The following is a 135964-nucleotide window of genomic DNA, read 5'->3' as shown; positions in this document are numbered from 1 at the left end:
AATATCACACTCATTTTGAATGAGCAACAGCCCAGTACCTCCATGGCCTTTACATTGGTCTGGAACATATAAAAATCAATAAACTTTTATTATTTTGTAAGCTCTGATGGAGCTCAGGATGGATGTGTAGAAGAACACAGTACATTAACTAACATTAGATCCTGACCAATCCTATCTGGTCAACCGGCCTGACCAGCCTTGGTGGTCCAGGCTGTTTTATTTCAACAGGATAATAAATCTGCATTAGGCTTGTATAGTAACCTTGGAAACAACAGGATTATATAGAATGATGTTGTCTTTAAGACATCTGGTAAGAAATTAGTATACTCTGTAATCTTTTGTGTTACTCTGTAATTTTTATTCAACTTAAGGAAGTAGAGGTCATAGCCAGTGTAAAATAACATGATGCAGTGAGATTTCCTCCTGTCCTGCCCAGTTTTTTTTGGTCACCAGCCTCCCCAGGATATTGGTAAGCGGGGGTGGCAATGTCTCTTTTCAGCCAGGCTAATAGCGTCCTGCCTCCATTTACTTTTTTTTTTTTCATGGAACATTGAATACATGTCATTACATTTCCTGCCGACACTAGCTGGGGGATTTATTTCAAGTGATATAGTACACCACCATTTTGTGGGAAACCCTGCAAAGAACTGACAGATGGACACTGGGGTGGAACCATTAATTGCTTTACATTAGTCAGTGATGACGCTGCAACAGCTGTTTAGAAAGCTCAAAATGGAGCTTGTATATGTTGACGAGACAGACTCTCTAGCATAAACATCTTGATATTTGTATTGGCATTCAATTTTGGTTCCTCTAAATCCATTAAACTGGACACTAAACACATGGAGCAAGTTCAGAGTCTTCTTATTTCATCTGTACAGAAAAAGTTTAAAGGAGAAATCTCTGTGAGTGTTTGGCTCAAATGCATGTCATGACAGTGTGAGTGATGTGCCTCCACTGGCGTCATGCATCATCCACAGACAGCAAGATTTAGGTGATTTACTGTGTGTGTGTGTTCAAAAACCACACCTGCTCACAGATTAGCTGTCATGACCACACACACACACACACACACACACACACACACAGACACACACACATACCTGTACTACATCTCTCTGCTTTTACAGTATATACACACACACAGACGGGCTACTGAACCATAGCTTGTGTGGAAATGTTTGGACAAACACATACAAGTAGGAACAGGCAAAGATTCATACACAGATTCTACTTCAAACACTCATGCAAACTTTCAAAGATGACCATCCTATCCCCTGATCTGATCACAAGCAAGACTCTGGCTTTTTGCGTTCATCTCCTAATGTTGATAATGACAAAAGTTCCGCTGCAAAAGTATAATCTGGAGCAGAAACGTTACAAAAAGCATCTCTCTCTACTTTTCTTTGTCCTCAGACATGTTCACATTAAATTTGGTTTTCAAACAGGTTTTCAAAAGTTAAAATGTGAAATGTGTGTGAAAACAATATGGTTAGGACCACTGAGGCTTCAAGCTGTGCATCTGGTGTTTGACCATTCATAAACATCATTTTCATTTCAATAGATGTTTTTTGGGCATGACCAAAGTAATGTGTCTTACAGGCTGGCTACACTGAACATGTAACATGTAACATGTGCAGATAGTTCATGGAGCGGCTGCTGCAACACTACGCTTCCACTGTCACCAATGAAATTAGCTACATCAGGTGTGAGAGCAGCGATAAAGTTGTGCATATGTGCCATGGAGATCTGCTCTACAAGCAAGAAGTCTAGACAGGGATTGACTTGTCTTCACTAGCCCAAAACATGAGCAAATAATGGAGGAATGTTCTAGCTATTTTACAAATATAAGTTAAAGATGCAATATGCAAGAATTGTAGTTTAAAACATGTAATAATTAACACAAACTATCAACAGAATGTGAGGACATTATGAGGTCAATGTATTGTGTTGCAGAGATATCTACTAAAGCTCACAGTCCAGACCTCTACCGGCACTGCTAACTGACCTAAATAGCTACAGTTAGCAGTTGTTTTAAGTCTGAATTCATCAGGAGGCCAATTCTTACATATTGCACCTTTAAGTCACACTGCATATATTGATATAGACTGATACTGATATTTGATTTATCTTATACCCCTGTGCTCATGTCAGTCAATTAAAATATCTCTTTGATTGCTTACCTTAGCTTAGTATAAAGACTGGAGAACAGCCGCCCAGGCTCTGTCCCAAGAAATAGTTGGGCATATAATTCTCCGGAAAACCATAATTTGTTGTTATGGGCTTTTTTGCACTTGGCTCCTCATAAAAATGTTAATTAGTGCTTTAGAGGTGCTGGTAGGCAGATTTTGTTGCCTTTGAACAGTCAGACCAGCTGTTTCTAGTTACGCTAAGCTAAGCAACAGGCTGCTGGCTGTAGCTTCATATTTCATGAGCAGAGAGTGATATCAATATTCTCATCTAACTCTTTCTGGAGACATTTTTGGAAATATGCTTATTTGCTCTCTTTGCTAAATATTCTCTCAAATTATAGCAGAGAGGCTTGACAACATTTTCCTCCAGCTCCAGTGATTTAAATATTGTTCTATTCTGCATCCTTCTTCATCTGTCTATGTTCTGTCAAAGGAGCAGTGGGATTTATAATAATTTACTGAACTTGGGTGCAATGTTAGTACCCCCTTAGCCTAGAACAGGGTTAAAATGATGGGCTGGTTTAATATTTAAGCAAATTACCGCCCCTGTCGTTTCCCATTCAGTATTGGCTGCTTTGCCTCTGAGCCTGTCTTGGCTGCACCCTGCCGACAGAATGAGCTAACATTATTGGTGTGCGAATGGTTGATTTGTGCCAGCCACCTCTACCTTGTTATGGGGGAATTGTCTTGCAGGAGTGCTAGACAAAATGGTACCCACTGGACCAGTTCCAATAAGATTTTAAATCCATTCTACACTGATTGTCAGCCAAGGTGAAAGAAGAATTTACTTTCAAATTTTGGGCACTTATCCATTTATTCTGAGCAAACCTGGGGAGTGATGAAAGCATCTACACATGCCACAACCATGCCCTTCAGTTTGGCTTAAGGCCATATGTTTTCAAGGTCAGGGAATGGAGACTGACAAGTTGGATGAAAATCAAATGGAAGATGAAATGGTGTGCTTTTGACACCGAAGCTATCCTCACAAAAGATGGATAAACATTTCATTAACAAATAGTCAAAAAATGTGTTTAATGGTCACTTTCATCAGATTTAATTATTTTATACTGTTATGTTTCTTATATCATATTTAACAATATGTGTGTGGTGTAAATTTTTTCGGTGCCCTGCGGTCCATTCATTACCGTTCAATGCTCCCTGAAGAAAAGGCCATTGACTTTACCTATCTGAAGTTTTTGCCTTTTTTTTTTTTATGTGTCTGCTGTCAGAAGTTGTAATGAACATCTTATGCATCTTATGAATAAGGTAATGACGGTGTGTCTCTACGGCAGAATAATGTGACTGTAGGTCCATTTACATGTAATTTATAATCTAGTTGTGGCCAATATTCAGATTAAGATGTTGGTGTTGCAGGTCCTTTACAGATAAATGATTGTTTCAGTGTGACAGAGCATTGTTTAGCATTCTTATTTTTATACGGTTAGGCAAACAAGGTGATGACCCAAATGCAGACAACATACGGGAGGCAGGATTGAGAAACTAAAGGCAAGCTTTATTAAACCAAAGCTGAATGACGCACAAAACCAAGAGTCTCAGGGTAGCAACACAGGAGAACACGGAACAAACACAATAAAGACACGAGGGAGAACAAAGACTATATACAGACACACTAACAAGGGGATAAAGGACAGGTGAGGGTAAGGAACGGAAAAACACTGGAAGGAAGGAAAATCACACAGAGAGAAGAACTGAAATGCAACACGCGACACATGAGGGCACAGATTCACAATAAAATGGGAAATAAGACAACACAAAAACCTGGATCATGACAGGTATGTTTTTTTCTCATTAAAAATCGCTTTTGTATAGAAATTACACATTTAAATGTCCATGTATACCTACCTAGACTCTTAAACAGGTAAAAATTACTTCCACTTGCGCTTTGGAGGCGAATGTCTGGCCAGATGTGTTTCACATCTTTGCTAGTTGTGCCGACTCAGGATTTACAACTGTGGAGCCAGTAAGCTGTGGGTGACAACTGTATAGTTGTTTTTTAGCCTTTATTTGTTTACGTTTTGGCAAAAATATCAAATTAAAAGTACAAATTAGCTATTAGCAGTTTCTGTTTGCAATCTTACCACAGCTGTGCATATAACTATGACAGGATTGAGAAAATGTAAGTTCTAGGGTTACAAGGCACAACTTTTTCTCTTATTTCTATGCAGAGTTTAGACCTCTATTCTATACATACTTTTATGGAAAGAGTATGATGTTTTAGTCCAGTTAACATGCAGTATCTGTCTCACGTCTCTCCACCTCCTAGAGTCAAAGTCTGTCTTCTCTGTTATGGAGCATCTGTTCCACTAAATTTGTCTCTATTGATGCACTGGATTAAAATGTAAACATTTCATTTGAAAAAAGATGTGATAGCAACACTGTTACAAGTCTAAAGCTACAGTCCCCACGGGGCTCTTACAGTGTGTGTAGAAGATTCACAGATTCAGATAAAGTTGATGTTAAGTGTGTAACATAGAATATACGTCCACATCTTTTATACCTAGATTTTCACATCAAAATACTACTTCAATGTCAAAATGTGTCTCTTCAACAGCATTTTTTCTTCTGTTCAGGTGATTTATCTATCACCCTGTTGAAGCATGTGTATATCTTTGTTCTTTAAAGACAATTCATAAGCAAACCTGGCTAATTTTTAGCTCTCAAAATGCATGCCGATTATTATTATCACGGCCACAATGAAGGTGTCGCCAGCTCCTCCTAAAGAACCTAATTAACAGTGTCCCCACAGTCAAGTGAGCACCCCTGGAGAATCAGAAAGTATTTAACTAACAATGTGACCCCACTCTGTTGGCCATAAGGTTTTCAAAGCAGTAAGAGTTGTCACCTGTCAGGGGACAGTGCACCTGCTATGCCAGCATCTGTCCCTCCGACACACACACATACACCACCACACACAACTAAAATGACTCTTTTTGGATTCAAATGCAGTTGCTCCGTGCCCTCCGTCTCTAACCTCCAGCACCTGTCCTTTCTTGTCCGCAGTGTTAAAGTCCATGGCTGCAGCAGATGGGAGCTGATTCCCAGACTCACCTCCTGACACTCCTCCTGTGTAGTCGTTTACCCTCAAGGCACCTTTGCATACATTAGCATACATTTACCTTGCATTATTTTTTCTGACTTTTTCAGCAAACAAACTAAAAGAGAGCCTGTTTTATTATACCCTAAAAGTCAACAGATAGTTGTCCTACCAATGCTATGTTGCTCACCATCACCTATGATTCTTCATCATGAACCTTACCAATAGTATTATTATTATCTTATTATTTATTTTTTTTATTTATTTATTTATTAACTACTCTGTGACTTTTTACCGTCCAATGTGCCAGTTAACAATAGCCTATCTTGATTTACCCTTATGTTAATGCTCAACCTTGAGCTTTTGATCATACTACACTGTCTTCTTTAGTAGATGGAGTTTGTCCAGTTGTCATTCGGTTGTAAATGTTTGAATATATATACAGTACGCTCCAAAAGTCTGAGGCCACCAGTCAAGATACTTCTATTTTGCTTTTGTTTTGACTGTAATACTATTTTTTTATATTACAAATGACAACATCAGCTTAAAATTTAGAGTAAAATGTTGAATCATTAAAAAAAATAATTTCAAGATTTTTAGGTGTTTGGTAAGCCCCCCTTTTTCTTCTAATGACAGCATGGACTCCACAAGTTTGTGTGAAACCTGCTGACTCATGTTATCCCAGCATGATTTGACAGTGTACCACAAAGCCTCTTGTGATGTCACAGAATGCTTGGCTTTCTCAGTCTTCAAGTGCCTCCATAAATGTTCAATGGGGTGGAGGACAGGTGACTGTGGTGGAAAGTCCATGACAGTCAGGAATCTTTGGTCTTCAAGTAGTTCTGTCAAAGCTCTGAGGTGCGTCTGGGCTCATTATCCTTCTGCAGTATGAATCCTTCTCCAGGAAGATCAAACCAGAGGGTGGAGCATGTCTCTGAAGAATGGAGTGGTACTTCTCCTCAGGTAGGGTGAAGTCAATTCTGTACAGGCGTCCAACTCCAGAGGAGGCAAAACAGTCCCAGACTTGAATATTCCCACCACCATGTTTTACTGTGGGTTTGAAACACTGTGGTATCATTCTCTCTCCTGTTCGTCTCCTTATGTACACCCGTCTGTTATTGCCATACATCTATAACTTGGATTCATCTGGTATTTCTAAGCCCAACGCAAGTGAGAAGTGATTTAGAAACTGCTTCTCATCCTCTGATACACTACAAGACAGTCTTCCTTTGACAGGACTTTTGCTGATTGGAGCCTTACATTGTTGATTAAACAAATTATGTATGTGTGATGAAGTTGCTTTTCTGTCGCTCAGTGAACTAAGCTTGATGTGTTGGTATATCATTCCACGAATACTGCATGGAATGATGGCACTTGGGTGGTCCACTCCTGTTTGCCAGATCTGTGACACAAGATGTCAGCCAAGAGCGAACCAAATGAACCAGACCTGGCCCAAGTTTGGGCCAAATCCAGCGCACCAGAGAAGAACAGACTGTGGCCCAGATTTGGGACAGTTCTGGTTTATTTATTTTTGCTGTGAAAGCCCCTCTTTGCTTAGAACAGTTTGACTTTTTTATATTTATATATATATTATATTTATATTTATATATATATATATATATATATATATATATATATATATATATATATATATATATATATATGACAGACAGACAAGACTTTCAGTGTGGTCACCGACTTTTGGACCCAACTGTATACAAACATTGTGATGAGTACATTATACAAGAACATTGACTAGTGCAGCTTTAACAGAACATTTCCACAACACCACTTATTCAGAGTCAGAGAGTCAGTAATGTACTTAGGATCAAGGTCTATCTTTTTTTAACACATCATTTTCTATTGTGTATCTACCTTGTGTCTGGAGCCTTGTGCAATGACACGACCCTGTGACTTGCAAAGTTACTGGGAACAATCAGCTTTTCATTAAAGTTTTAACTTGTTTCCTAATTCATGAAACTTTTCTTGCATAAAGGAGGGGCAGGAGGTGGGTCAAGTTACAGTGTTTAGACTCTGGAGTCACTTTCAAAGTTCCCCGTCAAGAGAAGCACCTTCTGCTTTGCTTTTATTTATTTATTTTTGTACAACCTGCATTGAGGGCGTAGGCTAATTATCTCAAAATTATAATGTCATAATAACATTTAAATGACTTCCTAAAAGTTAGTTGCTTCATCATGTTTTAAATACACAGCCATCCATCCTATAATGTTTACCCTCTATTCTCTCAGTTGACAAAGTCTTGTGATAGCTTATTGCCTTTATTTCAGTTTACTTCATGAGTGTTTGACATTTGCCTCATTTAATTTCAAAACACTTTGCACACTCTCTGAGCAAGCTCTTCACAGATGGTGATGTGCAGGTGGAGCCAGAGTTACACATCAAGCCAAGCAGAGGGAAAAAGAAAATTACACTTGCTTATATTCTGGCATTCACATTCAAACAGCTTTGGAAAGTGTTTTGAACTGATATCAGAGACTCTCGATTGAATCGAACCATGCATGTGGGAGTACTCAGATCACTAACTGGCACAACAAAACTTTTTGGCTTTAATTTATCATTCTGAAGTAATTACCGATTGCACAGTGTAATGACACATGAAAAAAGACACGATCTGCATAGAGATTGGTTCCCTGTAAACCTCGCTTTCACTATGCTATTCAGCCTGCCCACTGAATGAAGAATTATGGCACACAGAAAGCATGTCCACCATTGCACAACCAAAACAGGAAGAGGCATTGTTTTCTCTGGCTGCTATCCCCAGTTAACGGTGGAACAACTGGAATAACTGTGGAAACTCTACACCACAAAGAAAAAGAACCCCGCTGATGGAGGAGGCAAAGTAGGTGAAGAGGGAGAGTGATAGAAACCGAGGTGAAACAAGAGTGAATGGACAGGCATTCGCTCGATGGAAAGCGGGATGTTGTGTCAAAGTATGCTCCCTTGCCGACGTGTTTCCTATTACCACCAGGACTTGAGACAATTCAAAACTTGCATTCTTTCTACTAGATCAGTAAGTAACAAAACTTGCCGACTTATTCATACAACCGGGTGTGCAGAATGGTCCATTTCATAATCATGCATATCATAACTAGAATGGCACTCAATAGAGTGCATACCTCCACCAAAGCCCCAACAGCCCCCTTTAATTCAATCATGCCTAATCCAATATCAAATAAAACATATTTAAATCCACTAGATCCAGATTTTTTTTTTAATTTTTTTTATAAGTTTCATAGAAACCAGCCACCTAGATACACCTGATTCTTGTCATCAAGATCCATGCATTTTTAGTAGGTAAGAAAAACGCAAAACCAATGTTTTGGGCTCAAAGTATATGCGTATAAAGTAGTGTTTCAGACCCTTATCTTGACATTTAGTGCAAAGCATTTTGACATATTTTGTTATAAATATGCATAGCGACTGCTCTCTACAGGCTAAATTCTGCGAAAAGTCCGCTAGCATCAATGCTAAGAGCCATACTGGTTTCCCATAGTTCCTTTTGGAAAGTCTTTTGACCAGAGGTTTTTTTTTTGGTCTTGCCCACCAACGGGAGGTCAATCCGACAATTCATACATGTTTGTGGATGCCCTCACGTCATCAGAGTAGACTGCACAGTGATTGGCATAATCCTCATATCTATTGATCTATACTAGGACAGTTTGAAATGGTAAAGGAACAACATTAAGTCTAACAAATGTTTGGATTTCATCTTTGCACATTTGGGCAGTATTGTATGGCAGTATTGTACTCTTCATAACAACATGTTCAACATTTTGAGTAACATAACAAACACTACATTTATCCGACATGCACTTTGCCATTAAATAAAGAGTTGATTTTAATTCTGTATGTCTAAATCTTAATCTTGAAATAATCACTTCCTCTCTTCCCTTTTGAAATCGTTCACGTTAATTGATTTCTGAATGCTGTAGTAATGTCTTCCTTTCATATCTGCATCCCACCTCTTCTGCCATTTTTCCCTCCACACCTGTCTTGTATCTGTTTAATTAGCCCACCCCTGTTACCTGTGTTGCTCCCCTGTCTACTTTCCCTCCACACTCTTGGAATTCGCTGGACAACGACGACGACAGAAACAAGGCGAGATTATGACCGTTTTGATTGTAGCCCCTCCTGGACACAATCACTGAAGCATACAGAGCCTTTTACCAGCCCCAGCAGAACCTCTCAATTGATGAGAGGATGGTCGCAATAAAGGCCCACACTGGTACTCTCTTGGTTTGGGTTTTTTGTCCGTTGGTTTGTTTTATTTTGCAGTTTTATCCTCTTGTTTTTTGTTACTTTCTACATCCTTCTCTCCTTGTTCCCAGTCTTCTGTTTCTCTCGTGTGTTCCTCCACAGTCTGATGTTCCCCCACACCTGTCTCACATCAGTTTCGTTAGCACTGCCCTGTTCCCAGTGTCTCTCCACCTGCACCTCATCCCCTCGTTAGTTCAGTTTGCATTTAAGTATGTGTTGTTCCCTCATTCTGCATTGGTTCGTCTGTTTTGTTTCCACATGTCAGTCTCCTGTCTTCCCTGAGCTTTTGGTTTGTTCTTTTGTTTTTTGTGTTTCTCTATTTTTTTTCGGGATTTGTGCTTTTTGGACTTTTTTTTAGGATTTTCGACTGTAGAACACAGCTTACATCATTAAAGTTTGCTTTTTGTTGTTTTAACCTGCCTGTTTTGTCTGTCTGCATTGTGGTCCTTATCATTTTACAAACCTGACAGGCTTGACACAATATATAAAAGCAAAGCCGACCAAGTGGGTCTTCAAACTGTTTGTTTTGGCTGAGAGCGGAAGGTTCGCCTCAGGTATAGGACTGGCATCTGCCTCTATAATGTCCCTGCTTAAGCCAACACACCTTGGAACTGGCGATCATTTGTAGGTTGAAGAGCTTTGGGACTGGTGCAGAAGTTTTCTAAGACCTGTACAGCCTAAACACTGCAGCAGGTGACGCATACAGTAACAAAAGACGAGAATGCCCCCACTCAACCACAAACACCATTAAGATAAAGTTTCCTAGAGGCTCCATCAGCCGGATCAGTGATGGCCCACTGGTTTTTGTCAAGTAGGGGTTGCCCTTTGCTCGACAGTCCACCAGGCATTCTCTTGAAGTACGGTGCAGAGAAGAGTAAAAGATCCATTCCATGCTGACCCCTGTAATGGAATACAAGAAGAACATGGGAGGTGTTGATCTGTCAGATCAACTCATTCAGTAATACTCAGTAGATCACACAACAATGCGGTAGTACATGACATTGTTTTTGCAGTTTTTGGACATTGCTGCCATTAACAGCTTCCTGCTTCAGTAGGAGCACTGCAGAAAGAAGCTTGTTCTTATTGTTTTTGTGGTGTTTTTTGTATTGTTTTACAAGTTGAATCACATTGTTTAAAAGGCTTCAAATGCCACATGTTTAATATCAAATTAAAAAGAAGGTTGTGATTTTAAAAATGAAAACTTGTGATTCTAAATCAAATCAGTTGTGTATATATATAGCCCCAAATCACAATGGCATTGCCTCAGTGGGCAAAAATTATCTTTTTAAATGAGAAATCTCAATGAACCACAGCAACATTGTAGAATTCTACTCGGGTCTAGAGGGTTATATTTGACATGAAGGCTGTTCAGAGTTGAGCATCACGTGGCTGGTAGGTATTGAATGACATATTTGTCACAGCTAAGATACATTTGAAGAATAGATTGAGATTTTCTAAAATATAAATAAACATATCTTTTTATATAAGAAAAAGCAGGCAGAAGAGGAACAAATAAAATACATATGACACCAGCTGGTGTCAAGTGAAAGACACCTCCTACCCACCGACCCAACCCTCCTATTGTCAATCTATGCATCCAGCCATCATTTACTGCCATCATTTACCATGTCCTTCCCTCCTATTTACATTCACCTTTTGGAACCAGTGAAATGCCATCTGTGTTATATTTGCTGGCACTTGGGAGGAAGCATCTGGGAGCCAGAGTGTGTGTGTCCAGTATCTGAGTAGTGTACAACTGACACAATAGGCAATGAGTGGTAATATCTTCACACACACACACACACATTATACCACTATCCCACTATCAGTAGGGGTATCATTAGACCAGACATGCTACTGTGAATACATAATATCACAGTGCATGGGCCTGATTAACGTGTGTCTGTGTTGCACAGGAGAGGATGTCGCTCCGAGAGCCAATGATGATTGCTCTGACTGTTTGTTACTCCAAATCAAAAGGTAATGTCTTTTCTTCCCTCAGGCCTTTGTGACCTTCATTCTTTCTTCCCCCTCTTCCCTTTTTGCTCACACATCTCTCACCTATCCCTTGTTTCCTGAATTTTTGTCCTCCCATTCCGACATTCATCCAATTTATTCTGACTCATCTAATTTTTTCTCCTGTTTGTTGTGTATATCTCGCTTTCCAAATTTCCTCCCTCACTAATCTCTTTGCCCTCTTATTCCCTCTCGCTCACTGTGTCTCTGTTTCATTTCCCCTGCGGTGCTTTGATTCAGTAAAAATGATGCAAGCGAACAGCAGAAAACAACTCTCCACCTGTAAAGCATGTCATCATCTTTTTCTGTGTCTATTACAGAATGTCCATTGGGATTGTGCTTACTGTAAATTTCTGAAAAGCAGCAATATAAAGAATGTATGTCAAGGAAGTTATTGCATCATGCATTGTAACAACGCCAATGTCATTCTACAGTACACTGCTAGACCAACGTTTTATTAGCTTATCAAAGTATGGCCAATTCAGTTTGAAGCATAACAGTCTTCAGTGCCAGTGTTGTCAGCTCTCTTCAAGTAAACTATCTAATGGCTGTGTCACATGGGTAAATTAATGATTTTATTGTGTATTTTAAGCTCCCAGTGTGTTTTTATTTTGCAACATTTCTGATTTTAGTGTGTAGTTTTATGTGTTTTTATTGCATGTGTTGTACATTGGGAGTGTGTTGTGCTTTTATTTTGAAAATCCCATGCGGTTGTGACACCCCCGGTATAATCACCTGCACCTGAGATGATGAGATTGGCAGCCTTTTAAAAGCATCCAGAGGGAGCAGGAAAGCAGACGCATAGAGCGGGTGAAGCAGCAGGAAGAAGAGCAGGAACAAAGGGAGAGGCACCGACCACAGTAGCCACGCCAGAGCCGCCATTAGATGGAGAAGCCAGGTAGCTGATTGACAGAAGGCTCCATGAAGAAGCTGAATGAATGCTGAGACTGCCCCTCTGCAAACAACTATGCGGCACTTGCCAAAGTGATATTTGCTCGGCTGATCATTACTTAACAGAAGAACACTGGCAACTTTCAAAGAAAGGAAAAAGTCAGAACTCAGTGAGGACATGGCCGCATGTCTTACCCCTCTTGACAACAAGATGTGGGATTTCTTCACCAGAGTAGAAATCAGGGGGAAACGAAGAGAAGCCCCTCTGTTCTTAAAACCATCAATGGTCGCAGCTATGGAGCTTCTTGTTGGCAATTGTGAGATCTGTGGAGTCTTCAAAGACAACAGTTACATGTTTGGAACACCAGGAGCATTATCAGCTTACAGACGGGGAGAATGCATCTAAAAGTTTGCAAGAGAAAGTGGTGCTAAACATACCTAATTCTCACCCTGAACAAGGCTCTGGAGGCACATAACAACAATGTCTCAGGTACTAATCTTCAAGACAGTGAAGCAGACCAACTTGCAGATTTTCTTGGCCCTGACATTTGCATGCACAAAGTATTACGACCTGCCCAGGGAACACTCCAACTTGCAAAAAAAGTTATACTGGCAATGGAGAAAAGAACTCTCAAGAACTCTGGTATAAAAGGTCAAACCCTTGACGGCTTTGAGCCCCAAAAGGTATGGATATACTGAGTGTTGGAATATTAGTGTGTATATATTAATGTAAGAAATGTATTCAGGCATGGAGAGAAAAAAGAATAGAGACACTGACCACAGTCGCTTTTCATGTCAACACACCACACAAGGAGGATAAATGTTTTTTGTGGTGAAAGGCAGTAAGGGCACAACAACACCATGACCCTGGTGCCTTAAAAATTTCCCTTGCAGGATTACAATAGTACGATTAAATAAAAAAATAATTAAAAAAGACATATGAACAGTGCAACAATACAGAATTGGACAATTACAATTCAAATATGAACACATTATTTAGGATTTTTTTTTATGAAACTCAACTAATCTGCATTTTGACCTAAGCTCAAACATTCCTCTGGGACAATATGGACGCCTCTTGAGCGTAATTAACGCATCGAGGGAGATTGCTGCAGTCAGTGAACATTTCTTACAGGGAAGTGATCAGAAGCCAGCTAAACTCTCAGAACTTGGGATTTCCCCATCCTAGCATGCCAGATAAATTTCTAGCACACACTCCCTCTGCACCAGGGCCACAGCTGCACCTCTCTATGACCCGTGGTGGTCACATATGTGTCCAAGACCTCCAGTCTGTAGCTTTTAAAGCACCGTCAACATCTGGATATTGGGTGTTGAGTGTTAAGGTCAGTGATGATGCCCAAAATGGAAAAGGTCTGTGCGTCTGCCTGCATGAGAGTGATGCTGCAGAACTTCGTCTTTTAAAGCTTCATTGAAATGTGTCTCTGCCTGACCTGTAGTGGTGGAAGAAGTAGACTATTTAAATCCTTTGCATACATAAACAACAATAAAACACCGAAAATACGTAAAATAAGTAATACTATAATAAGTAAAACTGCATTCAAACGTTTCAAGTGGCATTTGCATTACCTGTCAAACGAGGGATATATTATATTCTGTGCCACAGTTTGGATCAGGCAGAAGCCGTGCAGTAACTCTGCTACCTGGCCTGCTGTGACGCTGCGCCGGTGAGGTCCATATAAGTATTAATTCATCGCCACGGCTCCCTGGACGACGCTGCTGTTTTGATTGGCTCCATTGTTTGGCTGCTGCTGACTTTACACAGCTATTTTAGTCCCATTTAAAAATGTATTCTTGTTGTCTTCTTTTTTTGGGGGGGGTTTTCTGGGTTAAGTTTGGGTCCAGCATCCCCCTCACAGAGCTATTATCAGAGCCCTAAAATTCCTGTGCTCTCTGGGGGCTGTTGCGTGGGTCTGTTGATTTGGAGGAACAGCTTGATTTATTAATTTGTGTATTGATAAGTGTGAATTTGAGTTCTTTTGTATTCTTTTCAATGTTTTTATTTAATTGTATTTGAAGATTTAATTATATATATGTATATATTTTTTTGGTTATTTTGGTTTCGTTTTCATAATACTTTATTGTTGATTTTGGTGTGTGTGTGTGTGTGTGTGTGTGTGTGTGTGTGTGTGTGTGTGTGTGTGTGTGTGTGTGTGTGTGTGTGTGTGTGTGCGTGCGTGAGAGAGATACCAGTCAGACTGTGAGGCCATATTATTATGATATTATTTGTTTGTTTCTCCCTCCTCTTTGGTTTCGGGCCGCTGTGGCAAGCCCAGCCCTGTCCATCCATCCCCCCTTTTGGCCCAGTGTTTATTAATGTGAGATGGCCTGGTAATCTTGAAACTAAAACAAAATTGTATAATAAAAGGATTTTTATATTTTGAACACTGTCTCCTGCCCAGTGGTGATTCATGAGCCTGTATGATCTTAAAGCCTCTCTGAAAAGCAGTAACTACTTCCTGGGGAGAAATTGCCCAGGTGGCAACACTCATCCCTAGCCTCCACCTCGCCACATTTGGTTGATCGTCTCTTTCCCAGGACAGTGACCCTTTGACGCTTTATTAGAATGTAAATGTCATCTTACCATCTATCTGCCTGTAACACCTCAGACAGAGACAATTGCCTCTCGTCTGACTTCCTGGCCTTCAGCCCAAAAGGGGATTCTCCCCTCCTCCTCTCACATCCTGATATGGTCCTTGGTACATTGCGTACTGAATGGAAAACTATTTAATTTCTCACAGGGGTTCATGCTGGTCACCATGGCCAAGACTGTCAGTCAGCGTATGAATCGAGGCAGGGAACATGTACTTTTGGAGGTGCTTTCTACTTCCTTTAGCTACCAGGCAGTTTCTTGCAGCTTCGTCCCTCAACTCCAAGCTTGCCCTTAACTGCACTCTCCAGTGACAGCTAGCATGCCACTGCTTGTTTTCTGCTTAGAATTAGAATAACTTTATTGTCCAGCCAGGGCAGGAAAATTGTCTCCGGTCTCATCCAGGAAAACACATAAACAAACATGTCCACAGGATTAAAACTAAAACAAGATAACATCACATCAATAAAACAAAGACCTCTCGACTTTACAACAGTCAGTGCATTCATACCCATAGTGTTCAGGTTACACTCTTATTTGGCTTTAAACAAGCCCTTGTAGATCTTTTTCTTTGCCAGAGGTATTCTGTATCGTCGCCCTGAGGGGTGCAGCTCAAACTCAATGTAGAGGTGTGTTTTGTAATTTTTGAGTGACAGGGCTTTCCTGTTTACAGCTGTGCTGTCAAGACCATCTAGCTGCTTCTGTTGGCGGCCTATTATCTTCCCTGCTGTCTTAACAATCCTACTCCTGTCTGTCCTTTCCAGCTCTACCCAGGGTGCTCCAGCTTGATTGGGTTATAAGGTTCACCTGGCCTGGGAGAGGTGCTTAAAAGTTCCTGTGCCAGCATCGGAAGAGAGGCTGCAGGAGTGGGGACTGCTGGCTTTTATCACTCCAAGCCAGGGATTTCATACTAGCCCCTTTTAGTTAAACTTAAACTTAAAACTTAAACTTTATTTATTTATATAGCACCTTTCATACATATAAAATGCAACACAAAGTGCTTTACAAGTTAAAAGACCCGACCCCACCCCCCAAACACACGCAAGCACACACATACGCACAAGTACACGCACCTACTCACTCACTGCACTGCATGCACACACAGCCCTAAACATACACTCGTTAAGATATGATATGATATGGCTGGGCACTGAGGATCCAGGTGAGGAAAGCATCGTTGGGGAGCCATCCACGCCGGGAAGTCATGTAGATCCATGGCCACAAGGGGGCACCGCCACAGGAACCACCCAACCAGGACAGCCAGAGGAGCCCACACCACGGCTGTGGAGATGGCCGTGGTGCAGTGCCACCCCATCCATCCAGGCAAGGACAGCCCCCAGGGCAGCACCCCCATAGGCGGATCAAACTACTCCCAGAGTGGAGGGCCCCCCGTGAGGAAAACACTGGAGCTAGAAGATAGCCCTGAGGCTCTCCGGCAGGCCATTCCACAGACTTGGGCCGTACTAATAAAAGGATGCCTCACCGTGGGTTTTTGTCCGAACACTTGGGATGACTAAAAGGTTGGAGCCGGAGGACCTCAGGGTCCGCGAGGGTTGGTAATGTAAAAGCAAATCAGATAGATAAGAAGGCCCAAGACCGTTAAGACACTGAAAAACTAATAAAAGAACCTTAAAATCGATCCTGAAACGCACGGGGAGCCAATGACGAGGACCAGAAAACAGGTGTAATATGCTCCTGCCTTCTGGTCCTCGTCAGCACACGTGCGGCTGAATTTTGAAGTAGCTGGAGTATGGAAGTGCTCTTTATGAGAAGACCAGAAAACAGGGCGTTGCAGTAATCTATACGACATGAGATAAAAGCGTGCATCAGCACCTCCGTGTTTGACCGAGAGAGAAATGGGCGGATTCTGGCTATGTTCTTGAGATGATAAAACCCTATCTTTGTAGTATTTTTAATATGAGGAATAAAATCAAGCTCGGAATCAAAAATGACGCCCAGGTTCTTGACACATTGTGAAGGTTTAAAGTCTTGTAGTTTTGGTAAAAGTTTCTCTCTCTTGGCTTCAGGACCAATAATTAAAACTTCTGTTTTGTCCCAGTTGAGCTGCAGGAAATTCTCTGCCATCCATGATTTTATATCTAAAATGCAGTTAAGAAGAATGTCAACTGGCCTAGTGTCTTCAGGAGACACGGCGATATAGAGCTGTGTGTCATCAGCATAACTATGAAAATTTACGCGGTGTCTCCTCATGACGTCACCAAGCGGAAGCATATATAGATTAAAAAGTATTGGGCCTAAAATTGAGCCTTGGGGGACCCCACAGTTTATTTCATAGGTTTTTGAGGAACATGCATCCATACTTACAAAAAATTGTCGGTCATTAAGGTAGGAGTTGAACCAGTTTAAAACAGTGCCAGAGAGGCCCACCAGGTTTTTGAGTCTGTTTATCAAGGTGTGGTGATATACTGTATCAAAGGCAGCACTAAGATCCAGTAGCACCAGGACTGAAAGTTTCGGTGAGTCTATGTTACACCCAATAGGTCTCATTCATGAAACGTGAGCAGAACGAATTTGTGTGTAAACTGTTCTCAGACGGAAATTTACGTGCATCTCGCATTCATCAATATTTTAGTAGCTCCAATCTTTTCGTAGCTACTAACAAAATCTACACATGCTGCTGACCACGCGTAGTGCTTGTGTAAATTTAAGAATGCACATAAATAATGCTTGTCACTATTGGAAATTACAATTTAAATTCATATTGCGCTCTGTTATGTACACAATACGCAGATGCCTTTGAAACACGTGATATAGCCTAAACATATGATAAAAATATAACACATTTAGTTAAAGTAGTTGGCAATTGGCAGGTTTAAGATCCAGATTAGGTTCATGATTGTGAATTATCTATGTAAATCGACTCAATAGATTACACGTTCTTTCTACATGTTGAATGATGATAATAAAAATATAGGCTCCAGTGGAGGCATGTCGCTGTCTCTGCCAGGTATAATTCCTGACAGAGAGGTCTCCCCAATTATCCCCGCGATGCGCTGTCTGCAGTTGATAGCTGCGACTGTGAGCCTCCTCCTCCTGTGGCTGATATATTTCTTTTGTGTGAGGTTATGCGTTTCTTTGCCTCCAGTTTCATGTCAAACCATTTACGCTTCACCTCGGACATGGTTCTTTGGACTACAGAGACAATATTGACGGCATCTGTCACCTCCCTCCAGGCCTTCGCTTTGCCTGTCCCTGTCACACCACTGCTAACAGATGAAAATACAATTTTTTTTCTTAATTCCACTTCACCCAAACATATTTCTATCTCCGCTTCCGCAAAGTTCTTTTTTCTTTCTCTCCCTTTCTTCGTTTGCGCCATGACTGACAGGATGACTGGATGCATCTACACCTCCTTATATGGTGGTCATTGGCAATTCATTGGGGATTTATGCTAATAGCTGATTACCGGGAGCGCGCTGTCACTTTACGATGGATTGGCATTCACGATCATACACACGTGTTTACGATCAGATCTGAGTTTCCCGCGGTGTTCATGAATCCGGAGTAGGTTTTTAGTAGCGTAGGCTTTTATGTGCAAATCTACGCACAAATTTACTAACGTTTCATGAATGAGACCCAATGTCATTAACAATTTTCAACAGGGCTGTCTCGGTGCTGTGGTTCGTCCTAAAACCCGACTGATACTTCTCTAAAATATTGTTTCTATTTAAAAATTCATTGAGTTGAATAAAAACCAGTTTTTCTAAAATTTTGCTTAAGGTAAGTTGGATACAGGTCGGTAGTTGTTAAGAGTGTTGGGATCTAAGTTACTCTTCTTCAGAAAGGGCCTCACCACTGCTGTTTTGAAGGCAGCAGGGAAGACACCAGTCTGGAGAGAGCAATTCACAATGCTTAACAACTCATCCTCAAAAAATCCATAAAATGTTTTAAAAAGTGATGTGGGAATGGGACCTAAATGGCAGGTTGTTGGGTTAACTTGGGAGAAAACTCTACCAAGCATCCCTGCATCAACCAGGACAAAACGCTTCAGTGTTTCCTCAGGTAAAAAGAACGGTTCAGAAGTGTCACACACTGTCTTCTGTTGGGATAAAAGATTGGATCTGATAAAATTGATCTTACTTCTGAAGTGGTCTGCGAAGTCCTCACATAGAGAGACTGTTGGGACGCTAGAGGACTGTTTTAAAATCAGGGTTGGTTAAAAGGTCAATAGTGGAAAAAATAATTTTGGGGTTGTTTTTGTGGGACGGCCGGTCCATTCCGAAACACCTCCATTGCGACACCCCTCCACTCCGAAACACAGCTGTTCCGAATCCGACTTTCAAGTTCCAATTACTTCCCAATAGGGTTAGGATCAGGGGTTCCCCAATAGCCTTTTCGGAATAGCGGGGTCTTTAGAAAAAAAATGGGAAACCACGCCATTACGAAGAATGGAAGTCTATTTTCGGAACAGCGGGGTTTCGGAAAGGCGGGGTGTAACCGTTTTTGTGGTCTGTAATGAGTTTTGAAAAGTGGGATATTCTTGCCTGTTTGAAAGTGTTATTGTAGATTTTGAGTCGTTCACGGAGTATTTCAAGATGGATTGTCAACTTAGTGCTTCTCCATTTCCTTTCTGCACTCCTGCATTTTCTTTTCAGTTGTTTTATCTCATCATTTCTCCATGGGGGTATGAGTTTATGTTTAACTGTTTTAGTTACTAGTGGAGCTACTGAGTCAAAGCTTGACTTCAGTTTACTGTTAAAATTATCAACAATAAAATCACAGGGTGCAGGTACAGTGACAGCGGGGGAGTTGTGTATGATCTCAATAAAATTTGCAACCACTTCAGAAGTAAGATAGCATTTCCTCACGGTTCTCACTGGGGCCTCCTCATGGCTAAAACTGGTGATATTAAAAAAGATGCAGTAGTGGTCGGATACAGCCAAGTCCACAACAGAGGACACATTGGTGGACAGGCCATGTGTTATGCCCAGGTCCAGGGTGTGTCCTCTGTTGTGAGTGGGCTGTGAAACATGTTGTTTAAAATCCAAGCAGTTAAGAAGGTTTAAAAAATCATTTGAGATGGAGTCCGACTTGTTATCAATGTGTAAGTTAAAATCACCAGTTAAAATGATTCTGTTGTATGTAGGGTGCACAAGTGATAGTAAGTCAGAGAATTCGCCACATTTGCAGCCAGGTAAAGGCTGCAATCTGCCGCCTTATCTATGTGAAATGGAGGTGTAATATTCCTCATTTGCAAAAAAGCCGCCACTGGGGTAGGCATAAACGTGTGACGTGACGTGAAGTTGGGCGTGAACACTGACGAGTGATCTGGTTATTGACGATTCTCTCGGCTGTGATGGTTAGCATCTCCCGGATCTCAGCGGCTTTCTAGTTGCTCATCTTGACGTCCGCGGATGAAGTGATGAACTGACTGCTGTGATCAGCTGTTTCCTGCTCTTAAAACTCCCAGCTGTGGATCGCACAACAGTGCACGTCATCGACACCTCCGCCCATGTCATGCAATTGCCGGCACATCGACGCCTTGGATTTACATAGCAATGGAGGCGGCAAAAAGTGTACCCTCCGAGGCGTCATATTGGCAGACCAAAACAGACCCCCAATATGCCTAGCCGCAAAAAGGACAGCCAAATTGGCGGGTTGCTGTCCAGTATAAAAACGGCTACTGTTGTCTTTTGAGTTAGTGTCTTTTTGTTTATCATAATTTAGTGTTGGTTGTTTTCCTTTATGTAAATAAATCTCATGGATTTGGTTATTTTTAATGGTATCATTCCTGGTTGATTTGAGGTCAATGGTTGAGTTTTGTTTGCCCCTTAGGGCTGCCTAAGGGTGGGGCGTAACACCACAGCTTTAAACAGAAGAAAACCCTTTGTACAGTCTGTCTATCAACTGTTTATTATTACAGAGGCAACAAAGGAAGAAACCTCAACATATAACCAGAGAATTATTGCAGGAGACAATGTTTCATTCTGGTCAGGATCTTCTACCAGTCTCTTCAGACCTAAAGAAGTTACAAGTGAATCTTGGTTAGAGGTTGTAGGGGCTTTTAAGACCTTCCCCCAGAGATGAGGAGTAATCAAGCTTGTTTATGTATTAAGGCAACAAAGCTACTTTACTGCAGAGAGTTGTTCGAAAAACAGTGGGTCTCATTCATGAAACGTGAGCAGAACGAATTTGTGTGTAAACTGTTCGCAGACGCTCCGATCTTTTCGTAGCTACTAACAAAATCTACACATGCTGCTGACCACGCGTAGTGCTTGTGTAAATTTAAGAATGCACATAAATAATGCTTGTCACTATTGGAAATTACAATTTAAATTCATATTGCGCTCTGTTATGTACACAATACGCAGATGCCTCTGAAACACGTGATATAGCCTAAAAATATGATAAAAATATAACACATTTAGTTAAAGTAGTTGGCACTTGGCAGGTTTAAGATCCAGATTAGGTTCATGATTGTGAATTATCTATGTAAATCAACTCAATAGATTACACGTTCTTTCTACATGTTGAATGATGATAATAAAAATATAGGCTAATAATAAAATCACAAAAAGGATGTAAAACATTACCATATCTGGGTCACTCAGGTGGTGTCAATTCTAATTAAACCTCCCACAGTATAAAAGGCCTTTAGTCTTAGTTAATGGTAACAATGGCTGAACTTGCACTCTTGCATGATTTGGCGCAAGGCGCTATATGGAGAGAGAGGTATTTCAGGGATCGGGCAGATATGTTGGCTGAGAGTGATGAATGGTTGATTAGTCGTTTCAGACTCCCGAGACCAATTCTGTTGCATTTATGCAACATTTTGGAGCCTAATCTGACAAGGCCAACAAAACGCAGCCATGCCATCCCTGCACAATTACAGGTACTATCTGTGCTTGGTTTCCTAGCCACATGGACCTTCCAACGGGAGATAGGTGACAGGTCCGGCATTTCACAACCATCAATGAGCCGCATCCTCCCTGCAGTGCTTAAAGGTATTATAAAAATACTGCCAGAGTATATCAACTTTCCCTATGGCGCACAACGGCAGGTAGAAGTGATGCAGGGATTCAGTGCAATTGCAAACATGCCAGGTGTCATCGGTGCCATAGACTGCACACACGTACGCATCAAGGCTCCATCTGGTGATGCATTTGCTTACATAAACCGGAAAAACTTTCATTCCGTGAATGTGCAACTGATCCTGTGATGCAAAGTGTGTGTTGTTAAACGTTGTGGCACGGTGGCCTGATGGGACGCATGACGCGTTCATCCTGCGTAATAGCGCAGTTGGCACGCGTTTGGAGGATGGAGCTGTGAGGGACAGCTGGCTCATTGGTAAGAATATAGCCTGCCTACACAATTGCATGTGTGTTTTATATACGGACTTACCCTTCTATATCCATAGGAGATAGGGGTTACCCACTGACGCCGTGGCTTATGACCCCACTGGCCAACCCACAGACACCACAGGAGCTGGCATACAACGAGGCGCACGCTGCTACTCGGGCCGTTGTAGAGCGCACCAACGGGGTCTTGAAGGCAAGATGGATGTGCCTGGACAATAAAGGTGGCACCCTTCTTTATGCACCCGGGAAGGTGTGTCAAATAATATTAGCCTGCTGTGTCCTGCACAACGTGGCCATTAAACAGGGCCTTCCCCTGCCTGAGGTCCCCACTCCAGAGGAACGACTGCCTCCGGAACCAGCTCTTGGGCCTCGAAATGCGGCTGCTATACAGACACGCCAGCGACTTATAGAGCGATTTTAAGGTAACTGTTGCTAAGACAGGGACTGAATAAGCTATGCACATTTTAGGCCGACATGCTTTGCAAAAAGTTAGTTTCATTTGTATTTTGTTTTATATTTATATACAGCATCCTGTTTCAGTAGGCTACATCAGTTCATTTTAATGCCATGCTCTTGAAAATGTATACAAATAGGCTATATTTAATTATCAGAATAAAAGAGAGTAGCTTGATTATCTTGTTTCAAGTATTTTCCCAGGATAACCACAGACATCACACAATACTGACAAGATCAGACTTTATTTTTGAGGGCGCAAAAGTGCCTCGCAGATTCCCTTCAAGCTCGTGTTAATGTCTTGGAGGGATGTGTTTATTTGGTTGACTGCTGCAAGTAAAGCCTCCTGATTCCTCAGGACCTCATCCGTAAGGACAGCCGGATCACCTCTCCGGCCTCGGTACCTGGGTGCAGCAGAAGAAGCAGCAGCAGCAGAAGCAGCAGCAGGGGCAGCAGGTGGTGGAGCCACATCATGGGAGGAGCACTCGCTAGCTAGAAAATTATTTGAGACAATACGTTTTTGGTTTTTTTTGTGTGGCTCTTTGATCATTTGAAAGAAACCTTTAATAAATCTGATTTCAAAAATGTTCAATTTACGTTGGCTGCAGACTGACTTATTTGGAGCTGTATAAAACAGAGCTTTAGGCTATTAAGATTCAAATAAATTGAAGACGATGCATACAAAACTGCTGTGGGCTATATGTTATCCGTATCCTTTGTTAAAATAAATGTTAAATAGCTCTACATTCCGACAGCCATCACTGATTGTATCCATTACGCACAATCTAACATTTCTGGTTTCCCGTTTCCACTTCATTCAATCCGGAGAGAAAACCCCACTAATGAATCTTCTGTTTGTTTGGTGGGACTGTACGACTTAGGTTAAACTATACTGACCACTAAGCTATCAGTGATGGTTTAATGTATTATGATACAACACTTATCACCTTACCATCTGGGTTTGATGTCGACTCCAGTGGAGGCATGTCGCTGTCTCCGCCAGGTATAATTCCTGACAGAGAGGTCTCCCCAGTTATCCCCGCGATGCGCTCGTCTGCAGTTGATAGCTGCGACTGTGAGCCTCCTCCTCCTGTGGCTGATATATTTCTTTTGTGTGAGGTTATGCGTTTCTTTGCCTCCAGTTTCATGTCAAACCATTTACGCTTCACCTCAGACATGGTTCTTTGGACTACAGAGACAATATTGACGGCATCTGTAACCTCCCTCCAGGCCTTCGCTTTGCCCGTCCCTGTCACACCACTGCTAACAGATGAAAATACTTTTTTTTTTTCTTAATTCCACCTCACCCAAAAGTATTTCTATCTCCGCTTCCGCAAAGTTCTTTTTCCTTTCTCTCCCTTTCTTCGTTTGCGCCATGACTGACAGGTCGACTGGATGCATCTACACCTCCTTATATGGTGGTCATTGGCAATTCATGGGCGGGGATTTATGCTAATAGCTGATTACCGGGAGCGCGCTGTCACTTTACGATGGATTGCCATTCACGATCATACACACGTGTTTACGATCAGACCAGAGTTTCCCGCGGTGTTCATGAATCCGGGGTAGGTTTTTAGTAGCGTAGGCTTTTATGTGCAAATCTACGCACAAATTTACTAACGTTTCATGAATGAGACCCAGTGTGTCTAAATTGCACAACATTCCAGATGCAAAACTAGACACCAAAAACGTGTTCCATTTTATATGAAAACTTGCTCAGATCTGAAACAAAAACTCTCAACAACCAACTATTCTACCCCTTATGAAAATATCACATGTAAAAACCACATGTGAGCAGTGCACATGTGAAATGAAAACATGGTTTCTGGACACGTTTTCATGTTATTTTTCCACATTTGAACTGCAAACACATGATCATTTAACATGTAACTGCATGAGACATTAATAGAGGCAGTTTATATTTCAACTCTTTTCCTCTTAGAAAGATATAAGTCCTTTATGGGGTGATTATATGTAAGTGGTTTTGTGAATGAATTAAGAAATAAATTAATAAATAAGAATAATAAGAATAATATAATATTTGACAGACGAGAAAATAAGAGTATTTTACAAACTTTGTATTGCTAATATAAGAACGTATCAATCAATCAAACTAAATATAAGTGTAAGAAGAACTATTTTGTACAGTCTAAGGTCATAGTAGCACTATTTCCTGTCAAGCTGGCTACCAGATCTCTGTACATAGGACACTGTGGCCTAGTGTGTGTCTGTCATTTTAGTATTAAAATGGGAAATGTCTTTAATTTATGTGTCCCACTTTTCAGTCTGTGTGCCATCCTCTTCCTTTGCTATTCACAGCACACATTGGAGACCTTGCTTTAGTCTGTAACTCCATCTTAGTTGGTCTTCTTGAATCCACTTTTAGACACCCGAATGCTGCAGCCAAGCTTGTCTCCAGCCTCCCAACATTCTATAATGTAACTCGTCTTCCTTTTTCCCCTGGCTGCCTGCCTATGTTTCAGAACACTGTTGCAGCTATAAGGCAATCTAAATGCCATGATTCAACCTAACACCTTGGCCTGGCTTCTGCACTTGGCTGTTGCTAGTCAACTAAGGCTCTATTCTGTGCCACGTCATGGCTCTTGCCCTCATTGACACCACAGTGGAAGCCTGTCCCCACACTGATAAGAGCTGCAGTCTGTCTATTTTACACCATTTACTGAAAACCCATTTTCTTCCAATCCCAACTTCTTGTTTGACCTTAAGAGTTTTACCCAGCTCTGACTACTTGCACCATCCACACACACTGCAAAGGCTTGTGTCCTTGTTGATACCATTTCTGTAGACAGCTGACTGGGCAGATGATGCTATTTAACCTTCTTGACTAATGTAGAACTTGCTGCTCATTGCACTCTGAAGTACTCTGCTCTTTACACAGTTGATGCTTGAGGAATCTTTACACTTGCACTTACTGTAGGTAAGCTCTGGATAAAACCATCTGCCAAATGCCTAAATGTGAATTGTAATTATCTTAAAGAACACATCTGCATGGAAGTGCCTGCTTTTGCATGCCTTATTAATAGTGTGTGTTTTTTTTTAAAGTTACATTTAAGTATTCCATATGACCATCAGCTGGTACACTCAGCATCAAGCACAGTAGTACTGCAAGAGTTTCATTTATGAATATGAATAACTTTTCTCAGCTAGTCTTAGTCCAGGCAGAGGGTCAAGTGGACCCACAAAGGATAAATGACTGAAAACTGTACACAACATGTGTAATAATGATAAAATGAAATTAGAATTGATATTGGAAAAATCATATTCAAGAGAATATACTGTGAGGGAGCGAACTGGCAGTCACAGATTGATTTGAAAACAGGTTAGTTTTGTGGTTGTGTTTTTTTGGTTCTAAAAAAAATAAACCTACCAATTTACAAACAACACAATCAGGTTCTGGCCCATAGAAAAGGTCGACTAATTATAACTTGTAGCAGTCCCATTGTCTAGTACTTGCTATCTTTTTCATCTTGCCTGAATTTCAAAATCCCTCTGGATTAAATGCAGTAGATTCTTAAATTGTTGCTAAGCTGAAACAACTTGGGTAACATGATATTACAATGACCAAAGTGTTTTTTTTGTTTACTGTAGCTGCTAACGTCACTGTTTGACTAGTACTCGTAGCTTCCTGAAACAAAAAACTTTGTTTTTCTGCGTACACATGAAAAATGTACTTATGTTACTTTCCACGCTGTATAAAAATCTGCGGGAGATGACACTGGTACACGTCTTAAACACCACGCATGCAGTCTTTTCAGTCTGATTAGTGTGATGTTGCCATAAAAGAATAAGAATGGTGTGAATTAGGGTGGCATTTTATTTAAGCTTTGTTTTTCCCTCTTTTTTTTTTTTTTTTTTTTTTTTTAGGAGTGAATCTCTGATTTTAAATAAACCTTCACTATCATTACACAGTAATGTACAGCGAGTTGTTACCATTTGTTTTTATTGTCTTGAAATATGAAGTATGCATGTGCCTCATGGTACAATACCTGCTTTGGTGTTGCCAGAGGACATTGCCAATGTGCAATTTAGGCAAGTTTTCAGGGACTTGTACTGATGTTCTCGCCCATGATGGGGAGCCATGGATTCCTTCTCCTCCTCCAGAAGCTTGCACACTATCACTGTGGTTAGAGATGCACTCCTTGGCATCTCGCTTGAAATCACCACTTTTTTTGTATCTCCTCCAACGTCTGTGGCTCTGAACTCAAGGTGTTCACGGCTTCTGTCACTTTCTGCATTTTCTCTCGCTTCATTTTGTTACTGATGCCAGAACTCGGGGGTGGGGTTTTAGAAATCTGCTGAAATTTGTGTACACACAAAACAGGAAATGTGTATACAATGTCTTTTCGTCAAACAGTTTGTGTTTTTATGCCACAGCTAGGCACACCCACTGCAGCAGTTGAAATACTGGCAGTTTGTTCTTCAGTCTGCCATGGCAGAGTAAAAATAACAATGATAAGCAGAGGCAAAGCTACTTGTAAACCATCTCAATGTAGCTAACGTTACCTGAAAACCGCTTACCTCTGCTCGGTTTTGCTTCTCCCTGGGCTCGCCCTATGGCCGACCAGGCTTCCAGAGACAGTGACCATGGCAGTTGTCTTGAGCGATCTCTTGACCTGGCCTCTAAACAATTCTGACTTCATGTCCCTGTTGTAGTCATCTGCTGTAAAATGCAGAGAACATACGTGCAAATTCCCCAGTGCTGATGGAGGTGCGTTCTCAGCACATCTCAGGTTTTTTATCGCTCAGAGCCATTCTTTGCAGCGTTCAACGTCTGCTGGTAGCCGGTGATAGCTCGCGCTTACTCCCTCCTTTTTCTGCTTTCTGTAGTCGACGCAGGCACCATACAAAAAGGCATGTTCGTTGTTGATGACATAAGTGTTTTCTCTTTAGTTATATTGTGTTTTCTCCGGTGTTGAACAGTGGAGTAACACCATTCTCCTCTCAGTTTACAGGCAAAGAAAGGTTTTGTTTGTACATGCCCCCAATCATTGGGCGTCAGGAGCTCGAGTGCAATGCATCCTGGTACATGTAGGTATTGCATGTAGGCTGTGTAAGCAGGACAGCTCACCAAAACTCAACTGTGTCAGTCAATGCACAATACACTGAGGGAGGGACAATTGGATATCCAAACAAGATGGAGCAAATTTCCCCTTTCAAGCCCAACAGCTAAAAGGGAGATGACACCTGCTGTTAACAGGATCATTTAGAAGATATTCCTGCTTGAATTGTCAGACAGACTCACTCGTGTTTGTGCTGTTTTATGGATAGTCATTATCTAAAGCTAGCTAAACCATTAATGTTGTAAATAACCTGCTAAAGTGCATGTTACTCTTCTTCTGGTGTTTTTGGCAGCTACCAGATAGCTCCACCTCACTCTGGTCTGGAGGTTGCGGTATAATTCTATATTTGAAGGGGCTCTGTGGAACTTTTGCGTTGTGTTGGAAATCGGTCATCAGTTTATGTTGGCGGCCTCCATTTCAAAACTAACATTAGCTACTGATAGAAAGGCACTGAGACGAGGCACTCGAACTGTGTGTCAAGCATACACTTTCTTTCACAAAGAAAGTCCAGCAGCGCTAAAAACTTGAACAAATCATCCAGAGACGAGGAAGGTCGCATTTTTCACGTCATGTTACAATCTGCTCCCATATGGCCAAAAAAAGTGATCAATATATGTAAATTACTACAAATTGTTACATAGAGCCCCTTTACAAAGACACCTCATCCCTGAAAAGGCACATTGTTGTGTGGTTAAAGTGTGGCCTTTTCCACTCTACACAAGTATATATTAGATGTGAAAAAAGATACAAAGCAACACCTTTCTTTCTTGCCTCTTGTCCCTGTTCTGAACTTTGTATCATGTTACACTGAAGGAACTTAAATATCAAAGAACAAAGTCGACAAATGCTGCCAGAGGATTACCAAGGCCATGAAGCATAAAGGTTTCTTGGGCATCTGGGGATGAGGTTTGTATTAAAGACAGATATCTAACAACTGTGAATGTTCCCTACAAAAAAGGAATGCATATAGGCAAGACATTTACTGTAGTTATTTAGTCATCACTCTTTGTCATTACTGAAATGTCGTATAATTTTCCAAACTATATATTTTATAAAATGCCACACTATAAAGTTTGTTCTAGTCTTAATGGGCATACAGAACAAGTGCTTTTTGTGTCATGCGTGTGCATATTTTATCGGTCATGGAAAAACTCTTTACAGAACACCCGGTGATTTTTGTGTCTGAAACTTTAATGCATAAGAATGGGTTTTATGTGGGTGAATTTGTGTGTGTGCCTTGCTTGTGACTGTTCATAAACACACACGTGTATATGCACAGTGCACATGATGTCGTTTTGGTGTGTAGACAGTCCCTGTGGATTGGCTGTGTTGTTGGAAAGGCCAACATCTCTGTCACAAAATGCCATGTGTATATGTGTGTGTGGTAATAAGAGTATTGAAAAGTGGCCAAGAACCTGTTACTCACACATGTGAATATCACTCTTGTTCTCATACTTTAAAATGCTTGAGTAGGTTTGTGAGTGCACATGCCTACCTGCCAGTAGCGGCATACTTAATGAGACTTTTTCTGTGGGCATCTTGTATGTGTTTGAGTGTACGCAGGCACAGTGGCAAGGTTAATGACTATGCTAAGGAACTGAGAGGCAACCAGAGACATTTCCAATTTGGCCTCAGTGCAGGAAGGCAGCAGACACCAGAGCTGCTAATAGACGGAGTTTGGCCGATGTAAAGTGGATTCCCTGTTGTTGCTTCTCTCTTTAACCTAGTCAGGGTCATGGATAGAAGGAGTCTGCCAAGTGGTTGTTTGTGTTGCTGCTTTGTTCTGCATCTTAAAGAGAAATCCACCTTCAGATCCTTTTTGTATGTTCGCTATCATCAGTGTGTTCTGATTGTTGCTCTGCAGGTTTTGCTGAAGTGGTATAGTTTACTTTTGCTATGCTTGGCTTCAACCTTCTTGATCTGATTACTAATCAGTTGGTGATTTCTTACTTTTGACATAATGACCCATATCATTAACTCAAAACACTGCCTATGTGATTGTATTGCTTTCGGGTCTATGGAGGCTTCTGTTGGTAGAAACATGATCATTTCTGCCTCTTCTGTGATTTTATGGTACTAGAGCAGTGCAGTAATTGAGGGGTTTACAGATCCAAGTCCTAAGCTTCCTGAACTGCTCACAGACTGATCTGTGCCATCCTGAGAATATCAAACATATTTCATATTTGCAGTTCATTGTTACTTTCCATACCACACCGACCAATGTGAGAGCCATCCTGGAGCAGCTGACGGTGCTGGCAAGTAACGGTAAACTTTCTAGCCAAGCCCCAGGAAGAGCCACACTGTGCAAAAACACAATTTGATGCACTTAAGCCCAAAATTATTTTATTCCATAAGCTTACATTGTGGAAGAAGTGGCTTTAAAACAGTGGATACATTTTTTTTTTGACTGTCACAACCCCCATGAAATGACCTGTTTGACTGACATAATTTGAGCCTTTTGATAAAATATACTTTGGAAAAAAGAGATGCAAAATGAAATCATTTTATCTCTATTCAAATTAACCGGTTGCGAAGCCAGAAGATAACAGTCTATAGTGCGCACACTGTATGGGCCCCACAACGCGGAAGGTCTGGGTAATTTTATACCCGGGAAGTCAAGCCATTTTGGCTTCATGCTCCAACGAGCAGCTTCAGAGGAAAAATTGGCGCTCCACCTTCAACACTGTACACAGATTTTAATGCAACCTGCTTGATGCTAGCCCTCGAAAACTAACATTAGCTAGCATACTAGTGTTGACAGAAACTTGAAACAAGTTGTTGCAACATGCTAACCTCCATTTTGTTTAGGTCTGCTTCCCCATGAGATCACATGAGAGGGATCACTGAAGCCACTGTAAGTGTCACGTGTCTAACCTGCAACACATTCGACACTGCCCTTTATAGGGTCCTCGGCAACAAACCTGCCAAGCGTCAAGAAGATTGGATGAACAATTTTCGAGATGTGAATAACATACAGACAAGAGAAAGAGACAGAGATTCCTTGCTTCATAGTTAGGTGGTTGGTTATTATTCTAGAGACTGTGGTTTTAAAATGTTAAAAAAGTGACAACACTTTTTTATATAAATTACACAAAAGGCGAAGACAATTTGACCTATTTCAGCCAGATGCGGTCATGATCGCACAGATTTTTCTGCAATTGAATTGATACTTATTTGTGCAGTGGAAGATGCATCTTGTTTGCTTTGCAACTATTATTGTCTATTGTCAGAAAACTCCCACCTTCATCGGAGACGGATCAGGCTGATGCAGGTCAGGTCCTAAACACTGCCCTGCACTTTGTTGGTTATTTGAGGAACAAAAAGTAGGGGAGACCGGGGATTGATTGATTTTTGTGTGTGTGTGTGTGTGTGTGTGTGTGTGTGTGTCTTTTTGATTTGGAGTAGCAAACAGTTAATCATCATTGGCTCTTGGAGCGACATCCTCTCCTGTGCGACACAGACACACGTTATCAGGCCCATGCACTGTGATATTATGTATTCACAGTAGCATGTCTGGTCTAATGATACCCCTACTGATAGTGGTTGTGTGTGTGTGAGAGAGAGATTAGTTTATACACATGTATTTTCACTTTACTACCTTTTTTACCAGAGCTTTTAATCGCATGTCAGCTCTAAACTCATGTCTAACAATAACTGCCACTACACACATATTACCTGCTAAATACTGCATTAGCATGTTAACATTGTTATATTTACATTTACTTTGCAATAGCATAAGGATAAAAAGAAACATCTTTGGACTGTAACTTATATCCATTGTACTATCTTCACATTGAATGTTATTGCACAGAGAGATTTGTATGGTCTCAGTAGGTTTTAATTAATCTAGGTAATTGATAAACAGTTTTTTAATGGTCCAAAAATATTTAAGTGAACAATTTAACATGAAAATCATTTACCTTATTTACCAGCCAAGTCTGTACTTCTAACACACCAGACTGCAAGCTGCAATTGTTAAAGCTTATTGATATGCAGTAGAGTACGCTGACATTTACACAGTGACCTCACTATCACAGCTCCTGTTTGGCCTTTTACACCAGCAGTTATGTAAAGCAAGAAGTGATTTCCACCAGAAAACATGCTTGGTCATGCCCAGCCAGATAACCTCACATTGAGCTAGAGCCAGCAGATCTCTGCTTCATTTATATTACCACAGTAAGCTTTTCATTCCCTTTCAACTTTTTATGAGATTGTAACACAGTGAGGTTTTAAACTACTCCCTGCTCCCTTCACTGCTGCAATGAAGGCACGCGTCCCTGCAATCCTTTGATTGGTGGTGATAAGTTCAACCCAAACACACACAAAGAAATTCAATTCTATAGTATAGTATAGTATAGTCGTCTAAGCTTCTTTTTTGGCAGCAAGCAGCATTGAAAGTAGCTGCAGGTTTTAATATCTATTCAATATAAAAATCTTTGCAGGGTGGGTCTTGAATGGTGATTATTACAGTGGAGCTTTGCATACCATCTTCTTATCAGGTCAGGTAGCCAGGAAGAGTTTAACATAAGAACAAAAATGTCATCTTCCATCCAGCTGGCTCATATATTTCCAGTGGCGAGCAGGGTGCTAAGAACACTGACAATAGGGCTGTAAGGGGAGCAAAAGCACGCCTAAGGGCCTGTGTCCACATAGCCAGCATCTTCTTCATTAGTTTCTAATGAGGAGTGAGTGTCTGTGGCAGCATGCGGAGAAGAAGAGAAAAAGCGCTTCTCCCCTTGTCTTTTTTGAGAGTGCTCCGCCTTTTTTGTGTGGCTGCTCTGAGAGGTTCTAGATGCAAATCTCTCAACTTTTCAGAAAGGTGCTCCTGGATTTTTTATTTTTTTTATTTTTTTTTCAGGCAACCAATCATATATTCGATTGGTCAGGACTAGGCTCCCATTGCTCTGATAATTCAGAAAATCATGGAGAAGCTTGTTCTGCCTGTGTCTGTCCATCCTGACTTTTTTTATCGCACAAAAACACTCATAACAGAGACAGAAAGTCCATTTGTGGGAGCAGATTGTCTGTACACTGAATGTCGCTGGTGAGTGTTGTGTTTTTTGACCCTACGCGTTGTAAGCTTGTGTGTTCAGCGTTAGCTGCTGTCAATCAAAACCAACGTGCAGCGTTTTTGTTTTATGTTTGCTGTGTAGTTGTTACATGATTAAGCTTGTTTCAAAGGTTATGTATGTGCACGCTTGCGCCAGTGTCATAGGTGCTCTCCTGTACTTAAACAAATAGCACTACAACTCTGAATATAAAGTATCATAATATTGGAATATCCAACTAAAGTACCTTAAAGATTGTACTTTACAATACATATACAACAGTGGGTAATTATTACATTCCATATACAGTACAGTTATGCTTAAAAAACAATAAACACTAGTTTGTAGCCTTACGTGTAGCAAGTTCTTTTGCTTCTGTAAACATACTAATCACTGTAAAAATACTTCACTACAAGTAAAAGTCCTGCATTCAAATCCATCTTTAGTCAATGTATCATAATATGAGCAAATTGTACTCGATATCAAAAGGGAGGACTAATTTTGCTGAAAAATGGTATCTTTTTGCTTTCAGTGTTGGTGTTTTGGGATTAATTTTAATGGTGCATTAATGTTGTCTTTTAGTAATGTGAATGTTTAAAGATCCAATGCATAAGAAAGTTGATTTTCAAGTCTCATTCCCAACTCGTCAAATACTGATGCTTGGTGATGCGGGCCAGCACATACTACAATCCCAAAGCATCAATATTTTACAAATTGGAACTGAGACTTAAATCTACTTTATACAGGTAATACTGGTAACCACAGCCTTCAGACAAATGTAGTGTAGTGAAAGGTATCTTTATGGCATAGTGGAGTAGTAGATGTATAAAGAATCTTCAATTTGTACTTTGGTACAGTACATGAGTAAATGTGCTTAACAATATTCCACCACTGCTGTGTTTGCAGTGTCATGTTACATAAATGAAGTCATGTTCCTTTGTGAAATATGTCACTTAATCACAGCAAGTATTCTGTGTCCACACGCAGCCATGATGTTGGTTAGCTGCTAGCTGCAGGCTTAAAAAAAAAAACCTAGCTGGCCTGACTAGCTACTCAAAACAAAGTCCGCGATCATCTACAGGGTATCTGCAGGTTTCAGCAAGTCAAATTTAAGACTTTAAGACCTTTTTTAATGCCACCTTGAATGAAATTTAAGACCGAAAACACTATAAATATAGGCAATGGTTGGGGGATCCTGCTGTATTACAACCCAAGCATAGCATGTGTTTTGCTCAATGAGACTCATTCAAGTTTACTTTTTGTCTGTTTATTGAACATAAAGTGATACTCAGTGCTCTCTGGTTCAATAGCTGTATGTACAAGTGCAGTTTAACTGCATGTTTCTGACCAAGTATACAGAAAAAAATACAAAATTTACAAAAAAATATAGTACATTTAGTCAAACAGTAGTGTGCTCTGTGGTTCACAGAATTACAAGTGCAACTGGAAACATCTAACAAAAAAGACTACTGGACCTACTGAACAGACACACATGTCATGATGAGCCTCAGGTGAGCCCCAGTTCTGCCTCAAATTTTTTCAGCTCACTCAATTTATCTTTGTATCTCTTCCTGAGGACGTTTGACTTTGTGATGAGCTGAGCCATCAAGGTGCCGGACTTACCTTCAGCTTGCTCAGCAAACATGTCTGCATCCTTCTCCAGAGAGCCACATACCTCCAGGAGAGTTTGCTTTTTCTTTTTAAGCCCAGCAATGTGGTCTTCTGCAGCTTTCCTCTTCGGCCCTTGTGCAGCGCTTTGGCTCTTCCTCTTCTCCAGGTCAAGGTGTTCTCTGTATTTTGACCTTGCTGATCCCACCGAGGTCAGCAGCTCCTTGGTGAGAGGGACATTGGCAACCCCCCCACAAACTGCAACATAGTCACAGACCAGTCTCTGGGCAATGACAGTGTCCTCCTAAAGGTTAACAGTCTCCACCTCCTTGTTAATGGAGAAGCCTCTTTCGACCGTTGCCTGCCCATGGGATAAGAATAGAAGATTCTGACAGAAACCCCAAAGCTCAGGGTAGGGTTGGCTGAGGAAGCCATGCAGAAACACATCAAGCCAGGTTTCTATGGGCTGGAAGTACAGAAAGTGCTCGCTTTTAGCCTCGACAGACAGGAAGTTCCCAAACTGTTGGATAATCACATCACCTGTAACAAAACAGATGAAAGGAAATATGTGAAATATTATTTAGATGATTAATCATGATATTAGCAGATGGGCTTATGTCCAATTGTTCCATGGCTGATAATCAGGAACAACATTATAACCATTCTATTAACTATTCATACCAGCAGAGACACCTCCGGACAACTGCTTGTCTTGCAGAAACTTCTGCACTAGACTTCTCATTCTTCCCTGGCACCAGTCTGGGTTGGAGTACATGACTGTGGGGTCCAGGCATGCCACCTGTCTCACAATGGGGTACTTCAGGAGGCTCTTGTCCTGGACTTTCTTTAGGATATTTGACATACCTTTCACACAGTCCTTCCTAAACTCTAGGGCAGTGAGCTCTCCTACACTGTTCTTTCTCTGGAGGTCCTGACAGATGGGTAATGTGTTGTAAATACAGCTGAATGGCCTAACACAGCATTCTCTCCTGCCTGGATATGGAGCATCATTTGATAGAAAGTAAGTAATAAGTAATTCATCTAAATTACCTTCAGGGCTGCCTCTGCACCCAAGCCTATGTCAGCTTCCTTCAGGTTGACCCAGATCTTCTGGTCAGCAACATCCAGCCTGACCAGCTGCAGTGGAGTGATGTTGTGGAGATGCTCCCTCTTGACAAAACGCCTAAGCATACTCTGAAAGGGTAAAAGGAAAATGCATGATGATTGTGAAGCAATGGCATGAAGGAATGGCATGACTGGTGCGTCAGTCTGATACTTTGTCAGAAAGGGAGTGAAGGTCCTCAAGATAGCCATGAAGAACTGTAGCTTAGGCAAGATGAGTGGATCTTGCTGGGCTGCTACTATGATGTCAAATGAGGCTGTTCCAGGGTTTGGAACCTTCTTTGTCCTCACTGCATCCACATACTTCACCAGTGATGGCCATACCTTTTTAATATTTCATCATGTATGTGTGCATTATTTTATCATGCATGTCTATTTTATCATATATTGTGCAGCACCTTGTAATTATGTTTTGATAAGTGCTATATAAATAAAGTTTCATTATTATTACCTCTATGGCCCTTTCCACAACTGGCAGGTTCTCAATCCACCGATGGCCACAGAATGGTAATGGGAAGACCGAGGATTTGGTGAGGGCAATGAAGTCATCCCTCCTCGCTGGTGTATTGTGGAAAAGGAAGTGCATCGCCCTCAACACCTTGGTGGGAGAGAGGGGAATGATGAGTTAAACGTCATCTCTGATGGGGAATGACTTTCACCCATCCATGCACAACACTGATAGCACTGGTAGGACTCCTTCACTAAAAGTGTGTTAAGGAGCAATATTGCAGGCCCTTCCTCCCTGCCACATCAGACTGAACAACCAGCCCTGCTCCCCATTAGACAGTGACAGATTACACAGTGACAGTGACAAATTCATGCTCTCTTTTTAAATCCTGTCAAGTGTCCACTTGTTGAAATATTCCAATTTCCCTTGTGGGACTAAAGAAAGATTTCTCTTAGTTATAATTATCTTACCTTCTCCAGTTGCCACATGGAGAATCCACATTTGAATGCGTTATGTAGGGTGTGGAGGCCACAGCTACCCACAACAACCAGCTGGACACCACCATACTGCTCAGCGTGCTCTTGCTGTAGAAGCTCAAAGAACTTCCAATTTACATTGGGTCCATCCATGGAGATAGACACCATGTTCCTCAGATTCAGCTTCTCCACACACTCCTGAGAAAGACATGAATATGATTATAATGACAGGCCTGCATCATGACATTGCCAAAATCTGCCAAAATGCATATAAAGTTAACAATTAGTCATTGAAAAAATATATGAATTATTACTTTCTTTGAAGTGGTGCAGTAAATCTTGAGCTGTTGCGTGTCCCATGAATTGCAAGCCCAAGTAACATGAATGCGCTTGATCTCCGACCCAATATCGTACGTGCACGTCGAGTTACTTATTTTTCGTAGCATAGTTCAAAGTCTCATCGAACATTAAAACAAAAAAAGACTTGTTCATGCTGCAGATTAGCTCGCTTCTGATGAAAGGCGCTAGTCCAAAACGAGTTATATAGGCTGTCTTGTCCTTTCCAGAAGTAAACGTGCTCATGATTTGTGAGTCAGGGAACATCAAACGGAAGAGATCTCCTATCCCCTCATTGGAGTTGTAAGTCTGGTGCTTGACCACTGTGTTTAAAATCCACAAAACCTCCGATTTCAGTGTTGGTGTCGCACCAAATGCTGCTCTCAGGTCAGTGCTAGTAGCAGTGGGGACCGTTGTCTGCGGCGCTCGCCCCGGGGCAGAGACGCAAAACTGTGATATGGCCGGGGTCTGTTTGTGGCTCCTGGCAGCGGTTTTGTGCTTTTCGCACTGCATGTGGCTCTCGACAGCCTTAACCCCCATGGTGCCGAGCTTGAAGGTCGTTTTGCACAGAATGCATCTGGCCTCATCTGGGTTGGCAACACACATGAGCCAACTTCGAAAACGGACGTCGTCCAGCCAACTCTCAATAAATCTGCACTTACCCATAGTCGCAGACTAGCTAGCAAGCATGCAGATAACCATTTATATCAGCAGCTAGTAAGAAAGTTGCCTCTTTACATCTCCTTCTCGAAAAGTCCCGCGAGAAAAATATATAACATTAAATAGTCCTGCCCCGACAAATTTAAGACCTTTGAGTAATGTATTTAAGACCAGCATATGACATGTTTAATGAATTTAAGACATTTTAAAGCCTTAATTTTAGATACATGAATTTAAGACTTTTTAAGGATGCGCGGACACCCTGCATCTAGTTGAAGAATGTAGAGATAATGTGCAGGACAAATGTTGTAACTGTGGTGGCCAACATAGGATAACATATGGTGGTTGTGAAGTGAGGAAGAGGTCACAGAGCTGGAATGATGCTGTTGTAGTTCCAATACTGAAACCAGGGAACAATTGTACACATCCAGGGTATTATAGACCAATTGCTTTAACATCCAACATCTTCTCAGTTACTCTTGATTGGCAGATAATCGCTGTTGATGGATATTATTTAGTTTTCCTAACAATTCAACTACTAACCTAACAGCTGATATGTTTACTGCTCAGTTGTTCCTGCTGGCCAAACACTGACTTAGGATACTTACTTAAGGATCCATTTCAACTTGACATCTGTCTTTTTTGAACCATATTTTGTTTCCATTAGTGGTTTAGGAAATCCTGAAGTAATTATGTAAAACCAACTTCTTCATCTCATTGGTAGTGAGAACATTGCTTGAACTTGAATCAGGTGCTGAAATGAACCATGCTCCCTTCTGCTTGGGGGTCACTCCCCACTATCACGTCAGCAAACTAAAGGTGACGGACAGTTCACAACTATAACAAGCACTGTGCCATTATAGTCAGAAGATAAATAAGGTAAAACTTTATTGATCTCAAGCGGGGAAACTTGGCATACATATCGTAAAACAATACACATGGTATAACAAAAAAAAAGATTTCATAGAGTGCTAATGTATGGCTGCTTTTATAATCAGTGTCTCTGGTATGACCCTTGTCGACGGACGGACGGACGGACGGACGGACGGACGGACGGACGGACGACCCAAACAGCGCGCAGCAGGCTGAGCTGCAATTGGTCGTAAGAATATGGACATTGTACGGTTGAGGGTATGTAGTGCCAAATGGAAAAGGCTGTCTGACGGCAGTTTAAAGTACCAAAAAATGTCTAGATATAGCATACACACAGGTACAGGCATGTCTTTTTTTTAAGTGGTTACTACTGGTTGCTAATTTCTTCTGTTCTATTCGGTTTCAAAGTTTATTCTGGACCATTGAGAAAACAACATCCCTAAAATGGTTCATTTGGTAGATATCTGGAGCTTTCTATCATAGCATGATGAAAATATGTGATGTTTACAATGCTATGCTTTCCTACATTGTTGTGGCCGAAACAACAAACACAATTTCAATGTGATCAAGGTCCATTTAGTAGCTATTCTGAGATCACATCACATGATATTCAGTTTACCAATTGTCATAGCAATGTTATTTTTTGAATGTATTCATTTATTTTCTGTGCAACAGAACTTGAGAAAACAATCACAATTTTTCTTTTGTTTGTTCCAACTCGTGTTATCCGAACATTTCCAATAATTTCAGAGCATTTAAAAGTCCAAAAGCCAAAATATGTTGAAAAAAGATCCTTGTAATAATTTCGCAGTTATCTAACAGCATCAGAAATGACATTAATATAACTACAATAACAAACAAGGGGAAGAAAAAAAAAATCAGCTCTTTGACTAAATCTGCAGTGGTTTTGGGACAAACTATTTTAGTATGTCGCTCAGACGAGTGCCGCTCACGCATTTTTTTCCTTCTTGTTAAATCATTAATTTCCCAGACATAATACTTTCAATTTCATGCAGTACTGTTGAAAAAATAAAAGCTGAAGCATAATATTGATGACCTCATGATATAGTAGCCTAATAATCATTATAATATGCTCTGTGTGGGAATCACGCACTCTCATACACAACAGTGTATGCCAATGATACAGTAAGAATTGATATTATGCTGAAATGAAGCTTCAGACTCAATCATCACTGCTCCTGCTGGTGGATAGATAAACCATTGCAACTGGTTTTCACACAAGGCACTTGGGGGTATTACGATTCGACCCTGTTCACTATTACATCAGGGGACTCTCATTCCAGTCAAGGACTCTACCAGGTCCCAGCACAGACCAGTCATGGATTGGTTAGGGCCACGTCACAGAACTGGAAGTTTGAGGGGGCTGCATCTGTAACAAGCTTACATAACCTAGCGATGTTGGCCCAGCTACCTCAGTAACCCACCTTTGCAACATTCAACAAGTCAGGCTGAACCCAGAAAACTCCTCACCTTGATGATTTTTATCCTGCAGTATGTTCCAGGGTGACGGCTAAAATGAAGGACAACATGGAGAGTGACACTGAGATTAAAAACAATGTATGAGACAGAGAGAAACATGATGTAGCGGCACCATCCACAGAGAAAAGAGCAACATCTGCATCCAGTGCCAGGTTTAGGCAATGTGTTGGCCCAGCGTCTGAGAGAGAGAAGATAAACACAACCACACAGAGAACCATGCTGAGGACCACCTACACACTCGGAGCACTCACATCCAGCCAATGTGTACAATCATACAGACAGCAGACACAGTGTGGAGCAAACCAGGAGTCAGTTGTAACTTCGCTCCCTAAGGCCTCTATCACTGATGTCTTAACAGGGTAGAGCTGGGTTCTTTACAAAGTTTATCTAGGGCCCATCTACTATAACTTTGTATATTAAAGCTATTTTAAAGTCAGATTTAGTTTCAGTTTTAAGCCAAAGGAGGAAGATCAGTGTGTTTATATAATCATTGTTATTAATGAAACAAAGCAGTACCACTGGAAATCACAGGGGGAGTATGGCCAATAATTCAAGCAAGACAACCTTAGGAAAGTAGTGGCTTATGGCGTTCATCGTCAATTTCTCTCAGAGTATTTTCCTTCCATGTGTCACGATGTATTTAAAGCAACATTATGTAACTAATTTACTTTAAAATTACAGCTAGAAAATTTAATGTCACTTGTCATAAGGTGAATGGTGTCACTAGCCCTTTTCTCGCAGACACTCTGGATTATTGCCGCAGCGAAGGCTCGCCATTTCTCCGCCTTCAATTGTTCACACTGAACCAAGCAGGTCTGATGTAAAGCCACACCAGTGTGTCATTTCATACAGCATGCCGGCGCTGTGGATCCAAAAGAGGCGTGACGTGGTGTGGTTTTTTTCAACGGGTTTCCCACGGTGTCCACCTGTTAATCTAAACATGTATCGAGAGACTGTTTCTAATCATATGGATGGTGTTATAATGTGTTGTGATTGAGATCCTGACCAACAATACATCCTGGAAAGTGTCAAAGTTATGTTTTTTGTTCTAAATTACATAATCGCCATCAGTAAACAGCGGACGCTGTCTGACTCTCTCACTTGCAGGGAGGGATGCTGTTTTCTTGGGGAAAGTTGACAGAAGTCTCAGTCGGGAGGGCTGACCGTTGCGGTGATTCAAGACAGTAATTACAACACAATAGTGGAAGGAGACAAACATGAAACCTGCAGTGAAAGGGCAGTGTGAATGGGGCTCCTGTTAGGGTTATAACCATGGAGTGACACAATGTGGATTTGGTCTGAAAACAGCCTTGCATAGTTTCCTGAAATTAACCTGTAACTGCTACATGCTGTAGCTTCAAGCTAGCTGCTAGCTGACTCTACTCAAAGCACCTCTGAAGAGTGTTGGTGTTAACATCGCTATCACAGCAGCTTTGCACCTCTTTAAGGTCCAGCTTTGCACCTTTTTTTAGGTCCAGGGCCAGAAGTGACACCAGAACCAGAGCTGGAGGAGTGGGCAACAGAACTGGGCTCAGCAGCCTCTACAAAGACATCATGGCAGAGGCCCAAGAGGACAGTGACAGAGGATTTTAAGAAGAGAAAATCAGACTGGCTTTATTTGCTGTTAAATAATAGGCTGCAGATAGACGCAGAGTTGGACTTATTGTTGTTGAATAGTAAGTAATTTCAGCTGGTTTGCTAAGTTATATGACTTGTGTTGTTGCACTTGCTTGATGTTTGGTTGTGTTAGCAAAGTTGTAATTTTGATAGTTTTTGATCATAAGTCAAGTCAGCCCATTTGACAGAGGTTTAACTCATAGTATGTTATAGCCAGGTATTATTGTCTTCTGTTCAGATTACTTTACCTTGGCGTGCTGGTTGGTTGTATACAGCGCTTTTGCAAACTCTGACTGCCACATGGCAAAAATACTTAACGACATACGTTTTCAAGACATATCGTTGTTATGACAAGTTTTGTTTATAGATTGCACATAACGTTACATTACATCTGACAAATTGTTACAGAAACCTGGGATTTGTGTTAACTGCAGTTGTATGCTCTGAGCAACTGTGAGGGGCACCAAATTGCACAAAATAAAAATTACAGTGTTACCATAATGGCCACACAGACCACCACGTCCACAATACTGCCTCTGCTTTTGCCTTTTTCTTAACAGGTACACTATCACAACCCCCTCCACTGTTGCTATGTTTTTTGTTGTCAGAAACTCTTGACCCTAGCTGCCCTCTACTTGAAGTATTGCTGAACATCTATGCCAAAAACAAATGATGCATGGAAGTGTGTGGGCAATTATGGTTACCTGGTTGAGATGGAGGCATCTGTTTTTGTACATAAAGGGGCCATACATGAGCTTTTAGTAGCGATAAGTACACCATAATCTGTATTTGTTCAACCTACTAAATTATCTATATCCATATTCATGCTCGGGATGGTTGAAGAACTTTCCTGCACATTGTGTCTCATGTCTGAATGAATGTTAATGAATGAATCAATTTATGTGGTGGATGTACCCAACCCTATTCCTGACATGGAATATTGGATACATCTGCCAAAGAAAAAAATAAAAAATTGCTATGTATGTTAAATACAATTTTTAGGAAGTCTGAAGAAAAGTTTTTTGGTGGTTTTATTCATTTTTATTTCTGCAGTATCCACACAATTCTAGCTATAGTAGGCTTAATCTAGGGTTAAAGATCCCCTTAAAGATGCAATATGAAAGAATTTTAGTTTAGAAATTTAAAAATGAACTGAATTATTAACAGAATGTGAAAAAGTAACAGTAAGGACATTATGTCTAAGATGTCTATGTACTGTGTTGCAGAGACATCTAATGAAGTTTGTAGCTGTTGGCCTGTGAATCTCTTTCTCCTGGCGGTGTAAAGTTTCCATGCTAGCAGTGTAAACCAAGACTCCTCCAGTAGTCCAACTAGCTGCATGGCTAAAAAGTTACAGTCTGGATGTATAGAATACATTTACAATACATTTGAGTAGAAATTCAACAGGAGGCCAATTCTTACATATTGCACCTTTTTTAACATATTGTAAGACAATGGATGCATACTACACTGTGGTCGGATTTTGGGCTCAAAAAAGATGCTGAATCTTGCCATCTATACTTGGAGACACTTGAAGACAGAAGGCATTCAAAGTGTCATTGGGCTTTTTTCTTTTCTCTGCCAAAGAGCAGTGGTTATAATACTGTCTCCATCCATGCATTTGTTTGTAAATCTGGAAAATGAGTTGTCAGATTGACACAGAAATTATTGAGCACATTTATGCCGACAAGAGGAAGTGACCTACTGATTTGGTTGACAGCATCATATTTCCTCTGACAGCATGAGACAATATTAGGTGAAACCTGAAGTTATATCTTACACATCAGGACACTGATATTCAAATTATGTTCCTTGAAATACTACTAGGAAGAATGTATTTTGTTTCAATTCAGTTCTCATTGTTACAGCATTTGCATTTCTCTGCTTTCACCCTCACTATATAACCACTGAAGCATCACTGCGAGGCTCCAACAGTCTCTTTTCCATCAGGCTTGGAGTTACTGGCTCAGCCAGGCACTGCTCTGTCAGACATAACTGATGTTGTGGGAAAGTATAGATTTGCTGATGCTGAATTGATGTGACAGGTTAGCATTATTGAATTTCACGGCCGGCAGTGTTGTGGTCTTTGAGAGAGTATTCACTGTGAACTGTGATACTTAACTCTCCTGGAATGTCCTAAAGGATTTTGCCCCTCTGGCCCTCTGATCTCCTCCCTGATCGACAAAATAGAACACCTTAGGTTAGGTACTTCTGGAATCTATAATATGTTTTTAATCAAAACTTTACTGTATCCCTCTGTATGATGGATTGTGGAGAAACACTGACAGTGTTTTGAGACACTCCCTGTTTTGCTTTTGAGCACTGATGTAAAATTGAGAAATGATTTGTCAAATTAACCAGTGCTTCCTTCACGTTTCCTGATTGCTGAATGACTTTTTCACAGCATACTGACATAATTAGGTTGATCAAATTTGACAAGCTCCACACTCATCCCTGCCTTTTGTTAGCTGTAGATTGAACATGGAAATGTCAAATTAAAATTAAAACATTTTTCATAGATAAACTTTGTCATTCTTGATAATGAAATTATTCTTCATTTGTATGAAGCTTGGGGCCAATTAAACAGCTGTAGGTCACATCATTTACCTTCCAATCACTTTAGGGTTAGGGTTAGGGGTACACTTAAGGTATATCAGAGAGAGAGAGAGATTTACCACGTTTACTCTCTCTCTCTCTCTCTCTCTCTCTCTCTCTCTCTCTCTCTCTCTCTCTCTCTAGGGTTAGCCCTAACCCTTCTGAGCAGACAACGAGAGGTAACAGCTAAACTAAATGAACACTACACTCTTATGGCTATAACTGATGAATAATTAATTTATAATCTGAGAAATGACTGAAAGGGACATGCTATAATGCTGCAGCAGTACATAGGAATGACATTCAAAACTGAGATTGACTTTTCCATACAAAGCATTTAAGTAATACTGGTGCTGCAGCCAATCATGATAATGTCTCCAGTTTCTTTGTACCTCAAGTGGAGGTTGATGGTACAAACTTCCCTCTGGCTACTGGAGACACAGTCTGTTGAGTAATTTAAGCTGTAATGTCCATGTAAAGGGTGAAGGAATACCATATTTCAAAATTTCCATTCAGTCAGATTCCCCTTTAAGTGAACAGTTCAGCATTTTTTAATGCCACCACAGCAAAACAGAGCTAAATCTCTAACTCGCACTCTCCAAGCCTTCTGCTCTATGACATATGGATTTTTAGACAGCTGCTGTTGAATTGATGTGGCAGATTAACAATATTGCATTTTAAAGCCGAGAACATTTGACAGTAAGAGTTGTGGTCTTTGTGAACAAGTATCCACTGTGAACTCTTATTTATGCTCTGCTGAAGCCCCTCAGATATGCTGCAATGATTCCATCATTTGAGTTGCCCTTCTATTGAGTGATGAATACATGCAAGCTGTTTAACAAAATGTTGGACTTTCTGGAAAATAAAAATAATCAATTTAATTATCTGATTCTCAATGATTATGGTGACATTAAAAAAAGTTTCAATGGGGACGGACATTCTGAGTTCGTGGCAGTGATGTTGGAGCCCCCTTTCTGAAAATCGATATTTGAGCTGTGATCCTGTTGAAATGTCCCACAATACTCTCTGTGAAAGGTTTGTCCTTGTTGCTCTTTTACTGAGTCATGCATTAACAGAGACTTTATAGTGTAGGAGGTCATTGGCTCTCAACTTGTGAAACTGTCATTAGTGACATTTTGGGAATTGTGGGTGAAAAGGCCTCCCTAAAGAAAGACTTAAGAAATCTCAAGCTCGGTCAGCTTCTTTCTCACAGCCATGATTACCTAATCATGTTGTCTTTTCTTCTAAAATCTGTAAGATCAAAGCGTATAACTAAATAATAAGGTCAATCCCAAGATTATGTCTCCCTTAGAAATCAAACCAATGTTTCTCCTTCTCTCAAGCATAGCAATGGAATGACATCTTAACTATAATCCCTTTCCCATCAGCCATAACCCCACTTTGCAACAATCCCATTTTCTATATCAGTAAAAGAAAAGGGGGAAAACACTTCTTTCATGATAAAATGAAAGTAGAGGAGTAACCAACTCAGGTCATGTCTGCAATAAAAGCTGCTTTTGAACTTTGACCAGCTACAAGATAAATACAATATACCTGCACAGTTTTATTTTCAGCATAATAGAGGGAGTTATTATCAACACTTTCACTGCTCCCTTTCCCCCTTCTTAAAAAACAAGCTGTCCTCCTGTGCCCACACACCCGTGAGTGCCCTGGTAGTTACTGGACTGGACAATAGACAAGAATTAGCTTTTTAGCTTGCTGTTTTGGTGTTGGGTATTATTTGGTGTTAATTTTAAATTTAAAGTGGTCGGTGTATTTTCCTGGGAAACTACAGCTCGGAACCACCATATCAGAACCGCAAGAAAAACAGATCTAATCAGAGCTACACTGTAAGTTAACAGTTTGAGTCAAACTGTTTGAGGTTAAGCATAGAGAGCGCAACAAACACAGGCAAACAATCAGAGGCAGACTATTTGGATTTGACCACTGGTAGATGTGCCATGGTTAAACTAGTACTCCACTGATTAAACACTGAACTTAAGTAACATTTTAAATGCCTAACTAGTTTCTATGTAACTTCACCTCATCAGGCTACAAAGTTGAAGTGAGTTGTTGAAGCTAAAATTTCGACAAGTTTCTGTCCAACTTCTGCAGGTCAGTGAATTTAAGTGCATTTTTTTAACCATTTACATTTTCAGTAATCACTTCAGCAGATCAGTCCAACTTTGGAACAATTTTCCTAGATGACATTTTTTTTTTATTTAGCCACCATAAATGGAGAATTACCAACAAATACAACTTCATTATCAAGAATAAAGTGAGTAATTTTTTAACAGGAAAAAAGTAAATATTTACATTTAAGTACCTGTGTATACTAACTGTGTGTAAAGAGAGACTGCTTGATTGTTGATTGAGAATGTAAATGGTGAAAAAAATACTTCAAATTCCTGACCTGAAATTCTTTTTTGCTGACCTGTAAAATTAAGTTTTACCGAATTTCCTATTTTACACTCCTGCTGAATGCTGCTAGAAATTGACAATTTATGCCCATGTACATGAATTCTATAGATTGAATTTAGTTATCCTTCACAAACTGCCATGATAGTGGATTGGCTGACTGGAGGAAATAATTTCCATTGACTTTGTATAGAATCACTCAGTTGTTAAAAGTTGCTGAGCATTCTGTTTGGACACTCCTTAATAATGTTGCTACCCATCTTTGCACATCCTGATTTCTGACATTGATAAAATGTTATTTTTACTACACAACTTGGCTTACTATTTTACTTTCTGCACTACATCCCTTGCTGCAGTAAAACATGTCTATGATAAATGCATTTCTGCTAAACAAGGCCTCCTTTATTCAAGACTTGCAGGACCAAACTCATGTGGACATATTCCTCCACCCTGAGTTTCAAACCACCTCACTATATAAGTCTAATTACCAGATCCTAATGCTCTCTCTATTTCCTTCCCCGACCTTTCTGCCTCTCCAGTACCCTGTACTCCTCTCCTCTCTTCTCCCTTTCTTTCTCTCTCCCCCTCTCTTCCATATGCTGGCTTGCACAACAGAACAGTCAAATCAGTATGGCCAGGGCGATTAATGCGCTGGCGGTGGCGATGTACTTATAAAGAGCTTTCATGGCCCAGTGAAGGATGAAATCACCCTCTGAGTCCTGAGATCTTAAAAACCTGAGTTGCACTGGGCAAAGTCAGGCAGACCGAGAGGGAGAGGAAGAGAATGAGAAAGCAAGGGGGTAGAAAGAGTGAGTGAGATCAGTGCGGAGTTCATGGATCTCTTCCAATAGGTGAAAATGTAGAGGGGAAAGAGAAATGTGAAATCTTTGAGGAGGGCATCGGACCTTCTCCAATAACCAAGTAAAAGAGGCATGAGTCCACTTTTGACAGCAGGGACGTGTTGGAGAAGCTGACTGCAGCAGGGACAGAGAGCTGGAGAGAGAATGACGTGGCTGATAATGCTTTTGGTGCTACTGTAACTCCTCTATTTAACGCCTCGGTGCTGCTGCTAAAGATCTCTGGGACTGAGGACAAGCTTTTACCATGTTAACAGTCATTGTGATTTTCTGCTTAAATACAGCAGACTGGTCCTATAGTGAATACAGGTAGAAAGACAGTGTCATTAAATATGAGAATCAGGGGGATCAGCTAGTATTTGTCAATACAAAATTATGGCCCAGAAGGATAGTTGAAACATAATAAAACCAACCACAGTTCCACTGCTTTGTGCATAAACTTAAAGTTTGGTGTATTAATGGATGAACTGCACTGTAAATATCAGTAATGCTGGTGTTTTAATGCCAAATACAATAATAGAAATATATTGTTGTTGAATTAATTATAATGAAAACTGCAGAATAATAGAACACAAATGAGTGCAGAATGAACATCTTCACAGTGTGTTCTGTCAAGCCATTGTAACTGTCCTCACAGTAAAAACTACTACATCGGTCCTTCACAGATTCTTTGCTAATAATAACTGCTAATTAACGCGGACATATGATAATTGATCAAACAATCCGTGGTCAATCGGAGGACAAACCGTTTTCTCAAGAGATGCTGCAACTGACAGGATCTCACGTGAAGACAGAGATGTAAGTTGCCACCACTTTTTAAAAAGCTCTAACTACACAGTGATCTGAAATAGATCAGATGTCAAGTAAAGTTCAGCAAGGCTCAGCGTTGCTGCTGAAGTTAAGCACAGGTGAAATGTTTTATCAGGTTTAAATTCAAAGTCAGGCATCATGTTGTATTTATTACCTACACCAAGGAGGTTTTGTTTTTGTCCGTTTACACAAGAACTACTGAATGGATTTCCACAAAACGTGGATGGAGGATGGGTCACGGACTGTCACTTTTTGACTTTTGGTGTGGATTCAGATAAAGAGATTGAGGAACTTTTTTTCTCACTTTCTTTACAACACGTCTTCATGCCTAAACAACTGAGTAGGTCAATTGTCAGCATCACCCAAAACAACATATATCACCACTCCCAGAACAAAACGACTGTTGCAGTTTGGTTAGGTTTAGTCAAGAAATCTACCTGGTAAGTTTTAGGAAAACATTGTGGTTTGGGTTAAAATCAGAACGTTACTTCTGTAACTTCCAATGTCCCAAGTCATCTGAGAATGTTACATACATGGCGTTAACTCCACTACCTTAGTAAGTTAAAAGAACTCAGCATTGATTTCTGATTTCCCTGTGGACATGAACAGCAGTCTCCTGAATGAAAAGTCCTGTGCTTGTTTAACCCGACCGTCCATCCCTGACCTCCCCCCATACAGACTTTTCACTCTTTACATTACTTCTCCTCACTTACTTCTTTGCTGCCAGAAAAAATTACAACAGCCACTAGAGGCTGCTGTCTAACAAAATGTAATATGGGTCGTAATAAACGGCTTACGTTTTCAACCTATATGGTCATTTTCTCTACTGCTGTTTTACTCTACATTAGTCTGTTCAGAGAGGGGTTTTGGAATTTAACATGTACATAACATGAAAATAAGCCTGGTATGACAGGCCTATGGTGCATGTGCAAAAAAATCTGTGGCACATTTAATTGTTTCACTTTCACTGAAAGGGAGAAGTACACAGCTGGTAAAAAAAATGTTTTGTATAGAACTATACATGCTCTGAAATATCACCTTTTAGACTACATAAACAGTGTCTAGTGTTGGCATTACTGAAATTGTGAATACATTTCACGTTACATTTATGTGTTTTCTGATTTTATTTATATTTATTTATATATATATATATATATATATATATATATATATATATATATATATATATATATATATATATATATATATATATATAAAATCATCACTCAAGCCATCAGGCTGCTTTTCGTGGTGAAACCTCAATACACACACACACACACACACAAGGTGACTGATCGTAATTTCCTTCCTAACTCATGTGTTGTGATGAAATGTGGTGATCAGCCAGAGCCGAAACGGCTGCCCTCCACATCGGCTGGATGACTGAGGAGGAGAGAGAGAGAGAAAAGAAAGGAGAGAGTGTGTGGAAGAGATGCATGGGTAAGATTAGAGAGAGAGAGATGGATAGGTGAAATGTATTTGAGATGGGGGGACTGCTGCGGAGCACTGAAACAACTGCACACAAAATAATACAAACACACACACTTCACTCACACGGACATTAATGTTGTGGGCTTTATAACAAACACCTTGCTAGATGATGACTATGTGTGTTCATGCCTAAAATTAATAACCTAACTTCTTCCTTCTGCATCAATCCCTCCTCTGCCTCCTTCTCTCCATCTGTTTTTATCTTCCTAATGCCCTCGTTCCTCCTCATGGCAGAGCCAGAGGGTCTGAAGGAGATAGGTGACAATCAGGGCCCTACAGTGCAAGTATTTCATCACATTTGCTCCTAAAAATAAATATGTGCAAACCAAAAGGAAAAAAAACGTAATTTAATTTGCCCCCTGCTACTAATCGTTCCAAAAGGACAAGTCCCACATTCACAAAGCACACATTTTCTGTGATTAAACTGGATGTCAGGTTAGATTAAGGTGAACAGCACTGAAAGGTGTCGGTACAATGAGCTAAAAGTTAAAGTCATACATGCTGACATTGCTAAAAATGAAGCCTGTTAGTTTTGATTTTTGCTAGATTTGGATTTGCTAGATTCAACTAACAAGTCTTCAAAGGTTTAACTGAGTTTGCTATCGTTAACATGGCGGTAGTAACGAAAGGGTGGCTGAGAACAACGTTAGCAAAGCTACCTTGATTATATTTCCCCTGCCCTTTATTTTTTTACATTGCACATGTAGCTACACAGAGCCACTCTGACTTCAACATTATGCTTTTAACTTGTTACACAGACTTGCACCATCCTACTTATAAGTTACTCCTTATATTTTTATTTATTTATTTAACCTTTATTTAAATCTCGAGGGGATCATTGAGGGCAAGCCCTCATTTACAATGATGTCGAGAGCACAGGGGAACAAAGAGACAAATATTGTTTAAAACAGTTACATTCAAAAGCAGAGTAGCTGGAAATCATATTTATAAATTGGTCCATGGAAACGATTGTGTTGAGTTTGAGTGTCTGTAAAGTATTCCAGGATGATGCAGCAGAGTAACTGAAAGCATGTTTACCAAATTCAATGATTTTAGAGTGAGATTTTTTTTATTCTAACATTTCTGACACAGGCTAAAGGACAGTGGTCACTGATACTGAGACTAAAAACACCAGAAGCAGTTATTTTTTCACTCCTGTTGCATATAATTAAGTCTATTTAAGTTGAGGGATCCTTTAAGTTAGGTCTAGTTGGCTCATTAATTGTCTGTGTCCGATTCAGATTAATACATGTTTCTTTTGAACAATCTGAATCAGATGTCAACCAGTTGAGATTAAGGTTACCCAGTATTATCATCTTTGAATTGTTGTACTGTGCAAGTAAGTCTGCTAAAATATTGATTGCACTGGCGATGGCTGAGGGTGGTCTGTATACTCCCACGATGTTGATGGAAGTATTACTAGATAGATTAATTTTCAAGGCAATTAATTCGAGGGAGTGGGGTATACTGACCGATTTTAAAACAGTGACAAATTGGCATGATTTAACAAACAGCCACACCACCCCCTCTACCAACTCTGTCTATTCTGAGCAGATTAAAGTTGTGTATGGCAATTTCTGAGTCATGAATACTGTCCTTAAGCCAGGTTTCTGTTAGAACTGGGATATCAGGGTCAGACTGTGAGATGAGAATTTTCAGTTGATCCAATTTGAATTGATTACATATGCTTCTTATATTTAAATGCATCAGCCCCGAGCAATGTCTTGACATGAAAACATGGGGATTGAAACTGTCATATACCTGCTAGGTCTCTAAGATCTCCATTTATCTGTCTCATAACTATTTCAAACTACATAAAACATTGGTCAGTGGTAGGATTGTCTCTTACCAAGCCCCTCCATTTTGGAACTGTCGTCAGACCCAAATCTGAGAAGGTTGCTCAGTTGACTCTTTCAGAAGTAAACTCAAGACACATATTTTTCACATTAGGACTTGTCATTATATGTAATGGAAGTCTTTTGAAATTAAATCTGACAACATTGCATTATATATGATAGCATTATTGTGTTTAAAGCTGTACTGTATTAAGTTGTGTTAAACTCTTCTACTTTGAAATATCATGACATAATGTTCAACACTACCAGTCATTGCATTTACTTGCCTCAATTGTAAAATTGTATTTTGTCTTCATAATGTGTACTTTTCTGTTAACCTAATAAATACAACCATTTCCTGTGCTACCTGTTTAAAATGGAATTTATTTCTGTGCTCATTGTTCCATTGTACCACTGCAGCAATGTTTAATCTGTGCAAACAATTACTTATGACATTTTTGAATGTGATGTATTTACCTCCTGTTGTAAATCTGAACATTTTATGGCATGGGGCACTGCTCCCATTTTAGAAATCAGTCTCCTCTTTTGGTTCTGCATGCTGTCCTGACTCTGGCCTTATTTCACATTCCTCATCAAAGTGCTTCATTGGTGTCAGCTCACCAATGGTCTGACATATTTCCTGGGTTATATAAAATTGCATATTTGCGCCTTGTTTGGCCATGACATCTTTTAAAATGTCATCTCATTTCATTTTCTTGACCGCTTTATCCGTGGGGGTCGCAGGGATGTTACCGCTTTATCCCCCCTTTCAGGGGGTTGCTGGGGTTACTGGAGCCAATCCCAGGTTGCATATGGGCGGAGGCCATCTTTTAAAATGTTTACAATTCAAAGCCAATGCAGTGCTGTTGCCAGCCCCAACAACCAGCATTCATGGTCCTTTTCCATGTGATCCAAGCAGCAATAGCACTTTGAAGTGCAGTTTCAGTGCCTCTGGGCTGTATTTGTTTCTGCCTGCTTGTTTGTACTGAATCATTTTGAATTTCCAGTTGCAAACAGTCCTCTGTCCATCACCTTACTTGATGGAATTAGGAAGTTCTGTTCTAGTAAAGCTAGTTTATGGACCCTACTATAGTAGTAGTAGTAGTAGTAGTAGAAGACCCAATTTGTGTTTTGAGTAGCCTGGCTCTGGTCTTCAGCTGGCCATGGTAAGCCATGAATATGTCATGTGGCCTCTTAACATGTTTCATCAACTGTGTTGTTTGAAGACTAAAATTTCACTTAACAGGCATGAAAATCTTCAGAGACAAAAGACAGTGGTGAGTGAGTAGGCTATGGTCTCTGCTAAAGCCCTTCACCTCCACATGAAGTAGCGTAGCTGGCTCAATCAAAAAAGCCATTCACATTGCGGAGAGTCTCATCCGCCCTGCAGCCATTGCAATGACAACAGTTAAGCATAGTGAGAGCATGGCTAGCACATTTAAGATTATTCTGCCGTCAAATGACACAAGGTGACAGCACATTCAACACATGGCTAACAACAAATAAAAACCAGCTCATGGACTGAGTAAAGACAGTATGATGATACTGTAAGATATTTATGTGACAAGACATTTTCCACACAGACATTAATAAAAAAAAAAAAAATACAGATCATGGCTCATCAGTGATGAAGATGATCTTACTGTGCTAGTCTCCAACATAAACCAAGAATACTGTTGCTATGTTCAAATAAGCAGGCCTAGCCATCCCACTAAAACATGTGAACAAAGTGAATTATATTATAAATAATGATTATATAATTAATTATTAATAATTGTCTCTGCTATATAATTATCCCTGCTACATAACTAAAAATAAGAACTGATTGATATTAGGCAACTAGCCTTTAAATACACACACATAGTGCGAAATAACTATTGCAGAACAAATATGTTTATTAAATTGCAGTGTCAATATTTAAAACAATGTTTTTCATATTAATATATGTTTTTCTGTTTCAATGTTTTAAAGCTGTTTATAGATGTGTCAATTAAAAAAAAATCTATTTCAATGTTTTCAAAAGCTTTGTCATTTTAAGGCCACTGTCTCGTGACAGGGTCTTGTACTTCCATAGTCCACTGGTTTTCACACCAAAATTGCACACAAGGAAATGGAGCACACACACAGTATAAATATGTGTGTCATACATTTTTTGTCGACAAACTCTGCGTTACCTTGAACATTTTCACTGTTCATCCTGTTTAAATCTTCTAGTAACTCCCAATAGAAAGGTGAAGTCACCTTCCCGTGGACCACCATGGGACCTTACGTCAGAAATAATATGAATGATAATGAATGGAGAGAGCCAAATCATTTTTTGATTTTTGAATATCTGACAAGCACCATCTGAAACCTAGAAACCTAGTAATAATGGTGGGTACATTTCTGAAGCAGACAACAGGATAAATTCAGTTTTCTTTGCATAGAAAAAGTTTGAAAAACATTGTGCTTTGTGCTTCTTTTAAAAGTCTTTGAATCAACTGAAGGATTTAATGGAGTGAGTCATCCTCTACATTGGTTGATGTTGGCTTTGACTTTGAGTATGATTGCAGCCAAGGACTTAAAGCAAAGTGTAGCTTGTGTTTTGGCAGACTCTGAATGGCTTGTATGTACATTTCCCAATTGAGCCTCCATAGTGGTGTAGCAGGTGACTTTGGGAGGATTTTGGAACTTCCTGAGTGGCCTCAGCAGCAATGATATGAAAACCTGTACAAAACACCCCAAGTGTTGGGGAACATTGTTCCATTAACACCGTTCCAAAGGGACATTGTTCCATTAATCGTGTGGCAGTTTGTGATGGGAACCACAGATAAAAACAATGGCTGTCAGTAAATTGGTCTGAACCAGGAACAACAGCAAGACTTTCAGTCAGTCCTCAGCCTCCTCTTATTTGGAGGGACAATGTCATTCCTATGAAAAACTTTCATTGTATAACATGGTATGTCATGGCTGGTTAAACTCTACTGGTTAAACTCATGTGAAGGTCTAAATGTGGCCAGATAAGGTTTGATGACTAAAGGGGAATTCGGATATGTTTAAACATTGGCCCTATATTTACATATTTGGTGTGTAAATGAGTCATACTTACCAAAAGGTTTGGTACATTTTTGAGGCCATATGGTATAATATGTAATTTTCCATGCTTTGAAAGCGTAATGGTAGCCAATTGAGCAAAGAGCAAGAACTGTATCTACCTTCCAAACTTTTGTGACACAAAACATTGGCTGTTATTCACTTGTGCATTTATGTAGTAACATTAGTCAAAGTGCTTTTAGAACACCAGTGTTAGCAAACACATGTTATTATGATGTTGTGTCTGGATCTTGAAGTGCCGCAGCCTGTTAAAGGAACAGATGAAAGCCTAAATGCAAGAAGATACGAAATACAAATCACACAACCAACAGTGGTTAAAAAAAAAAATAGTTTTCATGGCTCTGCCTAAAAACCTTGGTTGTTTTTTTTAGCATACATTTAAGCTATGCTCTCATTGACATCTTTCACAATAAGATAATTAGCCAAGATCTAATTTCCTCGAATGTTTCAAATTTCATCTGGTTCCCATCTTGCAACCCACCAGTGCACCCTCTCATACATCTGCACATTTTTCATTTTGACTGTTGGCAATTTGCTGTGTTTCTTTGTTCATCAAGTCAAGAAGAAAGACAGTGACACACTTTGAAAATCTGCGTGTGTGAGAGAGAGTGAGTGGGAGAGAGATCATGAGAGAAAGATGGATAGGCAAGATTAGCACCAAATAGGGGATACTGCTGTGATGCTGTTGCACAATTACAGCTCGTGTATCAAACACACAAAAATTCACTCTGATGCACACACACTGACACATACAAACACACACATCAATCACTCAGGCTTGCGTAGAGGGTTTGTTTATGTGCATAATGTCCACAAACACCTTGAGGGTGAACGTGAGCGCTCTGTGTGTGTGTGTGCGTGTGTGTGTGCGTGCGTACGTGTGTGTGTTTGTGTGTTGACACTGCCAAACAAACAGTCACCTTTTTCACCTTCTTGTCATCGAACCATTTCTGTATCAATCAATCGCCTCATCTCTCTCCTTTCCTCCACCTCCTTACCTGTCTCTCCTTGTCTCCAGAAACAGGCAGGTTATCTTTAAAATTTCAACCCATTGGTGCGTAACGGGGAATATTAGCCAATCAGAGGTGGCCCAGGAGGACTTTCTAGAGAGGGCAGACGTGACATTAGCAAAGGTCAGGTCAATCAAAGCATTGTGTGTGGTTGAGGGAGCAGGAAAGAGCATGTGAAGTCACCAAGCATATGCAACTTAGTCACAAGTTTGTCCATTTGTAACTGTGTGGTTATGCATTAATTCATAAGTGTATATTTTTCTGCCTGTGTATGTGCTGTATGTTTGTATGCATGTATTTATGTATGCATGTGTACATTTGTGTGTCTCTAGTTTTACGTGCATTCGTGTGTAACACTGCATTTGCAGATGGGATATTAAAATCAAACATTTATGTGTTTACTTTATTTCTTTCCTTTATTGGATGTGTTGGTACACTGGTATGGCAGGTTTGGTTATTAGCAGTAATTACTTAAGTAATTACTAGTAGTAATTATTTAAAAATAATATTTTTTATTATATATATTATGTTTTTATTAATTATTATTATTAATATACATTTTTATTACAGGGCACCACCCTTGAATCAAGGACCAAAAACCAAACAGGAAAATAGTCTCTAAAAGGGATGTTCACTTTAAAATTTAAGTATTTCTAAACAGTGAAGACATGAATCCGAACACTGACTGTCATGACCAGCTGTTACCTCAAAACATATGCATAAATAATTACAGACCACTGCTCTGTACAGTCAGAAGATGTGTCATTAGCAGAATTGATCTGTAATCAATAGTACCTCAATCAATAAACATCCATTTTTCGATTACAGCTACAGAAACTAAACACTAGGGTACATCAACGCATTAAACAAACAAGCTTGTGGCATGTGTGTGTGTTTGTGTGCGTGAGCATGAGTGTGAGAGTGAGAAGTAAGATGGTGGAGTAGCGCACCTCAGTGTATTTGTCATACCAGGGGCTGGTCAGTAGGTGACCGCGAGACTCGAACGAGACAATGGTCAAACCATCGAGCCGACCTACCACGTGCCTTTAGATCACGTCTGAGGAGGAGCTTCTTCCCTCAGGCCATTCGGACAATAAACTCTCCAACATAACACACACTCAGTGCATACCATATATCACACACATGCATACACACCCTGCTACTTTGCACACGGTCTTTCTGTAAATACTTTTGTCTTTGTCTCTTATGTATATCTATTTCTTGTTTATTATATCTATCTATCTACCTATCTATCTATATCTATATCTATATATGTGTATATATATATATATATATATATATATATATATATATATATATATATATATGATATTTGCTTTTCTATCACTCAGCAGCCAGTAAACGAACTCGGGCTCGATCACCTTCCTCTCATCTTTGTTCCAGATAGAAATGGGGCTTACTGTGTGCTCAAACAGCACAATGATAGGTACAAAGGAAACCATCAATCATAATACTTTAAAGCATTCAGAAGCAGCATATAAATAGGACTCTACAGTCCAAACAACTCACAAAATGTAGCTCTTAAGCATACAGTACATGCTCATACCTAGTATCTGCCCAGATACTAATGAAGCCTCTTTGATGTCACGCTGGTGGCGACAAGCATGTGTAAGTCCACCTCATTAATCCAGCTTGCAAAGTTACCTTTCATTCAATCCATTCTGTGTCATATCCTGCATTTAGGTCCTTTTTCTAATCATTATGAAGTCGACTTGTATTTCACCAGCTAAATGCTATTTATGTAAAGTTGCAGCAGTGCAAAATGTTTGGTTTGCACTAGCAGTAACTTAATACTGTGCTCTACAGATACTGAGTTTTTTCCTGTAAAAAGTCTGGTGTAATTGGTAACACCATTGTTGTAATAACTTTATTTACCCCTTCAGGTCAAGAAAAATGTTTAATGCATTAAATTGCTTTATTTATAGCATAAAGTTAATTTATTTTCATCTTTTGCGCATGAAAACAGGTAGAGGGGGCCCATTATGCAGCTGATCGATCGAATTTCTGACACACTTGAAGTCACACTGACACCAGCTAAATATTCAAAACCTTATACAAAGCATTTGGTGTCTCACTGAAGCAGGATTTGACATCAAAGTCATTTCACATTCATTCCAGTCAAACTGACACAGTTTTAAAAACAACAATAACCTCTACAGCTTGAAATGCAAGACATTCACAGGCTCCGTTCACCGGAGCAGCGTCTACCTGTGGCTCAGCAGCCATTTGACCAATCAGATTGACCGAGTCCATTGACGACAGACGAGCAAGCAGACAGAGACAGACAGCCAATATATATAAGTAATATCAGAAATATATAATACTTGTGGATTATTTGTAGAATAGACTATATATAAAGAATAATCTAAAATGGTGAATATAACAAGTGTCTAGATAGAGATAAGAGCCAAAATAGAGTTCATAATTAATTTAACAATAATCCTTTTTGTTTTGATCTAAAAGATTATCCAACCTGTTTCTCACAAAAGTGATATGATCTAGATTGTGAGTTTTGTGATCTGTTGGTTGCACCCTTAGTATTAAGTAACAATGACAGTAATAATTAATAATGACATTTTCTATTCATTTTTTTCACAGAGAGGGTCTGCTGGCCAATCGAGTGTTACTGCCAATACATCTCATTCTACCTCTGTAACGCAGACATTACAGGACACGTTTCAAAAACAGGCTGCTTATACCCTAACCCTTTTAATATATAATAAATCTATTTAAATATAAATCTTGGTGAAATTATTTCAATTTATCAGTGTATCAGTGTTTTTCAACATTTTGAAGACATTTTAAAAATACCGCGGTATACCGATAACCGTGATAATTTTGGTCACTATTACCGTGGTGTGAAATTTTCATACCGTTACATCCCTAACTGGGACACAGGCACAGCAGTGGGTGGTGTTGGGGTTGTGGATGGCGTTTGTCCAGAGTAGAGAGGCACGAGAACAGGAGCAGGAGAACTCTGCACCCTGTGTTTGTTCCAGTCCAGTTGAACTGGGCGGCACTCTGGCTCTACATATTCAAGGCCAAACCTCTCTCCAGTGTCCCTGTCAGAGAGGGGAAGTATGGGGTATTTCTCTTCCCCGGTGACTCTCTTTGATGCTGAGTTGAGCTGTGTTACCAGCAAAGGATCGAACACAGGTGGGAGGATTACATGTGGCAGCTTGAGGTCCAGAAGCCTTTGGTAATTCCATCTTGCCACTCTGGTCATTCCCTGAGCCTGGAACAATTCACAGGACACATGCGTTCCAGTAATCCACTGTGACTGATGGAGATGATACCCCTCCTGTTGTGAAGTCCCCCTGACTGGTATCCAGATGGGGACTTTTGCTCCTTCACCTGGAACATGGTTGAGCTGCGGCATTCCCCCATACTTGTACAGGATTCCCTCTTTGACCTCAGGGTCACTGAGGCAACCACGGAGAATGTGCACCCTCTGGATATGCCAAGTCTTCAGCATCGAAGGTTTGAAGAGAGGCGTGCTGTTGGCATCTGTGGTCAGGTAGAAGTGCAGGAGAACTTTTTCCACTCTGTCCACCAGTTCTGTTGGGACTGGAATTCTGGTCCTACAGTGCACTCTGATGTGCTGTTTTGTAGGATTTGGTGGCTGAATTCCACAGAACTGATATGCATCATTAAGCTTCTGCAGGTCCTCCTGATCCATGACAGAACAGCAGAGAGGAGCTGGCAAAAGGTGCTGTAAAGGGGATCATGCTCTGAAGTGCACTCGCGCATGAAAAGCCTCATGCAATGCAACAAATCCAACTTGACCACAATGTTGGAATTGTGCTGTGTTTGTGATGCACAGGTGTTTTCCAGAGTCCCAGCAGTTGCCTCAGTGATGACTGACTGTGTGGTTTTCCAGGCATCCCAGTTGAGGTGCTCTCCCTGGTGAACATCTGGGATCCTAAAAGGTGCACAGCAATACCTGAACACAAGGAGAAACTGATTCGAATTTATGAAAATACTTTTTGAAACTCAAATATTATGTATTTTATGAGTGACAGTGTAAGGAGATGCATATATTTCTCACCTGTCTACCCAGTGGTAACTGGCCTTCTCCACCCCTGCATCACTGTACTGCTTGGCTAACTTGTGGTACATGGTGCAGTCAGAGACGGAGAAGTCATTTAAACCCATCACCCAGGAGGCAATCATCCAATTTTCATTCATGATTGCAAAGCTTGACATGGTGACAGATGACAAAGTCATTTTTCTTGCCCCCTTCCTGGTGTGGTCGGACCGCAAGACCTGTGCAGAAGTGCCCTGGAGGAGTTTTGTGATGGCTGGCTCTTGGAGCCAGTACTCATCAATGAGGCAATCAGTCAGGTAGTGAGCAGAAACAGAGACTCCACTCCATCCATCTGCATCACCATAGGCTCCAAAAGTCTCTGGCATGTCATCCTTCCTCACAAGAGCACTTAAAGCCTTCTGCCCGTAAACCCCAGCTTCAGCATCCCAGATGTTTTGTACGCTGTGAAGGTACGCCAGATGTGCTCGCTCATATTTGAGATTCATTAACTCGTTCACCTGATTTGCCATATCTGAGGGTGACTTGCCAGTGCGCCTCAGCTCATGAAGCACAGACTTACAAATTGCCTTCTTATATGTCAGGGACGCTGGAATAATGTTTGTAAGCCGCGTTGGAAGTTTATCCAGCCACCGAAGACTGTCAGCGAACCAGGTCCTCTTGCACATCCTGCAGCAAAGGCGTGATGCAAAGATGTAATACTGTCCACTGGTGCCAACAATCACTGGGGGCCTGTCCACACCGGCTGACACTATCTCTGGCTTCGGACAACCATGAAGACATGGAAGTATGTAATTATTTCTCAGCCTGACCATGATGTCACTCTCGGGTTTCCAAATAAAAAATGGATGGAGCTGAAAAAAATTACGGGATGGGAGCTCTGACACGCTATCAATTATTTCTGGCTGTGGAGGGAGACGCATTAATGATAGGGCATGTCCTCGTGGGATCTTGTGGTGGAACCCAGGCAACAAATCCAGAGATTGGAGCTCTGTCCGCATCCACACTTTCTGCTGATGAGAACAGGTCCAACTGCTCACATCTTGATCTGGTCTCTGTGCCGGTGGGGGGCAAAGGCAGAAGGTGCAGCTGTGGGAACAAGGATGAAAAAGAAAAACATAACCAGTCATTTTTATATTTTCACAAAATGTTATAATAATTTTTACATTCACAAAATGTTATTATAATCACATATTTTATAATAGATCAAAACATATTTTGTCCACAGTGATATCTTCAGAGTAGTAGTAGTTGAAGCATCTTACTGTGTGGTGTCTCAGGGGGATTTTGGTATGATGTGAGAGTCGACGGGGGAACAACAGAGGGACCAGCTGTAAGAAAAGGGATGAAAAAAGAAAGTAAATTGGGGAGATGTCAAAATTGTACACAGACTAAGGACATATTCAGGACAAACAACACACATCTTCAGAGGAGAGTAATGAAAACATCTCACCTTCTGGTGTCTCAGGTGTATTAGGAACTGGTCTGAGAGTCAGTGGGGGAACAACAGAGGGACCAGCTGTAAGAAAAGGGATGAAAGTAAATTCAAGGGTGTCACAACATGTACACCTTTTTCTCTTTTTGTTATACTTCATATGAAACAGAACATATTTTGGGCATACTAACATTTTCAGAATAGATTGGGGAACTGAGGCAGCAAGGATGAAAAACAAAAATTTAATAATTACTGAAATGCACTTAAAAAGTGTAGATACCCAAACTGGACCATTGTCATAACTGCTAAAAGATCCAGAGCAGACAGAGAGGAGGAGACAAGCAAATGTAACAATCTTCATTCCCTATGTTGCTGGAAGATCTGAGAAACTCGGGGATCATTAATAAACATCATGTCCCAGTTCACTTTAAACCAACAAACACACTGAGGCAGAAACTTGTCCATCCTAAGGACAAAACACCCAGGCATAAACAGAGTAATGTAGTTTATGCTGTTCAATGCAGCCAGGAAGGCAGATTTGTACATTGGGGAGACAAAACAAACGCTCCGTAAGTGAATGGCACAGCACAGGAGGGCCAATTCCTCAGGTCAAGACTGCTGTCCACCTACATCTGAAGAAAAATCATTCCTTTGAGGACAACAACGTAAACATCTTGGCCAGAGAAGAAAGATGGTTTGAAAGAGGCGTAAAAGAATCAATTTATGTCTAACTGGAACAACAGTCTTTGAACAGAGGAGATGGCCTAAGACATTAGGAAACTGAAACAAGTCCAGTTGCCTACAATAGAGCACCTAGATTTACCATGACCTGGATGCCTGCGGTAATAGAAAATCGTTGACACATATATTAAAAGTTGTGGGCACAAGAAAATGTGGCGAGATTCTTTGCCAGTGGCCACTGTTTAAGTCAAAACTTGGAGGCGTGGGGCAAACGTGGAGCCACCTCAAAGTTGATCTTGCATTAAGCACTTGCCAGCATAATCAGCTGACAATTTTCTTCTGGAAATGGAGGTCTTCCTAGACTAAGGCTTTGGAAGAGCCCATACATGTTTGAATTGTGTAATGCCATCATATTAACAGACGACTAACACTGTCAAATGGCAGTGGTGGGATTTGAACCCACGCCTCCTGAGAGACTGGAACCTAAATCCAGCGCCTTAGACCACTCGGCCACACTACCTGCGTTGCACGTCGTTTCTACAGTCAAAAACGTAGTGAGGTATGCAGATATGCACGGAATAGTGGACATGTTTCAAGAAAAATAGAGCGAAAACAAATGCCAACCTACAAGGAAGGTGAAAACTCTGTTGAGTACACTCAGAAGTTACCTCTGTCTGAGGTATTTGTGCCAATGAGTTCTTTATTTTCCATATAGACCCTTGCTGATACGCAGTATGTAGAATTAGCAGAGGATGGTTTCGATCCATCGACCTCTGGGTTATGGGCCCAGCACGCTTCCGCTGCGCCACTCTGCTCTGCGTGGCCTTGATTTGAGGCTGGGGCAAACGTGGAGCCACCTCAACGTTGATCTTGAATGAAGCACTTGCCAGCATAATCAGCTGCCAATGTCTTTCTGGAAATAGAGGTTGCGGTATAGACTCTTCTTCATAGAGGTTAAGGCAAGGGCTTTGCATACATGGTTGCATTGTATAATACCATCATATTAACAGATGGCTAACTTGAAAGGAGTGAGTAGCCTACAAGGGAGGCAAAAACTGTAGAGTACACTCACAAGATACATCTGTCTTGTATTTGAAAACAAAAAATCGTTGACACACCTTTAAAAAGTTATGCTGAGATTCTATGCCAGTGGCCACTGTTTGAATGAATCTTGCATGAAGCGTTTGCCAGCATAATCAGCTGACAATTTTCTTCTGGAAATGGAGGTCTTCCTAGACTAAGGCTTTGGAAGAGCCCATACATGTTTGAATTGTGTAATGCCATCATATTAACAGACGACTAACACTGTCAAATGGCAGTGGTGGGATTTGAACCCACGCCTCCAGAGAGACTGGAGCCTTAATCCAGCGCCTTAGACCACTCGGCCACACTAACTGCGTTGCACGTCGTTTCTACAGTCAAAAACGTAGTGAGGTATGCAGATATGCACGGAGTAGTGGACATGTTTCAAGAAAAATAGAGCGAAAACAAATGCCAACCTACAAGGAAGGTGAAAACTCTGTTGAGTACACTCAGAAGTTACCTCTGTCTGAGGTATTTGTGCCAATGAGTTCTTTATTTTCCATATAGACCCTTGCTGACACGCAGTATGTAGAATTAGCAGAGGATGGTTTCGATCCATCGACCTCTGGGTTATGGGCCCAGCACGCTTCCGCTGCGCCACTCTGCTCTGCGTGGTCTTGGTTTGAGGCTGGGGCAAACGTGGAGCCACCTCAACGTTGATCTTGAATGAAGCACTTGCCAGCATAATCAGCTGCCAATGTCTTTCTGGAAATAGAGGTTGCGGTATAGACTCTTCTTCATAGAGGTTAAGGCAAGGGCTTTGCATACATGGTTGCATTGTATAATACCATCATATTGACGGATGGCTAACTTGAAAGGAGTGAGTAGCCTACAAGGGAGGCGAAAACTGTAGAGTACACTCACAAGATACATCTGTCTTGTATTTGAAAACAAAAAATCGTTGACACACCTTTAAAAAGTTATGCTGAGATTCTATGCCAGTGGCCACTGTTTGAATGAATCTTGCATGAAGCGTTTGCCAGCATAATCAGCTGACAATTTTCTTCTGGAAATGGAGGTCTTCCTAGACTAAGGCTTTGGAAGAGCCCATACATGTTTGAATTGTGTAATGCCATCATATTAACAGATGACTAACACTGTCAAATGGCAGTGGTGGGATTTGAACCCACGCCTCCTGAGAGACTGGAGCCTAAATCCAGCGCCTTAGACCACTCGGCCACACTACCTGCGTTGCACGTTGTTTCTACAGTCAAAAACGTAGTGAGGTATGCAGATATGCACGGAGTAGTGGACATGTTTCAAGAAAAATAGAGCGAAAACAAATGCCAACCTACAAGGAAGGTGAAAACTCTGTTGAGTACACTCAGAAGTTACCTCTGTCTGAGGTATTTGTGCCAATGAGTTCTTTATTTTCCATATAGACCCTTGCTGACACGCAGTATGTAGAATTAGCAGAGGATGGTTTCGATCCATCGACCTCTGGGTTATGGGCCCAGCACGCTTCCGCTGCGCCACTCTGCTCTGCGTGGTCTTGGTTTGAGGCTGGGGCAAACGTGGAGCCACCTCAACGTTGATCTTGAATGAAGCACTTGCCAGCATAATCAGCTGCCAATGTCTTTCTGGAAATAGAGGTTGCGGTCTAGACTCTTCTTCATAGAGGTTAAGGCAAGGGCTTTGCATACATGGTTGCATTGTATAATACCATCATATTAACGGATGGCTAACTTGAAAGGAGTGAGTAGCCTACAAGGGAGGCAAAAACTGTAGAGTACACTCACAAGATACATCTGTCTTGTATTTGAAAACAAAAAATCGTTGACACACCTTTAAAAAGTTATGCTGAGATTCTATGCCAGTGGCCACTGTTTGAATGAATCTTGCATGAAGCGTTTGCCAGCATAATCAGCTGACAATTTTCTTCTGGAAATGGAGGTCTTCCTAGACTAAGGCTTTGGAAGAGCCCATACATGTTTGAATTGTGTAATGCCATCATATTAACAGACGACTAACACTGTCAAATGGCAGTGGTGGGATTTGAACCCACGCCTCCTGAGAGACTGGAGCCTTAATCCAGCGCCTTAGACCACTCGGCCACACTACCTGCGTTGCACGTTGTTTCTACAGTCAAAAACATAGTGAGGTATGTAGATATGCACGGAATAGTGGACATGTTTCAAGAAAAATAGAGCGAAAACAAATGCCAACCTACAAGGAAGGTGAAAACTCTGTTGAGTACACTCAGAAGTTACCTCTGTCTGAGGTATTTGTGCCAATGAGTTCTTTATTTTCCATATAGACCCTTGCTGATACGCAGTATGTAGAATTAGCAGAGGATGGTTTCGATCCATCGACCTCTGGGTTATGGGCCCAGCACGCTTCCGCTGCGCCACTCTGCTCTGCGTGGTCTTGGTTTGAGGCTGGGGCAAACGTGGAGCCACCTCAACGTTGATCTTGAATGAAGCACTTGCCAGCATAATCAGCTGCCAATGTCTTTCTGGAAATAGAGGTTGCGGTATAGACTCTTCTTCATAGAGGTTAAGGCAAGGGCTTTGCATACATGGTTGCATTGTATAATACCATCATATTAACAGATGGCTAACTTGAAAGGAGTGAGTAGCCTACAAGGGAGGCGAAAACTGTAGAGTACACTCACAAGATACATCTGTCTTGTATTTGAAAACAAAAAATCGTTGACACACCTTTAAAAAGTTATGCTGAGATTCTATGCCAGTGGCCACTGTTTGAATGAATCTTGCATGAAGCGTTTGCCAGCATAATCAGCTGACAATTTTCTTCTGGAAATGGAGGTCTTCCTAGACTAAGGCTTTGGAAGAGCCCATACATGTTTGAATTGTGTAATGCCATCATATTAACAGACGACTAACACTGTCAAATGGCAGTGGTGGGATTTGAACCCACGCCTCCTGAGAGACTGGAGCCTTAATCCAGCGCCTTAGACCACTCGGCCACACTACCTGCGTTGCACGTTGTTTCTACAGTCAAAAACGTAGTGAGGTATGCAGATATGCACGGAATAGTGGACATGTTTCAAGAAAAATAGAGCGAAAACAAATGCCAACCTACAAGGAAGGTGAAAACTCTGTTGAGTACACTCAGAAGTTACCTCTGTCTGAGGTATTTGTGCCCATGAGTTCTTTATTTTCCATATAGACCCTTGCTGATACGCAGTATGTAGAATTAGCAGAAGATGGTTTTGATCCATCGACATTTGGGTTATGGGCCCAGCACGCTTCCGCTGCGCCACTCTGCTCTGCGTGGTCTTGGTTTGAGGCTGGGGCAAACGTGGAGCCACCTCAACGTTGATCTTGAATGAAGCACTTGCCAGCATAATCAGCTGCCAATGTCTTTCTGGAAATAGAGGTTGCGGTCTAGACTCTTCTTCATAGAGGTTAAGGCAAGGGCTTTGCATACATGGTTGCATTGTATAATACCATCATATTAACGGATGGCTAACTTGAAAGGAGTGAGTAGCCTACAAGGGAGGCGAAAACTGTAGAGTACACTCACAAGATACATCTGTCTTGTATTTGAAAACAAAAAATCGTTGACACACCTTTAAAAAGTTATGCTGAGATTCTATGCCAGTGGCCACTGTTTGAATGAATCTTGCATGAAGCGTTTGCCAGCATAATCAGCTGACAATTTTCTGCTGGAAATGGAGGTCTTCCTAGACTAAGGCTTTGGAAGAGCCCATACATGTTTGAATTGTGTAATGCCATCATATTAACAGACGATTAACACTGTCAAATGGCAGTGGTGGGATTTGAACCCACGCCTCCTGACACACCTTTAAAAAGTTATGCTGAGATTCTATGCCAGTGGCCACTGTTTGAATGAATCTTGCATGAAGCGTTTGCCAGCATAATCAGCTGACAATTTTCTTCTGGAAATGGAGGTCTTCCTAGACTAAGGCTTTGGAAGAGCCCATACATGTTTGAATTGTGTAATGCCATCATATTAACAGACGACTAACACTGTCAAATGGCAGTGGTGGGATTTGAACCCACGCCTCCTGAGAGACTGGAGCCTTAATCCAGCGCCTTAGACCACTCGGCCACACTACCTGCGTTGCACGTTGTTTCTACAGTCAAAAACATAGTGAGGTATGTAGATATGCACGGAATAGTGGACATGTTTCAAGAAAAATAGAGCGAAAACAAATGCCAACCTACAAGGAAGGTGAAAACTCTGTTGAGTACACTCAGAAGTTACCTCTGTCTGAGGTATTTGTGCCAATGAGTTCTTTATTTTCCATATAGACCCTTGCTGATACGCAGTATGTAGAATTAGCAGAGGATGGTTTCGATCCATCGACCTCTGGGTTATGGGCCCAGCACGCTTCCGCTGCGCCACTCTGCTCTGCGTGGTCTTGGTTTGAGGCTGGGGCAAACGTGGAGCCACCTCAACGTTGATCTTGAATGAAGCACTTGCCAGCATAATCAGCCGCCAATGTCTTTCTGGAAATAGAGGTTGCGGTATAGACTCTTCTTCATAGAGGTTAAGGCAAGGGCTTTGCATACATGGTTGCATTGTATAATACCATCATATTAACAGATGGCTAACTTGAAAGGAGTGAGTAGCCTACAAGGGAGGCAAAAACTGTAGAGTACACTCACAAGATACATCTGTCTTGTATTTGAAAACAAAAAATCGTTGACACACCTTTAAAAAGTTATGCTGAGATTCTATGCCAGTGGCCACTGTTTGAATGAATCTTGCATGAAGCGTTTGCCAGCATAATCAGCTGACAATTTTCTTCTGGAAATGGAGGTCTTCCTAGACTAAGGCTTTGGAAGAGCCCATACATGTTTGAATTGTGTAATGCCATCATATTAACAGACGACTAACACTGTCAAATGGCAGTGGTGGGATTTGAACCCACGCCTCCTGAGAGACTGGAGCCTAAATCCAGCGCCTTAGACCACTCGGCCACACTACCTGCGTTGCATGTCGTTTCTACAGTCAAAAACGTAGTGAGGTATGCAGATATGCACGGAGTAGTGGACATGTTTCAAGAAAAATAGAGCGAAAACAAATGCCAACCTACAAGGAAGGTGAAAACTCTGTTGAGTACACTCAGAAGTTACCTCTGTCTGAGGTATTTGTGCCAATGAGTTCTTTATTTTCCATATAGACCCTTGCTGATACGCAGTATGTAGAATTAGCAGAGGATGGTTTTGATCCATCGACCTCTGGGTTATGGGCCCAGCACGCTTCCGCTGCGCCACTCTGCACTGCGTGGCCTTGATTTGAGGCTGGGGCAAACGTGGAGCCACCTCAACGTTGATCTTGAATGAAGCACTTGCCAGCATAATCAGCTGCCAATGTCTTTCTGGAAATAGAGGTTGCGGTCTAGACTCTTCTTCATAGAGGTTAAGGCAAGGGCTTTGCATACATGGTTGCATTGTATAATACCATCATATTAACGGATGGCTAACTTGAAAGGAGTGAGTAGCCTACAAGGGAGGCAAAAACTGTAGAGTACACTCACAAGATACATCTGTCTTGTATTTGAAAACAAAAAATCGTTGACACACCTTTAAAAAGTTATGCTGAGATTCTATGCCAGTGGCCACTGTTTGAATGAATCTTGCATGAAGCGTTTGCCAGCATAATCAGCTGACAATTTTCTTCTGGAAATGGAGGTCTTCCTAGACTAAGGCTTTGGAAGAGCCCATACATGTTTGAATTGTGTAATGCCATCACATTAACAGACGACTAACACTGTCAAATGGCAGTGGTGGGATTTGAACCCACGCTTCCTGACACACCTTTAAAAAGTTATGCTGAGATTCTATGCCAGTGGCCACTGTTATAATGAATCTTGCATGAAGCGTTTGCCAGCATAATCAGCTGACAATTTTCTTCTGGAAATGGAGGTCTTCCTAGACTAAGGCTTTGGAAGAGCCCATACATGTTTGAATTGTGTAATGCCATCATATTAACAGATGACTAACACTGTCAAATGGCAGTGGTGGGATTTGAACCCACGCCTCCTGAGAGACTGGAGCCTAAATACAGCGCCTTAGACCACTCGGCCACACTACCTGCGTTGCACGTTGTTTCTACAGTCAAAAACGTAGTGAGGTATGCAGATATGCACGGAGTAGTGGACATGTTTCAAGAAAAATAGAGCGAAAACAAATGCCAACCTACAAGGAAGGTGAAAACTCTGTTGAGTACACTCAGAAGTTACCTCTGTCTGAGGTATTTGTGCCAATGAGTTCTTTATTTTCCATATAGACCCTTGCTGACACGCAGTATGTAGAATTAGCAGAGGATGGTTTCGATCCATCGACCTCTGGGTTATGGGCCCAGCACGCTTCCGCTGCGCCACTCTGCTCTGCGTGGTCTTGGTTTGAGGCTGGGGCAAACGTGGAGCCACCTCAACGTTGATCTTGAATGAAGCACTTGCCAGCATAATCAGCTGCCAATGTCTTTCTGGAAATAGAGGTTGCGGTATAGACTCTTCTTCATAGAGGTTAAGGCAAGGGCTTTGCATACATGGTTGCATTGTATAATACCATCATATTAACAGATGGCTAACTTGAAAGGAGTGAGTAGCCTACAAGGGAGGCGAAAACTGTAGAGTACACTCACAAGATACCTCTGTCTTGTATTTGAAAACAAAAAATCGTTGACACACCTTTAAAAAGTTATGCTGAGATTCTATGCCAGTGGCCACTGTTTGAATGAATCTTGCATGAAGCGTTTGCCAGCATAATCAGCTGACAATTTTCTTCTGGAAATGGAGGTCTTCCTAGACTAAGGCTTTGGAAGAGCCCATACATGTTTGAATTGTGTAATGCCATCATATTAACAGATGACTAACACTGTCAAATGGCAGTGGTGGGATTTGAACCCACGCCTCCTGAGAGACTGGAGCCTAAATCCAGCGCCTTAGACCACTCGGCCACACTACCTGCGTTGCATGTTGTTTCTACAGTCAAAAACGTAGTGAGGTATGCAGATATGCACGGAGTAGTGGACATGTTTCAAGAAAAATAGAGCGAAAACAAATGCCAACCTACAAGGAAGGTGAAAACTCTGTTGAGTACACTCAGAAGTTACCTCTGTCTGAGGTATTTGTGCCAATGAGTTCTTTATTTTCCATATAGACCCTTGCTGATACGCAGTATGTAGAATTAGCAGAGGATGGTTTTGATCCATCGACCTCTGGGTTATGGGCCCAGCACGCTTCCGCTGCGCCACTCTGCTCTGCGTGGCCTTGATTTGAGGCTGGGGCAAACGTGGAGCCACCTCAACGTTGATCTTGAATGAAGCACTTGCCAGCATAATCAGCTGCCAATGTCTTTCTGGAAATAGAGGTTGCGGTCTAGACTCTTCTTCATAGAGGTTAAGGCAAGGGCTTTGCATACATGGTTGCATTGTATAATACCATCATATTAACGGATGGCTAACTTGAAAGGAGTGAGTAGCCTACAAGGGAGGCAAAAACTGTAGAGTACACTCACAAGATACATCTGTCTTGTATTTGAAAACAAAAAATCGTTGACACACCTTTAAAAAGTTATGCTGAGATTCTATGCCAGTGGCCACTGTTTGAATGAATCTTGCATGAAGCGTTTGCCAGCATAATCAGCTGACAATTTTCTTCTGGAAATGGAGGTCTTCCTAGACTAAGGCTTTGGAAGAGCCCATACATGTTTGAATTGTGTAATGCCATCATATTAACAGACGATTAACACTGTCAAATGGCAGTGGTGGGATTTGAACCCACGCTTCCTGACACACCTTTAAAAAGTTATGCTGAGATTCTATGCCAGTGGCCACTGTTATAATGAATCTTGCATGAAGCGTTTGCCAGCATAATCAGCTGACAATTTTCTTCTGGAAATGGAGGTCTTCCTAGACTAAGGCTTTGGAAGAGCCCATACATGTTTGAATTGTGTAATGCCATCATATTAACAGATGACTAACACTGTCAAATGGCAGTGGTGGGATTTGAACCCACGCCTCCTGAGAGACTGGAGCCTTAATCCAGCGCCTTAGACCACTCGGCCACACTACCTGCGTTGCACGTTGTTTCTACAGTCAAAAACGTAGTGAGGTATGCAGATATGCACGGAATAGTGGACATGTTTCAAGAAAAATAGAGCGAAAACAAATGCCAACCTACAAGGAAGGTGAAAACTCTGTTGAGTACACTCAGAAGTTACCTCTGTCTGAGGTATTTGTGCCCATGAGTTCTTTATTTTCCATATAGACCCTTGCTGATACGCAGTATGTAGAATTAGCAGAAGATGGTTTTGATCCATCGACATTTGGGTTATGGGCCCAGCACGCTTCCGCTGCGCCACTCTGCTCTGCGTGGTCTTGGATTGAGGCTGGGGCAAACGTGGAGCCACCTCAACGTTGATCTTGAATGAAGCACTTGCCAGCATAATCAGCTGCCAATGTCTTTCTGGAAATAGAGGTTGCGGTCTAGACTCTTCTTCATAGAGGTTAAGGCAAGGGCTTTGCATACATGGTTGCATTGTATAATACCATCATATTAACGGATGGCTAACTTGAAAGGAGTGAGTAGCCTACAAGGGAGGCGAAAACTGTAGAGTACACTCACAAGATACATCTGTCTTGTATTTGAAAACAAAAAATCGTTGACACACCTTTAAAAAGTTATGCTGAGATTCTATGCCAGTGGCCACTGTTTGAATGAATCTTGCATGAAGCGTTTGCCAGCATAATCAGCTGACAATTTTCTGCTGGAAATGGAGGTCTTCCTAGACTAAGGCTTTGGAAGAGCCCATACATGTTTGAATTGTGTAATGCCATCATATTAACAGACGATTAACACTGTCAAATGGCAGTGGTGGGATTTGAACCCACGCCTCCTGACACACCTTTAAAAAGTTATGCTGAGATTCTATGCCAGTGGCCACTGTTTGAATGAATCTTGCATGAAGCGTTTGCCATCATAATCAGCTGACAATTTTCTTCTGGAAATGGAGGTCTTCCTAGACTAAGGCTTTGGAAGAGCCCATACATGTTTGAATTGTGTAATGCCATCATATTAACAGACGACTAACACTGTCAAATGGCAGTGGTGGGATTTGAACCCACGCCTCCTGAGAGACTGGAGCCTTAATCCAGCGCCTTAGACCACTCGGCCACACTACCTGCGTTGCACGTTGTTTCTACAGTCAAAAACATAGTGAGGTATGTAGATATGCACGGAATAGTGGACATGTTTCAAGAAAAATAGAGCGAAAACAAATGCCAACCTACAAGGAAGGTGAAAACTCTGTTGAGTACACTCAGAAGTTACCTCTGTCTGAGGTATTTGTGCCAATGAGTTCTTTATTTTCCATATAGACCCTTGCTGATACGCAGTATGTAGAATTAGCAGAGGATGGTTTCGATCCATCGACCTCTGGGTTATGGGCCCAGCACGCTTCCGCTGCGCCACTCTGCTCTGCGTGGTCTTGGTTTGAGGCTGGGGCAAACGTGGAGCCACCTCAACGTTGATCTTGAATGAAGCACTTGCCAGCATAATCAGCTGCCAATGTCTTTCTGGAAATAGAGGTTGCGGTATAGACTCTTCTTCATAGAGGTTAAGGCAAGGGCTTTGCATACATGGTTGCATTGTATAATACCATCATATTAACAGATGGCTAACTTGAAAGGAGTGAGTAGCCTACAAGGGAGGCGAAAACTGTAGAGTACACTCACAAGATACATCTGTCTTGTATTTGAAAACAAAAAATCGTTGACACACCTTTAAAAAGTTATGCTGAGATTCTATGCCAGTGGCCACTGTTTGAATGAATCTTGCATGAAGCGTTTGCCAGCATAATCAGCTGACAATTTTCTTCTGGAAATGGAGGTCTTCCTAGACTAAGGCTTTGGAAGAGCCCATACATGTTTGAATTGTGTAATGCCATCATATTAACAGACGACTAACACTGTCAAATGGCAGTGGTGGGATTTGAACCCACGCCTCCTGAGAGACTGGAGCCTTAATCCAGCGCCTTAGACCACTCGGCCACACTACCTGCGTTGCACGTTGTTTCTACAGTCAAAAACGTAGTGAGGTATGCAGATATGCACGGAATAGTGGACATGTTTCAAGAAAAATAGAGCGAAAACAAATGCCAACCTACAAGGAAGGTGAAAACTCTGTTGAGTACACTCAGAAGTTACCTCTGTCTGAGGTATTTGTGCCCATGAGTTCTTTATTTTCCATATAGACCCTTGCTGATACGCAGTATGTAGAATTAGCAGAAGATGGTTTTGATCCATCGACATTTGGGTTATGGGCCCAGCACGCTTCCGCTGCGCCACTCTGCTCTGCGTGGTCTTGGTTTGAGGCTGGGGCAAACGTGGAGCCACCTCAACGTTGATCTTGAATGAAGCACTTGCCAGCATAATCAGCTGCCAATGTCTTTCTGGAAATAGAGGTTGCGGTCTAGACTCTTCTTCATAGAGGTTAAGGCAAGGGCTTTGCATACATGGTTGCATTGTATAATACCATCATATTAACGGATGGCTAACTTGAAAGGAGTGAGTAGCCTACAAGGGAGGCGAAAACTGTAGAGTACACTCACAAGATACATCTGTCTTGTATTTGAAAACAAAAAATCGTTGACACACCTTTAAAAAGTTATGCTGAGATTCTATGCCAGTGGCCACTGTTTGAATGAATCTTGCATGAAGCGTTTGCCAGCATAATCAGCTGACAATTTTCTGCTGGAAATGGAGGTCTTCCTAGACTAAGGCTTTGGAAGAGCCCATACATGTTTGAATTGTGTAATGCCATCATATTAACAGACGATTAACACTGTCAAATGGCAGTGGTGGGATTTGAACCCACGCCTCCTGACACACCTTTAAAAAGTTATGCTGAGATTCTATGCCAGTGGCCACTGTTTGAATGAATCTTGCATGAAGCGTTTGCCAGCATAATCAGCTGACAATTTTCTTCTGGAAATGGAGGTCTTCCTAGACTAAGGCTTTGGAAGAGCCCATACATGTTTGAATTGTGTAATGCCATCATATTAACAGACGACTAACACTGTCAAATGGCAGTGGTGGGATTTGAACCCACGCCTCCTGAGAGACTGGAGCCTTAATCCAGCGCCTTAGACCACTCGGCCACACTACCTGCGTTGCACGTTGTTTCTACAGTCAAAAACATAGTGAGGTATGTAGATATGCACGGAATAGTGGACATGTTTCAAGAAAAATAGAGCGAAAACAAATGCCAACCTACAAGGAAGGTGAAAACTCTGTTGAGTACACTCAGAAGTTACCTCTGTCTGAGGTATTTGTGCCAATGAGTTCTTTATTTTCCATATAGACCCTTGCTGATACGCAGTATGTAGAATTAGCAGAGGATGGTTTCGATCCATCGACCTCTGGGTTATGGGCCCAGCACGCTTCCGCTGCGCCACTCTGCTCTGCGTGGTCTTGGTTTGAGGCTGGGGCAAACGTGGAGCCACCTCAACGTTGATCTTGAATGAAGCACTTGCCAGCATAATCAGCTGCCAATGTCTTTCTGGAAATAGAGGTTGCGGTATAGACTCTTCTTCATAGAGGTTAAGGCAAGGGCTTTGCATACATGGTTGCATTGTATAATACCATCATATTAACAGATGGCTAACTTGAAAGGAGTGAGTAGCCTACAAGGGAGGCGAAAACTGTAGAGTACACTCACAAGATACATCTGTCTTGTATTTGAAAACAAAAAATCGTTGACACACCTTTAAAAAGTTATGCTGAGATTCTATGCCAGTGGCCACTGTTTGAATGAATCTTGCATGAAGCGTTTGCCAGCATAATCAGCTGACAATTTTCTTCTGGAAATGGAGGTCTTCCTAGACTAAGGCTTTGGAAGAGCCCATACATGTTTGAATTGTGTAATGCCATCATATTAACAGACGACTAACACTGTCAAATGGCAGTGGTGGGATTTGAACCCACGCCTCCTGAGAGACTGGAGCCTAAATCCAGCGCCTTAGACCACTCGGCCACACTACCTGCGTTGCATGTCGTTTCTACAGTCAAAAACGTAGTGAGGTATGCAGATATGCACGGAGTAGTGGACATGTTTCAAGAAAAATAGAGCGAAAACAAATGCCAACCTACAAGGAAGGTGAAAACTCTGTTGAGTACACTCAGAAGTTACCTCTGTCTGAGGTATTTGTGCCCATGAGTTCTTTATTTTCCATATAGACCCTTGCTGATACGCAGTATGTAGAATTAGCAGAAGATGGTTTTGATCCATCGACATTTGGGTTATGGGCCCAGCACGCTTCCGCTGCGCCACTCTGCTCTGCGTGGTCTTGGTTTGAGGCTGGGGCAAACGTGGAGCCACCTCAACGTTGATCTTGAATGAAGCACTTGCCAGCATAATCAGCTGCCAATGTCTTTCTGGAAATAGAGGTTGCGGTCTAGACTCTTCTTCATAGAGGTTAAGGCAAGGGCTTTGCATACATGGTTGCATTGTATAATACCATCATATTAACGGATGGCTAACTTGAAAGGAGTGAGTAGCCTACAAGGGAGGCGAAAACTGTAGAGTACACTCACAAGATACATCTGTCTTGTATTTGAAAACAAAAAATCGTTGACACACCTTTAAAAAGTTATGCTGAGATTCTATGCCAGTGGCCACTGTTTGAATGAATCTTGCATGAAGCGTTTGCCAGCATAATCAGCTGACAATTTTCTGCTGGAAATGGAGGTCTTCCTAGACTAAGGCTTTGGAAGAGCCCATACATGTTTGAATTGTGTAATGCCATCATATTAACAGACGATTAACACTGTCAAATGGCAGTGGTGGGATTTGAACCCACGCCTCCTGACACACCTTTAAAAAGTTATGCTGAGATTCTATGCCAGTGGCCACTGTTTGAATGAATCTTGCATGAAGCGTTTGCCAGCATAATCAGCTGACAATTTTCTTCTGGAAATGGAGGTCTTCCTAGACTAAGGCTTTGGAAGAGCCCATACATGTTTGAATTGTGTAATGCCATCATATTAACAGACGACTAACACTGTCAAATGGCAGTGGTGGGATTTGAACCCACGCCTCCTGAGAGACTGGAGCCTTAATCCAGCGCCTTAGACCACTCGGCCACACTACCTGCGTTGCACGTTGTTTCTACAGTCAAAAACATAGTGAGGTATGTAGATATGCACGGAATAGTGGACATGTTTCAAGAAAAATAGAGCGAAAACAAATGCCAACCTACAAGGAAGGTGAAAACTCTGTTGAGTACACTCAGAAGTTACCTCTGTCTGAGGTATTTGTGCCAATGAGTTCTTTATTTTCCATATAGACCCTTGCTGATACGCAGTATGGAGAATTAGCAGAGGATGGTTTCGATCCATCGACCTCTGGGTTATGGGCCCAGCACGCTTCCGCTGCGCCACTCTGCTCTGCGTGGTCTTGGTTTGAGGCTGGGGCAAACGTGGAGCCACCTCAACGTTGATCTTGAATGAAGCACTTGCCAGCATAATCAGCTGCCAATGTCTTTCTGGAAATAGAGGTTGCGGTATAGACTCTTCTTCATAGAGGTTAAGGCAAGGGCTTTGCATACATGGTTGCATTGTATAATACCATCATATTAACAGATGGCTAACTTGAAAGGAGTGAGTAGCCTACAAGGGAGGCGAAAACTGTAGAGTACACTCACAAGATACATCTGTCTTGTATTTGAAAACAAAAAATCGTTGACACACCTTTAAAAAGTTATGCTGAGATTCTATGCCAGTGGCCACTGTTTGAATGAATCTTGCATGAAGCGTTTGCCAGCATAATCAGCTGACAATTTTCTTCTGGAAATGGAGGTCTTCCTAGACTAAGGCTTTGGAAGAGCCCATACATGTTTGAATTGTGTAATGCCATCATATTAACAGACGACTAACACTGTCAAATGGCAGTGGTGGGATTTGAACCCACGCCTCCTGAGAGACTGGAGCCTAAATCCAGCGCCTTAGACCACTCGGCCACACTACCTGCGTTGCATGTCGTTTCTACAGTCAAAAACGTAGTGAGGTATGCAGATATGCACGGAGTAGTGGACATGTTTCAAGAAAAATAGAGCGAAAACAAATGCCAACCTACAAGGAAGGTGAAAACTCTGTTGAGTACACTCAGAAGTTACCTCTGTCTGAGGTATTTGTGCCAATGAGTTCTTTATTTTCCATATAGACCCTTGCTGATACGCAGTATGTAGAATTAGCAGAGGATGGTTTTGATCCATCGACCTCTGGGTTATGGGCCCAGCACGCTTCCGCTGCGCCACTCTGCTCTGCGTGGCCTTGATTTGAGGCTGGGGCAAACGTGGAGCCACCTCAACGTTGATCTTGAATGAAGCACTTGCCAGCATAATCAGCTGCCAATGTCTTTCTGGAAATAGAGGTTGCGGTCTAGACTCTTCTTCATAGAGGTTAAGGCAAGGGCTTTGCATACATGGTTGCATTGTATAATACCATCATATTAACGGATGGCTAACTTGAAAGGAGTGAGTAGCCTACAAGGGAGGCAAAAACTGTAGAGTACACTCACAAGATACATCTGTCTTGTATTTGAAAACAAAAAATCGTTGACACACCTTTAAAAAGTTATGCTGAGATTCTATGCCAGTGGCCACTGTTTGAATGAATCTTGCATGAAGCGTTTGCCAGCATAATCAGCTGACAATTTTCTTCTGGAAATGGAGGTCTTCCTAGACTAAGGCTTTGGAAGAGCCCATACATGTTTGAATTGTGTAATGCCATCATATTAACAGACGACTAACACTGTCAAATGGCAGTGGTGGGATTTGAACCCACGCTTCCTGACACACCTTTAAAAAGTTATGCTGAGATTCTATGCCAGTGGCCACTGTTATAATGAATCTTGCATGAAGCGTTTGCCAGCATAATCAGCTGACAATTTTCTTCTGGAAATGGAGGTCTTCCTAGACTAAGGCTTTGGAAGAGCCCATACATGTTTGAATTGTGTAATGCCATCATATTAACAGATGACTAACACTGTCAAATGGCAGTGGTGGGATTTGAACCCACGCCTCCTGAGAGACTGGAGCCTAAATACAGCGCCTTAGACCACTCGGCCACACTACCTGCGTTGCACGTTGTTTCTACAGTCAAAAACGTAGTGAGGTATGCAGATATGCACGGAGTAGTGGACATGTTTCAAGAAAAATAGAGCGAAAACAAATGCCAACCTACAAGGAAGGTGAAAACTCTGTTGAGTACACTCAGAAGTTACCTCTGTCTGAGGTATTTGTGCCAATGAGTTCTTTATTTTCCATATAGACCCTTGCTGACACGCAGTATGTAGAATTAGCAGAGGATGGTTTCGATCCATCGACCTCTGGGTTATGGGCCCAGCACGCTTCCGCTGCGCCACTCTGCTCTGCGTGGTCTTGGTTTGAGGCTGGGGCAAACGTGGAGCCACCTCAACGTTGATCTTGAATGAAGCACTTGCCAGCATAATCAGCTGCCAATGTCTTTCTGGAAATAGAGGTTGCGGTATAGACTCTTCTTCATAGAGGTTAAGGCAAGGGCTTTGCATACATGGTTGCATTGTATAATACCATCATATTAACAGATGGCTAACTTGAAAGGAGTGAGTAGCCTACAAGGGAGGCGAAAACTGTAGAGTACACTCACAAGATACCTCTGTCTTGTATTTGAAAACAAAAAATCGTTGACACACCTTTAAAAAGTTATGCTGAGATTCTATGCCAGTGGCCACTGTTTGAATGAATCTTGCATGAAGCGTTTGCCAGCATAATCAGCTGACAATTTTCTTCTGGAAATGGAGGTCTTCCTAGACTAAGGCTTTGGAAGAGCCCATACATGTTTGAATTGTGTAATGCCATCATATTAACAGATGACTAACACTGTCAAATGGCAGTGGTGGGATTTGAACCCACGCCTCCTGAGAGACTGGAGCCTAAATACAGCGCCTTAGACCACTCGGCCACACTACCTGCGTTGCACGTTGTTTCTACAGTCAAAAACGTAGTGAGGTATGCAGATATGCACGGAGTAGTGGACATGTTTCAAGAAAAATAGAGCGAAAACAAATGCCAACCTACAAGGAAGGTGAAAACTCTGTTGAGTACACTCAGAAGTTACCTCTGTCTGAGGTATTTGTGCCAATGAGTTCTTTATTTTCCATATAGACCCTTGCTGACACGCAGTATGTAGAATTAGCAGAGGATGGTTTCGATCCATCGACCTCTGGGTTATGGGCCCAGCACGCTTCCGCTGCGCCACTCTGCTCTGCGTGGTCTTGGTTTGAGGCTGGGGCAAACGTGGAGCCACCTCAACGTTGATCTTGAATGAAGCACTTGCCAGCATAATCAGCTGCCAATGTCTTTCTGGAAATAGAGGTTGCGGTATAGACTCTTCTTCATAGAGGTTAAGGCAAGGGCTTTGCATACATGGTTGCATTGTATAATACCATCATATTAACAGATGGCTAACTTGAAAGGAGTGAGTAGCCTACAAGGGAGGCGAAAACTGTAGAGTACACTCACAAGATACCTCTGTCTTGTATTTGAAAACAAAAAATCGTTGACACACCTTTAAAAAGTTATGCTGAGATTCTATGCCAGTGGCCACTGTTTGAATGAATCTTGCATGAAGCGTTTGCCAGCATAATCAGCTGACAATTTTCTTCTGGAAATGGAGGTCTTCCTAGACTAAGGCTTTGGAAGAGCCCATACATGTTTGAATTGTGTAATGCCATCATATTAACAGACGATTAACACTGTCAAATGGCAGTGGTGGGATTTGAACCCACGCCTCCTGACACACCTTTAAAAAGTTATGCTGAGATTCTATGCCAGTGGCCACTGTTTGAATGAATCTTGCATGAAGCGTTTGCCAGCATAATCAGCTGACAATTTTCTTCTGGAAATGGAGGTCTTCCTAGACTAAGGCTTTGGAAGAGCCCATACATGTTTGAATTGTGTAATGCCATCATATTAACAGACGACTAACACTGTCAAATGGCAGTGGTGGGATTTGAACCCACGCCTCCTGAGAGACTGGAGCCTTAATCCAGCGCCTTAGACCACTCGGCCACACTACCTGCGTTGCACGTTGTTTCTACAGTCAAAAACATAGTGAGGTATGTAGATATGCACGGAATAGTGGACATGTTTCAAGAAAAATAGAGCGAAAACAAATGCCAACCTACAAGGAAGGTGAAAACTCTGTTGAGTACACTCAGAAGTTACCTCTGTCTGAGGTATTTGTGCCAATGAGTTCTTTATTTTCCATATAGACCCTTGCTGATACGCAGTATGTAGAATTAGCAGAGGATGGTTTCGATCCATCGACCTCTGGGTTATGGGCCCAGCACGCTTCCGCTGCGCCACTCTGCTCTGCGTGGTCTTGGTTTGAGGCTGGGGCAAACGTGGAGCCACCTCAACGTTGATCTTGAATGAAGCACTTGCCAGCATAATCAGCTGCCAATGTCTTTCTGGAAATAGAGGTTGCGGTATAGACTCTTCTTCATAGAGGTTAAGGCAAGGGCTTTGCATACATGGTTGCATTGTATAATACCATCATATTAACAGATGGCTAACTTGAAAGGAGTGAGTAGCCTACAAGGGAGGCGAAAACTGTAGAGTACACTCACAAGATACATCTGTCTTGTATTTGAAAACAAAAAATCGTTGACACACCTTTAAAAAGTTATGCTGAGATTCTATGCCAGTGGCCACTGTTTGAATGAATCTTGCATGAAGCGTTTGCCAGCATAATCAGCTGACAATTTTCTTCTGGAAATGGAGGTCTTCCTAGACTAAGGCTTTGGAAGAGCCCATACATGTTTGAATTGTGTAATGCCATCATATTAACAGACGACTAACACTGTCAAATGGCAGTGGTGGGATTTGAACCCACGCCTCCTGAGAGACTGGAGCCTAAATCCAGCGCCTTAGACCACTCGGCCACACTACCTGCGTTGCATGTCGTTTCTACAGTCAAAAACGTAGTGAGGTATGCAGATATGCACGGAGTAGTGGACATGTTTCAAGAAAAATAGAGCGAAAACAAATGCCAACCTACAAGGAAGGTGAAAACTCTGTTGAGTACACTCAGAAGTTACCTCTGTCTGAGGTATTTGTGCCCATGAGTTCTTTATTTTCCATATAGACCCTTGCTGATACGCAGTATGTAGAATTAGCAGAAGATGGTTTTGATCCATCGACATTTGGGTTATGGGCCCAGCACGCTTCCGCTGCGCCACTCTGCTCTGCGTGGTCTTGGTTTGAGGCTGGGGCAAACGTGGAGCCACCTCAACGTTGATCTTGAATGAAGCACTTGCCAGCATAATCAGCTGCCAATGTCTTTCTGGAAATAGAGGTTGCGGTCTAGACTCTTCTTCATAGAGGTTAAGGCAAGGGCTTTGCATACATGGTTGCATTGTATAATACCATCATATTAACGGATGGCTAACTTGAAAGGAGTGAGTAGCCTACAAGGGAGGCGAAAACTGTAGAGTACACTCACAAGATACATCTGTCTTGTATTTGAAAACAAAAAATCGTTGACACACCTTTAAAAAGTTATGCTGAGATTCTATGCCAGTGGCCACTGTTTGAATGAATCTTGCATGAAGCGTTTGCCAGCATAATCAGCTGACAATTTTCTGCTGGAAATGGAGGTCTTCCTAGACTAAGGCTTTGGAAGAGCCCATACATGTTTGAATTGTGTAATGCCATCATATTAACAGACGATTAACACTGTCAAATGGCAGTGGTGGGATTTGAACCCACGCCTCCTGACACACCTTTAAAAAGTTATGCTGAGATTCTATGCCAGTGGCCACTGTTTGAATGAATCTTGCATGAAGCGTTTGCCAGCATAATCAGCTGACAATTTTCTTCTGGAAATGGAGGTCTTCCTAGACTAAGGCTTTGGAAGAGCCCATACATGTTTGAATTGTGTAATGCCATCATATTAACAGACGACTAACACTGTCAAATGGCAGTGGTGGGATTTGAACCCACGCCTCCTGAGAGACTGGAGCCTTAATCCAGCGCCTTAGACCACTCGGCCACACTACCTGCGTTGCACGTTGTTTCTACAGTCAAAAACATAGTGAGGTATGTAGATATGCACGGAATAGTGGACATGTTTCAAGAAAAATAGAGCGAAAACAAATGCCAACCTACAAGGAAGGTGAAAACTCTGTTGAGTACACTCAGAAGTTACCTCTGTCTGAGGTATTTGTGCCAATGAGTTCTTTATTTTCCATATAGACCCTTGCTGATACGCAGTATGGAGAATTAGCAGAGGATGGTTTCGATCCATCGACCTCTGGGTTATGGGCCCAGCACGCTTCCGCTGCGCCACTCTGCTCTGCGTGGTCTTGGTTTGAGGCTGGGGCAAACGTGGAGCCACCTCAACGTTGATCTTGAATGAAGCACTTGCCAGCATAATCAGCTGCCAATGTCTTTCTGGAAATAGAGGTTGCGGTATAGACTCTTCTTCATAGAGGTTAAGGCAAGGGCTTTGCATACATGGTTGCATTGTATAATACCATCATATTAACAGATGGCTAACTTGAAAGGAGTGAGTAGCCTACAAGGGAGGCGAAAACTGTAGAGTACACTCACAAGATACATCTGTCTTGTATTTGAAAACAAAAAATCGTTGACACACCTTTAAAAAGTTATGCTGAGATTCTATGCCAGTGGCCACTGTTTGAATGAATCTTGCATGAAGCGTTTGCCAGCATAATCAGCTGACAATTTTCTTCTGGAAATGGAGGTCTTCCTAGACTAAGGCTTTGGAAGAGCCCATACATGTTTGAATTGTGTAATGCCATCATATTAACAGACGACTAACACTGTCAAATGGCAGTGGTGGGATTTGAACCCACGCCTCCTGAGAGACTGGAGCCTAAATCCAGCGCCTTAGACCACTCGGCCACACTACCTGCGTTGCATGTCGTTTCTACAGTCAAAAACGTAGTGAGGTATGCAGATATGCACGGAGTAGTGGACATGTTTCAAGAAAAATAGAGCGAAAACAAATGCCAACCTACAAGGAAGGTGAAAACTCTGTTGAGTACACTCAGAAGTTACCTCTGTCTGAGGTATTTGTGCCAATGAGTTCTTTATTTTCCATATAGACCCTTGCTGATACGCAGTATGTAGAATTAGCAGAGGATGGTTTTGATCCATCGACCTCTGGGTTATGGGCCCAGCACGCTTCCGCTGCGCCACTCTGCTCTGCGTGGCCTTGATTTGAGGCTGGGGCAAACGTGGAGCCACCTCAACGTTGATCTTGAATGAAGCACTTGCCAGCATAATCAGCTGCCAATGTCTTTCTGGAAATAGAGGTTGCGGTCTAGACTCTTCTTCATAGAGGTTAAGGCAAGGGCTTTGCATACATGGTTGCATTGTATAATACCATCATATTAACGGATGGCTAACTTGAAAGGAGTGAGTAGCCTACAAGGGAGGCAAAAACTGTAGAGTACACTCACAAGATACATCTGTCTTGTATTTGAAAACAAAAAATCGTTGACACACCTTTAAAAAGTTATGCTGAGATTCTATGCCAGTGGCCACTGTTTGAATGAATCTTGCATGAAGCGTTTGCCAGCATAATCAGCTGACAATTTTCTTCTGGAAATGGAGGTCTTCCTAGACTAAGGCTTTGGAAGAGCCCATACATGTTTGAATTGTGTAATGCCATCATATTAACAGACGACTAACACTGTCAAATGGCAGTGGTGGGATTTGAACCCACGCTTCCTGACACACCTTTAAAAAGTTATGCTGAGATTCTATGCCAGTGGCCACTGTTATAATGAATCTTGCATGAAGCGTTTGCCAGCATAATCAGCTGACAATTTTCTTCTGGAAATGGAGGTCTTCCTAGACTAAGGCTTTGGAAGAGCCCATACATGTTTGAATTGTGTAATGCCATCATATTAACAGATGACTAACACTGTCAAATGGCAGTGGTGGGATTTGAACCCACGCCTCCTGAGAGACTGGAGCCTAAATACAGCGCCTTAGACCACTCGGCCACACTACCTGCGTTGCACGTTGTTTCTACAGTCAAAAACGTAGTGAGGTATGCAGATATGCACGGAGTAGTGGACATGTTTCAAGAAAAATAGAGCGAAAACAAATGCCAACCTACAAGGAAGGTGAAAACTCTGTTGAGTACACTCAGAAGTTACCTCTGTCTGAGGTATTTGTGCCAATGAGTTCTTTATTTTCCATATAGACCCTTGCTGACACGCAGTATGTAGAATTAGCAGAGGATGGTTTCGATCCATCGACCTCTGGGTTATGGGCCCAGCACGCTTCCGCTGCGCCACTCTGCTCTGCGTGGTCTTGGTTTGAGGCTGGGGCAAACGTGGAGCCACCTCAACGTTGATCTTGAATGAAGCACTTGCCAGCATAATCAGCTGCCAATGTCTTTCTGGAAATAGAGGTTGCGGTATAGACTCTTCTTCATAGAGGTTAAGGCAAGGGCTTTGCATACATGGTTGCATTGTATAATACCATCATATTAACAGATGGCTAACTTGAAAGGAGTGAGTAGCCTACAAGGGAGGCGAAAACTGTAGAGTACACTCACAAGATACCTCTGTCTTGTATTTGAAAACAAAAAATCGTTGACACACCTTTAAAAAGTTATGCTGAGATTCTATGCCAGTGGCCACTGTTTGAATGAATCTTGCATGAAGCGTTTGCCAGCATAATCAGCTGACAATTTTCTTCTGGAAATGGAGGTCTTCCTAGACTAAGGCTTTGGAAGAGCCCATACATGTTTGAATTGTGTAATGCCATCATATTAACAGATGACTAACACTGTCAAATGGCAGTGGTGGGATTTGAACCCACGCCTCCTGAGAGACTGGAGCCTAAATACAGCGCCTTAGACCACTCGGCCACACTACCTGCGTTGCACGTTGTTTCTACAGTCAAAAACGTAGTGAGGTATGCAGATATGCACGGAGTAGTGGACATGTTTCAAGAAAAATAGAGCGAAAACAAATGCCAACCTACAAGGAAGGTGAAAACTCTGTTGAGTACACTCAGAAGTTACCTCTGTCTGAGGTATTTGTGCCAATGAGTTCTTTATTTTCCATATAGACCCTTGCTGACACGCAGTATGTAGAATTAGCAGAGGATGGTTTCGATCCATCGACCTCTGGGTTATGGGCCCAGCACGCTTCCGCTGCGCCACTCTGCTCTGCGTGGTCTTGGTTTGAGGCTGGGGCAAACGTGGAGCCACCTCAACGTTGATCTTGAATGAAGCACTTGCCAGCATAATCAGCTGCCAATGTCTTTCTGGAAATAGAGGTTGCGGTATAGACTCTTCTTCATAGAGGTTAAGGCAAGGGCTTTGCATACATGGTTGCATTGTATAATACCATCATATTAACAGATGGCTAACTTGAAAGGAGTGAGTAGCCTACAAGGGAGGCGAAAACTGTAGAGTACACTCACAAGATACCTCTGTCTTGTATTTGAAAACAAAAAATCGTTGACACACCTTTAAAAAGTTATGCTGAGATTCTATGCCAGTGGCCACTGTTTGAATGAATCTTGCATGAAGCGTTTGCCAGCATAATCAGCTGACAATTTTCTTCTGGAAATGGAGGTCTTCCTAGACTAAGGCTTTGGAAGAGCCCATACATGTTTGAATTGTGTAATGCCATCATATTAACAGATGACTAACACTGTCAAATGGCAGTGGTGGGATTTGAACCCACGCCTGCTGAGAGACTGGAGCCTAAATCCAGCGCCTTAGACCACTCGGCCACACTACCTGCGTTGCATGTTGTTTCTACAGTCAAAAACGTAGTGAGGTATGCAGATATGCACGGAGTAGTGGACATGTTTCAAGAAAAATAGAGCGAAAACAAATGCCAACCTACAAGGAAGGTGAAAACTCTGTTGAGTACACTCAGAAGTTACCTCTGTCTGAGGTATTTGTGCCAATGAGTTCTTTATTTTCCATATAGACCCTTGCTGATACGCAGTATGTAGAATTAGCAGAGGATGGTTTCGATCCATCGACCTCTGGGTTATGGGCCCAGCACGCTTCCGCTGCGCCACTCTGCTCTGCGTGGCCTTGATTTGAGGCTGGGGCAAACGTGGAGCCACCTCAACGTTGATCTTGAATGAAGCACTTGCCAGCATAATCAGCTGCCAATGTCTTTCTGGAAATAGAGGTTGCGGTCTAGACTCTTCTTCATAGAGGTTAAGGCAAGGGCTTTGCATACATGGTTGCATTGTATAATACCATCATATTAACGGATGGCTAACTTGAAAGGAGTGAGTAGCCTACAAGGGAGGCAAAAACTGTAGAGTACACTCACAAGATACATCTGTCTTGTATTTGAAAACAAAAAATCGTTGACACACCTTTAAAAAGTTATGCTGAGATTCTATGCCAGTGGCCACTGTTTGAATGAATCTTGCATGAAGCGTTTGCCAGCATAATCAGCTGACAATTTTCTTCTGGAAATGGAGGTCTTCCTAGACTAAGGCTTTGGAAGAGCCCATACATGTTTGAATTGTGTAATGCCATCATATTAACAGACGATTAACACTGTCAAATGGCAGTGGTGGGATTTGAACCCACGCTTCCTGACACACCTTTAAAAAGTTATGCTGAGATTCTATGCCAGTGGCCACTGTTATAATGAATCTTGCATGAAGCGTTTGCCAGCATAATCAGCTGACAATTTTCTTCTGGAAATGGAGGTCTTCCTAGACTAAGGCTTTGGAAGAGCCCATACATGTTTGAATTGTGTAATGCCATCATATTAACAGATGACTAACACTGTCAAATGGCAGTGGTGGGATTTGAACCCACGCCTCCTGAGAGACTGGAGCCTAAATACAGCGCCTTAGACCACTCGGCCACACTACCTGCGTTGCACGTTGTTTCTACAGTCAAAAACGTAGTGAGGTATGCAGATATGCACGGAGTAGTGGACATGTTTCAAGAAAAATAGAGCGAAAACAAATGCCAACCTACAAGGAAGGTGAAAACTCTGTTGAGTACACTCAGAAGTTACCTCTGTCTGAGGTATTTGTGCCAATGAGTTCTTTATTTTCCATATAGACCCTTGCTGACACGCAGTATGTAGAATTAGCAGAGGATGGTTTCGATCCATCGACCTCTGGGTTATGGGCCCAGCACGCTTCCGCTGCGCCACTCTGCTCTGCGTGGTCTTGGTTTGAGGCTGGGGCAAACGTGGAGCCACCTCAACGTTGATCTTGAATGAAGCACTTGCCAGCATAATCAGCTGCCAATGTCTTTCTGGAAATAGAGGTTGCGGTATAGACTCTTCTTCATAGAGGTTAAGGCAAGGGCTTTGCATACATGGTTGCATTGTATAATACCATCATATTAACAGATGGCTAACTTGAAAGGAGTGAGTAGCCTACAAGGGAGGCGAAAACTGTAGAGTACACTCACAAGATACCTCTGTCTTGTATTTGAAAACAAAAAATCGTTGACACACCTTTAAAAAGTTATGCTGAGATTCTATGCCAGTGGCCACTGTTTGAATGAATCTTGCATGAAGCGTTTGCCAGCATAATCAGCTGACAATTTTCTTCTGGAAATGGAGGTCTTCCTAGACTAAGGCTTTGGAAGAGCCCATACATGTTTGAATTGTGTAATGCCATCATATTAACAGATGACTAACACTGTCAAATGGCAGTGGTGGGATTTGAACCCACGCCTGCTGAGAGACTGGAGCCTAAATCCAGCGCCTTAGACCACTCGGCCACACTACCTGTGTTGCACGTCGTTTCTACAGTCAAAAACGTAGTGAGGTATGCAGATATGCACGGAATAGTGGACATGTTTCAAGAAAAATAGAGCGAAAACAAATGCCAACCTACAAGGAAGGTGAAAACTCTGTTGAGTACACTCAGAAGTTACCTCTGTCTGAGGTATTTGTGCCCATGAGTTCTTTATTTTCCATATAGACCCTTGCTGATACGCAGTATGTAGAATTAGCAGAAGATGGTTTTGATCCATCGACATTTGGGTTATGGGCCCAGCACGCTTCCGCTGCGCCACTCTGCTCTGCGTGGTCTTGGTTTGAGGCTGGGGCAAACGTGGAGCCACCTCAACGTTGATCTTGAATGAAGCACTTGCCAGCATAATCAGCTGCCAATGTCTTTCTGGAAATAGAGGTTGCGGTCTAGACTCTTCTTCATAGAGGTTAAGGCAAGGGCTTTGCATACATGGTTGCATTGTATAATACCATCATATTAACGGATGGCTAACTTGAAAGGAGTGAGTAGCCTACAAGGGAGGCGAAAACTGTAGAGTACACTCACAAGATACATCTGTCTTGTATTTGAAAACAAAAAATCGTTGACACACCTTTAAAAAGTTATGCTGAGATTCTATGCCAGTGGCCACTGTTTGAATGAATCTTGCATGAAGCGTTTGCCAGCATAATCAGCTGACAATTTTCTGCTGGAAATGGAGGTCTTCCTAGACTAAGGCTTTGGAAGAGCCCATACATGTTTGAATTGTGTAATGCCATCATATTAACAGACGATTAACACTGTCAAATGGCAGTGGTGGGATTTGAACCCACGCCTCCTGACACACCTTTAAAAAGTTATGCTGAGATTCTATGCCAGTGGCCACTGTTTGAATGAATCTTGCATGAAGCGTTTGCCAGCATAATCAGCTGACAATTTTCTTCTGGAAATGGAGGTCTTCCTAGACTAAGGCTTTGGAAGAGCCCATACATGTTTGAATTGTGTAATGCCATCATATTAACAGACGACTAACACTGTCAAATGGCAGTGGTGGGATTTGAACCCACGCCTCCTGAGAGACTGGAGCCTTAATCCAGCGCCTTAGACCACTCGGCCACACTACCTGCGTTGCACGTTGTTTCTACAGTCAAAAACATAGTGAGGTATGTAGATATGCACGGAATAGTGGACATGTTTCAAGAAAAATAGAGCGAAAACAAATGCCAACCTACAAGGAAGGTGAAAACTCTGTTGAGTACACTCAGAAGTTACCTCTGTCTGAGGTATTTGTGCCAATGAGTTCTTTATTTTCCATATAGACCCTTGCTGATACGCAGTATGTAGAATTAGCAGAGGATGGTTTCGATCCATCGACCTCTGGGTTATGGGCCCAGCACGCTTCCGCTGCGCCACTCTGCTCTGCGTGGTCTTGGTTTGAGGCTGGGGCAAACGTGGAGCCACCTCAACGTTGATCTTGAATGAAGCACTTGCCAGCATAATCAGCTGCCAATGTCTTTCTGGAAATAGAGGTTGCGGTATAGACTCTTCTTCATAGAGGTTAAGGCAAGGGCTTTGCATACATGGTTGCATTGTATAATACCATCATATTAACAGATGGCTAACTTGAAAGGAGTGAGTAGCCTACAAGGGAGGCGAAAACTGTAGAGTACACTCACAAGATACATCTGTCTTGTATTTGAAAACAAAAAATCGTTGACACACCTTTAAAAAGTTATGCTGAGATTCTATGCCAGTGGCCACTGTTTGAATGAATCTTGCATGAAGCGTTTGCCAGCATAATCAGCTGACAATTTTCTTCTGGAAATGGAGGTCTTCCTAGACTAAGGCTTTGGAAGAGCCCATACATGTTTGAATTGTGTAATGCCATCATATTAACAGACGACTAACACTGTCAAATGGCAGTGGTGGGATTTGAACCCACGCCTCCTGAGAGACTGGAGCCTAAATCCAGCGCCTTAGACCACTCGGCCACACTACCTGCGTTGCATGTCGTTTCTACAGTCAAAAACGTAGTGAGGTATGCAGATATGCACGGAGTAGTGGACATGTTTCAAGAAAAATAGAGCGAAAACAAATGCCAACCTACAAGGAAGGTGAAAACTCTGTTGAGTACACTCAGAAGTTACCTCTGTCTGAGGTATTTGTGCCAATGAGTTCTTTATTTTCCATATAGACCCTTGCTGATACGCAGTATGTAGAATTAGCAGAGGATGGTTTTGATCCATCGACCTCTGGGTTATGGGCCCAGCACGCTTCCGCTGCGCCACTCTGCTCTGCGTGGCCTTGATTTGAGGCTGGGGCAAACGTGGAGCCACCTCAACGTTGATCTTGAATGAAGCACTTGCCAGCATAATCAGCTGCCAATGTCTTTCTGGAAATAGAGGTTGCGGTCTAGACTCTTCTTCATAGAGGTTAAGGCAAGGGCTTTGCATACATGGTTGCATTGTATAATACCATCATATTAACGGATGGCTAACTTGAAAGGAGTGAGTAGCCTACAAGGGAGGCAAAAACTGTAGAGTACACTCACAAGATACATCTGTCTTGTATTTGAAAACAAAAAATCGTTGACACACCTTTAAAAAGTTATGCTGAGATTCTATGCCAGTGGCCACTGTTTGAATGAATCTTGCATGAAGCGTTTGCCAGCATAATCAGCTGACAATTTTCTTCTGGAAATGGAGGTCTTCCTAGACTAAGGCTTTGGAAGAGCCCATACATGTTTGAATTGTGTAATGCCATCATATTAACAGACGACTAACACTGTCAAATGGCAGTGGTGGGATTTGAACCCACGCCTCCTGAGAGACTGGAGCCTAAATCCAGCGCCTTAGACCACTCGGCCACACTACCTGCGTTGCATGTCGTTTCTACAGTCAAAAACGTAGTGAGGTATGCAGATATGCACGGAGTAGTGGACATGTTTCAAGAAAAATAGAGCGAAAACAAATGCCAACCTACAAGGAAGGTGAAAACTCTGTTGAGTACACTCAGAAGTTACCTCTGTCTGAGGTATTTGTGCCAATGAGTTCTTTATTTTCCATATAGACCCTTGCTGATACGCAGTATGTAGAATTAGCAGAGGATGGTTTTGATCCATCGACCTCTGGGTTATGGGCCCAGCACGCTTCCGCTGCGCCACTCTGCTCTGCGTGGCCTTGATTTGAGGCTGGGGCAAACGTGGAGCCACCTCAACGTTGATCTTGAATGAAGCACTTGCCAGCATAATCAGCTGCCAATGTCTTTCTGGAAATAGAGGTTGCGGTCTAGACTCTTCTTCATAGAGGTTAAGGCAAGGGCTTTGCATACATGGTTGCATTGTATAATACCATCATATTAACGGATGGCTAACTTGAAAGGAGTGAGTAGCCTACAAGGGAGGCAAAAACTGTAGAGTACACTCACAAGATACATCTGTCTTGTATTTGAAAACAAAAAATCGTTGACACACCTTTAAAAAGTTATGCTGAGATTCTATGCCAGTGGCCACTGTTTGAATGAATCTTGCATGAAGCGTTTGCCAGCATAATCAGCTGACAATTTTCTTCTGGAAATGGAGGTCTTCCTAGACTAAGGCTTTGGAAGAGCCCATACATGTTTGAATTGTGTAATGCCATCATATTAACAGACGACTAACACTGTCAAATGGCAGTGGTGGGATTTGAACCCACGCTTCCTGACACACCTTTAAAAAGTTATGCTGAGATTCTATGCCAGTGGCCACTGTTATAATGAATCTTGCATGAAGCGTTTGCCAGCATAATCAGCTGACAATTTTCTTCTGGAAATGGAGGTCTTCCTAGACTAAGGCTTTGGAAGAGCCCATACATGTTTGAATTGTGTAATGCCATCATATTAACAGATGACTAACACTGTCAAATGGCAGTGGTGGGATTTGAACCCACGCCTCCTGAGAGACTGGAGCCTAAATACAGCGCCTTAGACCACTCGGCCACACTACCTGCGTTGCACGTTGTTTCTACAGTCAAAAACGTAGTGAGGTATGCAGATATGCACGGAGTAGTGGACATGTTTCAAGAAAAATAGAGCGAAAACAAATGCCAACCTACAAGGAAGGTGAAAACTCTGTTGAGTACACTCAGAAGTTACCTCTGTCTGAGGTATTTGTGCCAATGAGTTCTTTATTTTCCATATAGACCCTTGCTGACACGCAGTATGTAGAATTAGCAGAGGATGGTTTCGATCCATCGACCTCTGGGTTATGGGCCCAGCACGCTTCCGCTGCGCCACTCTGCTCTGCGTGGTCTTGGTTTGAGGCTGGGGCAAACGTGGAGCCACCTCAACGTTGATCTTGAATGAAGCACTTGCCAGCATAATCAGCTGCCAATGTCTTTCTGGAAATAGAGGTTGCGGTATAGACTCTTCTTCATAGAGGTTAAGGCAAGGGCTTTGCATACATGGTTGCATTGTATAATACCATCATATTAACAGATGGCTAACTTGAAAGGAGTGAGTAGCCTACAAGGGAGGCGAAAACTGTAGAGTACACTCACAAGATACCTCTGTCTTGTATTTGAAAACAAAAAATCGTTGACACACCTTTAAAAAGTTATGCTGAGATTCTATGCCAGTGGCCACTGTTTGAATGAATCTTGCATGAAGCGTTTGCCAGCATAATCAGCTGACAATTTTCTTCTGGAAATGGAGGTCTTCCTAGACTAAGGCTTTGGAAGAGCCCATACATGTTTGAATTGTGTAATGCCATCATATTAACAGATGACTAACACTGTCAAATGGCAGTGGTGGGATTTGAACCCACGCCTCCTGAGAGACTGGAGCCTAAATACAGCGCCTTAGACCACTCGGCCACACTACCTGCGTTGCACGTTGTTTCTACAGTCAAAAACGTAGTGAGGTATGCAGATATGCACGGAGTAGTGGACATGTTTCAAGAAAAATAGAGCGAAAACAAATGCCAACCTACAAGGAAGGTGAAAACTCTGTTGAGTACACTCAGAAGTTACCTCTGTCTGAGGTATTTGTGCCAATGAGTTCTTTATTTTCCATATAGACCCTTGCTGACACGCAGTATGTAGAATTAGCAGAGGATGGTTTCGATCCATCGACCTCTGGGTTATGGGCCCAGCACGCTTCCGCTGCGCCACTCTGCTCTGCGTGGTCTTGGTTTGAGGCTGGGGCAAACGTGGAGCCACCTCAACGTTGATCTTGAATGAAGCACTTGCCAGCATAATCAGCTGCCAATGTCTTTCTGGAAATAGAGGTTGCGGTATAGACTCTTCTTCATAGAGGTTAAGGCAAGGGCTTTGCATACATGGTTGCATTGTATAATACCATCATATTAACAGATGGCTAACTTGAAAGGAGTGAGTAGCCTACAAGGGAGGCGAAAACTGTAGAGTACACTCACAAGATACCTCTGTCTTGTATTTGAAAACAAAAAATCGTTGACACACCTTTAAAAAGTTATGCTGAGATTCTATGCCAGTGGCCACTGTTTGAATGAATCTTGCATGAAGCGTTTGCCAGCATAATCAGCTGACAATTTTCTTCTGGAAATGGAGGTCTTCCTAGACTAAGGCTTTGGAAGAGCCCATACATGTTTGAATTGTGTAATGCCATCATATTAACAGACGATTAACACTGTCAAATGGCAGTGGTGGGATTTGAACCCACGCCTCCTGACACACCTTTAAAAAGTTATGCTGAGATTCTATGCCAGTGGCCACTGTTTGAATGAATCTTGCATGAAGCGTTTGCCAGCATAATCAGCTGACAATTTTCTTCTGGAAATGGAGGTCTTCCTAGACTAAGGCTTTGGAAGAGCCCATACATGTTTGAATTGTGTAATGCCATCATATTAACAGACGACTAACACTGTCAAATGGCAGTGGTGGGATTTGAACCCACGCCTCCTGAGAGACTGGAGCCTTAATCCAGCGCCTTAGACCACTCGGCCACACTACCTGCGTTGCACGTTGTTTCTACAGTCAAAAACATAGTGAGGTATGTAGATATGCACGGAATAGTGGACATGTTTCAAGAAAAATAGAGCGAAAACAAATGCCAACCTACAAGGAAGGTGAAAACTCTGTTGAGTACACTCAGAAGTTACCTCTGTCTGAGGTATTTGTGCCAATGAGTTCTTTATTTTCCATATAGACCCTTGCTGATACGCAGTATGTAGAATTAGCAGAGGATGGTTTCGATCCATCGACCTCTGGGTTATGGGCCCAGCACGCTTCCGCTGCGCCACTCTGCTCTGCGTGGTCTTGGTTTGAGGCTGGGGCAAACGTGGAGCCACCTCAACGTTGATCTTGAATGAAGCACTTGCCAGCATAATCAGCTGCCAATGTCTTTCTGGAAATAGAGGTTGCGGTATAGACTCTTCTTCATAGAGGTTAAGGCAAGGGCTTTGCATACATGGTTGCATTGTATAATACCATCATATTAACAGATGGCTAACTTGAAAGGAGTGAGTAGCCTACAAGGGAGGCGAAAACTGTAGAGTACACTCACAAGATACATCTGTCTTGTATTTGAAAACAAAAAATCGTTGACACACCTTTAAAAAGTTATGCTGAGATTCTATGCCAGTGGCCACTGTTTGAATGAATCTTGCATGAAGCGTTTGCCAGCATAATCAGCTGACAATTTTCTTCTGGAAATGGAGGTCTTCCTAGACTAAGGCTTTGGAAGAGCCCATACATGTTTGAATTGTGTAATGCCATCATATTAACAGACGACTAACACTGTCAAATGGCAGTGGTGGGATTTGAACCCACGCCTCCTGAGAGACTGGAGCCTAAATCCAGCGCCTTAGACCACTCGGCCACACTACCTGCGTTGCATGTCGTTTCTACAGTCAAAAACGTAGTGAGGTATGCAGATATGCACGGAGTAGTGGACATGTTTCAAGAAAAATAGAGCGAAAACAAATGCCAACCTACAAGGAAGGTGAAAACTCTGTTGAGTACACTCAGAAGTTACCTCTGTCTGAGGTATTTGTGCCCATGAGTTCTTTATTTTCCATATAGACCCTTGCTGATACGCAGTATGTAGAATTAGCAGAAGATGGTTTTGATCCATCGACATTTGGGTTATGGGCCCAGCACGCTTCCGCTGCGCCACTCTGCTCTGCGTGGTCTTGGTTTGAGGCTGGGGCAAACGTGGAGCCACCTCAACGTTGATCTTGAATGAAGCACTTGCCAGCATAATCAGCTGCCAATGTCTTTCTGGAAATAGAGGTTGCGGTCTAGACTCTTCTTCATAGAGGTTAAGGCAAGGGCTTTGCATACATGGTTGCATTGTATAATACCATCATATTAACGGATGGCTAACTTGAAAGGAGTGAGTAGCCTACAAGGGAGGCGAAAACTGTAGAGTACACTCACAAGATACATCTGTCTTGTATTTGAAAACAAAAAATCGTTGACACACCTTTAAAAAGTTATGCTGAGATTCTATGCCAGTGGCCACTGTTTGAATGAATCTTGCATGAAGCGTTTGCCAGCATAATCAGCTGACAATTTTCTGCTGGAAATGGAGGTCTTCCTAGACTAAGGCTTTGGAAGAGCCCATACATGTTTGAATTGTGTAATGCCATCATATTAACAGACGATTAACACTGTCAAATGGCAGTGGTGGGATTTGAACCCACGCCTCCTGACACACCTTTAAAAAGTTATGCTGAGATTCTATGCCAGTGGCCACTGTTTGAATGAATCTTGCATGAAGCGTTTGCCAGCATAATCAGCTGACAATTTTCTTCTGGAAATGGAGGTCTTCCTAGACTAAGGCTTTGGAAGAGCCCATACATGTTTGAATTGTGTAATGCCATCATATTAACAGACGACTAACACTGTCAAATGGCAGTGGTGGGATTTGAACCCACGCCTCCTGAGAGACTGGAGCCTTAATCCAGCGCCTTAGACCACTCGGCCACACTACCTGCGTTGCACGTTGTTTCTACAGTCAAAAACATAGTGAGGTATGTAGATATGCACGGAATAGTGGACATGTTTCAAGAAAAATAGAGCGAAAACAAATGCCAACCTACAAGGAAGGTGAAAACTCTGTTGAGTACACTCAGAAGTTACCTCTGTCTGAGGTATTTGTGCCAATGAGTTCTTTATTTTCCATATAGACCCTTGCTGATACGCAGTATGGAGAATTAGCAGAGGATGGTTTCGATCCATCGACCTCTGGGTTATGGGCCCAGCACGCTTCCGCTGCGCCACTCTGCTCTGCGTGGTCTTGGTTTGAGGCTGGGGCAAACGTGGAGCCACCTCAACGTTGATCTTGAATGAAGCACTTGCCAGCATAATCAGCTGCCAATGTCTTTCTGGAAATAGAGGTTGCGGTATAGACTCTTCTTCATAGAGGTTAAGGCAAGGGCTTTGCATACATGGTTGCATTGTATAATACCATCATATTAACAGATGGCTAACTTGAAAGGAGTGAGTAGCCTACAAGGGAGGCGAAAACTGTAGAGTACACTCACAAGATACATCTGTCTTGTATTTGAAAACAAAAAATCGTTGACACACCTTTAAAAAGTTATGCTGAGATTCTATGCCAGTGGCCACTGTTTGAATGAATCTTGCATGAAGCGTTTGCCAGCATAATCAGCTGACAATTTTCTTCTGGAAATGGAGGTCTTCCTAGACTAAGGCTTTGGAAGAGCCCATACATGTTTGAATTGTGTAATGCCATCATATTAACAGACGACTAACACTGTCAAATGGCAGTGGTGGGATTTGAACCCACGCCTCCTGAGAGACTGGAGCCTAAATCCAGCGCCTTAGACCACTCGGCCACACTACCTGCGTTGCATGTCGTTTCTACAGTCAAAAACGTAGTGAGGTATGCAGATATGCACGGAGTAGTGGACATGTTTCAAGAAAAATAGAGCGAAAACAAATGCCAACCTACAAGGAAGGTGAAAACTCTGTTGAGTACACTCAGAAGTTACCTCTGTCTGAGGTATTTGTGCCAATGAGTTCTTTATTTTCCATATAGACCCTTGCTGATACGCAGTATGTAGAATTAGCAGAGGATGGTTTTGATCCATCGACCTCTGGGTTATGGGCCCAGCACGCTTCCGCTGCGCCACTCTGCTCTGCGTGGCCTTGATTTGAGGCTGGGGCAAACGTGGAGCCACCTCAACGTTGATCTTGAATGAAGCACTTGCCAGCATAATCAGCTGCCAATGTCTTTCTGGAAATAGAGGTTGCGGTCTAGACTCTTCTTCATAGAGGTTAAGGCAAGGGCTTTGCATACATGGTTGCATTGTATAATACCATCATATTAACGGATGGCTAACTTGAAAGGAGTGAGTAGCCTACAAGGGAGGCAAAAACTGTAGAGTACACTCACAAGATACATCTGTCTTGTATTTGAAAACAAAAAATCGTTGACACACCTTTAAAAAGTTATGCTGAGATTCTATGCCAGTGGCCACTGTTTGAATGAATCTTGCATGAAGCGTTTGCCAGCATAATCAGCTGACAATTTTCTTCTGGAAATGGAGGTCTTCCTAGACTAAGGCTTTGGAAGAGCCCATACATGTTTGAATTGTGTAATGCCATCATATTAACAGACGACTAACACTGTCAAATGGCAGTGGTGGGATTTGAACCCACGCTTCCTGACACACCTTTAAAAAGTTATGCTGAGATTCTATGCCAGTGGCCACTGTTATAATGAATCTTGCATGAAGCGTTTGCCAGCATAATCAGCTGACAATTTTCTTCTGGAAATGGAGGTCTTCCTAGACTAAGGCTTTGGAAGAGCCCATACATGTTTGAATTGTGTAATGCCATCATATTAACAGATGACTAACACTGTCAAATGGCAGTGGTGGGATTTGAACCCACGCCTCCTGAGAGACTGGAGCCTAAATACAGCGCCTTAGACCACTCGGCCACACTACCTGCGTTGCACGTTGTTTCTACAGTCAAAAACGTAGTGAGGTATGCAGATATGCACGGAGTAGTGGACATGTTTCAAGAAAAATAGAGCGAAAACAAATGCCAACCTACAAGGAAGGTGAAAACTCTGTTGAGTACACTCAGAAGTTACCTCTGTCTGAGGTATTTGTGCCAATGAGTTCTTTATTTTCCATATAGACCCTTGCTGACACGCAGTATGTAGAATTAGCAGAGGATGGTTTCGATCCATCGACCTCTGGGTTATGGGCCCAGCACGCTTCCGCTGCGCCACTCTGCTCTGCGTGGTCTTGGTTTGAGGCTGGGGCAAACGTGGAGCCACCTCAACGTTGATCTTGAATGAAGCACTTGCCAGCATAATCAGCTGCCAATGTCTTTCTGGAAATAGAGGTTGCGGTATAGACTCTTCTTCATAGAGGTTAAGGCAAGGGCTTTGCATACATGGTTGCATTGTATAATACCATCATATTAACAGATGGCTAACTTGAAAGGAGTGAGTAGCCTACAAGGGAGGCGAAAACTGTAGAGTACACTCACAAGATACCTCTGTCTTGTATTTGAAAACAAAAAATCGTTGACACACCTTTAAAAAGTTATGCTGAGATTCTATGCCAGTGGCCACTGTTTGAATGAATCTTGCATGAAGCGTTTGCCAGCATAATCAGCTGACAATTTTCTTCTGGAAATGGAGGTCTTCCTAGACTAAGGCTTTGGAAGAGCCCATACATGTTTGAATTGTGTAATGCCATCATATTAACAGATGACTAACACTGTCAAATGGCAGTGGTGGGATTTGAACCCACGCCTCCTGAGAGACTGGAGCCTAAATACAGCGCCTTAGACCACTCGGCCACACTACCTGCGTTGCACGTTGTTTCTACAGTCAAAAACGTAGTGAGGTATGCAGATATGCACGGAGTAGTGGACATGTTTCAAGAAAAATAGAGCGAAAACAAATGCCAACCTACAAGGAAGGTGAAAACTCTGTTGAGTACACTCAGAAGTTACCTCTGTCTGAGGTATTTGTGCCAATGAGTTCTTTATTTTCCATATAGACCCTTGCTGACACGCAGTATGTAGAATTAGCAGAGGATGGTTTCGATCCATCGACCTCTGGGTTATGGGCCCAGCACGCTTCCGCTGCGCCACTCTGCTCTGCGTGGTCTTGGTTTGAGGCTGGGGCAAACGTGGAGCCACCTCAACGTTGATCTTGAATGAAGCACTTGCCAGCATAATCAGCTGCCAATGTCTTTCTGGAAATAGAGGTTGCGGTATAGACTCTTCTTCATAGAGGTTAAGGCAAGGGCTTTGCATACATGGTTGCATTGTATAATACCATCATATTAACAGATGGCTAACTTGAAAGGAGTGAGTAGCCTACAAGGGAGGCGAAAACTGTAGAGTACACTCACAAGATACCTCTGTCTTGTATTTGAAAACAAAAAATCGTTGACACACCTTTAAAAAGTTATGCTGAGATTCTATGCCAGTGGCCACTGTTTGAATGAATCTTGCATGAAGCGTTTGCCAGCATAATCAGCTGACAATTTTCTTCTGGAAATGGAGGTCTTCCTAGACTAAGGCTTTGGAAGAGCCCATACATGTTTGAATTGTGTAATGCCATCATATTAACAGATGACTAACACTGTCAAATGGCAGTGGTGGGATTTGAACCCACGCCTGCTGAGAGACTGGAGCCTAAATCCAGCGCCTTAGACCACTCGGCCACACTACCTGCGTTGCATGTTGTTTCTACAGTCAAAAACGTAGTGAGGTATGCAGATATGCACGGAGTAGTGGACATGTTTCAAGAAAAATAGAGCGAAAACAAATGCCAACCTACAAGGAAGGTGAAAACTCTGTTGAGTACACTCAGAAGTTACCTCTGTCTGAGGTATTTGTGCCAATGAGTTCTTTATTTTCCATATAGACCCTTGCTGATACGCAGTATGTAGAATTAGCAGAGGATGGTTTCGATCCATCGACCTCTGGGTTATGGGCCCAGCACGCTTCCGCTGCGCCACTCTGCTCTGCGTGGCCTTGATTTGAGGCTGGGGCAAACGTGGAGCCACCTCAACGTTGATCTTGAATGAAGCACTTGCCAGCATAATCAGCTGCCAATGTCTTTCTGGAAATAGAGGTTGCGGTCTAGACTCTTCTTCATAGAGGTTAAGGCAAGGGCTTTGCATACATGGTTGCATTGTATAATACCATCATATTAACGGATGGCTAACTTGAAAGGAGTGAGTAGCCTACAAGGGAGGCAAAAACTGTAGAGTACACTCACAAGATACATCTGTCTTGTATTTGAAAACAAAAAATCGTTGACACACCTTTAAAAAGTTATGCTGAGATTCTATGCCAGTGGCCACTGTTTGAATGAATCTTGCATGAAGCGTTTGCCAGCATAATCAGCTGACAATTTTCTTCTGGAAATGGAGGTCTTCCTAGACTAAGGCTTTGGAAGAGCCCATACATGTTTGAATTGTGTAATGCCATCATATTAACAGACGATTAACACTGTCAAATGGCAGTGGTGGGATTTGAACCCACGCTTCCTGACACACCTTTAAAAAGTTATGCTGAGATTCTATGCCAGTGGCCACTGTTATAATGAATCTTGCATGAAGCGTTTGCCAGCATAATCAGCTGACAATTTTCTTCTGGAAATGGAGGTCTTCCTAGACTAAGGCTTTGGAAGAGCCCATACATGTTTGAATTGTGTAATGCCATCATATTAACAGATGACTAACACTGTCAAATGGCAGTGGTGGGATTTGAACCCACGCCTCCTGAGAGACTGGAGCCTAAATACAGCGCCTTAGACCACTCGGCCACACTACCTGCGTTGCACGTTGTTTCTACAGTCAAAAACGTAGTGAGGTATGCAGATATGCACGGAGTAGTGGACATGTTTCAAGAAAAATAGAGCGAAAACAAATGCCAACCTACAAGGAAGGTGAAAACTCTGTTGAGTACACTCAGAAGTTACCTCTGTCTGAGGTATTTGTGCCAATGAGTTCTTTATTTTCCATATAGACCCTTGCTGACACGCAGTATGTAGAATTAGCAGAGGATGGTTTCGATCCATCGACCTCTGGGTTATGGGCCCAGCACGCTTCCGCTGCGCCACTCTGCTCTGCGTGGTCTTGGTTTGAGGCTGGGGCAAACGTGGAGCCACCTCAACGTTGATCTTGAATGAAGCACTTGCCAGCATAATCAGCTGCCAATGTCTTTCTGGAAATAGAGGTTGCGGTATAGACTCTTCTTCATAGAGGTTAAGGCAAGGGCTTTGCATACATGGTTGCATTGTATAATACCATCATATTAACAGATGGCTAACTTGAAAGGAGTGAGTAGCCTACAAGGGAGGCGAAAACTGTAGAGTACACTCACAAGATACCTCTGTCTTGTATTTGAAAACAAAAAATCGTTGACACACCTTTAAAAAGTTATGCTGAGATTCTATGCCAGTGGCCACTGTTTGAATGAATCTTGCATGAAGCGTTTGCCAGCATAATCAGCTGACAATTTTCTTCTGGAAATGGAGGTCTTCCTAGACTAAGGCTTTGGAAGAGCCCATACATGTTTGAATTGTGTAATGCCATCATATTAACAGATGACTAACACTGTCAAATGGCAGTGGTGGGATTTGAACCCACGCCTGCTGAGAGACTGGAGCCTAAATCCAGCGCCTTAGACCACTCGGCCACACTACCTGTGTTGCACGTCGTTTCTACAGTCAAAAACGTAGTGAGGTATGCAGATATGCACGGAATAGTGGACATGTTTCAAGAAAAATAGAGCGAAAACAAATGCCAACCTACAAGGAAGGTGAAAACTCTGTTGAGTACACTCAGAAGTTACCTCTGTCTGAGGTATTTGTGCCCATGAGTTCTTTATTTTCCATATAGACCCTTGCTGATACGCAGTATGTAGAATTAGCAGAAGATGGTTTTGATCCATCGACATTTGGGTTATGGGCCCAGCACGCTTCCGCTGCGCCACTCTGCTCTGCGTGGTCTTGGTTTGAGGCTGGGGCAAACGTGGAGCCACCTCAACGTTGATCTTGAATGAAGCACTTGCCAGCATAAATCAGCTGCCAATGTCTTTCTGGAAATAGAGGTTGCGGTCTAGACTCTTCTTCATAGAGGTTAAGGCAAGGGCTTTGCATACATGGTTGCATTGTATAATACCATCATATTAACGGATGGCTAACTTGAAAGGAGTGAGTAGCCTACAAGGGAGGCGAAAACTGTAGAGTACACTCACAAGATACATCTGTCTTGTATTTGAAAACAAAAAATCGTTGACACACCTTTAAAAAGTTATGCTGAGATTCTATGCAGTGGCCACTGTTTGAATGAATCTTGCATGAAGCGTTTGCCAGCATAATCAGCTGACAATTTTCTGCTGGAAATGGAGGTCTTCCTAGACTAAGGCTTTGGAAGAGCCCATACATGTTTGAATTGTGTAATGCCATCATATTAACAGACGATTAACACTGTCAAATGGCAGTGGTGGGATTTGAACCCACGCCTCCTGACACACCTTTAAAAAGTTATGCTGAGATTCTATGCCAGTGGCCACTGTTTGAATGAATCTTGCATGAAGCGTTTGCCAGCATAATCAGCTGACAATTTTCTTCTGGAAATGGAGGTCTTCCTAGACTAAGGCTTTGGAAGAGCCCATACATGTTTGAATTGTGTAATGCCATCATATTAACAGACGACTAACACTGTCAAATGGCAGTGGTGGGATTTGAACCCACGCCTCCTGAGAGACTGGAGCCTTAATCCAGCGCCTTAGACCACTCGGCCACACTACCTGCGTTGCACGTTGTTTCTACAGTCAAAAACATAGTGAGGTATGTAGATATGCACGGAATAGTGGACATGTTTCAAGAAAAATAGAGCGAAAACAAATGCCAACCTACAAGGAAGGTGAAAACTCTGTTGAGTACACTCAGAAGTTACCTCTGTCTGAGGTATTTGTGCCAATGAGTTCTTTATTTTCCATATAGACCCTTGCTGATACGCAGTATGTAGAATTAGCAGAGGATGGTTTCGATCCATCGACCTCTGGGTTATGGGCCCAGCACGCTTCCGCTGCGCCACTCTGCTCTGCGTGGTCTTGGTTTGAGGCTGGGGCAAACGTGGAGCCACCTCAACGTTGATCTTGAATGAAGCACTTGCCAGCATAATCAGCTGCCAATGTCTTTCTGGAAATAGAGGTTGCGGTATAGACTCTTCTTCATAGAGGTTAAGGCAAGGGCTTTGCATACATGGTTGCATTGTATAATACCATCATATTAACAGATGGCTAACTTGAAAGGAGTGAGTAGCCTACAAGGGAGGCGAAAACTGTAGAGTACACTCACAAGATACATCTGTCTTGTATTTGAAAACAAAAAATCGTTGACACACCTTTAAAAAGTTATGCTGAGATTCTATGCCAGTGGCCACTGTTTGAATGAATCTTGCATGAAGCGTTTGCCAGCATAATCAGCTGACAATTTCTTCTGGAAATGGAGGTCTTCCTAGACTAAGGCTTTGGAAGAGCCCATACATGTTTGAATTGTGTAATGCCATCATATTAACAGACGACTAACACTGTCAAATGGCAGTGGTGGGATTTGAACCCACGCCTCCTGAGAGACTGGAGCCTAAATCCAGCGCCTTAGACCACTCGGCCACACTACCTGCGTTGCATGTCGTTTCTACAGTCAAAAACGTAGTGAGGTATGCAGATATGCACGGAGTAGTGGACATGTTTCAAGAAAAATAGAGCGAAAACAAATGCCAACCTACAAGGAAGGTGAAAACTCTGTTGAGTACACTCAGAAGTTACCTCTGTCTGAGGTATTTGTGCCAATGAGTTCTTTATTTTCCATATAGACCCTTGCTGATACGCAGTATGTAGAATTAGCAGAGGATGGTTTTGATCCATCGACCTCTGGGTTATGGGCCCAGCACGCTTCCGCTGCGCCACTCTGCTCTGCGTGGCCTTGATTTGAGGCTGGGGCAAACGTGGAGCCACCTCAACGTTGATCTTGAATGAAGCACTTGCCAGCATAATCAGCTGCCAATGTCTTTCTGGAAATAGAGGTTGCGGTCTAGACTCTTCTTCATAGAGGTTAAGGCAAGGGCTTTGCATACATGGTTGCATTGTATAATACCATCATATTAACGGATGGCTAACTTGAAAGGAGTGAGTAGCCTACAAGGGAGGCAAAAACTGTAGAGTACACTCACAAGATACATCTGTCTTGTATTTGAAAACAAAAAATCGTTGACACACCTTTAAAAAGTTATGCTGAGATTCTATGCCAGTGGCCACTGTTTGAATGAATCTTGCATGAAGCGTTTGCCAGCATAATCAGCTGACAATTTTCTTCTGGAAATGGAGGTCTTCCTAGACTAAGGCTTTGGAAGAGCCCATACATGTTTGAATTGTGTAATGCCATCATATTAACAGACGACTAACACTGTCAAATGGCAGTGGTGGGATTTGAACCCACGCTTCCTGACACACCTTTAAAAAGTTATGCTGAGATTCTATGCCAGTGGCCACTGTTATAATGAATCTTGCATGAAGCGTTTGCCAGCATAATCAGCTGACAATTTTCTTCTGGAAATGGAGGTCTTCCTAGACTAAGGCTTTGGAAGAGCCCATACATGTTTGAATTGTGTAATGCCATCATATTAACAGATGACTAACACTGTCAAATGGCAGTGGTGGGATTTGAACCCACGCCTCCTGAGAGACTGGAGCCTAAATACAGCGCCTTAGACCACTCGGCCACACTACCTGCGTTGCACGTTGTTTCTACAGTCAAAAACGTAGTGAGGTATGCAGATATGCACGGAGTAGTGGACATGTTTCAAGAAAAATAGAGCGAAAACAAATGCCAACCTACAAGGAAGGTGAAAACTCTGTTGAGTACACTCAGAAGTTACCTCTGTCTGAGGTATTTGTGCCAATGAGTTCTTTATTTTCCATATAGACCCTTGCTGACACGCAGTATGTAGAATTAGCAGAGGATGGTTTCGATCCATCGACCTCTGGGTTATGGGCCCAGCACGCTTCCGCTGCGCCACTCTGCTCTGCGTGGTCTTGGTTTGAGGCTGGGGCAAACGTGGAGCCACCTCAACGTTGATCTTGAATGAAGCACTTGCCAGCATAATCAGCTGCCAATGTCTTTCTGGAAATAGAGGTTGCGGTATAGACTCTTCTTCATAGAGGTTAAGGCAAGGGCTTTGCATACATGGTTGCATTGTATAATACCATCATATTAACAGATGGCTAACTTGAAAGGAGTGAGTAGCCTACAAGGGAGGCGAAAACTGTAGAGTACACTCACAAGATACCTCTGTCTTGTATTTGAAAACAAAAAATCGTTGACACACCTTTAAAAAGTTATGCTGAGATTCTATGCCAGTGGCCACTGTTTGAATGAATCTTGCATGAAGCGTTTGCCAGCATAATCAGCTGACAATTTTCTTCTGGAAATGGAGGTCTTCCTAGACTAAGGCTTTGGAAGAGCCCATACATGTTTGAATTGTGTAATGCCATCATATTAACAGATGACTAACACTGTCAAATGGCAGTGGTGGGATTTGAACCCACGCCTCCTGAGAGACTGGAGCCTAAATCCAGCGCCTTAGACCACTCGGCCACACTACCTGCGTTGCATGTTGTTTCTACAGTCAAAAACGTAGTGAGGTATGCAGATATGCACGGAGTAGTGGACATGTTTCAAGAAAAATAGAGCGAAAACAAATGCCAACCTACAAGGAAGGTGAAAACTCTGTTGAGTACATTCAGAAGTTACCTCTGTCTGAGGTATTTGTGCCAATGAGTTCTTTATTTTCCATATAGACCCTTGCTGATACGCAGTATGTAGAATTAGCAGAGGATGGTTTTGATCCATCGACCTCTGGGTTATGGGCCCAGCACGCTTCCGCTGCGCCACTCTGCTCTGCGTGGCCTTGATTTGAGGCTGGGGCAAACGTGGAGCCACCTCAACGTTGATCTTGAATGAAGCACTTGCCAGCATAATCAGCTGCCAATGTCTTTCTGGAAATAGAGGTTGCGGTCTAGACTCTTCTTCATAGAGGTTAAGGCAAGGGCTTTGCATACATGGTTGCATTGTATAATACCATCATATTAACGGATGGCTAACTTGAAAGGAGTGAGTAGCCTACAAGGGAGGCAAAAACTGTAGAGTACACTCACAAGATACATCTGTCTTGTATTTGAAAACAAAAAATCGTTGACACACCTTTAAAAAGTTATGCTGAGATTCTATGCCAGTGGCCACTGTTTGAATGAATCTTGCATGAAGCGTTTGCCAGCATAATCAGCTGACAATTTTCTTCTGGAAATGGAGGTCTTCCTAGACTAAGGCTTTGGAAGAGCCCATACATGTTTGAATTGTGTAATGCCATCATATTAACAGACGATTAACACTGTCAAATGGCAGTGGTGGGATTTGAACCCACGCTTCCTGACACACCTTTAAAAAGTTATGCTGAGATTCTATGCCAGTGGCCACTGTTATAATGAATCTTGCATGAAGCGTTTGCCAGCATAATCAGCTGACAATTTTCTTCTGGAAATGGAGGTCTTCCTAGACTAAGGCTTTGGAAGAGCCCATACATGTTTGAATTGTGTAATGCCATCATATTAACAGATGACTAACACTGTCAAATGGCAGTGGTGGGATTTGAACCCACGCCTCCTGAGAGACTGGAGCCTTAATCCAGCGCCTTAGACCACTCGGCCACACTACCTGCGTTGCACGTTGTTTCTACAGTCAAAAACGTAGTGAGGTATGCAGATATGCACGGAATAGTGGACATGTTTCAAGAAAAATAGAGCGAAAACAAATGCCAACCTACAAGGAAGGTGAAAACTCTGTTGAGTACACTCAGAAGTTACCTCTGTCTGAGGTATTTGTGCCCATGAGTTCTTTATTTTCCATATAGACCCTTGCTGATACGCAGTATGTAGAATTAGCAGAAGATGGTTTTGATCCATCGACATTTGGGTTATGGGCCCAGCACGCTTCCGCTGCGCCACTCTGCTCTGCGTGGTCTTGGATTGAGGCTGGGGCAAACGTGGAGCCACCTCAACGTTGATCTTGAATGAAGCACTTGCCAGCATAATCAGCTGCCAATGTCTTTCTGGAAATAGAGGTTGCGGTCTAGACTCTTCTTCATAGAGGTTAAGGCAAGGGCTTTGCATACATGGTTGCATTGTATAATACCATCATATTAACGGATGGCTAACTTGAAAGGAGTGAGTAGCCTACAAGGGAGGCGAAAACTGTAGAGTACACTCACAAGATACATCTGTCTTGTATTTGAAAACAAAAAATCGTTGACACACCTTTAAAAAGTTATGCTGAGATTCTATGCCAGTGGCCACTGTTTGAATGAATCTTGCATGAAGCGTTTGCCAGCATAATCAGCTGACAATTTTCTGCTGGAAATGGAGGTCTTCCTAGACTAAGGCTTTGGAAGAGCCCATACATGTTTGAATTGTGTAATGCCATCATATTAACAGACGATTAACACTGTCAAATGGCAGTGGTGGGATTTGAACCCACGCCTCCTGACACACCTTTAAAAAGTTATGCTGAGATTCTATGCCAGTGGCCACTGTTTGAATGAATCTTGCATGAAGCGTTTGCCATCATAATCAGCTGACAATTTTCTTCTGGAAATGGAGGTCTTCCTAGACTAAGGCTTTGGAAGAGCCCATACATGTTTGAATTGTGTAATGCCATCATATTAACAGACGACTAACACTGTCAAATGGCAGTGGTGGGATTTGAACCCACGCCTCCTGAGAGACTGGAGCCTTAATCCAGCGCCTTAGACCACTCGGCCACACTACCTGCGTTGCACGTTGTTTCTACAGTCAAAAACATAGTGAGGTATGTAGATATGCACGGAATAGTGGACATGTTTCAAGAAAAATAGAGCGAAAACAAATGCCAACCTACAAGGAAGGTGAAAACTCTGTTGAGTACACTCAGAAGTTACCTCTGTCTGAGGTATTTGTGCCAATGAGTTCTTTATTTTCCATATAGACCCTTGCTGATACGCAGTATGTAGAATTAGCAGAGGATGGTTTCGATCCATCGACCTCTGGGTTATGGGCCCAGCACGCTTCCGCTGCGCCACTCTGCTCTGCGTGGTCTTGGTTTGAGGCTGGGGCAAACGTGGAGCCACCTCAACGTTGATCTTGAATGAAGCACTTGCCAGCATAATCAGCTGCCAATGTCTTTCTGGAAATAGAGGTTGCGGTATAGACTCTTCTTCATAGAGGTTAAGGCAAGGGCTTTGCATACATGGTTGCATTGTATAATACCATCATATTAACAGATGGCTAACTTGAAAGGAGTGAGTAGCCTACAAGGGAGGCGAAAACTGTAGAGTACACTCACAAGATACATCTGTCTTGTATTTGAAAACAAAAAATCGTTGACACACCTTTAAAAAGTTATGCTGAGATTCTATGCCAGTGGCCACTGTTTGAATGAATCTTGCATGAAGCGTTTGCCAGCATAATCAGCTGACAATTTTCTTCTGGAAATGGAGGTCTTCCTAGACTAAGGCTTTGGAAGAGCCCATACATGTTTGAATTGTGTAATGCCATCATATTAACAGACGACTAACACTGTCAAATGGCAGTGGTGGGATTTGAACCCACGCCTCCTGAGAGACTGGAGCCTTAATCCAGCGCCTTAGACCACTCGGCCACACTACCTGCGTTGCACGTTGTTTCTACAGTCAAAAACGTAGTGAGGTATGCAGATATGCACGGAATAGTGGACATGTTTCAAGAAAAATAGAGCGAAAACAAATGCCAACCTACAAGGAAGGTGAAAACTCTGTTGAGTACACTCAGAAGTTACCTCTGTCTGAGGTATTTGTGCCCATGAGTTCTTTATTTTCCATATAGACCCTTGCTGATACGCAGTATGTAGAATTAGCAGAAGATGGTTTTGATCCATCGACATTTGGGTTATGGGCCCAGCACGCTTCCGCTGCGCCACTCTGCTCTGCGTGGTCTTGGTTTGAGGCTGGGGCAAACGTGGAGCCACCTCAACGTTGATCTTGAATGAAGCACTTGCCAGCATAATCAGCTGCCAATGTCTTTCTGGAAATAGAGGTTGCGGTCTAGACTCTTCTTCATAGAGGTTAAGGCAAGGGCTTTGCATACATGGTTGCATTGTATAATACCATCATATTAACGGATGGCTAACTTGAAAGGAGTGAGTAGCCTACAAGGGAGGCGAAAACTGTAGAGTACACTCACAAGATACATCTGTCTTGTATTTGAAAACAAAAAATCGTTGACACACCTTTAAAAAGTTATGCTGAGATTCTATGCCAGTGGCCACTGTTTGAATGAATCTTGCATGAAGCGTTTGCCAGCATAATCAGCTGACAATTTTCTGCTGGAAATGGAGGTCTTCCTAGACTAAGGCTTTGGAAGAGCCCATACATGTTTGAATTGTGTAATGCCATCATATTAACAGACGATTAACACTGTCAAATGGCAGTGGTGGGATTTGAACCCACGCCTCCTGACACACCTTTAAAAAGTTATGCTGAGATTCTATGCCAGTGGCCACTGTTTGAATGAATCTTGCATGAAGCGTTTGCCAGCATAATCAGCTGACAATTTTCTTCTGGAAATGGAGGTCTTCCTAGACTAAGGCTTTGGAAGAGCCCATACATGTTTGAATTGTGTAATGCCATCATATTAACAGACGACTAACACTGTCAAATGGCAGTGGTGGGATTTGAACCCACGCCTCCTGAGAGACTGGAGCCTTAATCCAGCGCCTTAGACCACTCGGCCACACTACCTGCGTTGCACGTTGTTTCTACAGTCAAAAACATAGTGAGGTATGTAGATATGCACGGAATAGTGGACATGTTTCAAGAAAAATAGAGCGAAAACAAATGCCAACCTACAAGGAAGGTGAAAACTCTGTTGAGTACACTCAGAAGTTACCTCTGTCTGAGGTATTTGTGCCAATGAGTTCTTTATTTTCCATATAGACCCTTGCTGATACGCAGTATGTAGAATTAGCAGAGGATGGTTTCGATCCATCGACCTCTGGGTTATGGGCCCAGCACGCTTCCGCTGCGCCACTCTGCTCTGCGTGGTCTTGGTTTGAGGCTGGGGCAAACGTGGAGCCACCTCAACGTTGATCTTGAATGAAGCACTTGCCAGCATAATCAGCTGCCAATGTCTTTCTGGAAATAGAGGTTGCGGTATAGACTCTTCTTCATAGAGGTTAAGGCAAGGGCTTTGCATACATGGTTGCATTGTATAATACCATCATATTAACAGATGGCTAACTTGAAAGGAGTGAGTAGCCTACAAGGGAGGCGAAAACTGTAGAGTACACTCACAAGATACATCTGTCTTGTATTTGAAAACAAAAAATCGTTGACACACCTTTAAAAAGTTATGCTGAGATTCTATGCCAGTGGCCACTGTTTGAATGAATCTTGCATGAAGCGTTTGCCAGCATAATCAGCTGACAATTTTCTTCTGGAAATGGAGGTCTTCCTAGACTAAGGCTTTGGAAGAGCCCATACATGTTTGAATTGTGTAATGCCATCATATTAACAGACGACTAACACTGTCAAATGGCAGTGGTGGGATTTGAACCCACGCCTCCTGAGAGACTGGAGCCTAAATCCAGCGCCTTAGACCACTCGGCCACACTACCTGCGTTGCATGTCGTTTCTACAGTCAAAAACGTAGTGAGGTATGCAGATATGCACGGAGTAGTGGACATGTTTCAAGAAAAATAGAGCGAAAACAAATGCCAACCTACAAGGAAGGTGAAAACTCTGTTGAGTACACTCAGAAGTTACCTCTGTCTGAGGTATTTGTGCCCATGAGTTCTTTATTTTCCATATAGACCCTTGCTGATACGCAGTATGTAGAATTAGCAGAAGATGGTTTTGATCCATCGACATTTGGGTTATGGGCCCAGCACGCTTCCGCTGCGCCACTCTGCTCTGCGTGGTCTTGGTTTGAGGCTGGGGCAAACGTGGAGCCACCTCAACGTTGATCTTGAATGAAGCACTTGCCAGCATAATCAGCTGCCAATGTCTTTCTGGAAATAGAGGTTGCGGTCTAGACTCTTCTTCATAGAGGTTAAGGCAAGGGCTTTGCATACATGGTTGCATTGTATAATACCATCATATTAACGGATGGCTAACTTGAAAGGAGTGAGTAGCCTACAAGGGAGGCGAAAACTGTAGAGTACACTCACAAGATACATCTGTCTTGTATTTGAAAACAAAAAATCGTTGACACACCTTTAAAAAGTTATGCTGAGATTCTATGCCAGTGGCCACTGTTTGAATGAATCTTGCATGAAGCGTTTGCCAGCATAATCAGCTGACAATTTTCTGCTGGAAATGGAGGTCTTCCTAGACTAAGGCTTTGGAAGAGCCCATACATGTTTGAATTGTGTAATGCCATCATATTAACAGACGATTAACACTGTCAAATGGCAGTGGTGGGATTTGAACCCACGCCTCCTGACACACCTTTAAAAAGTTATGCTGAGATTCTATGCCAGTGGCCACTGTTTGAATGAATCTTGCATGAAGCGTTTGCCAGCATAATCAGCTGACAATTTTCTTCTGGAAATGGAGGTCTTCCTAGACTAAGGCTTTGGAAGAGCCCATACATGTTTGAATTGTGTAATGCCATCATATTAACAGACGACTAACACTGTCAAATGGCAGTGGTGGGATTTGAACCCACGCCTCCTGAGAGACTGGAGCCTTAATCCAGCGCCTTAGACCACTCGGCCACACTACCTGCGTTGCACGTTGTTTCTACAGTCAAAAACATAGTGAGGTATGTAGATATGCACGGAATAGTGGACATGTTTCAAGAAAAATAGAGCGAAAACAAATGCCAACCTACAAGGAAGGTGAAAACTCTGTTGAGTACACTCAGAAGTTACCTCTGTCTGAGGTATTTGTGCCAATGAGTTCTTTATTTTCCATATAGACCCTTGCTGATACGCAGTATGGAGAATTAGCAGAGGATGGTTTCGATCCATCGACCTCTGGGTTATGGGCCCAGCACGCTTCCGCTGCGCCACTCTGCTCTGCGTGGTCTTGGTTTGAGGCTGGGGCAAACGTGGAGCCACCTCAACGTTGATCTTGAATGAAGCACTTGCCAGCATAATCAGCTGCCAATGTCTTTCTGGAAATAGAGGTTGCGGTATAGACTCTTCTTCATAGAGGTTAAGGCAAGGGCTTTGCATACATGGTTGCATTGTATAATACCATCATATTAACAGATGGCTAACTTGAAAGGAGTGAGTAGCCTACAAGGGAGGCGAAAACTGTAGAGTACACTCACAAGATACATCTGTCTTGTATTTGAAAACAAAAAATCGTTGACACACCTTTAAAAAGTTATGCTGAGATTCTATGCCAGTGGCCACTGTTTGAATGAATCTTGCATGAAGCGTTTGCCAGCATAATCAGCTGACAATTTTCTTCTGGAAATGGAGGTCTTCCTAGACTAAGGCTTTGGAAGAGCCCATACATGTTTGAATTGTGTAATGCCATCATATTAACAGACGACTAACACTGTCAAATGGCAGTGGTGGGATTTGAACCCACGCCTCCTGAGAGACTGGAGCCTAAATCCAGCGCCTTAGACCACTCGGCCACACTACCTGCGTTGCATGTCGTTTCTACAGTCAAAAACGTAGTGAGGTATGCAGATATGCACGGAGTAGTGGACATGTTTCAAGAAAAATAGAGCGAAAACAAATGCCAACCTACAAGGAAGGTGAAAACTCTGTTGAGTACACTCAGAAGTTACCTCTGTCTGAGGTATTTGTGCCAATGAGTTCTTTATTTTCCATATAGACCCTTGCTGATACGCAGTATGTAGAATTAGCAGAGGATGGTTTTGATCCATCGACCTCTGGGTTATGGGCCCAGCACGCTTCCGCTGCGCCACTCTGCTCTGCGTGGCCTTGATTTGAGGCTGGGGCAAACGTGGAGCCACCTCAACGTTGATCTTGAATGAAGCACTTGCCAGCATAATCAGCTGCCAATGTCTTTCTGGAAATAGAGGTTGCGGTCTAGACTCTTCTTCATAGAGGTTAAGGCAAGGGCTTTGCATACATGGTTGCATTGTATAATACCATCATATTAACGGATGGCTAACTTGAAAGGAGTGAGTAGCCTACAAGGGAGGCAAAAACTGTAGAGTACACTCACAAGATACATCTGTCTTGTATTTGAAAACAAAAAATCGTTGACACACCTTTAAAAAGTTATGCTGAGATTCTATGCCAGTGGCCACTGTTTGAATGAATCTTGCATGAAGCGTTTGCCAGCATAATCAGCTGACAATTTTCTTCTGGAAATGGAGGTCTTCCTAGACTAAGGCTTTGGAAGAGCCCATACATGTTTGAATTGTGTAATGCCATCATATTAACAGACGACTAACACTGTCAAATGGCAGTGGTGGGATTTGAACCCACGCTTCCTGACACACCTTTAAAAAGTTATGCTGAGATTCTATGCCAGTGGCCACTGTTATAATGAATCTTGCATGAAGCGTTTGCCAGCATAATCAGCTGACAATTTTCTTCTGGAAATGGAGGTCTTCCTAGACTAAGGCTTTGGAAGAGCCCATACATGTTTGAATTGTGTAATGCCATCATATTAACAGATGACTAACACTGTCAAATGGCAGTGGTGGGATTTGAACCCACGCCTCCTGAGAGACTGGAGCCTAAATACAGCGCCTTAGACCACTCGGCCACACTACCTGCGTTGCACGTTGTTTCTACAGTCAAAAACGTAGTGAGGTATGCAGATATGCACGGAGTAGTGGACATGTTTCAAGAAAAATAGAGCGAAAACAAATGCCAACCTACAAGGAAGGTGAAAACTCTGTTGAGTACACTCAGAAGTTACCTCTGTCTGAGGTATTTGTGCCAATGAGTTCTTTATTTTCCATATAGACCCTTGCTGACACGCAGTATGTAGAATTAGCAGAGGATGGTTTCGATCCATCGACCTCTGGGTTATGGGCCCAGCACGCTTCCGCTGCGCCACTCTGCTCTGCGTGGTCTTGGTTTGAGGCTGGGGCAAACGTGGAGCCACCTCAACGTTGATCTTGAATGAAGCACTTGCCAGCATAATCAGCTGCCAATGTCTTTCTGGAAATAGAGGTTGCGGTATAGACTCTTCTTCATAGAGGTTAAGGCAAGGGCTTTGCATACATGGTTGCATTGTATAATACCATCATATTAACAGATGGCTAACTTGAAAGGAGTGAGTAGCCTACAAGGGAGGCGAAAACTGTAGAGTACACTCACAAGATACCTCTGTCTTGTATTTGAAAACAAAAAATCGTTGACACACCTTTAAAAAGTTATGCTGAGATTCTATGCCAGTGGCCACTGTTTGAATGAATCTTGCATGAAGCGTTTGCCAGCATAATCAGCTGACAATTTTCTTCTGGAAATGGAGGTCTTCCTAGACTAAGGCTTTGGAAGAGCCCATACATGTTTGAATTGTGTAATGCCATCATATTAACAGATGACTAACACTGTCAAATGGCAGTGGTGGGATTTGAACCCACGCCTGCTGAGAGACTGGAGCCTAAATCCAGCGCCTTAGACCACTCGGCCACACTACCTGCGTTGCATGTTGTTTCTACAGTCAAAAACGTAGTGAGGTATGCAGATATGCACGGAGTAGTGGACATGTTTCAAGAAAAATAGAGCGAAAACAAATGCCAACCTACAAGGAAGGTGAAAACTCTGTTGAGTACACTCAGAAGTTACCTCTGTCTGAGGTATTTGTGCCAATGAGTTCTTTATTTTCCATATAGACCCTTGCTGATACGCAGTATGTAGAATTAGCAGAGGATGGTTTCGATCCATCGACCTCTGGGTTATGGGCCCAGCACGCTTCCGCTGCGCCACTCTGCTCTGCGTGGCCTTGATTTGAGGCTGGGGCAAACGTGGAGCCACCTCAACGTTGATCTTGAATGAAGCACTTGCCAGCATAATCAGCTGCCAATGTCTTTCTGGAAATAGAGGTTGCGGTCTAGACTCTTCTTCATAGAGGTTAAGGCAAGGGCTTTGCATACATGGTTGCATTGTATAATACCATCATATTAACGGATGGCTAACTTGAAAGGAGTGAGTAGCCTACAAGGGAGGCAAAAACTGTAGAGTACACTCACAAGATACATCTGTCTTGTATTTGAAAACAAAAAATCGTTGACACACCTTTAAAAAGTTATGCTGAGATTCTATGCCAGTGGCCACTGTTTGAATGAATCTTGCATGAAGCGTTTGCCAGCATAATCAGCTGACAATTTTCTTCTGGAAATGGAGGTCTTCCTAGACTAAGGCTTTGGAAGAGCCCATACATGTTTGAATTGTGTAATGCCATCATATTAACAGACGATTAACACTGTCAAATGGCAGTGGTGGGATTTGAACCCACGCTTCCTGACACACCTTTAAAAAGTTATGCTGAGATTCTATGCCAGTGGCCACTGTTATAATGAATCTTGCATGAAGCGTTTGCCAGCATAATCAGCTGACAATTTTCTTCTGGAAATGGAGGTCTTCCTAGACTAAGGCTTTGGAAGAGCCCATACATGTTTGAATTGTGTAATGCCATCATATTAACAGATGACTAACACTGTCAAATGGCAGTGGTGGGATTTGAACCCACGCCTCCTGAGAGACTGGAGCCTAAATACAGCGCCTTAGACCACTCGGCCACACTACCTGCGTTGCACGTTGTTTCTACAGTCAAAAACGTAGTGAGGTATGCAGATATGCACGGAGTAGTGGACATGTTTCAAGAAAAATAGAGCGAAAACAAATGCCAACCTACAAGGAAGGTGAAAACTCTGTTGAGTACACTCAGAAGTTACCTCTGTCTGAGGTATTTGTGCCAATGAGTTCTTTATTTTCCATATAGACCCTTGCTGACACGCAGTATGTAGAATTAGCAGAGGATGGTTTCGATCCATCGACCTCTGGGTTATGGGCCCAGCACGCTTCCGCTGCGCCACTCTGCTCTGCGTGGTCTTGGTTTGAGGCTGGGGCAAACGTGGAGCCACCTCAACGTTGATCTTGAATGAAGCACTTGCCAGCATAATCAGCTGCCAATGTCTTTCTGGAAATAGAGGTTGCGGTATAGACTCTTCTTCATAGAGGTTAAGGCAAGGGCTTTGCATACATGGTTGCATTGTATAATACCATCATATTAACAGATGGCTAACTTGAAAGGAGTGAGTAGCCTACAAGGGAGGCGAAAACTGTAGAGTACACTCACAAGATACCTCTGTCTTGTATTTGAAAACAAAAAATCGTTGACACACCTTTAAAAAGTTATGCTGAGATTCTATGCCAGTGGCCACTGTTTGAATGAATCTTGCATGAAGCGTTTGCCAGCATAATCAGCTGACAATTTTCTTCTGGAAATGGAGGTCTTCCTAGACTAAGGCTTTGGAAGAGCCCATACATGTTTGAATTGTGTAATGCCATCATATTAACAGATGACTAACACTGTCAAATGGCAGTGGTGGGATTTGAACCCACGCCTGCTGAGAGACTGGAGCCTAAATCCAGCGCCTTAGACCACTCGGCCACACTACCTGTGTTGCACGTCGTTTCTACAGTCAAAAACGTAGTGAGGTATGCAGATATGCACGGAATAGTGGACATGTTTCAAGAAAAATAGAGCGAAAACAAATGCCAACCTACAAGGAAGGTGAAAACTCTGTTGAGTACACTCAGAAGTTACCTCTGTCTGAGGTATTTGTGCCAATGAGTTCTTTATTTTCCATATAGACCCTTGCTGATACGCAGTATGTAGAATTAGCAGAGGATGGTTTCGATCCATCGACCTCTGGGTTATGGGCCCAGCACGCTTCCTCTGCGCCACTCTGCTCTGCGTGGCCTTGATTTGAGGCTGGGGCAAACGTGGAGCCACCTCAACGTTGATCTTGAATGAAGCACTTGCCAGCATAATCAGCTGCCAATGTCTTTCTGGAAATAGAGGTTGCGGTATAGACTCTTCTTCATAGAGGTTAAGGCAAGGGCTTTGCATACATGGTTGCATTGTATAATACCATCATATTAACAGATGGCTAACTTGAAAGGAGTGAGTAGCCTACAAGGGAGGCGAAAACTGTAGAGTACACTCACAAGATACATCTGTCTTGTATTTGAAAACAAAAAATCGTTGACACACCTTTAAAAAGTTATGCTGAGATTCTATGCCAGTGGCCACTGTTTGAATGAATCTTGCATGAAGCGTTTGCCAGCATAATCAGCTGACAATTTTCTTCTGGAAATGGAGGTCTTCCTAGACTAAGGCTTTGGAAGAGCCCATACATGTTTGAATTGTGTAATGCCATCATATTAACAGATGACTAACACTGTCAAATGGCAGTGGTGGGATTTGAACCCACGCCTCCTGACACACCTTTAAAAAGTTATGCTGAGATTCTATGCCAGTGGCCACTGTTTGAATGAATCTTGCATGAAGCGTTTGCCAGCATAATCAGCTGACAATTTTCTTCTGGAAATGGAGGTCTTCCTAGACTAAGGCTTTGGAAGAGCCCATACATGTTTGAATTGTGTAATGCCATCATATTAACAGATGACTAACACTGTCAAATGGCAGTGGTGGGATTTGAACCCACGCCTCCTGAGAGACTGGAGCCTAAATACAGCGCCTTAGACCACTCGGCCACACTACCTGCGTTGCACGTTGTTTCTACAGTCAAAAACGTAGTGAGGTATGTAGATATGCACGGAGTAGTGGACATGTTTCAAGAAAAATAGAGCGAAAACAAATGCCAACCTACAAGGAAGGTGAAAACTCTGTTGAGTACACTCAGAAGTTACCTCTGTCTGAGGTATTTGTGCCAATGAGTTCTTTATTTTCCATATAGACCCTTGCTGACACGCAGTATGTAGAATTAGCAGAGGATGGTTTCGATCCATCGACCTCTGGGTTATGGGCCCAGCACGCTTCCGCTGCGCCACTCTGCTCTGCGTGGTCTTGGTTTGAGGCTGGGGCAAACGTGGAGCCACCTCAACGTTGATCTTGAATGAAGCACTTGCCAGCATAATCAGCTGCCAATGTCTTTCTGGAAATAGAGGTTGCGGTATAGACTCTTCTTCATAGAGGTTAAGGCAAGGGCTTTGCATACATGGTTGCATTGTATAATACCATCATATTAACAGATGGCTAACTTGAAAGGAGTGAGTAGCCTACAAGGGAGGCGAAAACTGTAGAGTACACTCACAAGATACCTCTGTCTTGTATTTGAAAACAAAAAATCGTTGACACACCTTTAAAAAGTTATGCTGAGATTCTATGCCAGTGGCCACTGTTTGAATGAATCTTGCATGAAGCGTTTGCCAGCATAATCAGCTGACAATTTTCTTCTGGAAATGGAGGTCTTCCTAGACTAAGGCTTTGGAAGAGCCCATACATGTTTGAATTGTGTAATGCCATCATATTAACAGACGACTAACACTGTCAAATGGCAGTGGTGGGATTTGAACCCACGCCTCCTGAGAGACTGGAGCCTTAATCCAGCGCCTTAGACCACTCGGCCACACTACCTGCGTTGCACGTTGTTTCTACAGTCAAAAACGTAGTGAGGTATGCAGATATGCACGGAATAGTGGACATGTTTCAAGAAAAATAGAGCGAAAACAAATGCCAACCTACAAGGAAGGTGAAAACTCTGTTGAGTACACTCAGAAGTTACCTCTGTCTGAGGTATTTGTGCCAATGAGTTCTTTATTTTCCATATAGACCCTTGCTGATACGCAGTATGTAGAATTAGCAGAGGATGGTTTCGATCCATCGACCTCTGGGTTATGGGCCCAGCACGCTTCCGCTGCGCCACTCTGCTCTGCGTGGTCTTGGTTTGAGGCTGGGGCAAACGTGGAGCCACCTCAACGTTGATCTTGAATGAAGCACTTGCCAGCATAATCAGCTGCCAATGTCTTTCTGGAAATAGAGGTTGCGGTATAGACTCTTCTTCATAGAGGTTAAGGCAAGGGCTTTGCTACATGGTTGCATTGTATAATACCATCATATTAACAGATGGCTAACTTGAAAGGAGTGAGTAGCCTACAAGGGAGGCAAAAACTGTAGAGTACACTCACAGGATACATCTGTCATGTATTTGAAAACAAAAAATCGTTGACACACCTTTAAAAAGTTATGCTGAGATTCTATGCCAGTGGCCACTGTTTGAATGAATCTTGCATGAAGCATTTGCCAGCATAATCAGCTGACAATTTTCTTCTGGAAATGGAGGTCTTCCTAGACTAAGGCTTTGGAAGAGCCCATACATGTTTGAATTGTGTAATGCCATCATATTAACAGACGACTAACACTGTCAAATGGCAGTGGTGGGATTTGAACCCACGCCTCCTGAGAGACTGGAGCCTTAATCCAGCGCCTTAGACCACTCGGCCACACTACCTGCGTTGCACGTTGTTTCTACAGTCAAAAACATAGTGAGGTATGTAGATATGCACGGAATAGTGGAGATGTTTCAAGAAAAATAGAGCGAAAACAAATGCCAACCTACAAGGAAGATGAAAACTCTGTTGAGTACGCTCAGAAGTTACCTCTGTCTAAGGTATTTGTGACAATGAGTCCATTACTTTCCATATAGAGCCTTGCTTATACACAGCATGTAGAATTAGCAGAGGATGGTTTTGATCCATTGACCTCTGGGTTATGGGCCCAGCACGCTTCCGCTGCGCCACTCTGCTCTGCGTGGGTTTGTTTTGAGGCTGGGGCAAACGTGGAGCCACCTCAACGTTGAACTTGAATGAAGCACTTGCACTTAATCAGCTGCCAATGTCTTTCTGGAAATAGAGGTTGCAGTATACATTCTTTCTTCATTGACTAAGGCTTTGGAAGAGCCCCATACATGTTTGAATTGTGTAATGTCATCATATTAACAGATGGCTAACACTGTAAAATGCACGAAAACTTTGACAGTGCCAATGAGTCATTTATCAGCCTTGCTGATCCAGAGTATGTACACTTTTCTTGCTGTGTGTTGCGGCGCCCAGCACGCACCAGATGCGTAAGGTTACGCATGAGGGAAGCTGTGTCTCAATTCATCCAGGATGCGTCCCCTGAATTGAAACACAGCTGGAATGCCGTTCAGCTTGTCAGACATTTTCTTAATGTTGATGCGCCATGAAAAATAAATTATTAAGATTGTGCATGAGTTTCAAATCTCGAGTTCGGGTCGAGTCTCAAGTCTTTTTAGGGCGAGTCTTAAGTCAAGTCTCAAGTCACTGAGGGTGTGACTTCAGTGCGACTCCAAGTTGCAAACTTAACAACATTTTCCTCACTAATTGTAAGAAGATGTATCCTTGTAACTAAATAGGTACTTACAAAGAAACAATTAACTATACATGATCAGTAGATGGCAGTATTGTCACATGTTAGAAATGTAATATTTTTAATGGCCCTTCACTTTGGTATACAAAATAGATTTACAATCCCTGGTGTTATGTGCCAGGCGCCACAGTTTGGAAAGGTGGCTTTTCAGACTACATTGTGTGTGTTAGGTCCACTACAGAAGAGGGGATCTCACACTGTTGTATTACTTACAGTCCTTTTGATGTTACCCAAAGCCATTGAAGCAAACAGTCAATACCAATCAAAGGTCTACTTATTCCCAAACTTTAGAACAGACCCCATTAGTGTACCCAAAGTGACTTTGTTGTGGAATGTAAGTGGGCTGAGCTGTGTCTGCTACAGTCACTAAGTGCTTCATAATACCCTCTTTTACCTGATAGTTTCATGGATACATTAAAGATTTTGTCAGTAATAGGTGTTTTCCTACATTAACAGATCTGGGTCAGGTTATTTCATGGAGCTGGGTTGAGGCAGCGCCACCTTGATGTCTTTAAATATATACAAAATAGTGTTGATCAAAAGTTGAAGTTCACTGGTTGATTACCTGCACTTATTCTGTTGAAATGCAGTTGTTATCCATGCAACACCAAAGTCTAAGAGTGGGATTTAGGTCATAACTTGGAATGCAGTGGTGAAAAAGGCCATATGAGCTGAAATGCAACTTTTTCCAGCTTATTCTGTAAGTTATATGACATTTCAAAAGCTAGGCAGAAATTCAACAACTCTTGCACACAGCAGCACCCTAGTATAATACCAAAAGTGTCACACATACATATTTCTCCCCTTTCCTGTTTTCTTCCTATCTTCTTTGTATCTGTGTCCTTTTTGCCCTTTAAGACTTAGCTATCTGTTTATTTACTCAATTCTGTCTTTGCTTCGCCTTCTATTCATCTCTGACTTGGCTTCACCTTAACACAGACCTCCATATTTCTCTGCCTCCTACTTCCTTTCACTCGCACCACTATATATATTGCCCACAGTCAGACAGTTCAGGGAAATGAGCTGTCAGCATCTCTCAGACACTCCCAGTGGTGTGGAAGGAGAGCTGCTTCTCTTTTGCTCTCTGTCTCTGCTTTTGTCTTTCAGTTTGATGGAAGGAAGGCTGCCTTTTTTGATTTCTTTCCACTCGGTGCTCCGGGGAACTTGAAGATGCAAATAAGCAAACAGACAAAGATCCACAATTGCATATGTAGAATGTCATAGACATACATTTGGTAGCCTCTGCAACTTATGAATATAGCATAATCTTTTGGTGCATTTGAGGCAGCCCAAACCCCCAAACTACCTGATTGTCCTGTTTTGTTCACCCGTTTCTGCATGAGGAAGAACTGGAGTGCATAAATCTCTCATAAATAAATACAGGTTGGCAGATAAATAGAAATAGATAGATAAGACATTCATCATACTTTCTGGGGATGTTTGCCTGTCTGTTTGCTATAAATTGAATAGTTTGACTGCAGTGCATTACATATTTTGGAGTTTTGATGTGCTGGTGTCTGTGCATTTTAGAATGAGATTGATTTGTGGTGGTAGAGCTGTTTACATGCTGGGTAATTTGTCAAGGCCAGGTGGTGGACCAAAAAGAAACTTTGTTGTGATCTATTATTCAGCAAAGGGAGGTTGACTCAGCACCTAATTGCTATTGCTAACACTTAAAAATGAGAACCACAAAAATCACTTTTTTTTTTCTCTGCATACAACAAGTAGCAAAGGGACCCGGTCTCAACAGCATATAAAACAGCTTTATTTTGAAGCAAAATATAAGTATTTCTTTGGATCGCTGGAATCAGTGGCTCCACTTACAAGGACAAATCTTCTGCAAATTCACCAACTTTGATATGTGAATTTGCACAGTTACCAATTGAGGTCCTGAGTTTTGGGCTACCTAGGTAGCTTGGAAAGCTGTTGTTTGTGAGTATCATTAGGGATGAGCGAGTACAGCATTAATTGGGTTGATGCCATAAAAATATCATCAGCAAGTGTTCCATGCTTATTCTTGATTCAATGTTTCTTTTTCTCCTTTTCTTCAACCACTCAACCACTCGGCAATTGCAAAATGTTTCATCACACCAAGGGTATATTTCCACATATGGAATACTTTTCTTCCCTGCTGTCACCTTTGATGTGTGATTGACAGGTTCACTGCAACTAGTGTTGACAGGTTGGAAGAATTTCACCATCAAATTCTGAAGTAGCTTCTTCCAAAAAAAGAATAACAAAGGTATTTACAGCTAAAGCTTATTAGTCTGTTTGGTCTGCTTTTTTCCATCTTCAATTCTTTATTACTGAAACAATTTCAGGGCTCTCCTTGTTACAATCAGACTCAGTTTAGTATAAACTAGTGACCAGGATATTCTGTCAGCAGGAAAGTGGGCCACTAGATGCATTGGCACACAAAACAAGGATGAAAATCAGTTTAAACTGACCTGGTTTTAGTATAGAATCCACATATTTTTGATGAAACCCATACCAGGACTGGATCAAGATATTTGACTACTTGGATATTTGTTCATGGCATGTCCTTTTACCAACCATAAACTTGAGAATAGAATATTTGGACCTGTCATAGAATGTTGGGATGTGTCCAAGAATGGACTGTTGGGAAAAGTCAGTGTGCTGGGACATATCATATATGGAATGTTGGGAAGTGTCAGAATGTTGGGATGTGTCATAGAATGGAGTATTGGGACTTGCAATAGGAGGGAACATTCCATTCTATGAAAAGTCTGAACATTACGTTCTATAACATACTCCATATTCCATTTTATGAAATGTCCCAGCATTCCATTCCATGGCATGTCCCAAAATGACATTCTATGACACATCCAAACAACCCATTAAATGACACGTCCCATCATTCCATTCTATTACACATCCCAACATTCCATCCCTTGACACTTCCTAACATTCCATTCTGACACATCCCACAATCCAAATTATGACAGATCACAACAGTCCATTCTATGACACTTTCCAACATTCAATTCTGTGACACCTCCCAACATTCCATTCCATGACACAGCCCAACAATCCATGCTATGACACTTCCCCACATTCAAATGGATTGCACATCCCAACATTCTATTCTATCACATGTCCCAATGTTCTATTATATGACACATCCCAACATTCCATTCTATGACACCTGCAAACATTCCAATTTATGACAACAACATTCAACATTCTACTTCTTGACACTTCCAAACATTCCTTTCTATGAGACCTGCCAACATTCCATTCTTGTGACACGTCCCAAGATTCCATTTATTCCATTGTATGACACTTCCCAACATTTCATGGACACTGGAAGACAACTGGTAATGTTAAAATCACCCAACCTCCCCTGGAGAAATAAATCCAGTCTGAATGGGGTTTTAGTATTACTTTTAGAGATACTGTGCTGTCAGCAAGTTGCAGGATACACACCTGCATCTTTCCATATAAAGAGAAAAGGTCAGTACTGATTGCAACCGTGTCATTTGTTTTGAGCCTCCAGACTGTCTAAAACATCAAAACAAAACGTGTCCATCGACTGACTCAGCCTCAATCAACCACAGGATTATTAAATAGTAAATAACGTTTCACCTATTGGGAATATCAGCATTGAATCAAAGTATTCAAAAGACCGGCTTCCCAGTCACTAACCTACCTCTAAAAACTCTCAGCTGACACTGTCCCTCATTTGAACTCAAACAAAAGTTTTGGTCATTTTCTACTGAGGGCAACTTCACAAGTAGTGCCATTAAATTCTCTTTCACCCCTGATAGAGCCTCAAATTGAGTGAGTGTGTCTGTGTGTGTTTATGTCCTTAAAGTTTATGTGCATTGTGTGTGAGAGAGAGAGAGCAATAGGGAGAGAGAGAGAAGGAGAGAGAGCAGAGAGAATGTCCATCTCTGTGCATTCATGCAGGCCTTTTCCAGTAACACTACGTGTGTCTGAATCAATTCAGGATTTATTTCCTGGCACGTTGGGTGTGTCTCAGACTTTTGTAGAGCCTCATTGTGTATGTGTGTGTGTTTGTGAGAGCAAGTACACATGTGTGTTACTGTCCCAATAGCTCATTTCCCTAAAGTCATTTCTCATCTCTGTGATGGTCGTTGGTCCAAGGATGCTGGCTCATACCCTAGAGTGGCTTTTTTACCACCACCACCAAACCACTACACAAATAAAGCTAAGCGGCCTTAGTTTTCTCAAACATTATTTTTTATGGTGTCTCTGCTTCATTAGGTGGAACAAAGAGGGCAATGACAGGAAAGATAGACAGAGTGGTGTGCATTTGAACTCAGCCTGTGATGAGAATCTACAGGATTATGTATCTTGGTCTGATGAGGAAGAAGGTCACCTTGCAATTTCTGCATTCTTTGTCCTCAAACTCTGCATCTATTCACCAATATACCACTGTATAAAATGTATATGTGTCCATCATCACAGAACTGTCCATCATGAGAAAATTCTGATTCATTAATTTCATTATAAAATCCATAAAATACATTTTGAAATGATTACATTTATTTGTTAATTCTTTAGGCAGATGTGTGCTTTCAATCTGAATATGGCTGATGTATGAGATGTATTTTTTCCCTTACTATGAATGTGATCTGATTTAGAATGGAGAGTAAATAAACACAAGTTACTGTATGTGTATATTTAATGTTTCTTACCAAATGCTTTAGTATACCTGAGGCATGACAAATAGTGTATGTTTAATACATTTTATTACTCATAAAACTTTTGAATAATTGTATTGTGCAATGTTTATGTCAAAGTTCGCTAGTTTCCTTGCCCTTGACTTTGTTTGTGCTTTACTAAATTTAAGTTGCTAAACATGTCATAGCATGAAACCAGGGGCTAGAATGTGTGTTGTGTCTCCCACATGCATGTGAGTATGTGTGATACAAACATGTTTTGTTTTGCTCCACATTACTACAGCTGGTCAAACACTCAACAGGGTTCCTTTAACACTGGCAGTTGCTCTTTAACAGCTGATTGAAAGCCAAGGCTGATTGATTAATGTAATTAATTAATTTGTTTCTTTTTCTCAACAAAGTATTAAACTTTTTAAAATGTGTTAGGAATTTCATACTTTATATGAATGAGCTTTAGCACAACAAAGGCTCAGAAAGTCATGAGAGGTTGAAAAACACACTCTGCTCCAACCCTCTTTCATCTCATATAAATACTAACAGGGTAGCAATGGTTGGCTGCCAGCTACAGGCATGTCAGACCACAACAAAGTCATGATGCAATGTGTGGATAAGGCTGGCCAGACCTGATTGCTTCTCACAAATGGAGACAGAACTAATTTTCTGTTGTGATCGATTGCAACAGTAGAAGCTTCCAGAGAATAAGAGGCCAGCAAGGGGACACTTTTACTTACGATCATCTGTTTTGGACAACAACAATGAGTACTGTAACACACACATACAGTACTTGTTTACTGTAGATACAGGGTCAGTGCAGTAGCTTCTGGCGGACAAAACAAGGACACGCAATATCTCACTACTGCAGGACCAGATATATGTGATTGCCTGTCATACATGGAGAAGGAACATATTTTATGTTGAGAGAGATTACAACAGCAAGTTCAGGAGATGGAGAGGAGGATGGATTTTTATCTCTCTGTGTGTGTGTGTGTGTGTGTGTGTGTGTGGTGTCTGTGTGTGTGTGTGTGTAATGAGATAAAATAGACCAGACTTTGTTACCTGTTCAGAAGTCTGCTTGAGAAAAGGGAAAAGGATTTGGAAAGGTTTCTGAGTCACTTCAATACATTTGATTGCTTTTCCAAAATAGGCAGGGATCATTCAATAACTTCCAATAGGTGGAAGAGGCCTGGAGGAGTTAGCTTCACTTTAAAAGGGTCAATAGTCTGTATTCACAAAACTGATGATTCCTAGTGTGGTGAGACTGCTTTCATGGATTTGGGATGGAATCAAATCATTTCTGTGTGATTACGTGATATAAATAGTTCTGTCTATACCTTGTAGACTTAGATTTTCATCCAAACCTGCTTGCGCTGTGAAAGTATGCAGGGCTTTTGAAATGCTGTGACCTGCTATTGTCTTTATTTATTTTTTTATTGCAGTTATAGTTTGGGTTGTCAAGTTTTTATTTTATGTCTGTTTTCTTGTTTTGTTTTGGATGTAAGTATGAAGTATTGTGTGAATTCCGGTGTGTAGTTTCTGTTGTGATTTTGACTTGGCCATAGCCATCAATGAAATGGAACGCACCTGTGTGGAGGCAGTTAACGGGGAAAGGAGCAGGTAGGTGAAGATGGAAAAAGGTGGGAAGAGGACAGAAGCAAAAGGACGATGGTGGCATGATATCCAAAGATCGGGACAATAGAACTGGGGAGTAGCGGTTCAAGGCTATGCCTGCCTGCAATTCATGCGACGGCTAGGTGTGCATGTGGTCGTGACAGGTGCATGTATCTCTCTCTCTCTGTGGGCACACCGTGATGGATTCACGGGGGATGAGCGAAAGGGAGGAGGGAGAGGAAGGGCCCAGCGCTCCTCAGGCTCCCCATGCCAGCGTTGTCCCCTACCACACGCCCTCCAGCAGTAGGGCAACTGCAGGTGAAAGAAAGACAGCAAAACAAAGATGTCTGAGGAAGACAGTAGCAGGCTGGAGCAGGTTAAAGAGCCACACATTGGGGCATTTGGATGCAGCTGCAAAGCCAAATCCAATCGGACAGTCCAGCAAACTGAGGCCACCAGTTATACCTATCCACCCATGTCCTCGACATATATTTACATTTGCTGTTAGACGGCGACCTCTAGCGACTGTAGTAATTACTACAGCTTTTAAGGAGGAGGTAAGGAGAAGTAGTATAAGGAGTGTAAAGTCCTTATAGGGAGGAGGTCGGGGATGGACAGTTGGATAAAACAAGCTCCGTCTCTAACTGTCCAGTGTGAAACCAGAAGTTAATGGTGAGTTCTTTTAACTTACAAATTTAGTGAAGTAATGTCACGTACATAACTAACATAAGTTACTAAGGTAACAAAGGTATGTTTCTAACTAAAGTTACAGAAGTGACATAGTGATTTAAACCCAGTGTTTAGACCTACAGCTGCCTGCTACACTGTGTTCTATTATGCATTATGTCTAGTTTCTGAATTGTTACAAAATTGGTTCTCTGAGCAATAATAGTAATATTTTGTGCATGAGTGTGTATTCAAATCATACTCGGTGTAACTGATATTAAACATTTGTATCTGGGGCGCCACAGTTGTTCAGTTGGTAGAGCGTGCGCTCCATGTACAGAGGCTTCATCCTAGCTGCAGCGGCCCAGGGTTTGAGTCCAACCTGTGGCCATTTGCTGCATGTCATCCCCCTTCTTTGTCATCTCTCAACTGTCCTATCAAATAAAGCCACGAAAGGCTAAAAAAAAAAAAAAAAAAAAAAACTCTTAAAAACGTTGTTTTCTTATGGTTTAATAGAAGAGAATTGTGGGTTTTTCTCTTCTAGGCTTGTTTAAACTTTACAATTGTATGTTGTATGTTGTTCCACCCAACTGTCTGCACACACCAGCCATTGTATTATTTCTTGCTAAGCTACTGGGCTGAGCAGAACAATGGAACCACTGCTTTGGCTGTCATGGCATCAGCTTGCTCCTAACTTTTATGCACATCTGTCATTCCAGATCTTGATATTCCCAGTCTCAACACCAGTCACCCTGTGCGTTACCTACAGAATATCCCCACACCCACCTTCACACCTGCTCTTTATTTCCCAATGTACACATACCTGCCAATGTCCACCCTGCAACTTCAGTTATTGATCCCACGTTTTACCTGTTTTGTGCCCCTTTGGAATTGTTTGCTAACCTGAACCATCAGATGGTTTGTTATACAGAGCCATATGGAAAGGAAATGCTAGGAACTGTTTCAAAAAAATATCACCAGCCACTTGATAAATCGAATCGAGAAACATCTTCTCCATCAAGAAAAGCCTTCAGTTCCAAATTTTGCTCTTCTATTAATGAAATATACTCTTCTGTTCAAAGGACACTGATTGGTTCAACCACTGTGGTTCAACCACTGTGGTTCAACCACTGTGGTTTGGTGGAAGGCACTGTTGGCTAAAACATTATCGCACCTCCAGTTCTTGCTGAATAATAGAAAACCCCTGTTGACTAAAGTAAACCGCACTAATCTCCATTTTGTTTACGTCTGCTTCCCATGAGTTCACGTGAGAGGGATCAGCTGATCTCAGCTTCAGTCTTCAGAGCCATGAAGCCAAAGTGCTAAAGCCACGCCTGAGCTGCTGCACAAAGCTGGGTTGGGTGTTCATTCAGAATGTATTAATATGTACAAATTACACCAGATTTGCGCTTCCCTGGGTCCTCAGCAACAAACCTGCCAGTGTAAAGTAGATGAGATGAACGGTTTGCGAGATATGCAAAAAACATACAGAAAGACAGAGATTCCTTACTGTATAGTTAGATACACAAAGTTATTCTGTGTAGTATTTTTATGCTTTGTCCCCATATAAATGCACTGTGTTGTGTTCTGATGGTTGATGTGTTAACTCTCAGCTGTAGTTTCACTCTAGCCTATAATGGTATAGGAGTGTTGTCTGGCAGAATCAATTACTGAGCTCAGACAGCCAAACAAACAAGACGCCAACCATGTGAAGGAATCAGTCACTGTTGTTGTAGCAGGCACTAAAGCCATACTACAGTCACATTTCAGAAGAGTCATGGGAAGCAATGCTGTGAAACTAGCATGCATGCCTGAAAATACCCCTTAAAGCTCAAAAAGCTCTTCCCAGATGTTATGGGCTAGTCAGGGAAGTCAGGACCCAGTTGCAGAGTTCAACAAAAGAGTTTATTAAACAAAAGGAGGGAGGACAGTTCCTCAGGAAAATACTCAAAAAATAAAGTAACAACGCAAAAGCTCTCTAGGAAAAGTAGCAACTAAAAATCTCCATAGAAATGGGAAAAGACTCAGGAACAAAAGTACAACTGAAATGGTGTCGAGGCACAAAACTCACGATACAAAGGGACACAGAAGGAATAACTCGAGGCGAGGCGATCAGCTGGAGTCACACGATGCACAGGCTTGACACTGCAAGGCAAATGAATCATCCAGCACAGGAGACAAAGGGAGAGTGGCTTAAGAAGCCAACCAATTAGGGCATAATGAGCTGCAGGTGTGCCAGGTGCTCTGTGCTCCAGGAGATTGCCCCGCCCCTTGGTGCACACTCTGTATGAGAGAGAGAGAGATGTTAAAACAAACCAAAACATAACATCAAAAATCAAGCCACAACAGTACCCTCCCCTCAAGGGGCGCCACCTGGCGTCCTACCTGGTTTACCTGGAAACCTGATGTAAAAATCCCGCAGCAGTTGCGGGTCGAGGATGAGGGAGCGGCTGACCCAGGAGCGCTCCTCGGGGCCGTATCCCTCCCAGTCGACCAGATACTGGTAGCCCCTACCCCGTCTGCGCACGTTCAGAATCTGGTTGACCGTGTAGGCTGGGTGGCCGTCGACGAGAAGTGGGGGAGGCGGTGGAGGTGCAGGAGGCTGGAGAGGGCTTTCGGTGACTGGCTTGAGGAGGGAGACGTGGAACACAGGGTGGACGTTTAAGGAGGCTGGGAGGCGGAGGCGGACAGCGCTGGGGTTTATTATCTTCTCCACAGGATAAGGCCCAATGTACCTGGGGGAGAGTTTTCGGGAGTCGGTCTGGAGGGGGAGGTCTCGGGAGGAGAGCCACACTTGCTGACCCACCTGGTAGTCGGGTGAGGGAACCCGAAGTCGGTCCGCCAGACGTCGGTTGCGCTCAGCCGTTCTGCCTAATGCTGCACGGGTCTCTCGCCACACGCGTCTGACCCGGCGGAACTGAGCATGGACAGAGGGGACTGCTGCGTCGGACTCTTGGTTAGGGAATAAGGGGGGCTGGTAACCGGTGTTGATCATAAATGGCGAGAACCCGGTGGCTGAGCTGATGAGGGAGTTGTGGGCATATTCCACCCAGGGCAGGTGTGTAGCCCAGGATGATGGGAGGCGGGAGGCGACGCAGCGTAGAGAGGACTCTAGGCTTTGGTTGGCCCGTTCAGTTTGCCCGTTAGACTGGGGATGATAGCCGGAGGTGAGGCTGGAGGTGGTTCCCAGGGCCCGGCAGAAAGCCTTCCATACCCGCGAGGTGAACTGAGGTCCGCGGTCCGACACAATGTCCTGTGGAATCCCGTGCAACCTGAAGACATGTGTCACTAGTAGATTAGCAGTCTCCAAGGCGGTGGGGAGTTTAGGGAGGGGGACAAAATGAACCGCCTTGGAGAAACGGTCAACCACCGTGAGTATGGTGTCGTTACCTTCGGAGGGGGGCAGTCCGGTAACAAAATCCACTGCTATGTGTGACCAGGGACGTGGAGGAATGGGCAGAGGTTGTAGGAGCCCTGCCGGGGGTCGGTGGGAAGACTTGTTGCGGGCGCACTCTGTGCATGCAGCGATGAAGACCCGAATGTCAGAAGCCATGGATGGCCACCAGAAATGCTGCTGGACGAGAGCCAGCGTGCGGTGGACCCCTGGGTGGCAGGCTATCCTCGACGTATGCCCCCAGGTGAGCACTGATGACCTGGCGGACGGTGGCACGAACAACCGACCCGGCGGGCAACCGTCTGGAACCGTCTGGCCCTGCAGAGCTTCCTGAACCTCCTGTTCAACCTGCCAGCGAACCGCCCCCAGCACACACTCGGGATCCAGGATGGTCTCCTTAATGGGCTCCCCTCCCTCCAGGGTGAACTGACGGGAGAGTGCGTCCGGCTTGATGTTCCGAGACCCGGGGCGGTAGGTGAGGGTGAACTGGAAACGACCCAGGAACAGGGCCCAGCGGGCCTGGCGGGTGTTCAGGCGGCGAGCTGTGCGGAGGTAGGCGAGGTTCTTGTGATCTGTCCAAACGATGAAGGGCTGAGCTGCCCCCTCCAGCCAGTGTCTCCACTCCTGCAAAGCCAGGACCACCGCCAAGAGCTCTCGGTTCCCCACATCGTAATTGCTTTCGGCGGGGGTGAGTCGACGTGAGAAGAAGGCGCAGGGGTGGAGCTTATTGTCTGTGAGTTGGCGCTGGGAGAGGACGGCCCCGACCCCGGAATCCGAGGCGTCAACCTCGACCACGAACTGCCGCTCAGGATCTGGGTGCACAAGAACAGGGGCGTTAACAAACATGTCTTTTAATTTCACAAAGGCAGATTGTTCTACAGGAGACCAGGTAAAACTGAGTTTCGAAGAAGTGAGACGAGTAAGAGGGGCCGCCAGGCGGCTGTAGTTCTTTATGAACCTACGATAAAAGTTGGCAAACCCCAGGAAGCGCTGCAGCTGCTTGCGGGTGGTGGGAGTGGGCCATTCTTTTACTGCTTCCACCTTGGAGGGGTCCGCCCGCAGCCGCCCCTTCTCCACCACATAACCCAGGAAACTCACAGTAGACACATGAAATTCACATTTTTCAGCTTTAACATACAACTTGTTCTCCATTAGCCTTTTTAACACATCTCTAACATGAGTCACGTGTTCTTCCATGGAGCTAGAGAAAATCAAAATATCGTCAAGGTAGACAAACACAGTTTTGTTAAGCAGATCTCTTAACACATCGTTCACCAGGCTTTGGAAAACAGCGGGGGCATTAGTGAGTCCAAAAGGCATAACCAGGTACTCGAAGTGACCTAAGTGGGTGTTGAATGCTGTCTTCCACTCATCCCCCTCCTTAATCCTGATGAGGTGGTAGGCGTTCCTAAGGTCTAGCTTGGAGAAGACGCGGGCCGAATGTAAGGGGCTGAAGGCGGAGTCAATCAGGGGGAGTGGGTACTTGTTTTTTACAGTTATGTCATTCAACCCGGTGTAGTCAATGCAAGGCCGCAGGGTTTTATCTTTTTTCTCCACAAAGAAAAAACCCGCCCCCACCGGAGAAGAGGAGGGGCGGATGAGGCCGGCTGCCACGGACTCTGTGATGTATTTTTCCATGGCCTCTCGCTCGGGTTTGGACAAATTGAACAGCCTCTTAGTGGGAAGAGGGGCCCCTGGCAACAAGTCAATAGCACAGTCGTAGGGTCTATGTGGGGGCAGTGAGGTGGCAGAAGTTTTGCTAAAAACTTGGCTGAGGTCATGGTAGTCAGGGGGTACATTAGTTAATTCGATTACCTCGACTGCTGGAGCTGGATCTGCAGGCCTGGCGGGCAGAGCGGAACGGAGGCAGTGGGCGTGGCAGTGGAGACTCCAGGTGCAAACGGTGGCGGTGGACCAATCAACGTGGGGATTGTGAAGCTTTAACCAAGGGATTCCCAGAATGACAGAATTCAGAGGTGAGGAGATTACATACAGTTCTAAATGTTCATGATGGTTACTGGAGAGTACCAATTTCAATGGTTCAGTTTTATGAGTCACCAGTTCTATGAGCTTGCCGTCTACGGCGTGTACCTTTTTGGGAGAGGACAGTTCATAAATAGGAATGTTGTTACTCTTCACAAAATTTCTGTCAATGAAGTTGTCATCGGCACCGGAGTCTACCAGCACCTGGACTGGAACCGAGTGTTCAGGTCCGTGAATCATACCTGAAACCTGAATTCTTGACGTGTGAGAGGAAGAGATGTGGCTCACCAGAGTCCTCTCTAGTACTGGTGAGCCCGGTCTTTTGGCAACTCTGGGCAGCAGGAAACGAAGTGGCCACCTTGTCCACAGTAGAGGCACAGCTTGTCATGCATCCTGCGTTGTCTCTCGGCTGGGGTGAGGCGGGCCCGACCCAATTGCATAGGCTCGTCAACTGGTGGCGGTCGTAGCTCTCGAGCGTAGTGGGTGGTGTCGGGCAATCCCGGAGCGGAGTCTGGGGAGCTGGGTTGCGTGCCGGAGATGAGCCGCCTGCTCCTCGTCCTCTGCCGTTCCCTAGCTCTTTCCCTCATCCTATTGTCAAGGCGGATAGCTAAATCAACAAGGGAGTTGAACGAGTTACATTCCTCCCGAACCGCCAACTCATCCTTTAACTCCCCTGCCAACCCCTTAAAAAATATGGCTTGAAGAGCCGAATCATTCCACCCACTCTCTGCCGCTAAAATGCGAAAACTCACGGCGTACTCTGACACCGAAGAGCTACCCTGTTTGAGATCGAGTAACTGGCTTGTAGCCTGTCTGCCCTTTACCGGGTGGTCAAATACTCGTCTCATTTCGTCAGTGAATCGGTGAAAATCATTAACCAACTCGTGTTGTTGTGAAGATATCGCTAAGGACCAGGCTGCCGCCTGTCCAGTGAGCAAACTCATTATGAAGGCTATCTTAGCTTGAGGCGTAGCATAGGTGTGGGGTTGTTGGCTAAATACTAGCTGACACTGATGTAGAAATTGCGAACAAGTACCTAAATCTCCTGAATACCTGACTGGTATGGGGATGTACGGCTCGCGTGCTTGCGGGGCAGGGCTGGGAGGAGGATCGTCGGCTGGGGGGTGAGCGGCGGCTCCGGGAGAGGAGACGAGCTGGTCCTGCAGGGCGGCCAACTGACCGCCCAGTTGTGAGACGCTGGCACCGAGCTGCTGCAGGTGTTCCATCACCCGCCCCAGAGAGGACTCATTCTGGTTTATTTTGGCGGCTTGCGACGAGAGTGCACGTTTGTAGTTGTCCATCTCTGCTGGGTCCATGCTTGGCCGGATGATTCTGTTATGGGCTAGTCAGGGAAGTCAGGACCCAGTTGCAGAGTTCAACAAAAGAGTTTATTAAACAAAAGGAGGGAGGACAGTTCCTCAGGAAAATACTCAAAAAATAAAGTAACAACGCAAAAGCTCTCTAGGAAAAGTAGCAACTAAAAATCTCCATAGAAATGGGAAAAGACTCAGGAACAAAAGTACAACTGAAATGGTGTCGAGGCACAAAACTCACGATACAAAGGGACACAGAAGGAATAACTCGAGGCGAGGCGATCAGCTGGAGTCACACGATGCACAGGCTTGACACTGCAAGGCAAATGAATCATCTGGCACAGGAGACAAAGGGAGAGTGGCTTAAGAAGCCAACCAATTAGGGCATAATGAGCTGCAGGTGTGCCAGGTGCTCTGTGCTCCAGGAGATTGCCCCGCCCCTTGGTGCACACTCTGTATGAGAGAGAGAGAGAGATGTTAAAACAAACCAAAACATAACATCAAAAATCAAGCCACAACACCAGACATGTATGCTAGAATGAATAAATGACATTGCAGTTGCTTGTATAGTGTCAAAAACTTTTACCAACTGCTAATGTTCTACTGCTATAAGTTTAGCTGCTAGTTTTTGTAGTGAGATTATTAAATGAAGTCCTAAAGTTGGCAGTAGAGGGAGGGAGCTGGTCCCCAGTTGCCAAAGGCCATGTGAGGATTACACAAATGGCCAGACCAGACAAGTTTGCATGCCATCCTTTTTTATAATGTTGCCTCAAGTCTTATTTTTAGTATTTCCGTGTAATTTGGGATTTAAACGTTGAGTCAGATCTGATTTATGAATAGAAGGAGACGCACGCACATTTTATTAATCTGCTTTGCTCTCCCCCAAATCTGACGCAAAACATGAAACTTAAATAGGAAGCACAGCACACTGTGTAATTCCCACTAGAACTGATTTTAATTGCATGCACAAGCAATGCCCGCCGAATAAATTCCATTCAGCTGTTCTTATTAAATTAAATACATTTCAAACATGGAAAGTTCACAAATTGTATATCCCCTGCTGCAGGCATTTAGCTGATCATGACCTGAACTTAGACTGAACTTATAGTTTATTTTTGCTCTCAATATTCTAAATACTGCAGTGGACAGCTTTTGCTGTCGTTTCCTTTGAAAGTCAGAGTTGGTTGAAAAGTTCTGATTTGATTTTGTAATTCACTCAATTTGTTTGGATATGAATCACAGATCAATATTAGTGTTATGTATCTGAACGAGTGGCAGTTGAATGAAATCTTAAGTCAAATCGGAACTCTTGGTATTTTCTTTCTCTACTTGTATTCTCGTAATAATAAAAATATTGTGATTACAAGAGCAACAAATCCTTTGGCTCCCTAGTTTCTCAGTGTCATACTTCATGGGTCAATGGTGCAGCTGTTATTTGTGAATATTCACTGATGATAACAAAGATCATCAATAGACCAGCATGGCTTGACGTCTTGAATGTTTGATGTCCGTCTCCAGTGTGTTTGCTGGAGTGAGCAGTATCGTCTCGCGGTTCCAGTTCGTCTCCTTAAAAACATTAAAGGAAATGATGTTCACGTCCAGTAACGTTCAGTATGAGGGTTCAGTTCATTGACTTATATTTCCATATAGTGGATCCAAGTTTTCATACAGTACAATGATATACCCTGCGGCTGCTGTAAATGACTTTCTCTGCCAGTTTTTTTTCTGCTTGAGAGGAATTCAGTAGCTTTATATGTAAGTCTAAGAAGCACTGTTGCAGTGACCTGAGATGGGCAGTATTTCAATTAGTGTTTAACTTTGAGCATTTTGTAATTTGTATTTTGCTTAGCAGAAAAAATATGCTGTAATTTGTAGCAAAATACTTTAAGAGCTTGTATGTGTGTATATGAAATATTTTAGTACCTTATTTAATACGCCATTTTATTCTCCAATAAGACACATTTTTATGCCCAGTGTTTAAACAGTTTTAAAAAATGCACAGCACTTAGCTTAATCCCAGTCTTTGGCTAATTGCAAGTGACTCACTTGAGATGTCCTGTGTGGTCCAGCAACATGCACATAGTGAACTACCATATTTCATTTGTGTTTCTCATGACCATTTTGTATTAAACTGTTTATATTTTTTACAATAAAAAAAATCCCATGGCACA

General features: G+C 42.5%; 93 non-coding genes across 93 annotated transcripts; all 93 read right to left on the bottom strand.

Annotated features, from left to right (window-relative positions):
* Window positions 1-62310: 62310 nt before the first annotated feature.
* Window positions 62311-62392, bottom strand: trnal-uag (transfer RNA leucine (anticodon UAG)). Its single transcript has one exon. It is a non-coding gene; the product is annotated as a tRNA-Leu (tRNA).
* A 223-nt stretch (window positions 62393-62615) lies between these two features.
* Window positions 62616-62687, bottom strand: trnam-cau (transfer RNA methionine (anticodon CAU)). Its single transcript has one exon. It is a non-coding gene; the product is annotated as a tRNA-Met (tRNA).
* Window positions 62688-63185: 498 nt separating this feature from the next.
* Window positions 63186-63267, bottom strand: trnal-aag (transfer RNA leucine (anticodon AAG)). The gene has a single exon. It is a non-coding gene; the product is annotated as a tRNA-Leu (tRNA).
* Window positions 63268-63490: 223 nt separating this feature from the next.
* On the bottom strand, window positions 63491-63562 carry trnam-cau (transfer RNA methionine (anticodon CAU)). Its single transcript has one exon. It is a non-coding gene; the product is annotated as a tRNA-Met (tRNA).
* A 498-nt stretch (window positions 63563-64060) lies between these two features.
* Window positions 64061-64142, bottom strand: trnal-uag (transfer RNA leucine (anticodon UAG)). The gene has a single exon. It is a non-coding gene; the product is annotated as a tRNA-Leu (tRNA).
* Window positions 64143-64365: 223 nt separating this feature from the next.
* On the bottom strand, window positions 64366-64437 carry trnam-cau (transfer RNA methionine (anticodon CAU)). The gene has a single exon. It is a non-coding gene; the product is annotated as a tRNA-Met (tRNA).
* A 498-nt stretch (window positions 64438-64935) lies between these two features.
* trnal-aag (transfer RNA leucine (anticodon AAG)) lies at window positions 64936-65017 on the bottom strand. Its single transcript has one exon. It is a non-coding gene; the product is annotated as a tRNA-Leu (tRNA).
* A 223-nt stretch (window positions 65018-65240) lies between these two features.
* Window positions 65241-65312, bottom strand: trnam-cau (transfer RNA methionine (anticodon CAU)). The gene has a single exon. It is a non-coding gene; the product is annotated as a tRNA-Met (tRNA).
* A 498-nt stretch (window positions 65313-65810) lies between these two features.
* On the bottom strand, window positions 65811-65892 carry trnal-aag (transfer RNA leucine (anticodon AAG)). Its single transcript has one exon. It is a non-coding gene; the product is annotated as a tRNA-Leu (tRNA).
* A 1027-nt stretch (window positions 65893-66919) lies between these two features.
* On the bottom strand, window positions 66920-67001 carry trnal-aag (transfer RNA leucine (anticodon AAG)). Its single transcript has one exon. It is a non-coding gene; the product is annotated as a tRNA-Leu (tRNA).
* Window positions 67002-67224: 223 nt separating this feature from the next.
* On the bottom strand, window positions 67225-67296 carry trnam-cau (transfer RNA methionine (anticodon CAU)). Its single transcript has one exon. It is a non-coding gene; the product is annotated as a tRNA-Met (tRNA).
* A 498-nt stretch (window positions 67297-67794) lies between these two features.
* Window positions 67795-67876, bottom strand: trnal-uag (transfer RNA leucine (anticodon UAG)). Its single transcript has one exon. It is a non-coding gene; the product is annotated as a tRNA-Leu (tRNA).
* Window positions 67877-68903: 1027 nt separating this feature from the next.
* On the bottom strand, window positions 68904-68985 carry trnal-uag (transfer RNA leucine (anticodon UAG)). Its single transcript has one exon. It is a non-coding gene; the product is annotated as a tRNA-Leu (tRNA).
* Window positions 68986-69208: 223 nt separating this feature from the next.
* Window positions 69209-69280, bottom strand: trnam-cau (transfer RNA methionine (anticodon CAU)). Its single transcript has one exon. It is a non-coding gene; the product is annotated as a tRNA-Met (tRNA).
* A 498-nt stretch (window positions 69281-69778) lies between these two features.
* trnal-uag (transfer RNA leucine (anticodon UAG)) lies at window positions 69779-69860 on the bottom strand. Its single transcript has one exon. It is a non-coding gene; the product is annotated as a tRNA-Leu (tRNA).
* A 1027-nt stretch (window positions 69861-70887) lies between these two features.
* trnal-aag (transfer RNA leucine (anticodon AAG)) lies at window positions 70888-70969 on the bottom strand. Its single transcript has one exon. It is a non-coding gene; the product is annotated as a tRNA-Leu (tRNA).
* A 1027-nt stretch (window positions 70970-71996) lies between these two features.
* Window positions 71997-72078, bottom strand: trnal-aag (transfer RNA leucine (anticodon AAG)). The gene has a single exon. It is a non-coding gene; the product is annotated as a tRNA-Leu (tRNA).
* A 223-nt stretch (window positions 72079-72301) lies between these two features.
* On the bottom strand, window positions 72302-72373 carry trnam-cau (transfer RNA methionine (anticodon CAU)). The gene has a single exon. It is a non-coding gene; the product is annotated as a tRNA-Met (tRNA).
* A 498-nt stretch (window positions 72374-72871) lies between these two features.
* Window positions 72872-72953, bottom strand: trnal-aag (transfer RNA leucine (anticodon AAG)). Its single transcript has one exon. It is a non-coding gene; the product is annotated as a tRNA-Leu (tRNA).
* A 1027-nt stretch (window positions 72954-73980) lies between these two features.
* Window positions 73981-74062, bottom strand: trnal-aag (transfer RNA leucine (anticodon AAG)). Its single transcript has one exon. It is a non-coding gene; the product is annotated as a tRNA-Leu (tRNA).
* Window positions 74063-74285: 223 nt separating this feature from the next.
* On the bottom strand, window positions 74286-74357 carry trnam-cau (transfer RNA methionine (anticodon CAU)). Its single transcript has one exon. It is a non-coding gene; the product is annotated as a tRNA-Met (tRNA).
* A 498-nt stretch (window positions 74358-74855) lies between these two features.
* Window positions 74856-74937, bottom strand: trnal-uag (transfer RNA leucine (anticodon UAG)). The gene has a single exon. It is a non-coding gene; the product is annotated as a tRNA-Leu (tRNA).
* Window positions 74938-75964: 1027 nt separating this feature from the next.
* Window positions 75965-76046, bottom strand: trnal-aag (transfer RNA leucine (anticodon AAG)). The gene has a single exon. It is a non-coding gene; the product is annotated as a tRNA-Leu (tRNA).
* A 223-nt stretch (window positions 76047-76269) lies between these two features.
* Window positions 76270-76341, bottom strand: trnam-cau (transfer RNA methionine (anticodon CAU)). The gene has a single exon. It is a non-coding gene; the product is annotated as a tRNA-Met (tRNA).
* Window positions 76342-76839: 498 nt separating this feature from the next.
* On the bottom strand, window positions 76840-76921 carry trnal-uag (transfer RNA leucine (anticodon UAG)). The gene has a single exon. It is a non-coding gene; the product is annotated as a tRNA-Leu (tRNA).
* Window positions 76922-77948: 1027 nt separating this feature from the next.
* Window positions 77949-78030, bottom strand: trnal-uag (transfer RNA leucine (anticodon UAG)). Its single transcript has one exon. It is a non-coding gene; the product is annotated as a tRNA-Leu (tRNA).
* Window positions 78031-78253: 223 nt separating this feature from the next.
* On the bottom strand, window positions 78254-78325 carry trnam-cau (transfer RNA methionine (anticodon CAU)). The gene has a single exon. It is a non-coding gene; the product is annotated as a tRNA-Met (tRNA).
* Window positions 78326-78823: 498 nt separating this feature from the next.
* trnal-uag (transfer RNA leucine (anticodon UAG)) lies at window positions 78824-78905 on the bottom strand. The gene has a single exon. It is a non-coding gene; the product is annotated as a tRNA-Leu (tRNA).
* A 223-nt stretch (window positions 78906-79128) lies between these two features.
* trnam-cau (transfer RNA methionine (anticodon CAU)) lies at window positions 79129-79200 on the bottom strand. The gene has a single exon. It is a non-coding gene; the product is annotated as a tRNA-Met (tRNA).
* A 732-nt stretch (window positions 79201-79932) lies between these two features.
* trnal-aag (transfer RNA leucine (anticodon AAG)) lies at window positions 79933-80014 on the bottom strand. The gene has a single exon. It is a non-coding gene; the product is annotated as a tRNA-Leu (tRNA).
* Window positions 80015-80237: 223 nt separating this feature from the next.
* trnam-cau (transfer RNA methionine (anticodon CAU)) lies at window positions 80238-80309 on the bottom strand. The gene has a single exon. It is a non-coding gene; the product is annotated as a tRNA-Met (tRNA).
* Window positions 80310-80807: 498 nt separating this feature from the next.
* On the bottom strand, window positions 80808-80889 carry trnal-uag (transfer RNA leucine (anticodon UAG)). Its single transcript has one exon. It is a non-coding gene; the product is annotated as a tRNA-Leu (tRNA).
* A 1027-nt stretch (window positions 80890-81916) lies between these two features.
* On the bottom strand, window positions 81917-81998 carry trnal-aag (transfer RNA leucine (anticodon AAG)). Its single transcript has one exon. It is a non-coding gene; the product is annotated as a tRNA-Leu (tRNA).
* Window positions 81999-82221: 223 nt separating this feature from the next.
* Window positions 82222-82293, bottom strand: trnam-cau (transfer RNA methionine (anticodon CAU)). The gene has a single exon. It is a non-coding gene; the product is annotated as a tRNA-Met (tRNA).
* Window positions 82294-82791: 498 nt separating this feature from the next.
* trnal-uag (transfer RNA leucine (anticodon UAG)) lies at window positions 82792-82873 on the bottom strand. The gene has a single exon. It is a non-coding gene; the product is annotated as a tRNA-Leu (tRNA).
* A 1027-nt stretch (window positions 82874-83900) lies between these two features.
* On the bottom strand, window positions 83901-83982 carry trnal-uag (transfer RNA leucine (anticodon UAG)). Its single transcript has one exon. It is a non-coding gene; the product is annotated as a tRNA-Leu (tRNA).
* Window positions 83983-84205: 223 nt separating this feature from the next.
* Window positions 84206-84277, bottom strand: trnam-cau (transfer RNA methionine (anticodon CAU)). The gene has a single exon. It is a non-coding gene; the product is annotated as a tRNA-Met (tRNA).
* Window positions 84278-84775: 498 nt separating this feature from the next.
* Window positions 84776-84857, bottom strand: trnal-uag (transfer RNA leucine (anticodon UAG)). Its single transcript has one exon. It is a non-coding gene; the product is annotated as a tRNA-Leu (tRNA).
* Window positions 84858-85080: 223 nt separating this feature from the next.
* trnam-cau (transfer RNA methionine (anticodon CAU)) lies at window positions 85081-85152 on the bottom strand. Its single transcript has one exon. It is a non-coding gene; the product is annotated as a tRNA-Met (tRNA).
* Window positions 85153-85650: 498 nt separating this feature from the next.
* On the bottom strand, window positions 85651-85732 carry trnal-uag (transfer RNA leucine (anticodon UAG)). The gene has a single exon. It is a non-coding gene; the product is annotated as a tRNA-Leu (tRNA).
* A 223-nt stretch (window positions 85733-85955) lies between these two features.
* Window positions 85956-86027, bottom strand: trnam-cau (transfer RNA methionine (anticodon CAU)). Its single transcript has one exon. It is a non-coding gene; the product is annotated as a tRNA-Met (tRNA).
* Window positions 86028-86759: 732 nt separating this feature from the next.
* Window positions 86760-86841, bottom strand: trnal-uag (transfer RNA leucine (anticodon UAG)). The gene has a single exon. It is a non-coding gene; the product is annotated as a tRNA-Leu (tRNA).
* A 223-nt stretch (window positions 86842-87064) lies between these two features.
* Window positions 87065-87136, bottom strand: trnam-cau (transfer RNA methionine (anticodon CAU)). Its single transcript has one exon. It is a non-coding gene; the product is annotated as a tRNA-Met (tRNA).
* A 498-nt stretch (window positions 87137-87634) lies between these two features.
* Window positions 87635-87716, bottom strand: trnal-uag (transfer RNA leucine (anticodon UAG)). Its single transcript has one exon. It is a non-coding gene; the product is annotated as a tRNA-Leu (tRNA).
* Window positions 87717-88743: 1027 nt separating this feature from the next.
* trnal-aag (transfer RNA leucine (anticodon AAG)) lies at window positions 88744-88825 on the bottom strand. Its single transcript has one exon. It is a non-coding gene; the product is annotated as a tRNA-Leu (tRNA).
* Window positions 88826-89048: 223 nt separating this feature from the next.
* Window positions 89049-89120, bottom strand: trnam-cau (transfer RNA methionine (anticodon CAU)). The gene has a single exon. It is a non-coding gene; the product is annotated as a tRNA-Met (tRNA).
* Window positions 89121-89618: 498 nt separating this feature from the next.
* On the bottom strand, window positions 89619-89700 carry trnal-uag (transfer RNA leucine (anticodon UAG)). The gene has a single exon. It is a non-coding gene; the product is annotated as a tRNA-Leu (tRNA).
* A 793-nt stretch (window positions 89701-90493) lies between these two features.
* trnal-uag (transfer RNA leucine (anticodon UAG)) lies at window positions 90494-90575 on the bottom strand. Its single transcript has one exon. It is a non-coding gene; the product is annotated as a tRNA-Leu (tRNA).
* A 1027-nt stretch (window positions 90576-91602) lies between these two features.
* On the bottom strand, window positions 91603-91684 carry trnal-uag (transfer RNA leucine (anticodon UAG)). The gene has a single exon. It is a non-coding gene; the product is annotated as a tRNA-Leu (tRNA).
* Window positions 91685-91907: 223 nt separating this feature from the next.
* trnam-cau (transfer RNA methionine (anticodon CAU)) lies at window positions 91908-91979 on the bottom strand. The gene has a single exon. It is a non-coding gene; the product is annotated as a tRNA-Met (tRNA).
* Window positions 91980-92477: 498 nt separating this feature from the next.
* trnal-uag (transfer RNA leucine (anticodon UAG)) lies at window positions 92478-92559 on the bottom strand. The gene has a single exon. It is a non-coding gene; the product is annotated as a tRNA-Leu (tRNA).
* Window positions 92560-92782: 223 nt separating this feature from the next.
* trnam-cau (transfer RNA methionine (anticodon CAU)) lies at window positions 92783-92854 on the bottom strand. The gene has a single exon. It is a non-coding gene; the product is annotated as a tRNA-Met (tRNA).
* A 732-nt stretch (window positions 92855-93586) lies between these two features.
* Window positions 93587-93668, bottom strand: trnal-aag (transfer RNA leucine (anticodon AAG)). The gene has a single exon. It is a non-coding gene; the product is annotated as a tRNA-Leu (tRNA).
* Window positions 93669-93891: 223 nt separating this feature from the next.
* Window positions 93892-93963, bottom strand: trnam-cau (transfer RNA methionine (anticodon CAU)). Its single transcript has one exon. It is a non-coding gene; the product is annotated as a tRNA-Met (tRNA).
* Window positions 93964-94461: 498 nt separating this feature from the next.
* Window positions 94462-94543, bottom strand: trnal-uag (transfer RNA leucine (anticodon UAG)). The gene has a single exon. It is a non-coding gene; the product is annotated as a tRNA-Leu (tRNA).
* Window positions 94544-95570: 1027 nt separating this feature from the next.
* On the bottom strand, window positions 95571-95652 carry trnal-aag (transfer RNA leucine (anticodon AAG)). Its single transcript has one exon. It is a non-coding gene; the product is annotated as a tRNA-Leu (tRNA).
* Window positions 95653-95875: 223 nt separating this feature from the next.
* Window positions 95876-95947, bottom strand: trnam-cau (transfer RNA methionine (anticodon CAU)). Its single transcript has one exon. It is a non-coding gene; the product is annotated as a tRNA-Met (tRNA).
* Window positions 95948-96445: 498 nt separating this feature from the next.
* Window positions 96446-96527, bottom strand: trnal-uag (transfer RNA leucine (anticodon UAG)). The gene has a single exon. It is a non-coding gene; the product is annotated as a tRNA-Leu (tRNA).
* Window positions 96528-97554: 1027 nt separating this feature from the next.
* Window positions 97555-97636, bottom strand: trnal-uag (transfer RNA leucine (anticodon UAG)). The gene has a single exon. It is a non-coding gene; the product is annotated as a tRNA-Leu (tRNA).
* Window positions 97637-97859: 223 nt separating this feature from the next.
* trnam-cau (transfer RNA methionine (anticodon CAU)) lies at window positions 97860-97931 on the bottom strand. The gene has a single exon. It is a non-coding gene; the product is annotated as a tRNA-Met (tRNA).
* Window positions 97932-98429: 498 nt separating this feature from the next.
* trnal-uag (transfer RNA leucine (anticodon UAG)) lies at window positions 98430-98511 on the bottom strand. The gene has a single exon. It is a non-coding gene; the product is annotated as a tRNA-Leu (tRNA).
* Window positions 98512-98734: 223 nt separating this feature from the next.
* On the bottom strand, window positions 98735-98806 carry trnam-cau (transfer RNA methionine (anticodon CAU)). Its single transcript has one exon. It is a non-coding gene; the product is annotated as a tRNA-Met (tRNA).
* A 498-nt stretch (window positions 98807-99304) lies between these two features.
* On the bottom strand, window positions 99305-99386 carry trnal-uag (transfer RNA leucine (anticodon UAG)). Its single transcript has one exon. It is a non-coding gene; the product is annotated as a tRNA-Leu (tRNA).
* Window positions 99387-99609: 223 nt separating this feature from the next.
* Window positions 99610-99681, bottom strand: trnam-cau (transfer RNA methionine (anticodon CAU)). Its single transcript has one exon. It is a non-coding gene; the product is annotated as a tRNA-Met (tRNA).
* A 732-nt stretch (window positions 99682-100413) lies between these two features.
* On the bottom strand, window positions 100414-100495 carry trnal-uag (transfer RNA leucine (anticodon UAG)). The gene has a single exon. It is a non-coding gene; the product is annotated as a tRNA-Leu (tRNA).
* A 223-nt stretch (window positions 100496-100718) lies between these two features.
* On the bottom strand, window positions 100719-100790 carry trnam-cau (transfer RNA methionine (anticodon CAU)). Its single transcript has one exon. It is a non-coding gene; the product is annotated as a tRNA-Met (tRNA).
* Window positions 100791-101288: 498 nt separating this feature from the next.
* Window positions 101289-101370, bottom strand: trnal-uag (transfer RNA leucine (anticodon UAG)). The gene has a single exon. It is a non-coding gene; the product is annotated as a tRNA-Leu (tRNA).
* A 1027-nt stretch (window positions 101371-102397) lies between these two features.
* Window positions 102398-102479, bottom strand: trnal-aag (transfer RNA leucine (anticodon AAG)). Its single transcript has one exon. It is a non-coding gene; the product is annotated as a tRNA-Leu (tRNA).
* A 223-nt stretch (window positions 102480-102702) lies between these two features.
* Window positions 102703-102774, bottom strand: trnam-cau (transfer RNA methionine (anticodon CAU)). Its single transcript has one exon. It is a non-coding gene; the product is annotated as a tRNA-Met (tRNA).
* A 497-nt stretch (window positions 102775-103271) lies between these two features.
* On the bottom strand, window positions 103272-103353 carry trnal-uag (transfer RNA leucine (anticodon UAG)). The gene has a single exon. It is a non-coding gene; the product is annotated as a tRNA-Leu (tRNA).
* A 1027-nt stretch (window positions 103354-104380) lies between these two features.
* On the bottom strand, window positions 104381-104462 carry trnal-uag (transfer RNA leucine (anticodon UAG)). The gene has a single exon. It is a non-coding gene; the product is annotated as a tRNA-Leu (tRNA).
* A 223-nt stretch (window positions 104463-104685) lies between these two features.
* On the bottom strand, window positions 104686-104757 carry trnam-cau (transfer RNA methionine (anticodon CAU)). The gene has a single exon. It is a non-coding gene; the product is annotated as a tRNA-Met (tRNA).
* Window positions 104758-105255: 498 nt separating this feature from the next.
* trnal-uag (transfer RNA leucine (anticodon UAG)) lies at window positions 105256-105337 on the bottom strand. The gene has a single exon. It is a non-coding gene; the product is annotated as a tRNA-Leu (tRNA).
* A 1027-nt stretch (window positions 105338-106364) lies between these two features.
* trnal-aag (transfer RNA leucine (anticodon AAG)) lies at window positions 106365-106446 on the bottom strand. The gene has a single exon. It is a non-coding gene; the product is annotated as a tRNA-Leu (tRNA).
* A 1027-nt stretch (window positions 106447-107473) lies between these two features.
* trnal-aag (transfer RNA leucine (anticodon AAG)) lies at window positions 107474-107555 on the bottom strand. Its single transcript has one exon. It is a non-coding gene; the product is annotated as a tRNA-Leu (tRNA).
* A 223-nt stretch (window positions 107556-107778) lies between these two features.
* Window positions 107779-107850, bottom strand: trnam-cau (transfer RNA methionine (anticodon CAU)). Its single transcript has one exon. It is a non-coding gene; the product is annotated as a tRNA-Met (tRNA).
* A 498-nt stretch (window positions 107851-108348) lies between these two features.
* Window positions 108349-108430, bottom strand: trnal-aag (transfer RNA leucine (anticodon AAG)). The gene has a single exon. It is a non-coding gene; the product is annotated as a tRNA-Leu (tRNA).
* A 1027-nt stretch (window positions 108431-109457) lies between these two features.
* trnal-aag (transfer RNA leucine (anticodon AAG)) lies at window positions 109458-109539 on the bottom strand. Its single transcript has one exon. It is a non-coding gene; the product is annotated as a tRNA-Leu (tRNA).
* A 223-nt stretch (window positions 109540-109762) lies between these two features.
* Window positions 109763-109834, bottom strand: trnam-cau (transfer RNA methionine (anticodon CAU)). Its single transcript has one exon. It is a non-coding gene; the product is annotated as a tRNA-Met (tRNA).
* A 498-nt stretch (window positions 109835-110332) lies between these two features.
* On the bottom strand, window positions 110333-110414 carry trnal-uag (transfer RNA leucine (anticodon UAG)). The gene has a single exon. It is a non-coding gene; the product is annotated as a tRNA-Leu (tRNA).
* Window positions 110415-111441: 1027 nt separating this feature from the next.
* On the bottom strand, window positions 111442-111523 carry trnal-aag (transfer RNA leucine (anticodon AAG)). The gene has a single exon. It is a non-coding gene; the product is annotated as a tRNA-Leu (tRNA).
* Window positions 111524-111746: 223 nt separating this feature from the next.
* trnam-cau (transfer RNA methionine (anticodon CAU)) lies at window positions 111747-111818 on the bottom strand. The gene has a single exon. It is a non-coding gene; the product is annotated as a tRNA-Met (tRNA).
* A 498-nt stretch (window positions 111819-112316) lies between these two features.
* On the bottom strand, window positions 112317-112398 carry trnal-uag (transfer RNA leucine (anticodon UAG)). The gene has a single exon. It is a non-coding gene; the product is annotated as a tRNA-Leu (tRNA).
* Window positions 112399-113425: 1027 nt separating this feature from the next.
* On the bottom strand, window positions 113426-113507 carry trnal-uag (transfer RNA leucine (anticodon UAG)). Its single transcript has one exon. It is a non-coding gene; the product is annotated as a tRNA-Leu (tRNA).
* A 223-nt stretch (window positions 113508-113730) lies between these two features.
* trnam-cau (transfer RNA methionine (anticodon CAU)) lies at window positions 113731-113802 on the bottom strand. The gene has a single exon. It is a non-coding gene; the product is annotated as a tRNA-Met (tRNA).
* Window positions 113803-114300: 498 nt separating this feature from the next.
* Window positions 114301-114382, bottom strand: trnal-uag (transfer RNA leucine (anticodon UAG)). Its single transcript has one exon. It is a non-coding gene; the product is annotated as a tRNA-Leu (tRNA).
* Window positions 114383-114605: 223 nt separating this feature from the next.
* On the bottom strand, window positions 114606-114677 carry trnam-cau (transfer RNA methionine (anticodon CAU)). The gene has a single exon. It is a non-coding gene; the product is annotated as a tRNA-Met (tRNA).
* Window positions 114678-115409: 732 nt separating this feature from the next.
* Window positions 115410-115491, bottom strand: trnal-uag (transfer RNA leucine (anticodon UAG)). Its single transcript has one exon. It is a non-coding gene; the product is annotated as a tRNA-Leu (tRNA).
* Window positions 115492-115714: 223 nt separating this feature from the next.
* trnam-cau (transfer RNA methionine (anticodon CAU)) lies at window positions 115715-115786 on the bottom strand. Its single transcript has one exon. It is a non-coding gene; the product is annotated as a tRNA-Met (tRNA).
* A 498-nt stretch (window positions 115787-116284) lies between these two features.
* trnal-uag (transfer RNA leucine (anticodon UAG)) lies at window positions 116285-116366 on the bottom strand. The gene has a single exon. It is a non-coding gene; the product is annotated as a tRNA-Leu (tRNA).
* Window positions 116367-117393: 1027 nt separating this feature from the next.
* trnal-uag (transfer RNA leucine (anticodon UAG)) lies at window positions 117394-117475 on the bottom strand. The gene has a single exon. It is a non-coding gene; the product is annotated as a tRNA-Leu (tRNA).
* Window positions 117476-118268: 793 nt separating this feature from the next.
* Window positions 118269-118350, bottom strand: trnal-aag (transfer RNA leucine (anticodon AAG)). The gene has a single exon. It is a non-coding gene; the product is annotated as a tRNA-Leu (tRNA).
* A 792-nt stretch (window positions 118351-119142) lies between these two features.
* trnal-aag (transfer RNA leucine (anticodon AAG)) lies at window positions 119143-119224 on the bottom strand. The gene has a single exon. It is a non-coding gene; the product is annotated as a tRNA-Leu (tRNA).
* Between the last annotated feature and the right edge of the window lie 16740 nt (window positions 119225-135964).

Source organism: Pagrus major, chromosome 18 (assembly GCF_040436345.1).
Source record: "Pagrus major chromosome 18, Pma_NU_1.0".
In the NCBI taxonomy this organism is placed as follows: domain Eukaryota; kingdom Metazoa; phylum Chordata; class Actinopteri; order Spariformes; family Sparidae; genus Pagrus; species Pagrus major.
Note: the sequence above shows the minus strand (reverse complement) of the source record. Positions and strands in the feature narration are given on the sequence as shown.